General features: G+C 35.4%; 2 protein-coding genes across 17 annotated transcripts in view; both read left to right on the top strand.

The window, feature by feature from the left end:
• LOC142337414 (tyrosine-protein phosphatase non-receptor type 13-like) overlaps positions 1-18,932 on the top strand; it is a 38,843-nt gene extending 19,911 nt beyond the window's left edge. For 2 of the 5 annotated variants that reach the window (XM_075386611.1, XM_075386610.1), the window contains 3 exons: positions 9,759-9,893; positions 11,832-11,951; positions 15,953-18,932. In XM_075386611.1, coding sequence (XP_075242726.1) covers positions 9,759-9,893; positions 11,832-11,951; positions 15,953-18,643 — 2,946 coding nt within the window. In that variant the 3' untranslated portion in view covers positions 18,644-18,932. Of the gene's footprint in view, positions 1-9,296; positions 9,379-9,758; positions 9,894-11,831; positions 11,952-15,952 lie in introns of those variants that run through there. The other 3 variants (XM_075386612.1, XM_075386614.1, XM_075386613.1) reach the window with 2 other exon arrangements.
• Positions 18,933-48,105: 29,173 nt separating this feature from the next.
• LOC142337413 (rho GTPase-activating protein 26-like) lies at positions 48,106-143,886 on the top strand. 12 transcript variants are annotated; one of them, XM_075386600.1, is made up of 25 exons: positions 48,106-48,581; positions 52,665-52,829; positions 53,594-53,686; positions 55,320-55,381; positions 55,802-55,924; positions 56,366-56,488; positions 57,024-57,035; positions 63,461-63,502; positions 67,070-67,223; positions 70,393-70,457; positions 70,912-71,022; positions 72,848-73,003; positions 80,195-80,295; positions 81,150-81,231; positions 106,500-106,602; positions 106,830-107,051; positions 109,116-109,384; positions 109,922-110,047; positions 113,371-113,546; positions 133,525-133,789; positions 134,304-134,559; positions 135,193-135,400; positions 136,403-136,453; positions 137,481-137,563; positions 142,957-143,886. In XM_075386600.1, exons 1-25 carry the CDS (start codon positions 48,506-48,508, stop codon positions 143,154-143,156), a joined length of 3,324 nt encoding a protein of 1,107 aa, XP_075242715.1. In that variant the 5' UTR covers positions 48,106-48,505; the 3' UTR covers positions 143,157-143,886. The 12 variants fall into 12 exon arrangements, with proteins under 12 accessions (XP_075242715.1, XP_075242713.1, XP_075242712.1 ...); XM_075386598.1 differs by having other exon boundaries at positions 134,295-134,559; XM_075386597.1 differs by having other exon boundaries at positions 134,286-134,559.
• The last annotated feature ends 293 nt before the right edge of the window (positions 143,887-144,179 follow it).

Below are 144,179 nucleotides of genomic sequence, written 5' to 3'. Positions count from 1 at the left end.
TTTTTCAACAATTTTTACAAAAATAACAAAATATTTTTTGTAATGATCCGAAAGCAAAGAAAAATTTATGTCAAATGAATGGGGATAGGCTCATACGATGGACAATTATACCCGATATCAAAGATTTCAAAAGCTCCAGGTTAAAAAATTACTGCAACATGGTTTTTTCGCATTTTTTTTATTTTGGTTGATCCCACTTAAACTCAAAAAGTGAAAAATGCAAATTGATAAAAGGAAGGAGGCATTTTTAGCCTTACTAGATAGAAATTTCTGTAATGGGAACCTTTTATAGAGCTGATGAAGTAACCTACGTATAACTTTATTTTTATTTGGAGAAAAAGCCTAATACCTTAATCCTTTTGATCAAAAAAATTGAAAAATTTTTTCAAAAAAAAAGGATTTTATCTTTCATTTGTTTGAATATTGTTGTTTATTTCAGGACTGGTTTTCTTGTATAATATACATTAGCATAGACCCGCAGTGTAGATGCCTTCATGTGCCGATTAGCATGCATGCTTCCGAGACGTGAAACAAAAACTTTATTAGAATCGAAATTTTCAACTTTTACCAAAGTTATTTTTAATTGTATAATAAAATCAAAAAAGAGGAAGCTACATTCATTCTGCCTGATTTTTAAACATTTTTTGGTTGTTTAACTTTTGTCTCTGCCTTGACTGGGGAATAGTCATTTTTAAATTTGAATTTGGTTTTTGGCGCGCTTTCAAGTTTACTTCACTTTGATTAGTTAATTCCGAAATCAAATTTGCGCGCGCAAATTTTCAAACTTTGCACAGCATAACAGTAAATTAAGATTGAAATCAGAAATAATTGAGAACTCTTGCATTGCTAAACAATTTGTTCAAATTTATCTTAAAAGTGCCAGAAAAGTGTAACTATTCAACTATTCTGACAACGTTCACAGCAACAAAATAACCCTGATCGTCGTGAACGCATTGTTCATGCTGATGAGAAAAGTATACCAGTATACCGCTGCTCACTCAGTTACTCGCCGTCAATTATCTGAATTTCAAAGCTAACTCTCTGACTGCTATAGCAGATTTACAAAACTTTGTCATGATTGTAATCTTCCTTTCAACGACAAAAATTTGTTCAACGAACACATCGGAAAACAACACGTGTTACCTGTTCTTGACAACTCGAGAGTTGGCAACCCAATTTCGCATCAACAGGGATATCAACAACAACAACAACAACAACAACAACAAAAACAACAACAACATCAACAACGACAAAGAGATACCCTCAGAGAGTCGGCCTTTAGAAAGAGTCCTCAGTCTTATTGTATTGTAGATAGTAACAACACCGTGGGCGTTCTCGATTTCATATCTGCTCAGAAAAATGAATTCAATGACACTATAGAACAAAAAACATTGAATGAAGGTCCACAAATAGTTCAATTCAGCGCAAAACTATCACTTCAAAAAGAAGCGCGTGACACCGCAGAAGCATCGGATATTGATATCTACGCCAATTCATAAAAGACACCTGTTTATCATCAGTTGTCTGACGAAACGTTTTTTCACATGGTTGAGAAGATGCTCACTGTCCTCATCGTGTTTGCATCTAATGGAAGAGTTTGAATTCTTCATAAAGTTCTCTGGGTTTGATTTAAAATTCGCAAAATTTTCGCCAATACGTGGTTCGCCTTTAAAAAGCTGCCTTTCAGTCTTCGTAATCAGCGCTTTTTATTGAATATAAGCAACCATGATGATTTCGGGTGTTTCAACTACTGCTACACCACTTGGCACCATGATCTGCACGGACCAAATTTAACTTACTCTTCCCGAGACATCAGAACACAATTGACTAACCCGGCTACATACAGGAAACCTGAGGCTACCAAACCCCGCGGCGAGTTTTCTATGCCAATGGGTTTTTACAATATATATCAGTTCGAAATCATGAATGACGCGCAAGTCAATGTATTTCATTTTTCAAAGGCAGACGTTTCTAATAACAAGAACAATGAACCAACAATGGATTTTTGGGCAGCCCGAGTCGACTTTTGGTTTCATGGCAGATGCCAACAACTTGTATGGTGGCGTCATGAAAACAGAACATCTACCCGTTGGTGACTTTTTCTGGTGGAAGTCCCACTCAAGCAGGTACTCAATATACCAACCGATTCTCCCATAGGTTGCATCCTTTAAGTAGATTTGACCTACCCACACAAAATACGAGACCTGCATCGTGATTTCCCTCTCGCGCCAACAAAAGCAATAGTACCTGATGAGTGATTGAGCACTTACCACAGAAAATTAAAATTAAAAGTCAATATGCCGCGGTCATCTGTCCCCAAGTTAGTACAAACCGTTACGGACAAAAAGCGGTACACGCTCCATTACAGGAATCTTCAACTTTATGTACAACTTGGTCTGATTGTTGAAAGAGTACATTGCGTGCTCCAATTTTCGCATGAAAATTGTATGGAGCCATACATCAGACTTAACACGGAAAAAAACAGACCGCGAGAAACAAATTCGAAGAAAGTTTGTTTAAAAATATAAAAAATGGCGCTTATTGTAAAACCTGTGAGACAAAAAGAAGCAGAATGAAACTCACTTTAACTTAAAATGCAGATCAAGTGCTCCAGATTGTCTCAAGTTTTACTTTCAAGAAATTCAACATTTTTGACGGTAATTTAGCTGCTATCACGCACGACCCAAAAAGAATCTTTTGGGATAAGCCAACAATTTTTGGCGCGACAATTCAAAAATTAGCTAAATTGCAAATGTATAGATTTCACTATAACATAATGAAGCCGAATTTTGACTGTTGCGTGCTATAATCTGATACAGTCAGTCTGTCATATATAAAAATCGATCTGACATTTTCTACAAGAAATTAACAGCAAAACCCAATATTTTGTCAGAGTTTGATTTTTCAAGTTACCCTAAGAAGCATCAATTTTTCAACAACAACAACCAACTCGTCGTTCTCAAATACAAAGATGAATTCGCCGGAAAACTTACCGACGAGTCTGTTTCGCTGAAGCAGAAGTTATATTCCAAAACATCAACAGGTAAAACAGATTTATGTTCATTTATAACTTGGTCTTATTATGTTTAGTCATTATCACACAAACATCACACTAAATTTTAAGAGAAGCAAGCATTGATAAAGATTTCTATGTAAAACATTTCTGAGGACAAATTGATGAAATTTCTCGTAAGTTTTTTGCGTTTAGATTCCCGAAAAATCTTTGCAAAAGGTGTTACCAGAGCTGCCCGGGAACAATTAACGCACCAGAAGTACAAAGACGCCCTGTTCCTGTCATCCACCTTACGAACACCGAACACGTCACGTTACAGATTGTTTCAATCAATAAACTGTCCCTGAGTCCCTTCGTTAACAAAAGTTTCATTCTTGAGGGCGGTATAATAAAAAATTTGCCGTACGATCATGCGACGCAATTGAAGACACTGATCTTGATAGTGATCCAGAATGGGATACACCAACGCAAAATGAAATTGAGGATCTTATGGGGAAGAATGGGAAACTGACAATGAGTCGGACAGCACGCTCTCTGCTTGCACTGAAAGCTGCCATCCACCGGATCCCGTCCTAGAAAGTTGAGAGCCACCTGATCCCGGATTCAACAAAATAATAAACGAATAAGACTTGGATAGTGAGGATGATTTCGATTTCGAGGCAGTAATTGACGAAGAATCTCCAATCATTTGTCCATTCATAGATTATGAAGCTGTTTAATCTGAGCACGGAAGCGAAATAACCAATTCAGGGGAGGAAGAAGCATTACCACCGCGTAAAAGGGGACGGCGCACATAAAAAACAGCAATTCTCAGCCTTATTTTTACGTCTGTAACTGTTAAGAATTGTGTTTTATGTCTTATATTTCAATTAAAACTGTTCAGCGCTTTTAACTTACTCTTTAATATTCCCATTTGTATTTATATTCCCTATAATAATTGAAAAGATTTCAATATTTGTATTTTTTTCCTTCTTTTCTTGCTAATTTTGTTGTAATTTTTCATTAAAAATGGCTCAATTTTTGTTCAAAACCCATTTCAAAACTCTAACCTACTCGTGCTTAAAACTGGTTTCAGAAATAACGCTTTTTATCGTGATTTTTAACCTTTGATTTTATAGATATTGTTTTTAGTTTTGGTTCAATTTCTCAACCCAAGTTTGTGTTGTGTAGATAATTTTCAATTGCTGGATTTGAGCAAATTTCGTGGTTTGGTTCTACAGTAAATTCACAGTTTATATCCATTCTTTCTGATAAGTCTAAACATTTCACTCCTCGATAAAAATAAATAATTCCCTCAATGTGGGGAAATGTTTGGATAACCTTTCGGCTTAAACTGAGTAATTCCTTCGAACGCGGGAAATGGAGGGGGAGAAAGGTTTGGATAATAATTCGGCTGGAAGGGAGCTGTCCCTGCATATAAAAGGTTGGGTTGTCCTATCCCATGCAAATGGTTGGGTTGTCATGGCGCATGTAAAGGGTTGGGTTGTCCTTGCCAATGCAAAAGGTTGGGTTGTCCTCATGACAACCCTATCTCTTACATGGTAGGACGCCCCCATCTTCCATGGTGTAAATGTTACTACTATCGGGTACATAAGTCAATTTCCAATGATTTTGTTCGGATTAAAACCAACAAAACCGATCATTTTCTATTGAAAGCTAACATACCGACTATTATTTACATTTCAAAACAAGCACGCCGACTATTTCGACATTTGAGATTCCAACCTACCAACTATTTACTTCTTTTAAAATTGCCGATTTCTGGAGTGAGACTAAAGCTAAGTGTTTGGCAAAGCTTGTTCATGAAAAGAGTCAACTTTTTATGTTTCCTCCGCTAATAAACAAATAAATTTTTACCAGAAAACTTACCCTGGTCGATGTTTTGTAAAACAAATTAGGAAAACCACTAGGGATAAAACGAATTTTTAATAAAACACCGTTTTCTCACTCTCCATTAAAATTGGAGCGAAAAATATTCACGCCACCAAATCAATCGCTTTTTGGCAGCACGTCCTGTTTCGGAGTAACCAAAAACACTACTGCAATTTGAGTTCAAAGATCAGAAAATATGTGAACAGATCTTAAAAAAAGACAGGGCCCCAATACAATTCAAATTCTTTGAATGGTAAAACTAGCAGGACAATTCCTGAAATACAATCCAAAGAATTGAATTAAAAACTTAGAGTATTGTATCTGACCAGTAGATCAAAAGAACAACGAGAGTCAAAATACTAACAAAATCTTTTCAAGAGATTGAAAAACTGGAATAATCAATCGAACTAAACAAAATTAATCTCATTGCTAGAACTTTTGAAGCTTCTACCCCGAAGACAAAAGTTGATCCCTTTAAAAATAACCATTTCAAAAATTTGTTAAAAACCATTTTTTGTCTATAAAATTGGTCCAGGCTTATATCTGCAAGACCTGAACATAAATTATTGGCCCTGTAAGCTGGATTAACTCAGAAATTGACACAAAAATAAAAATGAAATCAGTTGCAAATTTTTACGAAATGCTGCTGAAAATTAGGATATATCTTCAGAACCATTTCTATGTCTCTAGAGGCTATCCATTAACCCAATTCCAAGCTTTTCAAAACTCATTGTCTCATATAGGTCGATAGGCAATAATTTTTAGAAAAAAATTCAAATTTCAAAAAATGGAAATTCTTTCCATTAAAACGTTGAAGACTTTTGCATTGGCCCTAGAAACTATGTAACAACATAGGATCAAACTCCGAAGGAAGTTACCTGGCTAAAAGTGCTATTATGTAATAACATACTATTGAACCTTGGAGAAGATTAAGCGGCTAATGAGACAAGAAAAATTGAAGAAAAGAAACATGTTTTGAAAAACTCGAAAAAAGTTACAGATTTCTTTTTTGAAAAGGCTAAAATTCGAGACATTAAAAATTTGAAAACCATTCCGTTATTAACTATGCAGCGCCCTATTGTCAAACCTTAAAGGAGATTCTCTTCCCTTAAGGCTGGAAAAACTCAAAAACGATAAGATTATTCAAAACCCATGAAAAAAAATGCCAAAGTTAGTATCAAGTTGAGTGTTTGTGTTTGTAGTACTAATACATATAGCTCAAAAAATTGTCAGAACAAGTAAATTTGTCTCTCAAAAAAAACGTTCATCATGTTTTAAAAACTTCAACCTGAGGTTAATCAAACAAAAAAACTCAAAAAAAAACCACAAAAAAACGTGAAAAATTGCACCATTTTGAGCCCTAAAACTCCTGAAAATGACCTGTGAACCTTAAATTAAGGCCACCCCAGCAGCTGCACCACTTTAAGCACTTGAAGGACTGCTAAAAACCACATTGGGTCTCTAAGGAAACTTAATGCCCGCTGGGCTTTACCTGTTTTTCCCGTTTTGAAAGATCAAAGGCATTGAAAAATGTTTGAAAATATCTTCAAAAAACATAGGGCCCAATACTGTTCAAATTATTCTTTGAATTGTAAAAAAACGAGGAGAAGTCCAATAATAGCCCCAGCAATCGCTGTGTGGTTGTAAAAAAGGATACTTCCAAGCACTTGCATAAAAATGTTGGCGTAATTTCTGCCAAACAATAAAATTTGTTCCTAAAAGTTGAGGCAGCTAACATACTTCTGATGTGCAACATAGTACACTGATTTAGATGGGTTTTTGCTTTCTTTTATTGAGTGTTTAGATAAAGTGTTCTTTCACCAATTTTCATGTGTTGTTTCAAAATATGAGGAGCCAAATGAACTAGGACTAAACAATCACTTAAAAAGACGGAAATTTTCACGCAGTTTTTCAATTTTGCTGAGAAAAATTTTGCTAGCCTTATGCCAAATTTTGTAAGTCACATTTGAAAACTATTTTTTTAGTTCAGAGCATTTTATTTGCTCAAGGACATTCAAGGATCTACGAATCAAAATTATTCTTGAAAATGTCGCCAATCCTCTGCGTTAGCCAATTTAACGCTCTGGCTAATTTTTACCTGCACTCAAGCTTGTGGAAATTATATTTAGTTATGTGGCACTTTATGCAATTTGTCAGAACATTTTAACGTGTAAAATTTGGAGAGCATTAAATGGCTGAATAAATTTCTTACAGCCTGCCGCCTTATTAGTCTCGAAGTATGCAATTGTCCAGAGCTGTTCTGACGGAAACAATTTTTGAGGTGAAGGTGGTTCTTACTCTTAAAAGTTTGACCCAATTCAGTCACACCACCTACACTCAAATCAGACACCCCCACACACACATACCCTAACACTACCTGGGTCCACCCTCCTCCACCTGGCGATTTGGACCCCCTGTCGTCGACCTCTCCCAACCCTAACACACCAACCGCTCGACCACCTACCAATCTTTTGTCAACACCCACTCTGCTCATTCCCATATTACTAGCATCTCTGAGATCAAGCAAGCTACTACCGAAGTCAACCACCATTTTTTTTCTACATTAAGCTGCGCATATGTTTTTTTTTGTATCTGTGTTTTAAGTTTTTGTGTTTCTGGGTGTTTTTTTGTTTTTGAAGATTATTTATTTCTAATTGAAATAACGGGAGAACTCTATAAACTAATTTAAAAAACATAACTTTTATGAAATACAATATCGCTGAAAACAGAAAAGACTTGGCATTTGAGAGCGTTAACATCAGTCGATGTATTATTGAAATTAAAACAGCACTGCGTTTTTTAAATTCTATAGCACATTGAACTCGTACTAAGAGCTTAAATAAAAACAACACTGACAGTTCAACACGGTAATTCTCAATCTTGCGGCGTTGGTATCGGTTTCATTGAGAAAAACCTGTCATTTCATAAAAAGAACGTGCTCCTTATTCACCTTCTTTTGACGATACTGAACATCAAGGGCAACTTAGCCACCACTAGTTTCATCAAGTAAAATTTAAATTTCCAAATGCATGATAACTCCTACTTGCAATCATTTTTGAGAGCAATTTTTATATTAATTCTTTAGTCTTGTGGTTTTGGATACGTTGGAAATTGCTATACTATGTAGGGTAACTCACGAGATACCCCAATATACCAAATTTTTCTGATAATATAAAGTTGTCCCAAAATTTGATAAAAATTTGTCTCAAAGTTTTCTACTTACTCCGAAACTTGGAATATCATCAACTTTTAATTGGGGTATCTAGTGATTATCTGAAATTCAAAAGTAGGCCACACCGCTAATGTAGGGGTGGGGCTGAATGCTGTAACAATGAATTTTTTCAAAATCTGATTACTTGGATTAAAATTGCGTCCAAACTTAAATTTTTACTTCAAGAAACTAGGGTTGCTAATTTACTTTTGAGGTTCAGAAAAACAATAATTTTACATTTTTTTGGATTCATGACTCTCAAATTCTTCTTGATCTATTTGCACGCTTTTATGACTGGTCCAGCGTTTAGTTTTTAATTCTAACCTGATCTTATTTGATAGTATAATTGCCGGTTGTTTTTTTCGTCTTCCACAGCACCAAATGTGGATCTTAATTTGTAGCTTGACCTGCAAATACGCAATTTCGGACCTTCGTTCGTCCGCAGAAACTTCGTTTGGTTTGCGCAATTACTAGCTGATATCTTTTCATTCGATGGCTTATTTTTTGCCAGGAGGACAGTAGTAAGTGTTGTGATCGAAATCCTCAATCTGGCAATCTTGCTTACGGTTTCTGACACGGCAAAGTAATTTCCTTATTTGTCTTATTTCAGAAGTTATCTTTATTACATGTAGAGAAAGCGTCGGTACATTCAATTATAGTTAGACAAAAACATGTATTTTGTTCTGTTATGTCTTTTTGTTGTGGTTTTTGAACGAAGGAATGCTCAGTATTTTCAACTGTAAACGATCGAACTCATTTGTATGTTTGGTCTTAAGACAAAGATATTGTTGACATATTTGTTTTAAATTTAGGAAATATCGGTATGCTTGATTTGAAGCGTAAGCATTGTTACAAATGAGCTTTTTTTTACAATTTCGACAAAATTTATGGAAGTCATCGATGCCCAGGAATTTGAGGAAAAATTAATGCAAGAATTTTAAAATAATTTTAAAATTCTTTTCTGCTCCTTGGAGAAAACTAGTTGAAATATATTTTTGTAAATTCCACTACTAAAAAGTACTAGACTTGTTGAACATTGATTGGGATTCAGTTCATTAGTTCGCATTTACAGAGAACTTTTGGATTTTGGATTGAAACCAACAATACTGACCATTTTCTTTTAAAAGCGAACATACCGACTAATATTTACATTTCAAAACAAGCACGCCGACTATTTCGATATTTGAGATTCCAACATACCAACTATTTCCTTCTTTTAAAATTGGCGATTTCTGGAGTGAGACAAAAGTTTAGTGTTTGACATAGCTTGTTCATGAAGCGGGTTAGTTTTTTTATTTCCTCCGCTAATAAGCAAATAAATATGCAGAATACTTACCCCGGTCGAGGTTTTGTAAAACAAATTAGGAAAGCTAAGCGTTGAACAGCCGTGAACAAAATTTTTCACCGAAAAACGGCCGCAAAACTTTCACCGCAATACAACATATGGAGGAATATATTTGGTAATTTTTTCTAAGATAGGCAGTTTTTCACGCTTAATCTGTGAAAAAAATTGAAGCGAATTTTCTTCTTTATCGCATTCACCAAATTCAGCGCAAATGTGACATCTTTCGGCGGTATCAGCGGTGACACTTCGATCCGGGTAAAATTAATAGATTGTTTATTTCCGTTATCTCCTGTATCCTCATGGTTGCGTCTGTTTAGGAGGTGGCACCGGACAGTTGGCTGTCGGGACAAAGCCCTTCCTCACTCAAACTCTTCTTTCTAGTCAGGTACTATCTTGGCTATGACCAGACGACAATCAAGGAAGACTGCACCAGAGAGCTTCTCTATTGGCAGGCAAGAAAATCTTAGTGAATTATCGATGAGCTCAAAGCTTATGTTATATGAAAATAAACATACTGATTTGTGCCAGTATATATAGAGCAAGGATTTAAATGCTCTTTTTCGAAAAACTAGGATCATAATTGAAACTTTGTAATGTTTTTTTCCTTTGAATTCCACCACGAAGAGTCCTTAGATATAACAATATAAGAGAGGCACTGATTACAGAGCAACTGATGATCTAACTGTTTACTTTTTACAATTCAAAGAATTTGAATTGTATTGGGGTGCTGTATTTTTTACGACTCGAAGAGGAGTATTGGAGAAGTCCTTTTTTTAATCAATTTTATTGGAGTGAATTTTGAAGCAGGAAATGAAACATGCGAAAAAATTTGGAGTGATTTTGTTGCTGAACAAAATGAAGAGTGGAGCGAAAAGAGAGTGGTTATTGTTCATATCGCTGTTTTCTAGAGAGCGAGAAATTCAGGTGTGAAAAAAATTTGGTAAACGAGCGAAATTTTTTGTTCAACGACGTGCGGTAATTTAGAGCAGTAATCTTTTCATTTTTTTAGTAAGAGGTTTGGTTTTGATTTGTTTTACTTTTAGGCTGGTTTTCGTAGTGATTTTGAGGTTTCTGGAAGTTCATATGAAATTTAAACTAATTTGGAGGTTTTTCATGTATTTTGCTGATTTTTCGAATAATTTTTGCAAATTTTTGATGATTGTTTTCATTTACTGACTTAAATTGTATCAAAAAGACCCCTGTTACTTGGGCATTTTTTAGATTACAAGTGATGAAATTTTTTGGATATAAAGCTGTTATTGTTGAGAACCATGGGGAAAAAATGGCGAAAGTTGAAACTATTTTCTTAATTTTTTTGCAGTTTTTCGTCTTTTTTTCTGGTTTTTAGACAAGTCTCTTAGCCTATTATGACTTGACTATTGTCTTGCAAGCATCTGGATACCCAATTGGGTGAAATGTGTTTTTCTTTGTATTTATGTTCTTTTCAAAATTAAAAAAAAACTATTAATTTTTCCAGTTTTTTAGTCCAAGTTGTTTATAAGAGCTTATTTTTTTCATTATTTGGCTTCAATTATTTTTGGAAAATTCTCATGAAGGATTTTATTAGTTACTAGTTGTTTTGATGAAGTTATTTTTACAAAGACAGTTGTTTTGGTATCTCAACATCTGGAAAAATTCGTTCAGATTTTTTTATCTTATTTTAACAGATTTTTTTTTGTTTTTTTTTGCTTTTTTGTTTTCTGGTTTTATTTCAAGAAAGTTATAAATTAATGGAGGCATATTTTTTTTGATGAGTATTTGGATGGCGTTTAATTGGGTTTCCACTTCGAGTCGTTTGCGGAATTCTTGTTTTTTTTAAGATCTGTTCACACATTTTCATGATTTCTGAAGTCAAGTTGGAGTAGTGATTTTGGTCACGTCGAAACAGGAAATGCAGCAAAAAAAAACGGGTGGCTTTCGTGCGTGAAATGTTTTTGCTCTAGTTTTAAAGTAGAGTAAGGAAACGGTGTTACGGTGTTTGAACAAAAAGTCGCTTTCTCGCTAGTGGTTTTTTGTTCACATGCGGCAACTTCACTTTGGTTTTTACTGTTTTATGTTTCAATTTTTTTGATCGGACTTTTTTTCTAAGTGGTTTTCCCAATCCATTCACAGTTCATTCTAGGCCTAGTTTTTTGTTAGAATCAAATTTACAATTCTCGCTAGTGGCTTTTTGTTCTCCCTAGCGGCATTTTGACATTGATTTTTATTTCATGTGATTTTTTTTAGAAATGGTTTTCCCAATTCACTCCGTTTTAGGTCTGGTTTTTTGTTTAGTCAATGAAAATTTTTTGAATTGTACGTCAGGACTTGTCCTGCCATGTTTTCTGTTTCAGTTTAATGTACATTTGGATGCAATAATTTTTTTGTATTATTGTGGTTATATGCACTAGGTACGGAGAGACGTTCTAGCAGAGAGACTCGACTGTTCACTGGTTGAATCAATTCTGCTAGGAGTTGCTCTTCATTGCGAAAATTGCGATAACAATGAAAATTTCCCTGACGGCATAAACGTAAGAGTACTATCTTTCATTTGTTCAATTTCCGCGTTTTTCCCACCATACCTCCCCCCTCAGCTTAGTGGTCATATAATGCATAGCCATAGCCCCCCCCGTTTTAGTAGAAATATCATTACGGGGTATCATATCCTGGAGTTGTGGAGTTGCAATGAAAACGAAAGGCTTCCTGGGTTGATATTTTGCGTCCAGTCTTACTTCAACCCTCCCTGTTATTTATATTACATCAGTTACAGTTGTTATGTAGCATGTTACTATGTAAATATAGCAAATACGTGCCCCCTTCCTTGAATTTCTAGCCCTCGATTCGGCATTTCATAGCAGTCATAATAAGCTCATGCAATTTTACAGATCGTGTACTGTATTCTATTATCATATTGCAAGTAAAAATTGCAAATTCTTCAAATGTTTGCATAAATTCTAAAAGAAGCAAAAGGATGTTTGCAGTTCGTATGAAAATAATTTAAAAATTTTTTACGAGCCGCACTGGTGAATTCTGGTGGCCATGACCACTTTGAATGCATATGAAAAACTCAGGTTTCACCACAATTGAAGTCAAGAGATCTTCAGAAGTCATGTTTAAGTGAGAGCTCAACCTCACCTGGTCTGTTTTACACCTGGTCTGTCGAGTCAAAACATTTTACAATCAACCAATGGTAACCTCATAGAGCATGTGCCATATTTTTAATTGCTCTCAAATGAAGATTGGGCCGATTATTGAAGTAATGTGTCACTTTTCGCATGCAAAACTATTGCTTGAGCCCATAGGACTTTTTGAGCAACCTTGGTGCCTTTTCGAGTGATATTTGGCGCCCAGGTCCAGGTACAGACTTATGAAAAGGCAATGCTCGGCCAAAAGTACTATGAGAAGACCGTACTTGACTCATTTGAGCTATGAAAAGACTTTACCTCGACTTTAAGACACGTTGGACTTTAGCTGGACAGAGATTTTTAACAAAAGACTTTAGACCCAAAAAAAATTAAAATCCAGAGAGATGTTTCGATCACGCAAAACGCGTTTTTCGTGATCGAAACATCTCTCTGGATTATAATTTTAAGCAGAACTACATATTACTTGGCAATTTACTGTAAAAATGAAATGAGAACTGCGCTTAAATTATTTTTGTGCTTTGATTCTTAAATGTGGTCTATAAAATATTCGGATCTTTTCCGTTTGTGCCCCCCCAGTACGTTATGCTCCCCCAGTGACAGAGCACGTGCCATTACATAGTAAATCATTATGTAAAAATATTGCACGTGCGTCTGGGGGTTGCAAATAAAATGCGCCCACTAAGCTGGGGGGGCACAAACGGAAAAGATCCAAATATTCTAATGACGTATTTTTACACACTAGTCAAGAATTATTTGGTTTTTAACCAAAAAAAATTTTTGGTACCCTCATCGTTTTTGATCGGTATGTAACATAAGAAAGATTTGGTATCGTAATTTTTAAACGTAAAAAGATTCGGTGTAGTCATTTTTTTAAACGTAAGAGAGATTCGTTATCGTCATTGTTTATACGTAATTCGGTGTCGTTGAGATAAATACCATGAATCTTAAAACTCTGAGTTTTAAAAGCAGATAAGTTCAGCAGACCAAACAATAAAAGATATCTGAAGGTTCGGTATCAAACGTAACCAACCGTCAACACATTGCTAGTGAACTACAAAAAACAATGTCAAAACGCCGCAAATGTGAATTAATCAACAGAATTATCATTAATATTCAACAACTATGTTAAATTTCTGAACTAAAAAAAACAAGAAATTTATATTTGTTTAACTAATTTTGTGAGCGAGCTAAAGGAGAAATTTCAATAATTTTTGCAAATTTTTTCACAGTTTTCTTCTTTAAAAATACTTTTGAAAAACCTGCAAAAAGAACGCTATCATAACGTTATCGTATTACTACGTTATAAACAGAAAAATGAAATTTTCCTTTGGAAAAATCAGACATTTTCAAACGTCTAAAACAGAACATACAGACGATCTCTTACGTTTCAAAACCGAACATACCGAATCTCCTAAATCCAAAGATACCGAATCTCTCTTGCGTCCAAAAATGACGATACCAAATAAACCGAACGTACCGACGTTTTTTTACGGTTGAAACCGAACATAACAAAGATTTTCACAAATTGGTCGTCGTTATTGGTGGGTCGTCTCAACTAGGGCACCCTTTAGTGAACTGATTACCCTGTACCCACCTAAAAGTTGCCACGCCTATAATCCATCCACCCCGCCCCCCATTGAGACAAGCTACAATTGAATTGATATACCTGAGCCACTGCAATTAGTTCAAGTGCATTTCGCCGGACTTTAGTTGCTTAATTTACATGACATAGCACGTTCTCAGTAATGATGTAATAGTACGTTCTCTCTAATGGGACCATTAAGTTGCTTATGTGGTTAAAAACGGAAAATTTCTAAGTGATACACACAAAAAATTAAACATTTGTTTTACTAAAAACTGGAAATCATTTATAATTTCACGACTTACTTTGAAATCATAAATGGTTGCAATATGTCTATCTTCTTTTATAACAATTAGACTGCCAATTAATTTTAATTTAATATAAATAGCCATCTTGACCCAACGAACGTTACAAGCGTGTACCGGTACCAGAACAAGCTATTTACAAAAAATGTGCTCGCAGTTGCCACCGCCTTTAGACGCCCAATGTGAAAAGCGCTTAAATAACGTAACGGCACTCCAAAAAATTAATCATTTTACGATTTAATATTTTAAGATAACTAAAATGAAAGATTATACTGCAGTTCACCTAACGCACAATTCTTTGTGGAATGCGCTTCTGCAAAAATTATTTTGCTTAGGAAAATAGATTCCACTTTTCAATTTCAAGCTTCAAAGTAAAAAACGCTCTCTGGAATTTCCATTTAGGTCACGCTTTTTCATCCTCGAAGTTTGTAAGTACGTTTCACGCGTAAAATGTATTAAAATTGGAAAAGTAAAAGGTCGTTACAAAAGTGAGTATATTTACTTGCAAAATTTGTTACCGGTAGACGCTTGAAATGAATTTTTTAATTTTTTTAACAGTTGTTGAGTGAAATTTGAGCAATCAAATCTAATGTCAAAGAGAGCAATCTTTGTCAAATTGAGATCCACAAACCTAATTTAGAGCCAGAAATTTTTGGCAGACCTAATTTTTTGTGGCCAATCAAATTGCTCTACTTACATTTGTTACCGTGAAATAAAAGTAGACCGAAAAAAATTGTCTGTCTGAGAACTGAGGTTTTCTAAATTCAATTTTTTCATTCTTTTTACCTATCTAATAAATATTTATCTGTCGGAAATAAAATTCCTGTCGCACAGAAAATGAAAACGCTCAATGAATAGTGTTTCTTATCAAACGTTTTGAACATTTTTATTTCATTATCCAGACATTTATGCGAAAAAAAAGAGATCTTTTCCATCAGTTTAGAACCCTCAAAACATACCTGTAAATCAGGTTTGAAAAGCGTCAATATCTTTGACATTAATTGTCAATATCGTAAGCAAAAAATTGTGCTTTTTATTTGCGAAAAAATTGAAGCGAACAAAACATTCTATAAAACTTAACGGCAAAAGCCGTATCTAATTTTAATGAAAAAATTGAAAATGATGAGAAAATCATGGAATTTTTCCTTGCTTCCCAAAAGTAGGTTATAACCCCCATACTTCGCGACCGCTAAATCTTATGAAACTATATCTAATATGCTAACCATTAATTATTAGTGCAAACTGAAGCCTTTCTTTTTCACACACAACTTTTTTACGGGAGATCTTTTTTTTTCGGATCGTTTTTTTGTTATTTTCTCGCTTGTTTTGAATGTTTAAGGATCAAGAGAGCGTAAGAATTTTGCCTGCGAACAATAGCTCTATTTGTTTTTTATAGCCTAAACAGCCATTCTTTCGGTTGCTGCTTTGCAAAATATGTCTTTTACTTCCAAGAAACGTTTAGTTTTGTTGGCTGGAAATATTTATTTTAGTTTTTGCAGGTACACAACTACGTTCCTGATAGAGTAATCCAGGAATACGGCGAACAAAAAATCCTTTCTGAATTGATGCTAATTTCAAAAAAGTACCCAGAATACGACAAGACAGAAGCCCAAAATCTGTTCATACGAGAGGCCTCTAAAATTACCACTTTCGGTTGCTTTTACTACACTGTTGACGAAAGTACGAACAACATCAGCTCAATCGGGGTTTCGTCAACTGGAATTTTGGGCTTTCGATTGGGTAGTCATTTAATTAAAGAAACTGTTTTTCATTACAAATGGGCGGATATATGGAAAGGTCAATTGACAAGCGACCAAATGACCCTCACTTTAAAAGGGCCTGAACATGACGCTTCAAACACTCGAAAGCCGACATTACAAGATTTAGAAGTGAATTTTGGATATGAAAAGTACAAAATTGAGTACATAGTCCAACTATGCAACCTGCTATTTAAAATAAACTACGCCATCAACGTCCAATCATTGGAAGAAGGCCCTTTAGAAAAATTGCAGAAATTGAAACACGTTCCTAATTTATTTGACGAATCAAGATTGAGAGACCATTTTGACAAAGATTCGAAGCGCATCCGAGCAGTTTCCGACGTCCGTGGAAAGTCGATAAGGAATAGGAACGAAATGGCTGAAAAGTTACCCAAAAACACAATTGATCAGCCTAATTTTCCTAAGTTTTACCAAACTAATTCGCTGCAAGACAATGCTACAAATTTAAACTACATGAACAGTCAATTAAAACCAAGAATAGTTTCGACATTTTTGATATCAGTTCCTGCTGGAAGTCATATTTCACACTTTTTAAAATTTGAAAATATTGAAGAAAAACTTGAAGATAATAACAGATCATTAAAAAGTATCTTCATAGCTAAATTTAGTCTGCGTTGCAAAACTTTGAGCAAATCTAGCGCTGAAAATATAGTAAACATCGGCGATAAAGTGCTTGCGATTAATGGTACCAGCACTGAACAAATGACCTTGAAGGATGCTGAAAAAATGCTGACGTCGCTAAACAACGAAGTTGAACTTGTTCTATCTCAAGGTCAAAGGAACAGCACCGATACTCGTAACATTACAACAAAGTGGTCAAAAAAATCTAAACTTCGTGAAAAACGGGTTTTTAGTTACGATTTCATGGAAAGCGACCCTGAAAGTCCGACAAAATATGAACAAAAACCGAACCCAAAACCGGCCGAAGAATCATCGTTGGAAATTTCAGAAAAATCTGTTCATTATGATTCGGGTTTCGATGGATTTGAATGTTCCCCGGTTTTTGCAGAACAAAAACAAATTAAAAATCAACAAATTGAACGGAAAGAACTCCACAGCCATCCGTCAAAATTGGGCAAAAATGGAAAACGGTCCGACAACAAGGAATCTGAAAACTCAATTTCACCTAAAGAGAATGAGCTAGCATTTTCAGCACACACTCCAGAAGATGATGTTTTCATGTCACCTTTGCTAACCCCACCCACCGACAAAGTACACTTTAGAGGTCAAACTATCAAACAATACAACCACGGCGACATTTTCAAGGTCGACTTGCAAAAAGTTGATGGCAGTGTCGGAATTATTTTATGCGACAATTTCCAGCAAAGTGGAATTTTTGTCAGAAGTCTGACAGCCAATGGGTCTGCAGATTTAGATGGACATGTTAAACCGGGTGACCGGGTTTGCAAAATTCACGGTTATAGTTTAAAAAACTCGACTCTCGATAACGCGATCAAAGTTCTTGAAAACGCTCCACAAGTTGTTAGAATGGAAGTTGAACGATGGGTAATTCCTATAAACGAGTACAGGAAGTCTACGATTGACTATTCGTCTTTTGTGACCGATGAAAACATTTTTAGAGTTGTGTTAAGCAAAGAAGCTTCTAGAGGTGATCATGAAGTCGATTCTTTGGGAATAGCAATGTGTGGTTTCGTGGACGCTTTTTGCGAAAATGAAAATGAAAAAATTCCCAGAATTTATCAAGTTCACGCGGGCGGACCTGCCCAGAAGACCGGTCTAATAAAACCCGGTGACGTAATACTGAGCGTGAACGGGTTTCCGATGGAAAATTCCACGTATCATGATTTTGTTTACCTTGTTAGATATGCCAATGGAAGAATAAAATTCAAAGTTTGCAGACCGTTGCCCGGCATTTTGACTCCAATATCAAACTGCCAACCGAGAAATCGGCTTAATGAGCAAACTTTAATAGCACCCAAAACACCAACTTATATTAATACGAATGTTCGTAGCGCAGAAACCTCAATAAGCAGATTTCAAGTTAGAATACACAAAACAGCGAACGAAGCATTGGGTATAAAAATCAAAACGTACAAAATTGACCCTGAGAAATGTTATACAGTTGTTAGAAGCATAAACCCTGGAAGTTTGACAGAAAAAGAAGGTAATTTGAGACCGGGTGACATAATCGAACAATTTACATTTGATAGCCCAAACTTCACTCTTAATAGAAGCAAGCCAATTTTGCGAGAGTCGGAAAATTGGATGCAGTTAATTAAAATTTCCACTGGAGTCCTCAACTTAACTGTCGTTAGAAAACATGAAAACTTCGTTCACGATAACAATTGCTCACAGGAAGAAATTTGTGCTTGCGTGATAAATTTTTTGAGCAAAAATTGTGGAGTTAGAAACGGTTTTGACGGTCCCAGCAGAGAAACAAGAAAGTAAAAGTTGTTCCATTTAATACACTTATTAGACATTTATTAACTAATGAGCGCAATTTCATTAATTTTGAGCAGGTGATTTGTTCAGAAAACTTGAAAAAGTACAAAGGAAGAATATTCAACACCCAACTTTGATTAGTCATTCCCAAATTTCCCAAAACTCTTTATCGCATTAAACAGAAAGCCGAAATAGTTATTTCAATTAGATTTTCGAAAGTGAGTGTATTCTATTTTCTACGTTTAACTCATTTAGTACATAACTGAAGTTAAATTCTATTTTGTTTAGAACATTTTTCGCTTTCTTCTATGCATCCTTGTAATCCTTCCATAGTCTAAGCCTGGAATTTATAAAAAAAGACCTGATAATTCGAAGTGGCCGGGGGGGGGGGGGTGAAAATTGAGTTTAATTACATGACCGAGGACCCTATGAGTCGAGCCAAAGTCTTTGTCTTTTTTCATAGAAAAAAATTTTGCCAGATTCTTTTTATAGCTATGATATCGGTGATAAACAGTTTTATTAGTTCCAGGCTTAGAGATGTAAATCGACGCTAGGCGGAAGATTTTGTTAAATATGAAAAAATCTCTACATTTTAGAGTAGACGAGAAAACAAATGTGTCAACCCTCCGCTCCAAAAATTAGCTACTATAGGAAACCACGAAATTCTGGATAAGAGAAAAAAATCGCATCCATCTCTTGAAGATCCATCCGTGAATTTTAGTGTTTTGATGTAACCGATTTGATTTGTAAGTTTTCAAAACAATGTGTGAGATGTATGTATAAATGTGAAAAGTTTTCATTTTTTGACTGATTCAATTCGTAGAAATATATATTTTTTGTCCAAAATAATTATATACATGTAAGATCATATTATTGAATTTTGCGTCAATTTTAACTTCAAAAAATTTTGTCTATGAAAAAGGAAATCAGTTTTAGTAGACATGTCTATCCTCAACGACATTAAATAATTTTATAACGCTGCTCAGTTAAAGGTTAAATATTCCTATAAAAAATTATCTTGTCAATTATTTCACAAAACATAAGCGTCTTCTAAATACTTACAATTGAGAATACCATCTTAGTAGCCAATTCTTAATTTTATTGAGATCCCAAAGAAAAGATTTTCCGAAAAAAGCAACCAAACAAAGCAAAGAAGCAAAAGCAACTGTCAAATTTTCTGCGACACGTGGATTAAGTTTTAAATTGATGCAAGACAATTGTTAATGTAGCCTATTGATTACTCATAAAAATTCATTTGTTGAGTTGAAATAAATAACTCCAAAAACATTTCGTGATAATTTTGAAAAACGGAGATTTTACGTCTGTTCTAGGTTTTGAAACTATCGCCACAAAGGATTGTCTGCATTGCAAACACAATTGTAGAGTTTTTGGCAAAGATTTCTGAAGAATACTCATAGTTATACAAATGCTAGGCTAAAATATCTGTTCGAAATTGTCCCAAGCAGACCGTGCCAGACCAAAAATGCCAATGACCAGACCGGACCCGACGGAAAGTTCCTCTGACCAGAGTCAACTTCACTCGACTTCTTGCTGCTAGGCAATTGAAAAGTGAAATTTCTGCCGAACCAAAAACACATTTGCAGAGGCACAACAGGTTTCCTCTTCAATAGTTTTGGAGTGCTCTGGACGCTCATTGGATTTTTTTTCACGTGTTTAGCTTTTTCTCTGACATAAAAAATTAGCCCATACTTCGACTACACTGTTTACCTTGTTTTCAAATAGGTCGTATGCATTACAAACGTAAGTGATAAAACACATTTGACAAGATGTTCTAGTTGCACATTACAGCAGTTTGGTAGAATAGCCCGTAATATCATTGTGAATTTTTTGCGCTGATGCAGAGCCTAATTTCAAGAAATAAATCGAATCCCAAGAGGCTACAACGTGACCCATTAGCATGGCAACTTACGGCGTGGCTGCTCTTCCTCTCTTTGATATGCTTGAAGATAAAAACTTAGCTCATGAATTGTACGTAGATGAAGTAAATGAAACTGACAGCCTTGAATAAATATGAATCGCAGTAGATAAACTCAATGATCATGTGCAGTTGCCTGCAAATTAAACAAATGTCATTACATTACAAAATTGGAATGTACTAATAAAGCCAATAAAATTTTTTCGCAAACAGACAGAAGTTGTTCGTGTTCTGGTCTCAACAATTAGTCAAAATAGGAGAAAAATTGAGTGAAAATTTAATTAATTAATCATGGAGGCCAAACCACCTCGCCAAAAAAATAAGATATCCCCCCAGATTGTCTACAAATCAAACACAAGTCGAAAACAACACAAGTTGACTTTCGTTGCAAGAGCTACTTTAAATCCTGAGAACCTGTTGCAGAAAAGTTCTTCATGAGAATCAGGAACAGGCAAAAGAGAAAAAACTGCATTGAAAGATCTTGTTAATGAAAAGGCATTTTCTCTAGATTTGACTTCTAATTATGTGATATCATTCTGATCTAAACAAAGAACTTTTCAGAAAAGTAATTGTCCTTATATATGGATCGAGTCCCATATAATTGTCATATACATGCTTGTTTGAAAAAGTTTAAATCTACCGCACGCTCCTCACTGCTCAAGAGGTGTATTAACTCACGTTAGATACAGTGACATCAATGACTCTATTGGCAAATTGCTAATGAGGTTAACGATGTTGTCGAAAATGGTGTAAAACCACTACTGAGGACGGCGCTCAACTGGATACGAGATCTATTACCTTCCTTGAACCACTGTTTTTGAAAACGCTCTTCTATGTCAAGGTGTTTGTTTCGCATGCACAGAGTCACCCGAGAATTATACCAGATTTCGAAAAATGCCAAAAGTCCGTCAGAATAATCAAAAGGAGCAGAAGATAACCCGGGTCCGAAAACTCATCTTCTGTCTGTTTATCTTATTCTGTGCTGGAGAAACCAGTCCATCCGCATCAAAAATCATTCAGAGATTTATTAACAGGATCCGCTATAAGAGAGGATTCATATTGGGACGTAATCACATGCATCACGACTCAAATAACTTATACGCTTCTGCGTTGCGCCATACTTTGGCTCCGTGTGGCGTTCTCCATGAGTCCCTGTCCTGCAGTGGAAGAGTCGTTTGGGATTATCATAAAAGAAGAACAGCAGTTTGTCTCATCATACTTCCCTTTTGACTTTGAATTTTTGTCCTATGTTAGGATTCATAGAAATACATGGGAGCTGATTTGCCGCCCCTGAGTTGGCCGAGAATTTCTTCCTTTAGTTGTCTCTCTAAAAACCGTTTTGCATGAGATTTTCTAATCCGCAAACATTTGGATCAAAAATGTGAAATTAGTTTACTGATTTCCCTGTTCTAGAGAAAAAGAGGGCGAAATAAAATTGTAAACAATTGAAAAAAGTTACTAGTTTTTTATGAATTCTTCCTTCAGCAAGATTAAAAGAGTTCACCTATGAATCTTTTAACAATTGATTAAAATTAATGAGTCATTGAAAATTGTAGTTGGTGATTTTTTTTGAAAATTCTGTTCTTTTTAATACTTCATCGGATCTAATACCTACTGTGATCGTTGTTTCGTTCTGCACGACTCGAACATATTTTTTTGCAGCACTTGAACTCAAAATTTTTGCAAAACTACACTGCGAAAATGTTTAATTCAATTCTGCGTTTGAATGGTTGCTTTATAAGTTTTTATTAATAGCCACTAAACGATTTTTTGTTGGATTTGCTGGATTTTTTGTTGGCATTCTATTGGTTTTTCTACAACTCGGAGAGGATTTTTGGTTTTCTTGGGTTTTTCACCGAGATTTTTATAGATACGGACGGCGTTTTGACTCAATAGCAAAAGTGAATAAAACTGCCGCGTGAGCTATTTTTTTCTCACCGAAAGAAAAAAATAGTGAGCATGTGCTGTGACCATTGAATGACTCTTCGACCTTTAAAAGTTTTTTTTAGAGGACATAATATACAGATAAACTTCCCAGCCTTTTTTTCGTCCTTTTGGCTCAATTTTCTTTGCTTCGGTTTTATTCAATGAAAAGTTTTGCTCTGCTACATCGTATAGTTCATTTTTGTGTTTTCTAAATCCCTGAAAATTTGTTGGTCTTAAAACATGGAAAAAAGATAGAGACTGTTTCATATTAACTATTTCAAAACAATGTTTTGTCGACTTGATTGCAGAAAGTTTTTTGTGTCAAAAACTTGTACTTTTTGATTTCTTAAACCTTTGAAAACAGAATGGATGTGCATTTCTTTTATTTTATGATCCCTAATTAATGAAATACTGCATCTTCTCAATTTTTTCAATTCGAAATATAACTTCCAAAATTGCGGCTTAGAATTTTGTTTATTTTAGTGTCTGTTCGTATTCTAGCGTGCATCACCCGAGAATTGTCCTAAGACATATAGCAGTATTCGCTGCACTTTTTGTTTGTTAAATTTTCGTGCTGCCTCCTTCATTTTTTTTTAACCTTTTCTGATGTTGCGGAATTGATTTTGTTTATTATAATGTATTGCTGACAATTTGCTGTAATGACAAGTAACAAAATCAATTGATATATGTTGTTTCCAATAATTCAAGGGGCTAGGCTCTAGCGAGAGCAAAATTTTTGCTTTTTGAGTTGAATTCTATTTCCTTTTGCCTTTCATGCTAAATTAAGCTTCGAATTCATGGGATTTATAATTGGATTTCATTTTGCCTATTTTGTCACTAATCAGAGAATAGCATATCTAGTTTCTCGTAATTATTTCAAGCTATTCAGTTCAGTATCTAAGAGTATTTTTTCTTAGGCTCTTTCAATTTCTCTTTTATGTAGCAGATTTAAATGCGGAAGTGTAATTTTATAAGATTATTATCATAAAAAGTTTTATAAAATGTTTAGTATGTCAGTTCTATGCTCCCATCACTTTCTCTCCATTGAACGAAACTTGACCCTCTTTCAGCTTCAGCAGGTACTTTTGGTTTTGATTAATTTTTGTAGTAAAGGAGTTTTATATTACTTTTTATTTTGTTTGCGATTGAAGCGGTAAGTGTTTTTTGATCTCAAATATTTTTAAAAGATGCTGTCGTACTCTACTTAATTGAAGTAGGCTTTCGCCACGCGAAAGCTTACCTTTACCACAGTTGGATTTCACTGGGCAAAATACGTACTAAATTCTATACTTGAACTTGCGGCGCGAGATTGAAGAGATTGAAGAGATTGATTTTGAATAAAGAAAATGAAAAGTATAAACTGAAGTGGTTACAAACAAATGGGATCAGATGAACAAACTTGTCTGATCACGGGGCGGGACCACTAGTCAGGTGATTAAAATTAGCTTGAAAAGGGAAACGAGAAATACTAAAATGAAAGTGAAATAAAGCTGACGATCAAATTAATTTATGAACTAATTTATTGCATCGTTTTAAACTTCACTGCACTAAATAAAATGAACAATAATCATGAATACATGTATCCTATACCCCCTTGTGTGAGAAAAAAATGAAAAAAAATAATATGTATATAGGATGTGAGTTTGCATAAGTTTTGATGGGTTTAAGTTCTAATTGAAATATTAATCTAAGTTGTTTTGGTTTTCGACTTCATAGACCGTCATTGAAAATATGTCTTCTTCGAGTCTTCCTCTGATCTGCTATTGCGCAAACTCGTGGATCAGGAGGTGCGACAATGCCTAGGAGGATAAAGACAATGGGATATATTTCCTCATCCGGGACTTCTTCGGCAGTTGGTTGCACAGTTTCCACCACAGAGAGGTTTGTTGGCTGTATACTTTCGATGTCGCCCGCTCTGCGTGGTCTCTTTGGGAGTGCCACAATATATAAATTTGGGGAGGAGTTCTGGAAGCCGTCGTAAGATGGGCGTCGCCTGTTTCGACCAGAAAAGCGATATGGCTATAGTCGACGAGGGTGGTGGAATCTGTTGAAATTCTGAAGTTGAGGAATTCGGGGAGGGTATAACAAGTTCACTTGGCGAATCTGGGCGGACTATTTCGAGCTGGTTTCGCAAAGCAGAAAAGTTTGGCACTTTTGGATTGTGCCCCCGCATCGCGCGTGCAATAGTGGATCTGTAAGAAGATACGCCGCAGCTGGGGTCCCGCCACCTGTGCTTCAGTTTCTTGTCCCTTTTTAGCTTTCTCGTATGCTCTTTGATGTGACTCTGAATGCGTTCCTCGGCTAGTTTCTCGCTGTTAAGCGGTCCGCGACGGTCTGCATATACCTTCAGGTGTTTCTCACGCCTTTTCTTTGTCCCGAACTTTGCAATATCCCCATTGATCGCCTTCACCTGTTCTTTAATTGTAGGTTCTGTCGGGCTTGCTTTCAAAATATGCAACCCAGGTTCAGCACTTCGTAAAGTACTTCCAATTTTTTTAACGACGTTTCCCGTTTTCTTTGCTTGCCAACTTTACTTGCCCTGCACCTCTGATAGGGTGTTGGTCTGCACATCGAGGTGCGAAGCAATCTTGGTTCGCACATCTGTGCTGCTTCGTTTCCCATCTCTAGCGTCTTTTGTGACTTTAGTCATACCTTTCTTCACCTCGATATCGCTTCTCTAGCCATTTTGCCACTTATCGTCGGTTTGGATGGCTTCAGTTGTGACTGTGTCTTCATCTAAATAATCGTTTATAATATTCTCGTAAGAGAGAGTAGACAATTTAGGTTTAGTGCAGATTACGGTCAGTGTGGTTTTAGGTTTTCTATCAAAGTGTGCTTCGAAGGGCGAGATTTTTGTTGTTTTCCGTGTACATCTTTGCAAAGGGTGAATAATAATGTTTGGTGCATAGTGCATGCTTTATGTTGAACGAATAAGTAGCCGAGTTTTCCTCTTTGATACCTGCAAGTCTATTCCTACTGTCTCTATTAGTCTTTCTACCAAACCAATAGCTCGATCATCGTTGACAGGAGCTTCACTATTTTCAATAATTTTCTTATAACAGAGAGTCTTTACTTGATGTCCCAGAAGACATTCTGCTTGATCCAAGCGAATAGAACGTGGTATTACTGGATAATCAATGTACATGTCCAAAAATTTTAATACATTGGGAACATTTGCTTTTTCAAATTTACATGCAGTAGGAAATTTTGCGAATCGATCTTTTGCGGCAATGAAAAATATTTCATGTCCCATTTTCTTGAAGGTTGGCCCCCAAATTTGTATTTCCTCGATTGGTTAATCCCACGGTATATGAGAGTGAAATTGCTTAGCGGGAATTACAGATTAAAGATTCATACCAATCGCAGTGCAAGGTTTACCTTCATTGGACCTGAATTAGCTCCCTGTTCATGAATGACCACCAACAATGTGTAGCCATACTTATCATTCCCCAGGTACCTGGTTGGCTCGCATGGAGATCACTTATTAGCGCTTCCCGCAACACATTTAGGATCGCAATCTTTTCGTTTATGCAGAGGCAACCGGAACGGACTTGTAGATCCCGCCAAAATGAGTGAATGTGAGGTTTAAGTTCTTTCAACCGCGCTTCGTTATTTTTCAGACTGCAGTCTTGTACCTCTTTTAGGACCGCATCTTTACTTGTTAGAGACGCTATCAATGACTTACTGGACGCTTTCTCTATAAGGTTATCGAAGGTGGGTATTTGCGGTCTGAGTGTTGGTGATGTTGGATATTGCCGCAGTGAAAATTGGTGTAGTGGGAGTTGAAGGTGGATTCGCTGCGCGAGAAGAGTCAACAAATCGAACTCGAGTGATTCTCTGCTTAGAAGGTATATTGATTTTGTTTATTGAGGCTAAGTTAATGCTATCAAGTTTATTAGGAAAGTTGAGACGAGATTTGGAAGCAAAATGAGGCAACTCAGCTTCAGAGTTAGATTGGGCAAAAAAGAACTGATTTGGTTTTTAGTGAGTGAATTTTGGAAATATGCTAGTAATTTCTAATAATTAACGGAAAGTTAGGCATATAGAATTGCTTTCTTGCCACGCGGAATACTTTGCATTCTGAATGTGGAAAGAATGCTTAAAATGAGTAGGATTTTGCTTAGCGAGTGTAAGTTAATTGGTATTTGCGACGCGGGTTACACATATTTAGAACTTCTGGCATTGTAATTGGTATATGCTAGTGGATTTTGCGTTGCAGGGGATAAATGAAATTCATGCTTGTGTAAGCGATTGTCACATGTGCTAATGGTATTCATTGAATTTATAGCATGTTCGCTATGACATGTTGTTTGCTGTTTGGGATCATATGTTCTCTAATTTTAAAGTGTTTGCGGATGCAGCAATTAGAGCAAGTTTTTCAATCAAAAATTTCTCATCATAGGCGGAAACTTTTTTAGCTTTTTGATTAGGGTGGCAGGATATGTAGTCAACTAGGCCCATTTTGTCACCTGGTATTTGTTCAATTTCAAATTGATAAGTTAAAAGTATATTTACTCAACTAGTGAGGCGGCTATTTTGTTACTCATTTGAACAATTTTCTTTTAAGATTGGCAGGAGAGCTGTGTGGTCTGTAATAACTTCAAATTGTTTACCCTAAAAAAGTCTTTAATATATTCAATAGATCAAACTACTTCCAGTAGTCCTAGTTCATTGACACTATATCTCTCTCACACAAGAGTTGAGGAATCTAGAAGTAAAACTGATCGGCTTCCACCCATCTACAGTTGATTGTTCGAATACCGCGCCAAGCTCAGAGCGAGAGGCGTCACATAACCCGCGTTTCGAATTGCGGGTTGTAGTGACAAATATCAGTGGCATTTGCAATGCAGTTCTTTATTTCATTAAAACACTTTACGTGTGCATCAGTCCAAATGAAACTAGTTAAATTTTTCTTCACTCAATAATGGGCGTCACGGAAGACTAATTTGTCCAATTTTCGGAATGAATTTGCTTGTGTAATGCACTGATTCAAGAAAAGAACGGAGTTTTTTTAATGTTTTTGGTGCTTAAGAGACAAGATAGCCGATTTTTTTTCCGATTGGCAGAATACCCGATTGGGAGATATGATAACCAAGCCAGTCAAATTCAGATTCTTAGAATGCTTTTTGGGAGGTTAATTCGAAGGTTTTCTTCGTCAAGTCTCTTGAAGCAGTTTAATACATATTGTTTGTTATCTTCTTCTGATGCTTTACTATCAATTAAAATGTCATCGAGGAAACAATATGAGTGTTCTTTAATCCTATTAAAGTGTAGTCCATGGACTTTTGACATTCAGCCGGCATATTTGTTAGACCGTAAAAACCAGTTTGAAATCTGTACGTGCCTGTTATATAACCACTTTTTTAAAATTAAAGTGACTGGCTGTAGCAGAGTCTAAATTTAACTGGTTGTGCGCGTATTTCAAATCTACTGTAGGGAAACATGTGGTGCTTTGCGATGCAGGATCACTAACTTGTTGAGACACAGATTCGATTAACGTATCATTGTTCGTCATTAGATAATTGTTCTTGTGGATCGCTGTATTGCGTAATTTTGAAACGAGTGCACGTTTTATTGGTCTTTTTTAACAGTGTTGCAAGTTTTTGCGAAATTTAGAGTTTGCTACGTGATTATTAGAACGTCCAATTTGAGTTTTTAAATTGAGAAATTGTGAAGCGTTTTGTTCTTTAAATACGGAAAGTGGTTAAAGGTTATTAACTTAGTTATCTTTTTGGGAGGATTTATGAGGAACTGCCAGTCCTAATTGATCAAAAAAGTCACGGCCGATGAGTGGATTAAGATCATCAGCGACGACTGTAAACGTGGAGCCGGAGTGTGGCAATCACTACTAGTGACGGATGTTTGGTTTTTTCCTTCAATTTGATTGGGTTTGTTTGAGAAAGTCCGCAGTTGTGGTTTACTGCTTTCGGGTACCCAGATCGCATGTGAACTGCTGTTGACCACCCGCGTTGCGAGTGACTGGTTTTAAATGCCGCAAGCATTTCCGGAGTTGACGAATAGTGTTGTGGAAACAATACCGGCTTTGATTGGCTTGTTCAGCGGTTCAATTTTTGCGAGGTCATTATGAATTGTAGCCACCATGTTATCGTCGCATCTGCTGTAGTCAGATTCGTAAAGTTTTAATGATTGTAAGAAAATTACAGAGTCCTCAGAAAGTTTTTCTTCCTCTACGGACCTATTCTTCCAACAGACCTTTTCTTTGGGTTCTGAGGCTTTTGGTTCTTTTCTTTACGATAAACTTTAGCAAAATGATTCAAAAAACAACAATTTTTCCATGTTTTAGTATTTGCAATGCAATGGTCCCGGTGATTAGGGAGCCAATTTCCCCCACAATTTGAAAAATAGAGAGGAGGACGGTTGCCTTGCTTGTGAAAGTTATTCGAAAGGGGACGATTCGTGGAGCGGGTACTAGGTAGATACTGTGTTTACGCTAGCCGGAATGAGAGTTTTGTTGTTTTGTTGGATTTCATGCTGATTGTGCATTCCATTTTCCATTTTGATTGCTAATTCCAGCGCTTGTCTTGGCTCTATAGTTTGTTTGAGAAGATCCTTACGAATCTCGGGATCATTTAGGTTGTTGATGAACATGTCTCTGATCAAGTTTTCTTCCTTAATCTCGAAATAGCAGTTTTCGGCCAATTCTTTGAGTTTTCCAAAGAGTTGTTTAACAGTTTCTTACCTGAGTTTATTCGTGATAAGGATAACGTGTCTAGCAAAAGTGATGTTTCTTGATCTGATGAACCTGTCTTCTACAATTTTCCAGAACTCGGCCGTTTTGAGGGTGTCAATCATTATATGAGGATTTCTGCAGTTGAGGATCCTGCGTCCCTCTACCCCAATACTTATGTAGAGTAGTGAAAATTTCTTCCGATCCGCGAGTGGCCACGGTTTATCTCCACATATTATTCCGATTTCGATCAATCTTTGGCATTTGTTTTGGCAAACCATTTTTTGTTGATTATTGCGGGCATTGGGTTCCCGTTTGGATTTTGCAGATGATCCGACGATCGTTTCTTCATATATTGGCTCCAAAAGAAGTTCAACCATCTCTGGTTTCGGGCCGAGAAATGTATCAAGGATTAAGTTTTCCTTGGCAAGTAAGGCTAGTTTATATTTTACTCTCAACTTCTACCATGTGAGAGGCGGGTCGGTGGACGGTTTGTCCCAGAATGCGTCAATTCCGAGTGATGCTTTTTTGTTTGCTGGCCGCGCCATGTCGTACTCTGCTTTATTGTTGTAGGTTTTTGCAACGCAAAAGCGTACTTTTATCACAGTTGGATTTCGCTGGGCGAAATAAGTACTAAATTCTATACTTGAAGTTTTGGCGCGAGATTGACGCAACTGATTTTGAATTAAGAAAATAAAAAGAATAAACTGAAGTGGTTATAAAAAAAATGGGATCAGGTGAACAGACTTGTCTGATCAGGAGGCGGGGAATACTAGTCAGGTGATTAAAAGTAGCTTGAAACGGGAAACAAGAAATACTAAAATGAAAGTGAAACAAGTGAACTGCCTTTTATGAGGTTGAGCGGGAAAGTGTTTGCTGAGCTCTATACTGCTCTGGAACGACCACATCTTAAATATTCAGCAGAAATTTGGACCCGCGGCTCAAAGAATTGAAGTTGTGTAAAAGGGGCGCAAAAGAGGGCAAAAGGGCTCGTCAGATTGATTTTTGTCTGCAACGCATGGGGAAAATTAGGCAGCTGCAGCTTCCTACGATCGAATATAGAAGAGAAAGGGGATCGACTGATCCAAGTTCTCAACAAAATGGATATATACCTAAACTTGCGAAGCAGTGTAAGAACAATGCTAGAGAGAGGAGAAAGAAATATCAATTGTGAAATTATAAGACCACATTGGAAATGAGGGAAAAATATTTTTACCGTCGAAGACCCGATGGGATCAAATGGTAGGAATGGAATGATCTATAGGAAGTCACAGGAAGCAATATAGAGGACATTTGCAAGAATTGATTAGATCAACATTTGAGTACTGAAAACTTTATTTATTACGTCATTTTGATGGGGAAATGACCCCGACAAAAGAGCTAATTGACATAGGGGAATGCCTAAGGATCAGAAACTTGAACTTGAACTACAACTAGTGTAATTTTTACCAGTTATTTTAATCAAATCTGGCGAGGTAAAAATTAAATGTTTAAATACCGAAGATGTGCTCGGCTGCAATAAATGTTTTTCCGACGCTTCGAATTGCTTCCGGGATTTTTCAAGCTATGATTCTGTCAAGATTTTGTTACGACCATCTGACTTCAAAATTTCATAAAATCTGTTTTTTGCTCATTCGTTCATGCAATTTCAATTGATTTGGGGGGGATGACGTCATTTTTAACTCTTATTAAATGAAGTTTTTGTTCATTCGCTTGATTGTTCGTGGTCAAAAGTGACTTTGTTTTTTTGTGATAAAATTAAAAAATAGAGGAGCCCTCGGGCGATGTTTTGGCTCATATTATTGAAGCAGTGAAAAAAATTAACAAACAACAATGCCTCCCAAATTGCAGAAAAACTCAGTCTCGAGGGAAATTGACAATGATGATGGAAGCCTTCATCTGATCGGGTGCACGGGTGTGGATAAGGGCAAGCGATGTGTTGTATGGACGCAAGTGTGGCTACCGAAGAAAATCCCCACAGACTTTCTGACTCTACTATTTCACTGTGGGTTCTGTTCAGCTATACAGGCAGCAGAACTATCCGAAGTTTCGAAACATGTATCATCGCGAAATCCGTCTGGTGCCGTTATGCTGGTGCGCTATAGCAATACGGTATGAGGGATAACATACGAATTTCAGGAGTCCTTGAAGAACAAAACGACGATGTGTACATTGAATATTATATTATTTTTCCAATCATTAATGATCAATATGCAATTAAGGCAAGTTTTGATTGATCAATTAAAATTGAAGTTAAGAATATGAAAATAGACGGTATCCATTTTTGAATAATGAGATTGCCCTCACTGATTTTCAGACCCTACTGGCATCTAAAATGCTTAGTTTTTAGTTCGGTGAATGTCTTTCGGAACGTAAAAAGAAACTAAATAGAATTATAAAAGAAGCGATAGACGAAAATGCTGTAATTGAAACAAGTGAGAATAAAATTAAAAAGTGTCCGTGGGTGAATAATATTTTAATAATTTCAAAAAAAATTTTACCAAAAAGAACCTTGCCTTCAAAAACTTTGTTAATTGTTCGAATTCTAAAAGACGATCAAAATATGTAATTCTTACAACTAAAGTAAAAAAAACTTCGTCTAAATAAAAAACAGTATATTAATGAAAAACTCTAAAACCTATTAAACTGTAAGCGCTCGTTTTATAAAAAATTAAGATCAATTAGTGGAAGGAGTAGCAAAGATGATACAATATTGATTGAAAATGGACATGGAACTACCATTGAAAATGATCACGACGCCTGTGATTGCTTTAATGATTATTTTTGTTCTATTGTTAAGAAAATTAACAGCGCGATAGAAACACCAATAAATAAAGTTACCGTAAGCCCAGCAAATGAACCAAAATCGCGTTATCTTTTCGACTGTACCTAGACGGAAGTTTTCAATTTATTGAAAATTCTGAAGTTATTACAAAAACTGGGTTAGAAAGAATTCCTGCTAAGGTTCTAAAACTTTGTGAAAATTTTCTTGTGTATCCTGCCTCATACATAGTTAGTCTATCGCTCACAAAAAGTATTTTTCCTGACCGCTTGAAACATGCAAAATTTAGTCTAATATATAAAGCCGGATGTAAATAATATATGAAACGGAAGATTGAGAATTAACGACCCATATCTGTGCTTCCTGCATTGAGCAAATTTTATGAAGGGGCAATGTTCAACCGTCTCTTTAACATTCTAAATAATGAAAATGTGTTATATTAAAAGCAGTTTGGTTTGCAACCCAAACGCCCCACAACTGACGCCCTGATTCAAATTACAGAAAGCATTCTTTTCGTGCAAAAGAAATTACCTGCCGCATTTTACTTGACATTAAGAAAGCGTTTGTCACTATTGATCACTCTAAATTTCTTCAAAAGTTTCTGAATATGATGTTAGAGGAATTGCATGAGAATGGTTTCAATCTTATTTCACAAACAGAAACCATTGCTTTAAATTAGGTGATTGCCTATCTCAGGTAGAGGTTATCATATTTGGTGTACCACATGGTTCTGTTTTAGGACCACTGTTATTTCTTCTTTATATAAATGATTTGCCTCTCTGTTGTGAGCAATTAGATCCGTAAATGTTCGCAGACGTCACAAACCTTCTCTTTGAGTCGAACCTGGTAAATATCTATGCCTTGAATGTTGAGTTCAAGCAAATTGGATCATGGTTTGCGAAAAAAGCGGTTTTTGAATTTTTCTGAGACAAATAAATTTATTAGAATTCTTATAAAATTTTTAAAATGAGTCTTGATGTCACTCTGAGCAGTAAACCTCTACATGATTCTGAATGTGTATAATACCTAGGTCTTTTTCTTCATCGTGAATTCAAAACTGATTTTCATCTAAAAAGAAGATGCTAAAAAAATTTTGCCGCAAATTTTTGTTTTTAAGCGATTGAGAAAGTTTATCACAAATCGATTTTTGCTCTCTATTTTAAGACCTGTATAAAGCCTATTGTGTCAATTGGTTTGTTTGTATGGGTGCAAACAAACCAATTGACACAATATAAATTGAATGAATTAAACGTACTTCAGAAAAATGTATGAATAATTTATTGTAAAGTCCGTTGTGAACACATTAAGGAGTGTTTTTCGAAAAGTTACTTGTTATCAATATACAAACTTTATTTAAAACAGCTTCTAAAGAACACTGGGATCTAGGTTCAGACTAGTAAAGTCACTGAAAGTGGTTTTCGCAAAAATACTTTTTGTTTTACAAGATTTAACACAGTAGGAACACAGCAAGTACCTAAAAATAAAATAACACTTAAAAAACAATTTGTATACAGACGTCTGGTTCTGTACATTTTTATTAGATCAAAATGCAATACCGCCCCTTAATATTGATTTTTCTGAATTTGCACTAAATAAATTAACAGACCGTATACTGAATTCATTAATAATAAATGTAAAAGAAACCGATTTGTCAAATTAAAATTACTTCCGATATTTAAAACAAATGTTTTCGAACTTTACGTTCATCGTCAGGTTAAAACTGTTTTAAAAATTGTTAAAAGATAAAATGAATATGTATTTACATTTGTCTGAGACCACACTTAAAACAATTCTAGGAACTATTCCAAAAAATTCAATCGAAAATTTTTCCTTATGTACAATATTTAGCCTATTTACAACTCATATTTACATTTGTTATCAATTTATTTTAAAAACATTCCTATTTCGGATTTTTCGATTTTGGCCTTGTTCTTGTTTTTTTAGGGTTATTCCTGAATTTGCCCTAATCTTAAGTATCCCTCTTGTGGAGGTTTTGCAAATTTCGTTTTGTCATACAGAAAAGTTTTTTTGCCCTATGTATCCTCATCTAGTCAAAATTATAATTTGAACTAATATTTTAACGTGAGTTCCCTCCCCCTATATTCATCGCGCGTGTTTAGTGGCTCCAGCTTGCTGATGTATATAGCTTCGATAATCATTAGGTTTTCTACCGTCCGACAGGCGTCCAGATTTTTCCATTCAATGTCATTCATGGCGCCACGACATTCAACCAGATGTTGACCCACCTTTGAATCCTTCTTTTGATGTTCTGTTATCCTTGTAACATGCCGGCTTGTTTGCGCAACATAGATGGATCCGCATCCATTACTTTTAATCCCATATACCACGTGGGATTTCAGGTCTCTATCGAAAGATGATTTCAGGGTGGGGAGGCATGATCTTAATTTCCGCGTTGTAAAAACTACTTGCAATTCGCAAAGTTTCTTCAATTTGCTTGCAAAGTTTTGGGATCGACTGATCCAAGTTCTCAACAAAATGGATATATACCTAAACTTGCGAAGCAGTGTAATAACAATGCTAGAGAGAGGAGAAAGAAATATCAATTGTGAAATTATAAGACCAGATTGGAAATGAGGGAAAAATATTTTTACCGTCGAAGACCCGATGGGATCAAATGGTAGGAATGGAATGATCTATAGGAAGTCACAGGAAGCAATATAGAGGACATTTGCAAGAATTGATTAGATCAACATTTGAGTACTGAAAACTTTATTTATTACGTCATTTTGATGGGGAAATGACCCCGACAAAAGAGCTAATTGACATAGGGGAATGCCTAAGGATCAGAAACTTGAACTTGAACTACAACTAGTGTAATTTTTACCAGTTATTTTAATCAAATCTGGCGAGGTAAAAATTAAATGTTTAAATACCGAAGATGTGCTCGGCTGCAATAAATGTTTTTCCGACGCTTCGAATTGCTTCCGGGATTTTTCAAGCTATGATTCTGTCAAGATTTTGTTACGACCATCTGACTTCAAAATTTCATAAAATCTGTTTTTTGCTCATTCGTTCATGCAATTTCAATTGATTTGGGGGGGGGATGACGTCATTTTTAACTCTTATTAAATGAAGTTTTTGTTCATTCGCTTGATTGTTCGTGGTCAAAAGTGACTTTGTTTTTTTGTGATAAAATTAAAAAATAGAGGAGCCCTCGGGCGATGTTTTGGCTCATATTATTGAAGCAGTGAAAAAAATTAACAAACAACAATGCCTCCCAAATTGCAGAAAAACTCAGTCTCGAGGGAAATTGACAATGATGATGGAAGCCTTCATCTGATCGGGTGCACGGGTGTGGATAAGGGCAAGCGATGTGTTGTATGGACGCAAGTGTGGCTACCGAAGAAAATCCCCACAGACTTTCTGACTCTACTATTTCACTCTGGGTTCTGTTCAGCTATACAGGCAGCAGAACTATCCGAAGTTTCGAAACATGTATCATCGCGAAATCCGTCTGGTGCCGTTATGCTGGTGCGCTATAACAATACGGTATGAGGGATAACATACGAATTTCAGGAGTCCTTGAAGAACAAAACGACGATGTGTACATTGAATATTATATTATTTTTCCAATCATTAATGATCAATATGCAATTAAGGCAAGTTTTGATTGATCAATTAAAATTGAAGTTAAGAATATGAAAATAGACGGTATCCATTTTTGAATAATGAGATTGCCCTCACTGATTTTCAGACCCTACTGGCATCTAAAATGCTTAGTTTTTAGTTCGGTGAATGTCTTTCGGAACGTACAAAGAAACTAAATAGAGTTATAAAAGAAGCGATAGACGAAAATGCTGTAATTGAAACAAGTGAGAATAAAATTAAAAAGTATCCGTGGGTGAATAATATTTTAATAATTTCAAAAAAATTTTACCAAAAAGAACCTTGCCTTCAAAAACTTTGTTAATTGTTCGAATTCTAAAAGACGATCAAAATATGTAATCCTTACAACTAAAGTAAAAAAAACTTCGTCTAAATAAAAAACAGTATATTACTGAAAAACTCTAAAACCTATTAAACTGTAAGCGCTCGTTTTATAAAAAATTAAGATCAATTAGTGGAAGGAGTAGCAAAGATGATACAATATTGATTGAAAATGGACATGGAACTACCATTGAAAATGATCACGACGCCTGTGGTTGCTTTAATGATTATTTTTGTTCTATTGTTAAGAAAATTAACAGCGCGATAGAAACACCAATAAATAAAGTTACCGTAAGCCCAGCAAATGAACCAACATCGCGTTATCTTTTCGACTGTACCTAGACGGAAGTTTTCAATTTATTGAAAATTCTGAAGTTATTACAAAAACTGGGTTAGAAAGAATTCCTGCTAAGGTTCTAAAACTTTGTGAAAATTTTCTTGTGTATCCTGCCTCATACATAGTTAGTCTATCGCTCACAAAAAGTATTTTTCCTGACCGCTTGAAACATGCAAAATTTAGTCTAATATATAAAGCCGGATGTAAATAATATATGAAACGGAAGATTGAGAATTAACGACCCATATCTGTGCTTCCTGCATTGAGCAAATTTTATGAAGGGGCAATGTTCAACCGTCTCTTTAACATTCTAAATAATGAAAATGTGTTATATTAAAAGCAGTTTGGTTTGCAACCCAAACGCCCTACAACTGACGCCCTGTTTCAAATTACAGAAAGCATTCTTTTCGTGCAAAAGAAATTACCTGCCGCATTTTACTTGACATTAAGAAAGCGTTTGTCACTATTGATCACTCTAAATTTCTTCAAAAGTTTCTGAATATGATGTTAGAGGAATTGCATGAGAATGGTTTCAATCTTATTTCACAAACAGAAACCATTGCTTTAAATTAGGTGATTGCCTATCTCAGGTAGAGGTTATCATATTTGGTGTACCACATGGTTCTGTTTTAGGACCACTGTTATTTCTTCTTTATATAAATGATTTGCCTCTCTGTTGTGAGCAATTAGATCCGTAAATGTTCGCAGACGTCACAAACCTTCTCTTTGAGTCGAACCTGGTAAATATCTATGCCTTGAATGTTGAGTTCAAGCAAATTGGATCATGGTTTGCGAAAAAAGCGGTTTTTGAATTTTTCTGAGACAAATAAATTTATTAGAATTCTTATAAAATTTTTAAAATGAGTCTTGATGTCACTCTGAGCAGTAAACCTCTACATGATTCTGAATGTGTATAATACCTAGGTCTTTTTCTTCATCGTGAATTCAAAACTGATTTTCATCTAAAAAGAAGATGCTAAAAAAATTTTGCCGCAAATTTTTGTTTTTAAGCGATTGAGAAAGTTTATCACAAATCGATTTTTGCTCTCTATTTTAAGACCTGTATAAAGCCTATTGTGTCAATTGGTTTGTTTGTATGGGTGCAAACAAACCAATTGACACAATATAAATTGAATGAATTAAACGTACTTCAGAAAAAAGTATGAATAATTTATTGTAAAGTCCGTTGTGAACACATTAACGAGTGTTTTTCGAAAAGTTACTTGTTATCAATATACAAACTTTATTTAAAACAGCTTCTAAAGAACACTGGGATCTAGGTTCAGACTAGTAAAGTCACTGAAAGTGGTTTTCGCAAAAATACTTTTTGTTTTACAAGATTTAACACAGTAGGAACACAGCAAGTACCTAAAAATAAAATAACACTTAAAAAACAATTTGTATACAGACGTCTGGTTCTGTACATTTTTATTAGATCAAAATGCAATACCGCCCCTTAATATTGATTTTTCTGAATTTGCACTTAATAAATTAACAGACCGTATACTGAATTCATTAATAATAAATGTAAAAGAAACCGATTTGTCAAATTAAAATTACTTCCGATATTTAAAACAAATGTTTTCGAACTTTACGTTCATCGTCAGGTTAAAACTGTTTTAAAAATTGTTAAAAGATAAAATGAATATGTATTTACATTTGTCTGAGACAACACTTAAAACAATTCTAGGAACTATTCCAAAAAATTCAATCGAAAATTTTTCATTATGTACAATATTTAGCCTATTTACAACTCATATTTACATTTGTTATCAATTTATTTTAAAAACATTCCTATTTCGGATTTTTCGATTTTGGCCTTGTTCTTGTTTTTTTAGGGATATTCCTGAATTTTCCCTAAACTTAAGTATCCCTCTTGTGGAGGTTTTGCAAATTTCGTTTTGTCATGCAGAAAAGTTTTTTTGCCCTATGTATCCTCATCTAGTCAAAATTATAATTTGAACTAATATTTTAACGTGAGTTCCCTCCCCCTATATTCATCGCGCGTGTTTAGTGGCTCCAGCTTGCTGATGTATATAGCTTCGATAATCATTAGGTTTTCTACCGTCCGACAGGCGTCCAGATTTTTCCATTCAATGTCATTCATGGCGCCACGACATTCAACCAGATGTTGACCCACCTTTGAATCCTTCTTTTGATGTTCTGTTATCCTTGCAACATGCCGGCTTGTTTGCGCAACATAGATGGATCCGCATCCATTACTTTTAATCCCATATACCACGTGGGATTTCAGGTCTCTATCGAAAGATGATTTCAGGATGGGGAGGCATGATCTTAATTTCCGCGTTGTAAAAACTACTTGGAATTCGCAAAGTTTCTTCAATTTGCTTGCAAAGTTTTGAGTAAGGTTGCCTCTGTATTGTAGAAAAATAGTTGGCTTATCTTAAGATCTAGTCTTGCTTTTTTGATGCTCTTTTGGTGTTGTTCTCAATTGGTCTTTACCGCCTCTTATTATCTTTTCTAGAGTCTGGTTCACTATTTTTGAAGACCAATCCTCTGGATATTGATTTTTAGTCCAGCAAGTTTTGTTCTTTTCAAGAGCCTGATCGAATGCCAACCAATTAGAGGTTGCATTAAAAACTCTATGAACCGTCCCTTGAATCACAGTTTTCTTATGCTGAAGCGGTGCACAGCTGCGAAAATTCAATATTATTCCAGTGTCAGTTGGTTTTTGATACCAATGACAGGTGATATTACTTTTGCTGCTCACATTTACGTTCATGTCAAGAAAAGCAAAATTCCCCTCCACGTTAGTTTTTTCAAAGGTAAATTGCAGGTTATTGTGTAAAGACTTTACATTTTAAATACTCGTCCGGGTCACCACGAATCGTGCAGATAATATCATGCACATACCTTTTAAACAATTTCATCTCTTCATTACGCCCCACTATCTGTTGGTTGTTGCAATAAGTACAAATCCGAACAACATCCTGCATGTTGGCGTATTCCTCATTCGCTATCTTTTGGCATCTTGCATGAAACCAGTTTTTGCATGACTCACATTCTACTCCTCTTCCTCGGAAAGTCACTCTCCGGTTACAGTCTTTGCACTTCCCGTTTTGGTTGGATCTGGAAATATTTTCATTGAGCTCTGGTTTTTGCAGTGGTGCTTCAAGCGATTTCATCCACGCGTTTGCTAGTATTACAGCCAGTGATGCACCCATAGCCAGACCATCTGATTGTACATACCAAATTCCATTACATTTGAAATGAACATTCGTCACCGCAAGCTTTAGCAAACTTTTCATGGCGGATCTCGGGATAACTGGAGCTAAGTTGCTTGAATAGAGTTCTCTTAGAGCAATTTCTATAGCCTCTCCAACCGGAACGTTGGTGTACAATTTTTTTTACGTCAAGAGATACTATCTGCTCGTCATCTTCAAGAGTGAGAGACTCTAAGGCCTTTCTAGCATCTTTCGTGTTGGTTTCAATGTTTGCTCCCGGTAGTTTCTGGAAAAATCTTTTAGAAATCTGTAAGTTTTCGTAGCTGCCACCGGGTATCGAAAGAACAGGTCGGAGAGGTGTATCCTTTTTATGTACATTTCCCAGGCCACAAAGCCTCGCTGGTTGTGAACTTGTTGACCTGAGTCTTTGATAAATTGTGTCACTAATTTAACCTTCCTTCTTTAATGGTTGCAGGCTGTTACTGATCTGTTTTTCATTTTTGATCACAATATCACCTTGTGCTCCATTGATTTTTTGAAACTGATCTGAGTTCAGAACCTCATCAAGTTTTTCCATGTACGTTGACTTCTTCATCACACAGAAACCGCAGCCCTTGTCGAATAGTACCGCCAGCAATTAATTGGTTTTTAGGTAATCATGCAATTTTTGACCCCTCTTTCCATTGGTACTTCGCGTAGATTTTTGCATATCATTTCGCGGACGCCTCAATTTCACAAAGCTTCTCACGCTCAGTGTTATTCTCGCGTAACTCACGTACAAGTTTGTCTACTTCTGCAAGGAAATGCACCTCATTAAACTTCTCCCTCACAGGGTCTTTAGGTCCCAACAATAAGATGTCATGTACAAACTTGAACTGGAAGTTCACGGCCATCCATTATCACAACATTACTATGGGAGCCATTCCGCAGTGGTCTATCCTGTCTCTCTGACAGTTTATCAAGTTTTCTATTAAGTCTATTTTGAACCATTGCGGACTGATTCTTCATTTCACGCCTAATGCTGCCAACAACGGATGGCATCAGTTCTGGTCTCACTTTCTCCCAAAAGTTACTCCTATCTGTCTCATATTTTTCCTTGAACACTTTACGGCCTTTCTCCGCACTGTTTATTTCCTTTTTCAGGAGCTTTAATTGAAAACTGTGCACCGCTTCTTCAGAAAAAATTTCATTTTTGGGAGCGCGAAACCTCAAAAAATCCGGAATTATATCATTGTTAAGGCATTGTTTTAAAAACTCAATTCGGTAATTGCAGCTGGTGACCTTATTTAGGGTTTTCAAGTAATCAAGATAAAGTTTGTAACAGTTTGATCTTTTCAAAATATACCTGAGCCACGTCTTTGGTAGCAGCAACCAAATACCTCAAAGAAGCTGAAGGACAGGGGGCTTTAAAACCCGATTGTTCAGGAGCTCCTCCTCAGTCTGTGTCTGTTGCACATTCGTTGTCTTGGCTCTCGCTTTCCTCTGCCTTTTGCCTAAGTTCTTGCCTCTTCCTTTCTTGAGCAGCCCCCTTAAATTGTACTGATGGCGTAATACTGTCTCCAGGGTCCTAATCTCCAGCCCAGCTTCCTGATGCAGCTGGGAATACTTTCCTGGCTGCGTCTTCCTCTTTCTCTTCGAAATCAGTGCTTGGTTACGCTTAGCACCAGTGCCTCAGACTTCAGCAGCTCCTGAAAAATATCCTCTGTGCCTATAGCTCGACAGTAAACAATAGCCCTGAAGCGGTTTTTTATTCGTTCTAAGAAACGATGTCGACTCCGGCACGCTGCAGGGTTGGTAGTTGTTTGACCTGTGACGTGAGATTGTGTTATTTATCAGGTCGTGCCACACTACCAAGTCTTTCCTCTTGCCCAGATGACCCTTCTGAAGATTCTTTGCGTTTTTGAACCAGTTTTTGGAATTTCTGTTGAAGGAGAATCCGTGAACCGATGTAACTTTCCCTAAGAACTGTTTTTTGCTTGAATATGGGAGACTATTTACAGCGTGGTGAAGCGAACTTGAAGCCAAAATATGCACCCATCTCTGTAAATCTATGAAATTCATACTCGCTAAAACACTAAAACACTGAAAACTTCTCAAAGTATTTTGCAATTAGCCCTTCTTTAGGCCTTGTTTTCAAGATATTTGACAAAGTAAAGAATGTAAAAGAAACCGATTTGTCAAATTAAAAATACCTCTGATATTTAAATGAAAATATCTTTGAAAGACTTCATGTAATCTATATTTATTATTGAGTTATATGTTAATTATGCACTGTATGCTCCAAGGGCACTCCCACGCATCCCCCTTGCTTTGCAGGGTCCACTTCGGTGCTACATTTCAAATTTTTTAAGATCCTTTGTAAAACGTTTGTTTGCATCGGAGAATTGCAATTATTGTTATTATTACTTAGCTCACTCTCAAAAATGACTTCCTCACTCTGGAATTGAATGTTCAATTTAATTGAAGGAGGCAATGTGAAATGAGTGAGTATCCTTTTGAGACTGCGGATCTATTGCGGCTATTTTCTGGCAATCTGCCAGCTCTTTATAATCATTTGCTTTTAATCTGCTCTGAAGAGTCAAAATTAACCGCCTTTTTTATACCTGCCTCTATTTTTATTTGTTCTAGAAAGAGTGACCCAAATATTTAATGGAGGGTCAAGGAGTTAAGTTAAAAGGGGAACCTCATTAACTAAATTGGAAAACAAAATTAAAAAATGCTCTCAACAATTGATATTTTACGCTTCTGTTTTGGAATAGTTGATTGCAAGTACGCCTTCAGCGAGAGAAATGCTGGAATATTCTGGCTCTAATCTTTGTAGTTATATAATGTATAGCCCACAAATCAAGGTAAACATACCATATTGTGATGGGGGGAATAATTGGAAAAACAGCAAGAGCTAAATGTTTTCATTCAAATCTCTTCAGATTTCTATACCTGAAATAATTAGTTTTGAGGGCTTTAATTTAGTTTCTCTGCTGGCAAAGTTTTTCATTTCTCCATTTTTTTCAAACGTGACGGCATTATTTGTAGCAAATATATAATTAAACACGTACAATTTTTGGGTCTTTCCCATTATAACCCCCATTATGGTATATTTACCATGATGGGGGGGGGGCTATAATGGGAAAGACCCGAAATTTTGGATCTCTCGCATTATAGCGCCCCCCCCCCCCCCCGCTTTAATAATAATAATGATAGAGATTGAGGATAAAATTACCCACGGGATCGTATAAAACCTGGTTATTGAGTGGTTCGAAGTTTATGGTTCATTTACGTAAAGCTGACAACAAGTGGTCAGATAACCGATAGCCCCCCGGCCCCCACTATCGTGGTAAACATATCATAATAGGGGGCTGTAATTTTTTTTGGAAAGACCTAATTTTTTGCAGTTTGCACGGCTCTAGAAGGCCGTTGTTGAAGTTCCCCGTCCCACTGTGAGCTATAAATGTGCTAGGTAGCGGAATTTTTCCTGTGGACAGCTTTGGCCAATAATGGCTTGACCTAATTTCAGCTTCTTTGTCAATGAAAACATCTTTTCATAAATTTCTACGTTTTCATAAATATCCACGAAGATGTGTCATAAATTAATCGATCCTTTATCAAAATGGATAAAAATATAGTTTTATCAAAGCAACCAGCAGATGTAGTTGCATTGTTTCCGCAGTTGAAATCGACTCCATTCCATACAGTGCACAGAAATAGTGAAAATATTGAGGAGGACTTTTATATTGTTTGCAATTCTGCAATTGTTTTACAATTGATATTAAACAGCTAAATAAACCTTTAGCGCCGTTTATGAAGTTTTTCAAGAGTTAGGCAGACATCAATAAAATTTTATGGCATTATGCATTAAGGCCTCGCCTCGATTTTGCACATGTTGCGTTTTCAGCAACAACATAAGGCATGATATTTTATTTGTTTTTCATAAATTTCTATTCCATCACATTCTCAAAACTGTCACGCTTGTTTCCAATAAATATCAAAAATCATTAATCTACTGCGAAATATTCTGGTTGCGATTGTGCACATATGGCTAGGCGGCGTTCTCAAATTGATTTTTGCGAAGGAATTTTGACTTCTATTAGCCAGAGCTTGGTACCATTGCAAGATGCTGAAAAAGAAGCTGAGAAGAAAGCCCAGGAAATTTACGAAGTTGTTCAAACCCACTTTGAAACCCATGAAGTTGTTCGGTTCCATTTAGCCGGATCTATTCAGACCTGGAGTTCAACATGGATTCTTCCAGAGTTTTGCTGCGTTATATTTATAAACATCGACCATGTCGTTTCAAAATGGAAGAAACCTGAAATGGTTACTCGCGTGGACGAAAAGATAGCACAGATATCGGAAGAATGGCGTGAGATTCTCTTGAAAAACAATATACTCACCTCGGTCGAAGCGGAAAACTTAGTTGCTCAAGGTCCGCAAGGTTTGAAAGTCGCAATACGTGTGGGAATCGATGCTACGAAATTCGCTGCAATTGATTTCAAGTTGCCACCAGAGTGTCGATCAGTTAATGGGTCTTCAACTCCTTGGCATCAAACATCCGGGCTTCTGGAACTGTTCAAAAGACTATCTTCTGAAAAGGACCGGATCGACTTTGGCAACACTCAGTTGAAGCACTCGTTTGCCGAACTGAATTCTGTTTGGCTGTCTAGACAGTCTTACCTGTCACACCAGTTAATTAGACTGGCAAAACTGTGGACAATGTCCTGCTGTCCTTCAGAAATGGACATCGGAACCAAAATGAGAATTCTGGAATCAATTGCAATTGAAGCATCAAGTCAGGTAGCTCCTGAATACCCATACAAACTCATGGGGGCATTCAAAAAGTTCCTCGGAATTTTAGTCGATAACCAAGCGTACAAGAAGATCCAAATAAAAAATGTCGCCGAGTTCACTGGGAAGTATAGCTTTACGAAACCGGAGGAAGGGTCTGCGTTTATTACTGACCCTTGCAACCCTCATAACAACTTACTGGAGGGTGTCAGTGACGAAGAAACTGTGAATTTCAACCAGTTCCTTACAATTTGCGCTAAACAAGCAAAATTAAGCTCAGAAGAGTTGGACAATTTTGTGAAAAACAACGGCTCGGTCGCTGAAGTCTTCTTGGTGGAACGCAACCTCGAAATCCATGGAATTGAAAATCCGAAACACATGCTGTTCGAAGTTGACGAAGAGCACTGTTTTTTCTCCCTGGTACAGAAATCGAGTTTGGAACCTTTTGAAACTCAAAGGCTTGCAATTGCGGTTGCGTGCATGTACGCACTGGTTCCTCGATCAGTGAACGCTTCGGATGAGTTAGTGGCAGACCTCGCTGAGATGGTCAATAAGTATATGAAGATCAGAACCTCGAGTCTCTTCGCGGACAGGTCCATTCCAGAGGTGACCGTTAAGGTTCCCTTATCAGAGACCTCGTCGGTTCTTATCAGTTGCGGCGTTGAGCCTTGATATTCATCGTAAACTCAAACTGCATGTTAGCGATATTGAATAAAGACTTCTCTCCCCGTGTTTGAATGTGCTTCGTTGCTTAGTCAATCAATGGAATAATTTTTGTACGGTCTGCAAATGGTGATGGTTAAATTCATCGTCAAAAAATTAAATTAACGACTTTTTGATTGTTTCTGTTAAGTTGGCAAAATTTCTGGTTTTTATTTGCTCACGAACGAAGTTTGAGGCAATTATTGTAAACGAGTGTGTCTTTTGCGCTTTTGTTCTAGAGCATTCTTTGACTTCTGTAGTGACTATTTCACGCTTCACTGCTTAATTTTTGAGTGACATCAATTGTTCTCATAGTTGGTTGCTATTATGAAAGCGATTGTGAGCGGTTGAGGATCAAAGTTGTAGTAGCATAGTGGTTAAGATTTTTAAGATGTCAGACTGCTATTGGAGTTTTGCATTCAAAAAAATTCAGCTACACCCCTACATTAGTTGCCCCCCCCCCTCCAGTCGATCGAGAGCAATTCGTCCGAAGTTAGTCGGTTTATGTTTATTCATATGCGGTTCTACTTTTGACAGGAACAACCAAACAATAAAAACTGTTTGAACAGCTGCTTTGCCACCTCATTTGACATTTATAGTTTTCAAAGAGGTGAATGAAGAGCGGAACATTTTTCTAGAAATTTCATCCGTGCGCGAGGAATGCTATATTAACAGTTTTCTAGAATGCGTTGATAATTTTCTGTATTTTATGATTTGTGACCATTGCCTCTTTTTTGCGTCGTATTACTTTGAAGTGGCACTACTAATGCAGCCACGAGATCGGCCAGACTGTCGTTGAACTTGAGCTTTCTTACGGGAGATCTGGTGTCAATAGTATGTCTTTTTAATAGCTCTCAGACGAAGTTTGTAGCAGTTATATTAGTCTTGTTGGTCCTTTTATTATGCGATTTCTTGCTTGATCGATTTTTCGTCCGAGCCATTTGAGTTTTCGTCCTCAGAAACGGAATAAAGAGGATTTGCAATTTTTTTTGTCATTTTTTAGGTTTCTCCAGCCTCAAGAGCCAAGGAACCTCCCTCCTCTAGGGTCATAGTTTCTAGATGTAATAGAATGTTTTTCAAGATTTTCATATCACGAATTAAACAATTTTTTAAAAAGTATTTGCAATTTTTTCAATATGCAATTTGTTTTTTTAATCTTTTTGATTTTTTTAAAATTTTTTTTCCGGCACAGGAGGCCCAGAGATATTAATCAGCCAGTGAAACGATTTAAGGCTTCAAATAGGGATACTGATTAGCCTCTTTTTGAGACAATGAAATGGTTCTGAAATTTTTTGGATGTTTTCGCTTGAACGATTTTTCGTCTGACCCTTGACTTTTCGTCCTCAGAAACGGGATAAAGAGGTAGCGCGCAGTGGACATTAAGGTCTCGTAGAGCCTTCCAGCTCACTAGTCTCCAAGTATGTGATTCACAGAAACTGTTTCGAAGACATCCTTATTGTGTGAAGGGTGGTTCTTAGATATTGATCCCACACCCCCACCCCCCACCATCAGGCCCATCCCCTGCACATCGTTCAGGCCTTAAGGGCCCCGTGCAGCCAAAGATCACCTCCCACCATTGTACCCCCCACCCACACACAGACACACACACACACACTTCTGCACCCCCTCCCCACTTTTGACCCCCCCCCCCCCGCTACGTTCACCTCAAGCCCCTTCAATTAAGCTAAAGCTAGCCTAACTAAACTCTGGCTATCTACTGACGAAGGCAAGGGCTCCCCGGTCGTTTGAAATCAATTCGCCGGACGTTAGTTGGTCATGTTTTTTTTGCTACGGCTAAAATGACAGTACGTTGGCTATTAGCAGAATTATTTATTCCCGTATAAATTTTCGAGATTGTTTTAGCCTCTTCATGTGCGTCATACTATTTACTGCTAGAGATCGGCCTTCTGGGCTGATTTGTTTGTTCCTCTTTTATTCTATTTCCAAATTTCGCCAATTGTGAAAGTTTTCTATCATCCAATTTTTTTCAAATCTCAAATATATACAAAGCAGACTTACACAAGTTTTTGCAAACCCATAGGTTCGTTAACTGTTCATGTTTAGATTTTGTTCAAAGTTTGGTATATTTGGCCAAAATCTAGCAAAATTTCAGGTAGTTATTTTTCTAACAATTTTTATCTACACAAACCAATATCGCTGCGATTTAATAAAGCTGCTCTATTAGGCGGAGAAACAAAGAAGGGTTTATGGCTATCAACTGATTAGCGGAATATTTCAGATTTTGAGCCCATGAAGTCAGTATCTGTTTTCATCCATTTCTCCATCGAATTGATCTCTTTTAAAAGTTTTGGGCATCTTCAGCTGCTGTTAGACAATATGCAGAAATACAAAACTAATCTTATTTATTTTTTTCTGCATATTTTCCATTTGCTTCCATTTTAGGCTGGGGCAATATTAAAATATATATACACTTCACTCTTCAGATCTTTTGCCTTAAGAAACCCTCTTTTGTCCAATTCTGTCGATGCTAATAATAATAATAATAACAGAATGCGTCTTATACAGGCCGTACATTTGTTCATGTTTTTCGTAGAAAAAACAACCGAATAATTAAAATTTGCTTAATTCAATTTGCTTGGCTTGGTTTTAATAATTAGCTCATATTATTTTTGTTCATTGACTGTCAATGATAATTTCAATTTCATTGAATTATAAATTTTACGCAATAGTCTCTGGGAAAATATAAAAAGGTGAGGCTTTTTGAAAAACTCGGTTTGTTTTCTTTTGCTTCTGACAAATAAACAGCAGTACAGTTGAAGGATTGTATTTCAGAATTTACAATATTTAGCAATAATTCAAAACTAAAAACTTAAACATTTATTTGTAATTGCAAAAGATATGCATTTTTGAAGGATCTGTCCTTTTTTCCGACGAAAAGTTTTGCACTCGGTGATCTGTGCTTTCTTCGTTATTTATGGCTAAAAAACTTTTAGTCAACGATTCTACATTTTAATCAACTTTATTTTATGACTGATATTTGTAATTATCCTCAAATTGAAAGCTGGCCGACTGTTTTTGTTGTGTTAATTTTGAACTGCTCGAGTTCCAGAATTTTTCCTTCCGACTGTTTCTTGCTGAGTTTTGAAGAGCGGAAAATTTTTTGTTTTGTCAAGTTTTGCTTATAATAACATTATAACACACTTCAAGATTGTTTCATTTAAAATTTTGTGAATATGCGAGACGGCTGTACTAAGCACTAGCTATGTGACTATACTCTTTATAGCTTAATTTTGCTAAGTTACATAATGTAACTATTTACGCACGTTTATGACCTCTTTGTACACGCAATGTTTCAGATCTTTCTTATGTTACAAACACCATTTTGAGCAAGAAAGCTCGCTTTTGATGCGTCCTTCTGTGTCATGAGACCCAATGTCATGTTTGTAAATTTGGACATTACACAGAGTTTGTAGTGACAGAAAGAACTAAACGGAAAGAACTAAATTACACTCAATTTATCAGATTCGCTGGCTTCGTCTGCTATTTATTTGCTGTCGTAAATCAGCGTTTGAATCTGAAAAACTTGAAGAATTTGAGGGTTAAGGTTCCTATTGGGCTTTCAGTATGACGATGGATTCCTCAGATGGGATTATTATGGATGACTTGATTCTGATGGCGAAATTGGAAGGTAAGTTGAATTGTAAGTGTTTCGCTTCTTTTATGTATTAACTATTTGGTCCTCCCCAAACAGTGTTTTTATTACCATTTAAAAAATATGTGGTATTATATAGCACGTTACTATATTAGAAGTTAGCATGTGCTCCTGGGGTGCTTAAAAGGTATATGCACACTAAGTTATATTGGTATGTATCAATTGTAATGAATAGTCCCACCTCTTATTAGGCAATACAAATTAATTCAAGTGTAAAAACAGTTTGATCACACAATATGGTTAAATACTGTTTTTCACGGGAAAAGAAACAGTTTCGTTGTATTTCTTTGTTCTAATCATTTCAAGTTTGAATTCCCCTGCCAAATATTGGGTGCAAACATAGATTTTCGGATACAAGCGTTTAATTCCATTAAAGTAATGATGAAACTATTCCTAATATGACAGCAAATGTTATCAGAAGCCCCTACGTATTTTTGCCCGACCTACTACGTGCTTAAGCAAACTGATACATATAAAATTACTTTACTTGTAAAAATACGAACAATATGCATGTACTACATACTAACACAAGGTTTCAAATTAATGCATATATGAAAATAACATGGAAGCAACAGGGAAACTGTTTTAAAAGTGGTTTCGTATCTCTCTCGAAAAATTTTCACTCGACAGTTTTCTTTTAGAACATTTTTTCGATTTAACTTCTCGAGGGACATGTTCACCCTAACTTTCGGCTAAGAGGTCTCTGGGTCCACTATTTTTCCTGTTATACACATTAATGATCTCCCGAAAGTTTGTAAGTCAAACAAAATTAGTCTGTTTGCAGATGATACTACAATTTACTCTGCTGCAAAGCAGAACATTAGTTTTTCCTATAATGAAGTTGAGGAAACAAAGAGATGGTTTGAAGAGCATAAGTTGACAATTAATGACAAAAAATGCAGCTTCATGAATTTCGGAAAACGCGAATACTTGAACAAAGATTTTCTTGGTAAAAATGTACAAAATGTAAACGAAGTTACGTTCTTAGGCATCATTATAGACCACAAACTGAATTACAAATCTCATGCCGAAAAAATAGAAACAGATGAGCAAGTTTTGCGGAGTTTTGTACAAAGCAAGATACTACTTTACAAAAAATCAGTTACTACTTTTCTATGAAAGCTATGCCAAGTCTGTAATAACTTATGGTCTTATTGTTTATGGTTGTACAACTAAAACAAACCTTAACGAAATTTTCAATCTGCAAAAAAGAACTTTTCGTGCATTTTTTTAAAACGGAAATTTGATTCCGATCAATCAATGATTAGCAAATTCAAATTGCTCAACATATTTGAACTGTATGTATCCGAATTTTTTCGAGAACTTTTTTGCAGCTGGCAGACAAGTCTGTTCATAAGTTTCCTTATAAGAAAGAACTTCTTGCTGGACGATTAACTCGGAATACAACTAAAGGAATTTTACCAAGCAAACGATATCATAAAGGAACAGGAAAAAATCTTTACAACGGCAGCTCAGATTGGTTTACAATTATGCCGCTGAAAACAACCTAATCCCCGAAAATATAAGTAAAATGAACCGCCGTAAGTTAAATATTTTGACAAAAAAATTTTCTTTCCTTTACATTTTTTAAAATCAAAATTTAGTAGATATGTTTTTTGTCATGCGGTAGGTCTCCAATTTACTTCTGGGCTACCCACTTGATGAGACATAAGTCTCTTTGGGATGCCCGCCAGGCAGTAACATCTATTATTTTACATATTTATTTTGCTGTTCTGGTTAAATTCAAACGAGGTCGAGGGCTCAAACCGCTCCCTATTTTTGCACCATAATTTTCTCTAACCGGTGCCCCTTCTAAATCATTTGCCTCGAAAGTGGTTCGAGAGCAACTCGCTCAATGTTAATTGGTTTATGTTTAGGCATGATAATATAGCAGTCTCTAGCGTCACTTTATAATCAGAAGTTTATAATTAGCTGAATTAAGTCAATTTTGATAGGGAAACTCAAATTTTTAATAATCAGCTTTGTATATTTTGAGGTCAGACGCAAACCTCAAAAGCAGCTAACAAAATTTTTGCAAGTTTGAGGTTTTTCAAGTATCAGTTACAGCTATCAGTCAACTATCAGTAAATTTACGAATCTTGAGTTTTTTGCTTCGTTCTCATTGGTTTTCATGTTTTCGGATTTACATCAGATTGCTGAAATGAGAATTTCTGTAATATTTTTTATCGCTTGAATTCATTTTATTATCTCCGTAAAGTGTGTTCAATTCGCAATCAAGTTTAAACAACAATCTTAATTGAGTTAATTAGGGTTTTAGTGTTATCACCTGTTGACTACTGTAATTCTCTTTATTATGGTCTGCCAAACTTTTTGTTTGCAAAACTACAGCGAATAATGAACTCTGCCACGCGTTTGGTCTTTCGATTGTCACCTTCAACACCAACCTTGTACCTGAAGCAGCTGCACTGGATGCCAATTAGGCAGCGCATTGTGTTCAAAATCCTACTGTATGCGCATCGCTTTTATCAGCCTGGCAAACTCCGACTATATTTATCGGAACTAATGAAACGAAACACAATGGTTACGAGGTCTCAATATTTTTACAATTTACTTGTTCCCAATTTGCACTCCAACTTTGGAAGACCTTCGTTTTTCCATACTGTCGCTGTTGAGTGGAATAAACTCTCATATGATTTAAAACTAATACCATCTGAATTTTTTTCAGGCGGAAACTCAAAAGTTATCTATTTTAATTTTCCTGCACTGTTGAGATTTTAAATGGTGCTTAAACCAATAATAATATCGCTTTATGTTTTTTGTAGCTTTTCCCGTTCATTACCTGCGATAGCCCTACTTTTAACCTACTCTTACTCTTTGCTGTATCGAAACAAATGTTTTGTTCTAAATCATGTGTTACTGTCATTTAAGCCTTTTCCTTGAATTGATGTGAACTGTAATTGTAAAGGATTAGACGAACTCTCGATTTATTGCACATATCGAAAACATAAACTACGGTCGTTATGCTCTGATTAAGGTGCAAATTGGGGAATTAGTGCAAAACCGGTTGTGCGTGAAACGGGTTTCTCGTCCAATATTTACATAGACATCACGAGAATAACATTTTATTGGCGTTTTGGAGTTTTTTAGCTCTTCATTTTTTATTGTGGTTTTCTGATGTGCTTAGCTGTCAAATTATTGAAATCCATCTTAATTTGAACTGCTAGCTGTTTCTAATTCTTCTAAACTTTGTTTTTATTTCAAAACTGCTACGGGATGTAATCGAATTGTTTGCGTGCTACAAAAGGAAGTTTGCGTTCTACAAAAGGAACTAAGTGTCCACAATAAAACTTATTTATTTTCAAAGGAAAGATTGGGAAATTAAGTTTTGATTTGATAGCTCTTCTTTGTTTCTCTGAGTTTGAGTGAAGTTGTTCCTACGAATATTGATTCAATACCTTTTGCAATCGAACGAATTTTGTAGCAATTATTTGGGTCCTGCTACTCTTTGTTAGTGTGATCTTTCATCTGGCGTTTTTGACTTTTCTCCAAAAGAGCGGGATAATGTGGTAAAGCCCTGGGCCATTAAGTGTCTGCGTGGTACTCTTAGTGCTCTAGTAGTCTAAATGTATTTTCACCAAAACTGCTGAGGTATAATTTTTTGATATGAAGATCAGTTTTGTTCTAAACCGCTCTCTAGTTCTGCCTCCACTCCTCAGCGCATTGACGAGTGAGGCTTCCGTTCTTTTTACGCTCAAACTAGCTGCTACCAAAGCCAACCACTTGGCAGCATTGTAAAAAATGAGTTTAAAAGTAAATTTTCAGAAAAATTGTAAACAATAAACCCATTCGTTCAGTTAGGAAACAAATAAAAGCAAAAATGAAGCCGAATATCTTCCTGTAAAGTGCTCACAATCGAAGTTTAGAGAAGTGTGTTCTACTTTATATTTTTTACACCGGCCAATTTGAGTTCTTCATTAGTGATGGGTCAGAAAAAAATAGTTGGCTGAACAAAATATGTCATCCTATGATATGACTCTTGTCGTCCTTATCATTAGGTCGGATCGAAAATACAAGTGTCTTTGTTTTGCATAATTATTTTACTTGCTAAAGGTTCGGTTGGATCGAGAAGTGGTCGTCTGGATTTCACAGATGGTATCCTGGACAGTCCAGAATTCCGTGCTACTCTGAAGGGCAAATACTCTACCTTCGAAGACATCAACAGCCACTTCAAAGTCGTCATCAAGAACGCACTCGCTGTCAAAGAACAACAGAAGAGTTAGTAACTAGGCAATGTTTAAAAGACATAAATGGCCATCGCATGAAATAGATCTGGACATCAAGTCATTTTCGCTATCTGTTCTTAACTTTTACGAGAAACAATTGAAGACTCAATTAGTAATAAATATTTTGAAATTAGTGACCAACGGCTGAAACGCATAACAATTCTTTGGGTTTGAAGTCTACGTTACGTGACTCTGCTTAAAGTTTAGAGAACTTCCGGTGTTTATCGAGAACCGCGAAGTGGCTCGAGATATCGAGTCAGAATTTCGAGGTGACTTTTACAGAATCATGTAACCTTGCTTAAAACACGCAACTGGGTTTAAAATAACGAAAGTTATCGGAATTCAAGATTCTGGCTCATTATATAGGAACTTCTGGCATTTTAACTCCTGACACTGCAGACTTTTGGAATTTCAAAATTTGCACATGAGTGTTTTAATTTTACTTACATGCTGTTCGTACAACTTTAAGAGCAATAAGTGAATACTCAATTTAGTCTTTAACAATTATATTTGTATATATTTTTTACTTGTTTCTTACAACATATTCAAATTAAACTTTTTTGACGTTGTTATTGAAAATATCTTGGAAATTATTTGCGGCTATACATAGTTATGCGCTGTCATATTCAAATACGTTTAAAGCTAGAATATGCAGAAGCTTTTCAATTAGTTATAGACCAGGGTGGTTTTTGAAGGTAGTTTTGAGTATTTTCTGGTTATCAGATGGTTGGTGTATGTATTATTTTTATTATTTAGAGACTCTGGCAGCCTACAAAGTGTTGTTACATTCGATCAAAGAACACAAGGTTCCCCAGGGAGAAGACATGTTACACGATGAGATGACGGCCTGTAAGTAACATGACCGAAATCTGTTTTAGTATTTCCAATAAAGGTTGCAACCCTCTGAATTAATTTCGAGGTCGGGAACTTTATGCCGGACTGAATATTGATCGACCGTAATTGACCTTGAAGAGTGAGGGTGGCAAACGTATCCAAAGTCGTATGCATATAAGAGTACAATTATATAAATACGGAAAAATATTACTGAAAACAATTGAATCTTGAAGATACATTTTCAGTTTTTCGGTTTCTTAATTATAAATTAAGGTTTCCTGCAATATGTTCTTGCTCAGCAGAAGACTTCATTGCTCTTGTACTTTTAATTGTCACGTTTTTACAAGAAATTTATATTGTGTCACTTTTTAATTTGATCGAGGAAAGAGCTCTTTAAAGGCTTTTGAAATTCAATTGCTTCTAATTTACTGTCAATTTTTTTTCAGATTTCAATAAATTGCCATTGATTGAAGCAATTATTGTATATGCGTGTCTTTTATGCAAGATTTCTGCTTGACGTTTTTGCGCTTTTGTACTAGAACATTCTTTGATGCTTGAGGTTTTCATTTTTGAGTGATCTCAGTTGCTCTGTTTCTGAAATAAAAGTTTGTTATTAATATAAATCTGATTGAGAGTGAAAAGGAGTCAAAGTCCCTGTAGCTCAGTGGTTAAGATGGTTTAGAGCTTGGAGGTCAGGGGTTTGAACCCCTGTGCGTTTGGCTTTTTTGCTCCATTAAAACATTTCTAAGCTTCACCCCCTATAAATTAAATTGCCCCGCCTGTCATTCTAGAGCAATTCTTCCGGCTTTAGTCGATTTTTGTTTATTAGTTGCTCTCAAACGAAGTTTTTAGCAATTATATTAGTCCTGTTGGTCTTTTGCGATTTTTTGCTTGACCGATTTTTCGTCTGACTCATTTGACTTTTGGTCCTCAACGTCGGGATAAACAGGTAGCGCCCAAACCCCCGCCCCAACAATCCCCCTCCCCCGGTGCACTTCCCGCTGCGCTCCCCTCATCCCTTCAGTTAAGCTAAAGCTAGCCTAACCGTAGCTAGCTACTGACTAAGCCAACCGGTCGTTTGAGAGCAATTCGCTCCGACGTTAGTCGGTTATGTTTCTTCTTCTGACGCTCATTTTTAATTGCTCAGCAGCTATGCATTAAGTGACTCTGTAGCTAGCTCTCTTAGAGCCTTGCTACCAAAACTGTAGATTAGACATACATTCATAGTGTGAAGGGACTTTCAGCACTTTGGGCCCCGTCGTCGAGGCCTCCAAACCCCCTTCCTTCCCCCCTCTCATATCATTCCATCCCTAGGCACGCACTCTTGCCCCCTCCCTACCGAAGCCATCCGCTGGCCGGTCGTTTGAGAGCAATTCGGTTACGTTTTAATTGTATCTTTTAATGCCCCAAATTTAAAAAATTTTAATTGCTTTTATGCGACTTTTTAACTGCGTGTTTGTTCGTGGTGTCGTTTATTTCACTCCTTGGTAGCGCATTTTTATAATGAATGCGGTTAATTGTAAAACTTCTGTTAATACATCTAGAATACATTATCTGAGGAAGCTCTTATATATTCGACTGCAATGGTTTTGCGATGGTCCTCTCCTCATACACAAAAAACACCGTTCAAAAGTGAAACCTTGTTTAGATAATGCAGTCGGCGATTTCGTCGATATGATGCACCAGCAAGAAGAAAACTGTCAACGAGTGGTAAGTAGTTCTTCACGTTAGAATGGACTGAAAAAAACTTGCGATGAAGTTCTGTTTGTTTTGCGGAAGTTAATTTATGGTTTCAATTTTAATAACTGCCCCAGAATCATATAAACCAAACATAAAAATCGCGCTCTCAATTAAAAATTTAGTCCATTTTTTAAATGGGATGTATAAGTGTAGACATTTATGTTTAAGTAAAATTAGCCACGATTTAAAACATTATTATCGAATAAACTTTTTTTCTTCCTTTTTTTATTTTGCACTGATACATGATAGAATCTTGGAACAATGGTCTCTTAATTGTTTATACTTTATGTTTATATTTTAATCCTAATAGTAGTAAAAATTCATCTGGCAATTTATTCAAATTGCTTCCTCCGAATTGTGATTATAAAGCAATAATGACTTTTCCTTTAGCAAGAAGCAGGACTTGATGCTCTCGTGGCTGGTCTACAGAGCTATCAGAGGTTGTACACAGAGAACATTAAAGAAGACTTCAAGAAGTTCCGAAAGGCTACCGAGAAGTACTGCCACTCACAGGTATCAAAAGTCATCGAGAAACTTTTTTTTAACTTGGGGAAAAAACATTTATCGGCACTCTTTTCACGCGGACGTTAAGGTGAATTTGGTTGGAAAGATTAGCGCTCTATTTGTCATTGATGCACACGGTGCATCATTAATGTGTGAAGGCGTAAGTTCATGTTTTGAAATGTTGTTTGGAGAGCATTTTTCGTTTTTTTTTTTCTGTGATCCATCCCCTTTCATCTCCACGGGTTTCTCGGAGATTGTTACGGTTGGTATCTGACCTGCTGTTAAACGAACATTGACCTAAAATTGTGGCTGATTTTTGGTTCATAGATATTTGAGGTCAAGAACTATGAAATATGTCTCGATATCAGGCAAAAGTAGAAAGTATTTGTATCTGAAAGTTATTACAGAAGAACAATTTTTGTCGTTTCTCATTTGCTGTTTTATCTACAGGAGAAGTATCTCTCTGTTTCGACGAAGAAGGCAAGCCACAAGGGAACAGGAGACTCGACCGGATCCTCAGGCAGTACAAGCATCGCAACAGCCATGCCTCCGGGAATCGGCACATTCGAAGAGGTTAATATCAAACCACTTCTTCTATTAAAAACTAGTTAAGGCAGCCTGAATTTAGCCCCTCGAGGAACTGGAACTTAATATGCCGTGATTCTTGTAAATAGTTTTTAAGATTGTGCAATTATCTGCGGAAACACTATGGGAGGGAGTGGGGGGTTTGAATATCCAAATGCCAGCTAGCATGAGCTTAGAGTTGAATGCATGTTTTATTTTCGTCCTTTGACCACAAGAGATTCATAGCTTTGGAAGACAGATTTGGCTTCGAATGAGAGAAATCTGAAACTTTTTTTTAAAAAACATGGAAATCAGAAGGCATCCTTCGGTTTTTCGTTCTGCTGTTTAATTACCTCGTAAGTTCCACAATGAAGAGTTCTTTGAAAATCATTTCCGACAAAGCAGCATGACAAAGTTAAACTTAAATAAATTTACATTGGCTGCATGATAATGGGAATATTCATTGACAGTTGTAGAGGATAAATTAGCTGTTTTAGTGTGTTTTAGTGCATTAGCTGTTTTAGTGCATGTTGTGGCATTTTAGGATTGGTTAACGGTTAGCACTATTTTCACAACTCACTCCTTTGTTATTCATTACCCTGTTTGATTGCGTTTAAGTGACTAATTAGATGGAGATCATTTCACGCATACTAACCTGTGCACCTTTTCACAAAATCACTAAAATGTCTGCCAATCCGATTTATCACTTTTCATAATGACTAGAAAATTTTCAAGTTTTTTTCAGACCGTTAATAACCAGAGCCATTGAGCAACTCCTTGATACTCTGTGCGAAAGGAAAAATGTTCAACAATCAGCAACATTTAGTAAACATTATCATTGATTTTTTTTTACCGTAGTGACAATTCGTTAGAGTAGAGAGGTTTTTAATTACCATCGAAGTTTGACGCAATTTTTGTAGGGTGTTTCCTTTTTATGCAAAACTTTGCTTAATCGGTTTTGATTTTTTGAGTGACTTTAACGTCCTTGACTGTTTGAGTTATGCGTGATCTAAATTGTTTTCCAATTAAGAATTTAAAGCGGCCGATTTTTAAAGTTTGCTAAAAAAAAAATTGGTATCACCTGTTCTCTTTAATTTTTGTAGTGGTATTGAAAACTAACGTTTCAAAACCTTATTGAGCCTAGGTGCCACCTCAAGTTTTCTGTCTAGCACGCCGGAGGTTGCGGCTTCGAACCCCTCATTAAGCGGAATTTTTCGTTCACATCAAAATTTATCCAGGCTACAGCACCCCTCTGAATTGAATTGCCCCGCCTGCCGTTCGAGAGCAATTTGTCCGACTTTAGTCAGCTTTTGTTTGGGCTTCGCGAGTTGGTTTGAATTTGTTCTTCTACAAAATTTTCACATGAGTTTTATTACGTTCTATTTGCGTAAAGCATGATCGTTTTCGGGGATCTTGTTGTCGGGGATCTTCCGACATTGTTGCCTGCACAAACGCTGTGGATAATTTAACATTGATTTTAAAAGTCGCCCTCTTCTTCTCAGCCGGCTATTGTAGCACTACTATTTGTTAACTTTTTACAATCAGATACTTGGATTGTGTCTGTACTCGTCTCTTTTTTGTAAGTTGTTAATGCACATTTTTCCATGACCTTCATCCTGGAAAACCGGATAAACAGGTTACGTCCAGTGGGCATTAGAGGTCCGTAGCTGGTTTTGATAGTCTTTCAAGTGCTGAGGGTGCTGAAACTGTTAGGAATGCCAAAATTCGAATTGAAAAAGTCAATTTTTGGGAGTGTGTGAGCCCAAAATAGTGCAACTTTTCACGTTTCTTGTCATTGGTTTTGGTTGAACTATTCTTAAACTGACCTTTGTAAATTTTGATGAATATCTTTTATAAGACATTATTATTAGCCGCCGTCAGCCTCTCAAACGGTTTTTATTTAGTCGCTCTCCTTTTTTACAATTCAAAGAATTTGAATTGCATTGGGGCGCTCTCTTTTTTTAAGATTGTTCACACATTTTCATGATTTTCGAAATCAAATTGGAGTAGTGATTTTGATCACGCCGAAACAGGAAATGGAACAAAAAAGCGAGTGGTTTTGTGGCGTAAATTTTTTTTTGCTCTTATTTTTAAGTATTGTGAGAAAACGGTACTTGAACAAACATTCGCTTTTTCGGTAGTGGTTTTTTGTTCAAATGAGGAAATTTCACTTGGGATTTTACTGTTTTTTTTATCCATTTTTTGGGATCGGATTTTTTTCTAAATGGTTTTTACCAATCCAATCACAGTTCATTCTATGCCTAGTTTTTTTGTTAGAATCAAATTTACATTTCTTGGTGGTTGTTTTTTGTTTCGCTTGCGACATTTTGATATTGATTTTCTGTTTTTTATCTGATTTTTTTCTAGAAATGGTCCTCCCAATACTTTCATAGTCCATTGTAGGTCTAGTTTTTTTGTTTAGTCAATAAAAATCCTTTGAATTGTCCGTCAGGACTAGTCCTGCTATGTTTTTTAATTGCTTTAACTTTGGTCACGTTTTCCGTTTTACAAAAGTCACGACTTTCACGTTTGACATCTGACTCACTTCACTCACTGTTTCAACTGAATGGATTTGAAATACGCTTCTGGATTCTCTTATTCAAATACGCTATGTAGTGAATACTGTCAAAGTCAAAAGATCAAAATCAAAGGTGGGTTAAACCGATAGAGCCCGTTCATTAAGTCATTTGAGAATTAGGCATCAAATTTCATTAGAGTGACGCCAATTTAGAACTCTTTTTGACACTGGAAAAGAAAAAAATCCGTCAATTTGTCTTCTATTTTTTTCGTTTTCTTTTTCAATCTTGATGTGCATCAGGCGCGTAAACGGCGGCTATTTTCCGGCAATATGCCGTCTATGTTTTCTTTATGTACATTTTGTGTTATGTTTTGGTAGTGCAAACTTAAACATGCAGAATGAAACTGATTTTTACAACATAAAGGGTTTTGTAGTGCTGGCTTCTGTTTGCCGCTTTTATATGCCTGCTTGGTTTTTATTTCGCCAAAAATTTTTTACGACCAAATGACGTCACTATTAATTCAAATCTGTTTTTTGTTCATTCGTTCCTGCATTTTCAACTGAATTGCGTGAATGACGTCGTTTTTCACTCTTCATGGGGAGTTTTTTGTTTATTCACGTGATTAAGTTTTTGATCAGACATGACTTGCCTCACTCTCCAAATAACTTCCTCAATCTGAGATGGACTCTTCTTTACTTTAATTTAAAGTAATAAGATCAAGTGATTGTGTGTCACTCAAATTGAAGGTTATTTGAGAGCAGATAATAGAATCACCAATAAGTTAAACCGATTCTTAATAAGAATATAACATCTCAGCATTTAATTTCTTTTTTGGTCTGTTAGCATCTTTTGATGCTGCAAATATACGAAGCTAATGCGGCTATTTTCTGTCAATCTGTCAGCAATGTTTTTGTTCTGTTAATTTCGCCTTTTTCTGATATTCTCTTTTATATCATAAAAGTTTTTTATTGCCATTTTTTCTCAATTTCATTTTCAACAATTACTGTGGTATTTTGGTATTGAACACGCTGAATTTGCTGTCTTTGAGTTTTTATTTTCGTTTTCGCTAATTTTTGGAATCCTGTTTGCCTGGCATTGTTAAATTGGTCTGCTGGTCAGGTACAGTGGTTTTAAGTTTTTCATTTGAGACTTTTAAGTCTTTCGGTTGCATTTCATAACTTAATTTTACTGATTGCTCTCGAACGAAGTTCCAAGCAATTATTTTAAGCGTGTTTGTTTTTTATGCAAATCCTGGCTTGACCGCTTTCGCGCTTTTCTTCTGGAACATTCGTTGATTTGAAGTTACTTGTTCACGCTTTTGTTCATTTTTGAGTGATATCTATTCAGAGGTAAATATTACTGAGAGGTAAATCTTGTTGCTAAAATGAAATCGATTGCAGCATAGCATCAAGAAGGGCCTGATAGCCGAGTGGGTAGTGCTTCTGGTGGGGGAGTGGTGGGAGGTCCATAGTTCGAATACCGGCGTGGTGGACTATTTTTGCACCCATTAAGAAAAATTTATCTAGGCTACACTCCCTGAATTAAATTGCATCGCCTGTCGTTCGAGAGCAATTCTTCCGACATTAGTCGGTTTGTTTTTTTTTACTCAAAGTGCTTTTAAGCAGTAGTTTTTCAGGAAAGCGATCTAGAGTCAACAGAGTCGATGTCGATAATCAAAATCAAAAATAGACTCAGGAGATACCCAATTTGAAATGCTTGCTACTTGACCTGTTTTCTTATAAGTTTTAGTTATCATCTCTAGCTGGTATTGATATCATTTGTGTTCAACTACTAAGTCCAATCAACATAGTGGAGACATATAAAAATATTTTGAAACAAATCATATTCTTTGTTTTCTTGTAGTCCCAACCTAGGCTGTGGAATCAATGGCGGCTATTTTCTGACAATCGACTGGGTATGCTTGTATCTGCTGCATTCGATGTCGAATCCTTGTGCTTCTGAAAAAATAAGATTTGTTGAGCAGTCCAGAAATTTTGAATTTTGAGGCAATTATTGTAGCTTTTTTTTGCCGTTTTGTACTCGAATGCGTGTCGTGATCGACAGATGATTTTTTGTAGAAAGGAACAAAGAATTTTGGTACAGCCTGACTACATAAGGTCTCTGATTAGCTCTTTTGAGCTTTTCTAAGTATACGTTTCAGCGATGCTGCTGAGAAACGTGCCAAGAGGAGGATATTCATAAGTGTGAAAAGCGATTTTCGACTATTTTTACCCCATTTTATTTTCTGTTTTCGCGTGTAATGTACATTGCTTTTGTTTAAAACTTGACATTTCTAATTGTAGGTCTCAGGTTTCAATCTGTAATCTGTTTTTGGTAATTTGACCGCAATTTGAGCTGAACTGTAACAGCCAATTGTTTGTGGATGCACACAATTCCGCAGATTTCAGAAGTCGAAAGTGCGAACAACTTGTTGGCTGAATTAATTTTTAAAAATCTTTGCGAGGCACTTTTTTTATCTCCGTATACATGTTTTTGCTCCTCGTGATGGGAAACGTGATGTTTCATTCGCTAACTGTGAATTATACCAATTTCGCTTGTTTTTTTGTAATAAGGCGCTCACTATGAATGATTTTGAGACAAATCCTGAAGTTTTTTGATGTGGCTCTTGACTCCTCAGTGAAGGACTCCTATATAAGGAAAACTGATATTTATCGAACATCTCATCGAAAAGAAACAAGCGATTTTGGTTTTGAACTAAGCAACATTGGTACCCTCAGGAAGAATTAGAAATTTTGCCGGCAACTTCAACTCAATTCTGTATCAGTTTTGATCAATTTTCTTCTGCGCGAAATTTTATTTTGGCAATATGCTGGATTTATGGAACGTTGTCGTAGAGGGCACACTAACTTAAGTATAAAATTTGAAAGCTCATAAAATAACGTCTGAAACCGGTTTTCGTTGCCTTAGTGGTTTTTAATTGCTCTCGAACGAATTTTCAAAAAACAATTGTAAACTTGTCTTATGGAAAATTTTCGCTTGACCGTTTTCTTCAAGAACTTACTTGCGATTTCATTTCTCGAGAGACTTTTTTGCGTTTTACTTAATTTTTTCTTATTGATTTCAATTGCGAGCTTTCAGAAAATAAGTCTGTTGCTTTAAAAAACGGTTGTGATAGATGACCGTGCAAAGCCCGTATAGCGGAGTGGTTACTGTTCAGGACTCTCTTCGGAGATCGCGCGGATTCGAACTCCTCCCTAGTCCCTATAAACTTTTAGCATCATAGATTTTCTCTAGCTTATGCCCCCTTCTCAGCTGATTGCCTCGCCTGTCGTTTGAGAAAAACAGCCCGACGTTAGTGGATTGATGTTTGTCTTTGTTGTCATGCAAAGTATGTTTATCTTCTAATTATTTTTTTGTCTTTTAATATTTTTTGGGTAATATGTTCTATATCTTACCTGCCAACTGTTATTGAAGATTTCTGCAACCATCAAAAATCGAAAGTGCTAAAACCTTGCCTGTTGAGTTACGTTTGATATCTGCCAGGTCAAGGTATCTAACCATGTAGGTATATCTCTTAAAAACGAAATAAAACAAACATTTCTCTTTAGGCTTGACTTATTTAACTGATTGAGAGTGAACTTTTAGCAGAGCTGATGAATAGTTTTTTTTCTGATCATAAATGGCTTCACTTTCTAAATAACAAATGTCAAGGTCATTTGAAGTTACTCTAAATTCTTAATACGTTATTGAAAAACTCATTTTTGGCGAGGTCTACAGAATTAAAACATCGTTTCAAAAATGGAACATAATTTGTTTTACAAAATTAAAGTGATTTACCTAGGAAGACTGAGAATTTTCGTCGACAAATCACTAACTCAAAATCTTTATTGGTTTCAACCTATTTTTGCGGCTGCTTTTTGCAGATATTATGGTAGTCTCATGGATTTGCTTAAGGAGCGTAATAAATTACAAGTATCGCAAATTGATGATATGTAAATTGAAACTCTAAACTCAATTGCTATTTAGCAAAACATTTTTTGGCTTTGTACTTTTCAACTAGTTTTGTGAGATTTTTAAAGATAGAATGATCTTTTCTCGAGAAGTTTTTACAGATTTCATCTTCTAGCACATTTTCTGTGCATATCTAAGATTAGAAGATCTTTCTGTTTAAGACGTAGAAGGGAGTAAAAATGTAATCACAATCTCGTCTTTCGTGGAAAATATAATCTTTGGTGTACTTTTTCAAAAGTTTTACTGAAACAATTTGCAATGTGATCGAAATTGTCTCACCTTAAAAAAGCAATCCTCCATAAGTCCCTTGTATCGTTACAATGTCGGATCCAGACAATAATTCCTTTCAATGTCAGTAGAATACAGTATGTTTTGCTCAAATGGTTTTGCGATTTCTAGTTTTCTGTTGTCAAAGTATATAAACTAAAGCTGATATATGAAGTTGAAATATTTTGGCCTTATGTTCCTAATGATGTGGTTGTTGCTTAAGACTAAATTCGTCTACCTAATGGACCCCATTCGTCAACTGAAGGTTAATTGTGAATAGAGAGAAAGCAAGTAAATAATTCACAGTTTCTTTTCCCCTATCTTTAAAAGAAATGATTAGCTCTAGATTTTGGCTAGTTGTTAATCTGAAATCTGGAAGGTCTTGAAATTGATAAATGCTTTAACAGCCGTAAAAGTCGGTTAATTGTTCGGTCTACTGTAATATAATCCACACAATTCAGTAGAATATGCGGGGGGGGGGGATATGCGGTGATATAGTCCATTCAGCAACGTATGATGAATTAATTCAGTTTTTTAGGGTCATCATTGATTTTGATTTTGTGCCCAGATTTCTGTTGGGGAGAAGAAACGGGAAAGTGTAAGCTTATCGAATGATATCCTGAGAGTTGATTAACATTTTTTGTGTCCGTATTCTTGTTCGATTTGAGTTGTTAGACTGATCTACTCTATATCTGGCGACAACGAAATAAATGCGTTTCATTTCGACTGTTTGATTTGGTATGAATTATAATGAGCTGTCAATTAAGCCTAAATGGTGTATTTTTTCATATTTAATTTACAAAGGTGTGACTTAATGAAGTATCGCAAGCAAAATTTGTACGCAAAACGTTACGCCAACTGTCCATTAGTACTTTTTTTAATGGATGTTTGATTTGTTTAATAGCTCTCATATGAAGTTGTCGCAATTATTTGGGTACTGTTGGTCTATTTTATGCACATGTTCGCGTGATCCATTTTCCACCTGAAGCTTTGACTTTTTGTCCTCAAAAACAAAATGGCTTTGAATACCAAAACGCCTTAGGGGCCAGTTCAATAATCTTAGAGCTCTACTAGTCTAAGTATGCGTTTCACCAAAACTTCTGAAGAGGTATAATTTCATGATTTTGAAAGATATTGATGCTTTATTGGCCGAAAAGACGTTTAGCCAACAACAATATGACACCCGAATAAAAATTTAGCCGAGAATTTAGTCAATATAAGCTAGTAGATTAATTCTGGAGCTGTGATTGGCTAATTTGAAACTGGTAATTTATAAGAAAAAAATTATACACAGTGTTGACTAAATTTCTCATTTTTTGTTAATGGCAAAACGCCATTCCTAGCACCATTAACGATAGAGAAATCACGCATATTAGGAACTTACTCATAATGAAAGCTAAATTTACAGATGAACGCAAACTTTATATTCGTTGATTCGGCTGTACGTTGTGTAATTGCATAGGATAGTTCAGTTTTTCGACACCTTTTGTCGGTGAACAGACAAAACAGTCCCAGACAAAACAGTCCCGGACAAAACAGTCCCGAATAGCAAAATTTTCCCAGACAAAACAGTCCCGAATAGCAAAATATTCCCAGACAAAACAGTCCCGAATAGCAAAATATTCCCAGACAAAACAGTCCCAAAAAAGCAGACAAAACAGTCCCAGACAAAACAGTCCGAACTAAACATAGAGTTAAACATATGCACACCAATTAACACAGGAACCACTTAAGTTATTCATATAATTGCAATTCATTGAACAAATATTAAGCTGATTACAACATTGTTTTAGCCAAAATATTTTTTTTTGAAACAACAATTCTAGATTATTTTTTACAATTGTTTCGATATTTATTCGGGACTATTTTGTATGCTTTTATAGGACTATTTTGTCTGGGACTGTTTTGTCTGGGAATATTTTGCAATTTGGGACTATTTTGTCTGGGACTATTTTGTCTGCTTTTATAGGACTATTTTGTCTGGGACTGTTTTGTCTGGGAATATTTTGCAATTTGGGACTGTTTTGTCTGGGACTGTTTTGTCCGGACACGCTTTTGTCATGTCTTTCTGTAAATTAAGTTAAATAGACTACTGCTTTTCGACATTCATTGTTACTGTTTCATTCGACTTTCGGCCTCTCTGTAATCCATTAAAAGCTCGATAGCCATTAAATGGATGCAAAACTTTAATGATCGGTAATTGCGTTTTTATTATGGTCAAATACCTTCAAAGTTCCCAATTTTTGTCGGAAGCAAATTCAGGTGTGATTGTTGGCGGAGTTAAACCATAATTAACGAGGTTTGAAAGCATTTATTAAACAGTTCAATTATAGCTGTTCTACGATCAAAACTGTTCATTGATGCTGAAAATTACGTCAACTGTCCTATAGTACTGTGTATTATTAGATGGTTTATGCAGTAGCTAATTTTATTAGACAATTGATGCAACAGTCAGCCGTCCTTGTGTTTTTGTCGTAATTTTGTGGTATTTTGCTGGTGCTACTGTTAAGGGATGCAAAAATCACCCATCTGATTTTTGATTTCAGTTTGGATTGCTTTATTTGTTAGTGCTGCAAAATGCATGTCACAGAAATAAACATTGTTTGCAAAAGTGTTGGTCTTTTTAAGTAATGGTTAAGTGACTCTGCTTGAAGTCACTGAGAACTTCTGGCGTTTATCGAGAACCGCGAAGCGGTTCGAGATATTAAGTGAGAATTTCGAAGTGACTTCTGCAGAGTCACTTAACCATGCTTAAAACACGAAACGCGCAAGTTTTAAAATGACGAAAGTCAACGGAATTCAACTTCTGGCTAAGTAGCAACTTCTGGCATTTTGACTTCTGGCACTGCAGACTTTCGGCATTTCAAAATTTGCACGTGAGTGTTTTAATGCAAACTTCTGCTTGAGAGTTTTTGACCTTGTGTTCTAGAACGTTCTTCTTGAGTGAATTTTTCACACTTTAGTTCATCCTTTTTGAGTGATCTGAATTGCTCTCATTGTTTGTTGCTAACATGAAAGCGATTGTATGTGGTTGAGGATAAAAGCCGTTATAGCTGTTAAGATGTCAAAGTGGTTAAGGTGTCAGACTTATCCTGGAGGTCGCGGGTCCAAACCCCTCCGAGGTCGGAGTTTTTGCACCCATACAAAAATTTCTAAGCAACACCCCTAAACTTAATTGTCACCCGCCTTTCGTTCGAAAGCAATTCTTTCGACGTTAGTCGGTTTATGCTTGTCATTTTTAATTGCTCTGTAGCCTAATGTGTTTCAGTTAGGAGAGTATGTTTGCTTTTTGTGCTGTTTAAAAGCCACACATTATTAGCAACATTGCGGGGTTTTTTATGATCATTTTTTTTAATATTTGGCTCCTTTGTCAAACTAGGCAATTTTTGAACAATCTATAATGTGGTGAATGAGAAGTCCCCAACACTAAAAACAGTGCAACAGTAAAAATCCCCAACTTTCAACTTTGGTCGCAACTTCCCGCCGAGTCGCTCAGTTTTTTTTCAAATATCAGGGTCTGGGGCCGTTTTTCTTAAGGGTTATTTTAAAAATTCATCCTTCGAACAATTAATCTATTTGCGTTCATTTTTTGCAAAACGTTTTTTGTGCAGATTTGATGGAAATTTGGTTTGCACATAGCCAAAAACACTTGTCCATTTGATTCTATTGAAAGACGAGAAATGTGAGCAGGACAGTTATTCGAGTTTTTGTATGCTGCGTTTGATTTGTATCTGCTACGGCTTGAATAAATTGTTATTTGTTTTCTTGTGCATCTTGTTAAAGTGTATAAAAGGGTGGGAAAATAATTGACTTGATTTTCGATGTATTTCAGCTGGATCGGACAATGATGTCGGACACCAATTGCTTCCACAACGTGGCAACAGACATTGTCTGGAATGTGTTGGAGACTGAAGAACAGACAAGACTCAACTTTATTCAGCATGTCTATGAGTTCACGCGCGCCTACCTAGCATCTTTCATATGGGGTTTGTGATCTAAAATTTTTTAACAATTAAACACTTGGGGGCGGGGGGCAAAACAGAATAGATCCTAAAACTTATTATGCAGCTAGTTTGTGCTCCTTTTGTTAGTTCGATTTGTCTGTCGGGTGTCTGCATAAGATACCTGTTGGTTTCTATCAAAGTAGTTGTTGTTAATAGCCGCCCTCATATTCTCAGCTGGCTATAATAGCGCTCCTAATTGTTTACAATTCAAAGAATTTGAATTGTATTGGGGCGCTGTCTTTTTACGACTCGAAGAGGAGTATTGGAGAAGTCCTTTTTTTAATCAATTTTATTGGAGTGAATTTTGAAGCGGGAAATGAAACACGTGAAAAAATTTGATGTGAATTTGTTGCTGAACAAAATGAAGAGTGGAGCGAAAAGAGAGTGGTTTTTTTTGTTCATATCGCTGTTTTCTAGAGAGCGAGAAATTGAGGTGTGAAAAAAATTCTGTAAGCGAGCGTAATTTTTTGTTCACGTGCGGCATTTTAAAGCAGTTTTTTTTTCGCTTTTTATAGCTGCGAAGCTGTAAGCTGAGCGTAGCTATATTGCGGTGCTCTTGGTTTTTTTTGTTTCGTCGTCTGACGCTCTTTTTTCGTTTTACATTTGTTCACACAGCAAAGCTGAAAATTTTCTGAATGACTTCTTCCTCTCACTAACGGCATTTGCGCGCGTGACGTCATTTCTCACTCGCTTTAGCGAAAGTTTTTAGGTTATTTGCGTGATTAGATTTTGATCATACGTGACTTACCTCACTCAATAAAATGACTTTTGCACTTTAAAACTTAAGTTTAATTTGAATTTGTTTAAGGTCAAAGGAACTCCTATGTACAGTAAAGGCCCCTAATAAGAGGCTTCTGTGGAATGAATTTTAACAAGCTTTACTAATTTATCGCAGAATGTTTTTAGCCTAGTTTTTCGAGCGGTGTCGATTTTTTTTCAATTTAGATCTATTTAATTTAGATTCAATTTAGATCTGTTTCTATCTCTATTATATGGTACGCAGGTCTATTCTTTCGCAGCTATTCCGGCAATCTGCCGGCTATGTTTTTTTTTCGTTTAAGAGATTTGGTTATGATTTGCTTTTAATTTTAGGCTGGGTTTGGTAGTGGTTTGAAGGTTTCTGAAAATCTATATGAATTTTATGCTAATTCGGATGTTTTTCATGTATTTTGCTGATTTTTGGTCTAATTTTTACGATTTTTTTAGCTATTGTTTTGTTTTACTGCCTCAAATGGGTATTGAAGATACCCCTATTACTTGAGCAATTTAAGTTAACACGGTTAAAGTTTTGTGGATATGAAGCATTTTTTGTTGAGAAATATGACGAAAAATGTCGAAAATTGGAACTAATTTTCTTAATTTTTTGCAATTTTTCGGTTTTTTGTTTTTAGACAAGTTTCTCAACCTATTATGACTTGCTTATTATTTTGCGAGCATCTGGGTACCCTATTGGCTGAGAAGAATTTTTGTTTAGATTTATGTGATTTTGTAATATTAAAAAATATTAACTTTTTCCAGTTTTTTGTAAGAGTCAAAGTTGTTTGCAAGAGCTTGTTTTTTCATTATTTGGCTTCAATTATTTTAAAAAATTCTCATAAGTGGTTTTAGTAGTTACTAGTTCTATTGGTGAAGTAATTGTGGCAGAGATAGTTTTTTTGGGTATCAGTTTTTGACAGAATTTGATCAAATTTTTAATCAAATTTTAATAGATTTGATTTTTTTTACTTTTTTGTTTTGTGGTTTTGTTTCAAGAGAAGCGTAAATGATTAGAGGCATGTTTTGTCTGATGAGTAGTTGGATGGCATTTAAGAGGATTTCCACTTCGAGTCGTTTCCGGCTATGTCTTTTTTAAGATCTGTTCACACATTTTCATGATTTTTGAAGTCAAATTGGGGTAGTGATTTTGGTCACGCCGAAACAGGTGGTGGAGCGAAAAAGCGAGCGGTTTTGCGGCTTGATTTTTTTCGCTCTATATTTAAAGTTTAGTGAGAAAACCGTGTTTGAACAAAAATTCGCTTTCTCGCTAGTGGTTTTTTGTTCACATGCGGCAATTTCACTTTGATTTTTAGTTTTTTCAATTTTTTGGATCGGATTTTTTTCTAAATGGTTTTCCCAATCCATTCATAGTCCGTTCCTGGTCTAGTTTTCTGTTTAGTCAATGAAAATTCTTTGAATTGTACGTCACGACTTGTCCTGCTATGTTTTTTTACTTCGTCGAACTTTTCTTCGCTTTACCCATTTTGCCGCTTTTTCGACATTTTGCGTGAAATCTTTTTGACCTTTCTAGGCTAGTTTCACTCTTCTGTCATTCTGCTCAAACTCCTTTTAAACAGCAGCTGCTCAGCAAAGCAATTCAAAATGAAGAGAGTCAGTATAAAAAAGTCAGAAATAGAAACGGGATAAACCCATAAAGCCCATTTTTAGATGCCCGGTACTTGAACTTTGTTCTCGTAAGTTTTAGTTACTATCTATAATGCTTATTAATAGCCGCCCTCGTCTTCTCAGCCGGTTATTATAGCGCTCCTATTTTTTTTACTTCGTCAAACTTTTTTTCGCTTTACCCATTTCGCCGCTTTTTCGACATTTTTCGTGAAATCTTTTTGACTACTCTAGGCTGGTTTCACTCTTCTGTCATTCTGCTCAAAGTCAGAAATAGAAACGGGATAAACTCATAAAGCCCTTTTTTAGATGCCCGGTTCTTGAACTTAGTAACAATCTTTAATGCTGATTTGTATTGATACTAGACCATGTAGCCTCTCACTGTGAGACAGGAGTATGTTCAATTACGAAATGACATCAAAATAAATCGCTCTTAAAAATGTTATTATATACAAAAATCAATTTTTGTTGATATTTTCTTTTTTTTCATTCCCAATAGAGTTATGGGAATCAACGGCGGCTATTTTCTGGCAATCTGCCGGGAATGTTTCTCTTTGCGTTAAACGCTGTTCGAGGACTGAATATATTCACTGATTGCTAAACCACAGGAGCAAATTCTTAGAGCACGTTGCCATTCGCTAAAAGAAAACGAGCGCTTTGGGAAGTAAATATTTTTGATGGCGACTAAGGGGACGACACTATAAATCTCCATTGTTAACCTTTTCTGATATCGATCAATGTTTTTTAATTTAATGGTCTGTTATCTTTTCAGGGTATCTGGAGAACGTGAAAAGATTTCAAGGCTATTATCCATTCCTAGAAGACACCATCTCATCCGTAAGTTTCTTTTATTCAACTACGCATGTAAAACACTGCGCTAAGAGCATAAAATGGAATGCGGGGCTATGTTCTGAACAGAACTTTTGCTTGAATTGTTTTTTATTACCGAGCTGACAGATTTTTCCGTGAGAACTTATTTATTCACCCTCGAATCAACTTGGTTTGTTATACTGTGATACTAGTACTACTAAATCATAGTTACTGTTAATAGCTGCGCAGTAATATTGCGCTTAATTAACCGAACAGCTCAGTTTGCTGTTGATAACCGATTTGGTGAAGCCATCTAATTATAGTTGAACAAAATTAACTGTTCCTCCTGAAAAAATTGTTTTCAAAGGGGTCACAGTCAAAAACAGTCAGCTGTGCTTCAGTTTGACAACTGATTAAATAAAGCCATTGGGGTTATAACTGATTAGGATTTTAATAGAACTGTGGTTTTGAATGAGTTCAGAGTCAGAAGCAGTTGCAGTTGACAGCAGAAGAGGCGCAGGCATTGAGGAGTCACATTCTCAAGGATCCTCAACTGGCACTGGAACAGAAGAAGCAGATGTACGACAAACAGGTAAGCAGGACACCTACACCAACTATTTGAATTTATTTTTTGCTGACTGGAAGCAATTATATTAGTCCCGGCTGCCTTGTGCAATTTTTCGCTTGATCAATTTTTCATTTCATGCTTTTAACTTTTCGTCCACTAAACAGGGTATTAAGTCAGTGGGAAGATCTCTTAGAGCTCTACTAATCTCAAAGTATATATATCACCGAAGCTGTTGAGAAGACATTAAATCAGGGTGTAGAAGCAGTTTTTTGGCAGTTCTGACCGCCTTCAATTCCCTAAGCAGTTCTGAAGCTGTACTAAGCTATAAAATCATGGTGTCTGAGACAGTTTTTTTTCCGGTTCAGCCCCCCAAACAGTAAACACGCAAAGCAACTCGTTAACATTTTTCTCAATTTGATTAGTTATTTATAGGCTTTGTTTAATAGCCCGACCTCAACTTCTCAGCCGACTGTAATAGCGGCCCTTTTTCACAAAAGAATTTGAATTGTATTGAAGCGCAGTCTTTACGATCTGTCATGACCTAATTTCATGATTTCTGAAGTCAAATTGGAATGCTGATCTTGATGACGCCAAAACGGGACGTGCAGCAAAAAAGCGAGTGGTTTTGCAGCTTAAAATTTTATCACTCTAATTTGGGTTGAGTGAAAAAGGGTGTTTGAACAAAAATTCACTTTCTCGATTGTAGGTTTTTTTGTTCAAACACAATTTGACTTCTGGTTTTGGTTTGTTCGTGTTTTTATAGCCTTTTAATTGCTCTTGAACGCAGTTCATAGCAATTATTGTAAACGTGTGTGTCTTTTTTTATGCAAAATTTTCGCTTGACGGTTTTGACTTTTCGAGTGACTTTTACGCCCTTGACTTTTTGCATTTCGCGTGATCTAAAATTCTCTCTCAATCACAATTTCAAGCAGCTGAACTCAATTGCCGTAATTTAATACTAAAAGTCAACTGAATGCGCCGAAACAGGTGTCATTTTTTACTTTAAATCTTAATAGTGGATTATGTTAACCTCTAATGTGGTTATTTGAAGCCCACTATAGAACTTCTTAGTCCCATTTAGGCTACCCCCCCCCCCCCGACTGAAGCAGGCTGCAATTGATTAGAGCTCCCACTAGTCGTTCAAGAGCAATTCTTCCGACGTTTAGTCGGTTATGTTTTAAATTGTCTTCCGAATCAATTATTATTCATTTTTATGTACATGTTTTGTTTAGTCAATGAAAACTCTTTGAATTGTAATTCTGCATTTGTCCTGATTTATTTTTTAATTCGTCGAACAATTCGTTAGCTTTTTATTAGTTGACAGATTGTTCAACAGTTTGTGTGAAGTCTTTTTACTCCTCTGGTTGTACTCTTCTCTCATCCTGCTCCAAGTGCTTCTAAACAGCAGTTGCTCAGCAAAACAATACAGATTCAGTGTCGAAAAGCAAAATCAAAAATAGAAACGGGTAAACCCATGAAGCCCAGTTCTAGATGCTTTCAACTTGAACATTGGTCTTATACACTCTCTAACTCTTATTGTTATTGATACTAGCCCCGGTATCCTCTCGTTAAGAAACGGAAGTATGTCCAACTACGGAACGAAATCAATCAAAAATGGTTTGGACTTCAAAAATGTTTTGTTCTATCAAATTAATGCAGTATTACATTTTAGTCTGATATTAGTTCCAAACTTGATTTTTTGATGGTTGTATTTTACTTGGCGATCAGTTGCGTAAGTAAAAGCACAATAAGAAAACGTAGATAATCAGAGTCTTTAACCTGCGTTTGTATGATATACGTTTTTTGTCGGGGGTGTAGCTAAACTAATGGGATGAATGCAACGTTTCAGGGTTATTTGTGGGTTCACGAGAGTAGCAAGAAGAAAGTGATAGCGTCGACTGTGAACAATGGACTAGCATCATCCAAGTACTTCTGCCAGTACAGGGGCAAAGAGAGACATCTGTGGATGACACAGTACCACCAGGTCAACCCACCCAAACACCAGGTTAGCTATCAGTTGTTTCACATCATCACTATTTGACTAGAAATCCTGTTAACAAACAACTTTTATTGAAAAGTGAATATGATTGGGGTCCTTCTCACATGCCCAACGAATTAAATGCTCTAATTCTTGTTGATAAGTTGCATGAAACAGCTGAAGAAGCAACCGGCTCTAAAATGAGCGCAGGTTTATTTACTCTTGCAGAAATTAATTTACAACCCCCTAATTAGATTAAGTAACATCCTCCGAATTAACCCCAGAAACTCAACGAATATAGACGACAATTCTAACTGATCTGTGTAAAGACAATTGTAATATTTTTTTTACTGCAAATAGCCACAGTCAGCCTCTCAGCGGCTATTATTTAGGCGCTCTCCTTTTTACAATTCAATGATTTTGAATTGTATTGGAGCGTTGTCTTTTTTTACTATAAATTCGAAGAAGAGTATTGGTGGAGCGTCTTTTTTAAGGAGTATTGGTGGAGCGTCTTAATCAATAATTTATTGGAGTGTATTTAAAACAGGATAAAAAAGCCAACGCCGCACGTGAAAACTAAGAGTTTAGGTCAAACGAATTGAAGAGACGAGAGAGTAATTTTTGTTCATATAGTAATTTTGAAAGAGCGACAGAAGTAGGTATTGAAAAAATTTTCTAAGCGAGCGAAATATTTTGATCACGTGCGGTTTTTTCGAAGCGGTTTTTTAGTTTTAACTTTACTTTTTTAAGGTTAAATCAATATTCTAAACTAAAGTAACGAGTAACTATACTTTTGGGAGCATTTTTGACCATCTCAATCACATATGAGTGTTTTATATGCAATCTTGAGCTTTTTTTAAGATTTCGCCGGTTTAGACGCTTTCTTATTGGTTTTTGTCCTCTTTGTCCTCTTTGCAAGTCTTATAGAATATTATTAAAAAAGTTTATCAGATTTTTTTATTTTTGTTTTTTTATCTTTTTATTTTTGCTTGATTTTTCTCCTCTGTAGAGATGTATAATCGGTTAAATTTAACCCATCGATAGTCAATTTTCGAACTAATTTAAGATATAGCAGACAATTTACCTATAGAATGCTCCTGGATTCGCAACTTATACAATTTTTGCAACAAAATTTTTTTATAAATTCTTTTTTCCCTGATAATATGTTTACTCCGGTTTCAAATTGAAAAGTATAATGAAGTTAGTAGTTTTGTCAGTACGTGGTTAGTTTGCTGGTGTAAGTTGTTTTCTACTTGAAGTCGATTCCGGAGCCTTCATACAGACTTTTTTAAGATCTGTTCACACAGATTTTGGAGTAGTGTCAGATTTCCCTGTTTCAATCCCAATGTACGTCTTGGTCAACGGTGGCTATTTTCGGCGATGTGTTGGCTATGGGTTAAGTTTTTTGCATGTATTTGACGAGTTTGTTGTGGTGTTATTTTTGACTTTATTTTATTTTTTGCTAGCCAGAACGATTGCTGTTGACGCCAGTTTGCAACTTGATCTTTTTGCTGCATTTCTTAACGAAATTTGTTTGAATTGTTTTGGTTTTCTGATTAGTAGCCGCCGTCAGCCTCTCAACGGCTATTATTTAGGCGCTCTTTTTTTTCAATTCAAAGATTTTGAATTGTATTGGGGCGCTGTCTTTTTTTTGCGATTCGAAGAGTCGGTGGAGCGTCTTTTTATTGATAATTTATTGAAGTGTATTTAAATCAGGATCTAAATGCCAACGTCGCACGTGAAAACTAAGTGTTTAGGTCAAACGGCTGAACGAATTGAAGACACGAGAGGGTAATTTTTGTTCATATAGTGTTTTTGAAAGAGCGACAGAAGTAGGTATTGAAAAAATTTTCTAAGCGAGCGAAATATTTTGATCACGTGCGGTTTTTTCGAAGCGGTTTTTTAGTTTTAACTTTACTTTTTTTAAGGTTAAATCAATATTCTAAACTAAAGTAACGAGTAACTATACTTTTGGGAGCATTTTTGACCATCTCAATCACATATGAGTGTTTTATATGCAATCTTGAGCTTTTTTTAAGATTTCGCCGGTTTAGACGCTTTCTTATTGGTTTTTGTCCTCTTTGTCCTCTTTGCAAGTCTTATAGAATATTATTAAAAAAGTTTATCAGATTTTTTTATTTTTGTTTTTTTATCTTTTTATTTTTGCTTGATTTTTCTCCTCTGTAGAGATGTATAATCGGTTAAATTTAACCCATCGATAGTCAATTTTTGAACTAATTTAAGATATAGCAGACAATTTACCTATAGAATGCTCCTGGATTCGCAACTTATACAATTTTTGCAACAAAATTTTTTTATAAATTCTTTTTTCCCTGATAATATGTTTACTCCGGTTGCAAATTGAAAAGTATAATGAAAGTAGTATTGTCAGTAAGTGGTTAGTTTGCTGGTGTAAGTTGTTTTCTACTTGAAGTCGATTCCGGAGCCTTCATACAGACTTTTTTAAGATCTGTTCACACAGATTTTGGAGTAGTGTCAGATTTCCCTGTTTCAATCCCAATGTACGTCTTGGTCAACGGTGGCTATTTTCGGCGATGTGTTGGCTATGGGTTAAGTTTTTTGCATGTATTTGACGAGTTTGTTGTGGTGTTATTTTTGACTTTATTTTATTTTTTGCTAGCCAGAACGATTGCTGTTGACGCCAGTTTGCAACTTGATCTTTTTGCTGCATTTCTTAACGAAATTTGTTTGAATTGTTTTGGTTTTCTGATTAGTAGCCGCCGTCAGCCTCTCAACGGCTATTATTTAGGCGCTCTTTTTTTCAATTCAAAGATTTTGAATTGTATTGGGGCGCTGTCTTTTTTTTGCGATTCGAAGAGTCGGTGGAGCGTCTTTTTATTGATAATTTATTGAAGTGTATTTAAATCAGGATCTAAATGCCAACGTCGCACGTGAAAACTAAGTGTTTAGGTCAAACGGCTGAACGAATTGAAGACACGAGAGGGTAATTTTTGTTCATATAGTGTTTTTGAAAGAGCGACAGAAGTAGGTATTGAAAAAATTTTCTAAGCGAGCGAAATATTTTGATCACGTGCGGTTTTTTCGAAGCGGTTTTTTAGTTTTAACTTTACTTTTTTAAGGTTAAATCAATATTCTAAACTAAAGTAACGAGTAACTATACTTTTGGGAGCATTTTTGACCATCTCAATCACATATGAGTGTTTTATATGCAATCTTGAGCTTTTTTTAAGATTTCGCCGGTTTAGACGCTTTCTTATTGGTTTTTGTCCTCTTTGTCCTCTTTGCAAGTCTTATAGAATATTATTAAAAAAGTTCATCAGATTTTTTTATTTTTGTTTTTTTATCTTTTTATTTTTGCTTGATTTTTCTCCTCTGTAGAGATGTATAATCGGTTAAATTTAACGCATCGATAGTCAATTTTCGAACTAATTTAAGATATAGCAGACAATTTACCTATAGAATGCTCCTGGATTCGCAACTTATACAATTTTTGCAACAAAATTTTTTTATAAATTCTTTTTTCCCTGATAATATGTTTACTCCGGTTTCAAATTGAAAAGTATAATGAAGTTAGTAGTTTTGTCAGTATGTGGTTAGTTTGCTGGTGTAAGTTGTTTTCTACTTGAAGTCGATTCCGGAGCCTTCATACAGACTTTTTTAAGATCTGTTCACACAGATTTTGGAGTAGTGTCAGATTTCCCTGTTTCAATCCCAATGTACGTCTTGGTCAACGGTGGCTATTTTCGGCGATGTGTTGGCTATGGGTTAAGTTTTTTGCATGTATTTGACGAGTTTGTTGTGGTGTTATTTTTGACTTTATTTTATTTTTTGCTAGCCAGAACGATTGCTGTTGACGCCAGTTTGCAACTTGATCTTTTTGCTGCATTTCTTAACGAAATTTGTTTGAATTGTTTTGGTTTTCTGATTAGTAGCCGCCGTCAGCCTCTCAACGGCTATTATTTAGGCGCTCTTTTTTTCAATTCAAAGATTTTGAATTGTATTGGGGCGCTGTCTTTTTTTTGCGATTCGAAGAGTCGGTGGAGCGTCTTTTTATTGATAATTTATTGAAGTGTATTTAAATCAGGATCTAAATGCCAACGTCGCACGTGAAAACTAAGTGTTTAGGTCAAACGGCTGAACGAATTGAAGACACGAGAGGGTAATTTTTGTTCATATAGTGTTTTTGAAAGAGCGACAGAAGTAGGTATTGAAAAAATTTTCTAAGCGAGCGAAATATTTTGATCACGTGCGGTTTTTTCGAAGCGGTTTTTTAGTTTTAACTTTACTTTTTTTAAGGTTAAATCAATATTCTAAACTAAAGTAACGAGTAACTATACTTTTGGGAGCATTTTTGACCATCTCAATCACATATGAGTGTTTTATATGCAATCTTGAGCTTTTTTTAAGATTTCGCCGGTTTAGACGCTTTCTTATTGGTTTTTGTCCTCTTTGTCCTCTTTGCAAGTCTTATAGAATATTATTAAAAAAGTTTATCAGATTTTTTTATTTTTGTTTTTTTATCTTTTTATTTTTGCTTGATTTTTCTCCTCTGTAGAGATGTATAATCGGTTAAATTTAACGCATCGATAGTCAATTTTCGAACTAATTTAAGATATAGCAGACAATTTACCTATAGAATGCTCCTGGATTCGCAACTTATACAATTTTTGCAACAAAATTTTTTTATAAATTCTTTTTTCCCTGATAATATGTTTACTCCGGTTTCAAATTGAAAAGTATAATGAAGTTAGTAGTTTTGTCAGTATGTGGTTAGTTTGCTGGTGTAAGTTGTTTTCTACTTGAAGTCGATTCCGGAGCCTTCATACAGACTTTTTTAAGATCTGTTCACACAGATTTTGGAGTAGTGTCAGATTTCCCTGTTTCAATCCCAATGTACGTCTTGGTCAACGGTGGCTATTTTCGGCGATGTGTTGGCTATGGGTTAAGTTTTTTGCATGTATTTGACGAGTTTGTTGTGGTGTTATTTTTGACTTTATTTTATTTTTTGCTAGCCAGAACGATTGCTGTTGACGCCAGTTTGCAACTTGATCTTTTTGCTGCATTTCTTAACGAAATTTGTTTGAATTGTTTTGGTTTTCTGATTAGTAGCCGCCGTCAGCCTCTCAACGGCTATTATTTAGGCGCTCTTTTTTTCAATTCAAAGATTTTGAATTGTATTGGGGCGCTGTCTTTTTTTGCGATTCGAAGAGGAGTTGGTGGAGCGTCTTTTTATCGATAATTTATTGAAGTGTATTTAAAACAGGATCTAAATGCCAACGCCGCACGTGAAAACTAAGTGTTTAGGTCAAACGGCTGAACAAATTGAAGACACGAGAGGGTAATTTTTGTTCATATAGTAATTTTGAAAGAGCGACAAAAGTAGGTATTGAAAAATTTTTCTAAGCGAGCGAAATATTTTGATCACGTGCGGTTTTTTCGAAGCGGTTTTTTAGTTTTAACTTTACTTTTTTAAGGTTAAATCAATGTTCTAAACTCAAGTAACGAGTAACTATACTTTTGGGAGCATTTTTGACCATCTCAATCACATATGAAAGTTTTATATGCAATCTTGAGCTATTTTTAAGATTTCGCCGGTTTAGACGCTTTCTTATTGGTTTTTGTCCTCTTTGTCCTCTTTGCAAGTCTTATAGAATATTATTAAAAATGTTTATCAGATTTTTTTATTTTTGTTTTTCTATCTTTTTATTTTTGCTTGATTTTTCTCCTCTGTAGAGATGTATAATCGGTTAAATTTAACCCATCGATAGTCAATTTTCGAACTAATTTAAGATATAGCAGACAATTTACCTATAGAATGCTCCTGGATTCGCAACTTATGCAATTTTTGCAACAAATTTTTTTTTATAAATTTTTTTTCCCTGATAATATGTTTACTCCGGTTTCAAATTGAAAAGTATAATGAAGTTAGTAGTTTTGTCAGTAAGTGGTTGGTTTGCTGGTGTAAGTTGTTTTCTACTTGAAGTCGATTCCGGAGCCTTCATACAGACTTTTTTAAGATCTGTTCACAGAGATTTTGGAGTAGTGTCTGATTTCCCTGTTTCAATCCCAATGTACGTCTTGGTCAACGGTGGCTATTTTCGGCGATGTGTTGGCTATGGATTAAGTTTTTTTGCATGTATTTGACGAGTTTGTTGTGTTGTTTGTGACTTTATTTTATTTTTTGCTAGCCAGAACGATTGCTGTTGACGCCAGTTTGCAACTTGATCTTTTTGCTGCATTTCTTAACGAAATTTATTTGAATTGTTTTAGTTTTCTGATTAGTAGCCGCCGTCAGCCTCTCAACGGCTATTATTTAGGCGCTCTTTTTTCAATTCAAAGATTTTGAATTGTATTGGGGCGCTGTCTTTTTTTGCGATTCGAAGAGGAGTTGGTGGAGCGTCTTTTTATCGATAATTTATTGAAGTGTATTTAAAACAGGATCTAAATGCCAACGCCGCACGTGAAAACTAAGTGTTTAGGTCAAACGGCTGAACAAATTGAAGACACGAGAGGGTAATTTTTGTTCATATAGTAATTTTGAGAGAGCGACAAAAGTAGGTATTAAAAAATTTTTCTAAGCGAGCGAAATATTTTGATCACGTGCGGGTTTTTCGAAGCGGTTTTTTAGTTTTAACTTTACTTTTTTAAGGTTAAATTAATATTCTAAACTAAAGTAATAAGCAACTCTTCTTTTGGGAGCATTTTGATCATCTCAATCATATATGAGTGTTTTAGATGCAATCTTGAGCTATTTTTGAGATTTCGCCGGTTTAGACGCTTTTTTAATGGTTTTTGTCCTCGTTCTCATGTTTTCAGTATCTGGGTTTACATATTTATGGTTGAAATTAGCTTCTACGTAGGAGTTTGTGGCCTTAGGATTTCGGCAATTTTAGTTTAAGTTTGTTTTGAGGAACTTTAATTTTCTAATTTTAAGAATTTTTTCGCTTAATTTTTCTATTTGTGAAGTTTTTACCCTATTTTTTCGTTTTTTCTGCCTTTCACAGTTATTATTTACCTTTTGCAAATTGATCTTTCAGCCAAATTTCCGCCCAATTATTGTTACTTCTATTGCCCTTAATGTTGAGTACTGAGAAAAATGATGAACTGAGAAAGAAAGGACGTCAAATGAAGTACAGGCTAATGTAGTGTTAATAGTTCATTGTCAATATACCAGCTACTTTCTTCTAAAAGGGGGCATAAGGGGGGGCGTGAAATAAATATAATCTATTGTTTCAGTTGGACGTGGCCATGTTTACAGTTAAGCAGTGCTGTAGGAGAGCTACGAGTGAGAGCGAGAGACAATTTCTATTCGACCTTTCCCTTGAGAACAACGAAAAGTGAGTAGAACATCTGGTAATAAGTCAAGATTTTTATGGAAAGCATATATTTTGGAAAACATCTGGTGAAACATATTTTGGAAAGCAGGGTTTGGTTAAGAAAGAAAGAAAGAAAGAAAGAAAGAAAGAAAGAAAGAAAGAAAGAAAGAAAGAAAGAAAGAAAGAAAGAAAGAAAGAAAGAAAGAAAGAAAGAAAGAAAGAAAGAAAGAAAGAAAGAAAGAAAGAAAGAAAGAAAGAAAGAAAGAAAGAAAGAAAGAAAGAAAGAAAGAAAGAAAGAAAGAAAGAAAGAAAGAAAGAAAGAATTTATTTCTTCGATCAGATAAAATAAACATAACATGAACAGATGAAAAACGAAAATTATCAACTTTACCATGATCAAAGGGGACAGTTTACGGGGTATTCATGGCCTCTGAACCTGCCGCCCGACACTCTCAATGCATGCCTAATTTTATGCAATATAAATATTGAGGTTAGCCTATGAAAACATCAAACCAATATGAATATCAAATTAGTCGGTAGTCTCTAGGTACACACTAGCACAACCCAGTTAGCTTAAATCAAATTTTCTGTTTCTTCTCAGGAAAAAAATGTGATTGTTATCAACTAAAGCATGAACTGTTTTCATGTTTAATTTCTCATTACTGTGAGTTATTTTGACAGTTTTTTTGAGCAGCAGTGATATCCATTATCTTACTTCGATCAATTTTGTGCTCATTTTCATAAAGTGTACTTAGTGGTACAATTTAATCCAGTAGTGCTAAAGCATTAGTGTCACAGATCTATCAGAGGATTTCTCTTTGAGATTGCTCCGTGTTTCGAGATGTCAGCAATTTTTTCAAGTGTGATGTTTTCAGAGGAGCGATACAGTTGACGATGCAGGCACAGTCGAATGAAGACAGAGCTCAGTGGCTGAATGTAATGGAAGGAGAGGAACCGGTAATAAACATTTTTTGTGGTAATTATTGTTGCCATTTGTTCACATTACCTGTTGGTCTTTTTAAACAGTTTAACGTCTTACTATTATACTTTTGGCCTTAATAACAAGATGAACTGATAATGCTCTAGGGAATTAAGTCTCTGTTCAGTGCTCTACTGGTCTCAAAGTATACTTGGAGAACTCGGGGTAAAAATAATCAAGCACTAAAAGCTGAAGGCAGCCCAACTAAGCGAATTACCCACCCTGCGAGGCTAGAATCCTTTAGATCATGCTACCGACCACCAAAGCAAGCACCTCGTCCATCGTTTTTGAGCTATTCGCGGGGACGGGTTTGTATAATTCTTTCTAATCAATAACCAATTATACGTTTTTAATAGCCGCGTCAGCAATTCCAGGCGGCTATTATTGTGCTCCTAATTTTTTTTACAATTCAAAGAATTTGAATTGTATTGGTGCGCTGTCTTTTTTTAAGATCCGTTCACGCTTTTTTCGACTTTTTCATGTCAATGAGAAAGCAAATTAGAGTGGTGATTTTGGTCACACTGAAACAGTAAAAGGAGCGAAAAATTGAGTAGGTTTGAGGCGTGACTTTTTTCAAAATACCATTAAAGTCAAGTGAGAAATTGGTATTTCAACAATTTGGTGGTTTTTCAAATGGATTTTCTTTTCAGGTGCGTCAATTTGACTTCAGACTTTCTTCTCCCTCAGTGTTTTTAAAACGGTACATATGTGTTCTAATTGTGCCTATTTGTCTTTGCTTAAATTCAGTAAGAGGGAGCTAAAATTTATGACATTTATGCCACTATTTGTCATAAAATATTACTGAATTTTAGATTTTGCCCCCTTTTTTAAAAAAAAATTATCCGTAGTCTTATTACTTAGTTTCGTCAATGACAGATCTGATTGGTTGATAGTGAGGCATAAAAGAATTTAATTAGTTGCTCGAGTTAATAGATAGTGGTTTTCATGACTTTGACACTACTTTTTGTCAAAAATTTTGAGTGAATTTTTGAGTTCTGCAAATATTTGTTGTAATTTTTTATGTTTTATTATTTAATCCTTATTGGGGACAGGTCTCTAATTCTGCTATAAGGGGCTAAGTTTATCGTTTAATCGTATTTGCTCAAATTTAGTGCTTTCTATAAATTTGACACCTAATGTTTTCAATAATAATTATCAATTTTTTTTTGAGTTTTGGGAGTTTTCTTTTCAACTTTGTCGTCATAACTCTTATTCTCATTCTTGACAGGTCTCATTGGTTGCTATAAAGGCTTCAATTAACGCAAGTTCTTTCAGTTTATAGCTATTGCTATTTGTGACTTATACGCTGGTTCGTTTTTAAGAAAAATCTTAGTGATTTTTTTTAGTTTTGCTAGTATTTGCTGTACCTCTTGCCGTTTTATAAATTAATCTCATTGATGGTAGGTCTCAACGGTGGTCAATATGGACTCAATTAATTGATGTTATTGTATCCTTCGGTAGCTGTTGCTCCTGTGACTTTTATACTAGGTATTTTCAAAAAGTTTAAGGAGTTTTTTTGCGATTTTGGTTATTTGTCTTATCATTTAATATTATCAGTAAAAGGACTCATCGAAATTTAATGACAGGTTGCTAATGAGAAATAGAGGAATGGACTTGGTCGTTTGGGTTCATAGCAGTTATTCTTTGATGTTGATCCTGTTTTTTCAAATGCATCAAAATAAAAGTCGAATTTTAAGTGTTGCTTGTTTTTGTTGTTCTTGGGTTGTTTTATTGCTTAGTCTTATTACTAACAGCTCTCATTTGCCTTTTAAAGCGGAGTAAATCGTTGTCAGATTGCAAATCAATGCACTTGTTTGAATTTTCTCAGGACCTGTCGTGCTATGTTTTTTTTTCGTCTACTTACCTCACTAAAAAAATGACTTCTGATCTCACTTATGGAACTTTATTTTATGAACATTTACTAGTTGAAGATCAATAGTGTGGATCTAAGTAGTGCCAAACTTATATTCCCTAATTCTTGAGTAGTAGTCTTTAGTTTTTGATTTCGAAAATCAATTTTGAAAAAGCTATTTTTAGGGCTTTTTCCTTATAGACCGTATATGTATTATGAAAATGACAGTACGTATCTAACCCAAAAAACGTAGTGGTCTACTAAAGGACATTTGGTCAATCTGCCTATCTTGTTTCTTTAGTTGTTTCAATTCATGGAAGGTCACAAGCGTCTATTGTGGCTATTTTCCTGCAAGCTTGTTTTGCATGCATGTTTTGGTATTCTGCCTTGTCTTACAACTCAGTTGAGTGTTCCCCGAGAATTGAAAATTGAAAGATGTAAAATAAAAGTGTGTCTTAAAGAGATTTTTTAATTGCTCTTGAACAAAGATCATAGCAATTATTGTAAACGTGTTGGTTTGTTTATGCAAATTTTTTGCTTGACCTTTTTGCGCTTTTCTAGAACATTCTTTAACTTCTCAAGTGACTTTTTCACGCTTTCGTTCTTCATTTTCGAGTGATCTCCCTCCGAAGTAGAGCTGGTTGCTAATATAATATCGGTTGCAGCATAGTAAAAACAAGGGCCGTATAGCCGAGTGTTCAGTGCATCTGGTTATGGATTGGGAGGTCAGTGGTTCGAATCCCGGTGGGGTCAAATATTTTCTACCCGCCTGTCGTTCGAGAGCAATTCTTCCGACATTAGTCGGTTTAGGTTCTAAAGTTTATGATTTGGCGAATGTTTAATTACAACAAAAGACCCGAAAGCTTGAACTTTTTTGCTGGATGAATTTAAGAGTACGTAAAAAGATTGGAAGCTAACTTCTTGAAGATCAAAGCGCCTGGGCTGATACAAGACTCAGCTGCTGTTGCTACTGCATCACATAACTCCCAATCTCGTAATAGTCAAACACATAAATCTAAGTTAACATACAGAAAGTTTTTGAGCAACAATTATTTAACATTCTTAAGTTTTGGGTCGAGGAGTTTAAAATATAAACGCAAGCTACTATTAAACACAACCCAGATCCAAAGTAAATTAATGGGATAATAAATTAGCACTTTGGCTCATTGCCGGACTTTACTGACTCGTGATTTCAAAAATTATTGCAACGTCAACCAATCACAACCAACTTAAACTACCATCACTTGTTTTTGTTGAAAATTGAGAGCAAATTAAAATAGTCTAAAACGGCAAACTAAAGCAAGGGAGATCATGTTGGAAGATGAACAAATGTTGTGATCGTTTTTTGGCTATATTTAGATTGTCATAACTTATCTTCCTCGGATAGGAACAATTGTTTTAGTAATTTGAATGCTTAAAATGGCACTTCTTTGTTTTAGCAGAGAAAATTGTAAGGTGGAGCACTGAAATTAGAAAACCTAATTTTTTTGCAATCAATTGATATAAGTTGGAATACCTTTAACAAATGGCACGAGCGGTTAGTTGAAATTGACAAATATAGAAGCCATCTAGCAACTTTTTAATGGGTCTTTTTTTTACCTTCTGGAGTGGATTCTAATTGAAAACACCACTGTGCACGAAACCGGCCGGGAGACCTAATTAAAATCTATCCGCGCCCGCCCTTACCCGGTCAACGTAACATATGAAAATCCAACGCAAGTTGTCAAAGGTTCTAATCGTACCTGTATAATTAAAAATGACCAGAGGTACAGACAACAGCAGGAAATGGTTCAACAAATAGACGATCAGAGATATCAGTAACCGCAATTCGGAAACAGTTTTTTCATCTATGTGGACTCAGCCATTGGCTAATCTTAGATGCAGCAATGTGGAATCTCGCTTTAACCTGCCCATCAAAACTCAATAACTGTTTTAGATCACTGTCTGAACAAACAAAAATCACTTACAGAGTTTGTGGGCCCAAATTTGATGATTCGGGTTAAATCTCATTTTTGTAGTCTGTCAGCGGCAAAAAGTCTTGTAACATGTCAGCTCGAACTGGAGATAATGTAACTTGCGATGATGATAATGTACCTTGCCACGTCCGATTTAGCAGTTGCAGATCTACTGTCTGACCTTGTACAATAAGCTAGAGTAGAGTTGCAGCACCATATTTTCTGTAAGATTTCGCTTACTTTTGTCACTGTGTTGAGAACACGGAGAAAGTTTTTCACCTTCAGTAATTATTTTTTCATGCGTCTAGCCGTGGCGGCAAGAAAGATGACTAACATCATGATAGAGTTTTGTTGCAGAGGTTGGAGCGTTCGAAAGCAAGAGACATTTCTGGCGTCTGCTACGAGGCCGCGTGAATGAAGCACGCTAGAAAGATCTTTGGATGCCTTAGTATACTTCGCTAGATTTATTTTCGCAAGTTCAGTTTTATAGAGCGGATGAAGTCGATAATAAAGTCAAAAAGTGAAAAATATATGCAAAGATGGTGGGTATTAGTTTTTTTTAGTTTTTAAGCAAAAAATTGAACTTGAACTCTAACATTGAAAAAGTTTGCAAGTAAAAATTTGAATTAATTTTTGGATGCTGAACTTCAGATGAGCTTCAATCTCAATATTGTAGCAGCCTAGCCCACCAATTCGGTGAACTGATTGTCTTCAGTCAATTGAAATTTTACTGCTGCAGGTCTCGTTACCAGAACATAGTCAGAATTATTGGAAAATCAGGAAATATTCGCGAACACAGGTGACTTGAGGTTTGAATGAAGGGTCGATAAGCGTGAAGTCTGATCCTAGGAGAACCTTCAAAAAAATGCTTGGGATAAGAGAAATAGCATTTCAGGCATTGAAGTATCAGGCGTTGCCACAGGACCACCTAACTTTGTAGCGTTAGGAGTCCAAAAAGTTGAGAAATCATTTGACTACTTAGAGTACTTGGATGATCCGCAATGTGCTCTTGGCATTGAATGCAATTATCTTGGAGCTCGGAAAATGGTTTGCTCCTAACGATGTAACGTCATCAAAAGAAGTTTTTGATGTTCTCAATCTATTGAGCTCACTACAGAGAAAAATCTGTAAAACATCATTGGTACCATCTTAACCATACACTTGGCGCGAAGCGTGTCATCTTATAAGTAATACTGGTGCAGAATTAAAGTGAAAGAAAGAAATAATTTCTGTAATGATCAGGTAATACAAATCTAACATCTATTAATAAAAATAATTCTTTAAGTTTACGAAAAAAAGGTAATAATAAATGTTCTCGGGGAAAAAGCTATAACTATTTATTGGAAGTTCCGATCGGCCTCAGCTTTTCTGGCTCATCATTTATCGTATAGTACCACCCACTGGGACTTGAACCTGAAGATCAAAATTTTTAAAATTTTTGATAAGTATTTTCAATTCCATTTTAGCCCAAAATGCTAAAAAAAAAAACAAAAAATGCGATATCTCATAAACTACTGGGTTTTAGAGGCTCATATTTTACACAAAAAAGCCAACTCTCAAATATACCTCTGGTAGCATTTATCCAAGGGTATAGAAATGAAAAGAAAAAGAAATCGGGCAAAGAGGCTTTTGACAATATCATCGTTGTTGACTACATAAATTGTGGTAAAATTGTGGTAAAAATTAGTTTTTTTATTAACACAACCGCAAACAATATCTTAAGGAAAAATGTCTGCATTTGAAAGAGCATTGAAGAGCTTAGTGATCCTTGCCTTAGTTGATCTTTTTTCAATTTGCGCTCTACATAGAGGTTCATTTAGCAGCAGTTTTGCCGAACTGCGGGTTATCCGCCTTTCATCTAAAGTAAGCATGTCATTGCATTGAGTTGTGGCTCCTGGTGGAGCTTACTTAATGATAAGAAGTTCGTATATGTAGTTGATACACGTTCAAAACTTCATGATTCATAAAAAGATCTGAAGAACTATCACTATACTTCCTAAAATGAATTAGCTTCAAAATTTTCTTTTGGACCATAAAAAAGGCACGAATATTGAATAACTTGTACTACCGTAAATCAGAATACCGTATTGGATAACAGAATTAACGTTGTTTTTGTAGTATTCTATTAATTTAGATCGCGTCTCAAAGTGCCTAAGTTTTGCCATTATGCCACACTGTTTAGAGAGTCTCGATGTTACGTATTGTACATGTGAAGCAAAAGATAGATTATTGTCTACAAAGACCATTTTTGGTTGAGTTATTAATCAGGAACGCATTATCAATAGCATTTTCCTTAACATTCATCTGAACTTTTATTAACATTAAGAGACAATTTATTCGCTGCAAGCCAATCTTTTACCTCATTCAATTCTTTTTGAACGTCCTCACTTTCAACATCATTGAAAGTGAGGTTCGTATAATCAGGAAACAACAAACTTTTTGAGTTAGTGCACCGCAATGGTAAATCATTAATGTATATTAAGAAGTCGAGCGGACCAAGAATATAAACCTGTGAAACACGGTACTTAACGCTTTGCCATTTACATACAACACGATTAACTTCAACTCGTTGCTACTACCGGGACTTGAACTACCGGGATTAACTACTACCCACTTGGACTTGAACCTGAAGATCAAAAATTTTTAGAATTTTTGATATTTTTTTAAGTAATTTCAATTCCGTTTTCGCCCAAAATGTTAAAAAAAACAAAAAATGCGATATCTCAAACTACTGGGTTTTAGAGGCTCATATTTTACACAAAAAAGCCAACTCTCAAATAAACCTGTGGTAGCATTTATCCAAGGGTATAGAAAAGAAAAGAAAAGAAATCGGGAAAAGAGGCTTTTGACAATATCGTTTTTGACTACATAAATTTCTTTGAAATTGTGGTAAAAATTTTTTTAACACAACCGCAAACAATATCTTAAGGAAAAACGCCTGCATTTAAAAGAGCATTGAAGAGCTTAGTGACCCTTGCCTTAGTTGATCTTTTTTCAATTTGCGCTCTACATAAAGGTTCATTTAGCAGCAGTTTTGCCGAACTGCGGGTTATCCGCCTTTCATCTAAAGTAAGCATGTCATTGCATTGAGTTGTGGCTCCTGGCGGAGCTTACTTAATGATAAGAAGTTCGTATATGTAGTTGATACACGTCCAAAACTTCATGATTCATAAAAAGATCTGAAGAACTATCACTATACTTCCTAAAATGAATTAGCTTCAAAATTTTCTTTTGGACCATAAAAAAGGCTCGAATATTGAATAACTTGTACTACCGTAAATCAGAATACGGTATTGGATAACAGAATTAACGTTGTTTTTGTAGTATTCTATTAATTTAGATCGCGTGTCAAAGTGCCTAAATTTTTGCCATTATGACACACTGTTTAGAGAGTCTCGATGTTACGTCTTGTACATGTGAAGCAAAAGATAGCTTATTGTCTACAAAGACCATTTATGGTTGAGTTATCAATCAGGAACGCATTATCAATAGCATTTTGCTTAACATTCATCTGAACTGTTTTATTAACATTAAGAGACAATTTATTCGCTGCAAGCCAATCTTTTACCTCATTCAATTCTTTTTGAACGTCCTCACTTTCAACATCAATGAAAGTGAGGTTCGTATAATCAGGAAACAACAAACTTTTTGAGTTAGTGCACCGCAATGGTAAATCATTAATGTATATTAAAAAGTCGAGCGGATCAAGAATATAAACCTGTGACACACGGTACTTAACGCTTTGCCATTTACATACAACACGATTAACTTCAACTCGTTGCTACTACCGTGACTTGAACTACCGGGATTAACTACTACCCACTTGGACTTGAACCTGAAGATCAAAAATTTTTTTAGAATATTTGATAATTTTTTAAGTAATTTCAATTCCGTTTTCGCCCAAAATGTTTAAAAAAAAAACAAAAAATGCGATATCTCAAACTACTGGGTTTTAGAGGCTCATATTTTACACAAAAAAGCCAACTCTCAAATAAACCTGTGGTAGCATTTATCCAAGGGTATATAAAAGAAAAGAAAAGAAATCGGGCAAAGAGGCTTTTGACAATATCCTCGTTGTTGACTACATAAATTTCTTTGAAATTGTAAAAATTAGTTATTTTATTAACACAACCGCAAACAATATCTTAAGGAAAAACGCCTGCATTTAAAAGAGCATTGAAGAGCTTAGTGATCCTAGCCTTAGTTGATCTTTTTTCAATTTGCGCTCTACAAAAAGGTTCATTTAGCAGCAGTTTTGCCGAACTGCGGGTTATCCGCCTTTCATCTAAAGTAAGCATGTCATTGCATTGAGTTGTGGCTCCTGGCGGAGCTTACTTAATGATAAGAAGTTCGTATATGAAGTTGATACACGTTCAAAACTTCATGATTCATAAAATGATCTGAAGAACTATCACTATACTTCCTAAAATGAATTAGCTTCAAAATTTTCTTTTGGACCATAAAAAAGGCTCGAATATTGAATAACTTGTACTACCGTAAATCAGAATACCGTATTGGATAACAGAATTAACGTTGTTTTTGTAGTATTCTATTAATTTAGATCGCGTGTCAAAGTGCCTAAGTTTTGCCATTATGCCACACTGTTTAGAGAGTCTCGATGTTACGTATTGTACATGTGAAGCAAAAGATAGCTTATTGTCTACAAAGACCATTTATGGTTGAGTTATCAATCAGGAACGCCTTATCAATAGCATTTTGCTTAACATTCATCTGAACTGTTTTATTAACATTAAGAGACAATTTATTCGCTGCAAGCCAATCTTTTACCTCATTCAATTCTTTTTGAACGTCCTCACATTCAACATCAATGAAAGTGAGGTTCGTATAATCAGGAAACAACAAACTTTTTGAGTTAGTGCACCGCAATGGTAAATCATTAATGTATATTAAAATGTCGAGCGGACCAAGAATATAAACCTGTGACACACGGTACTTAACGCTTTGCCATTTACATACAACACGATTAACTTCAACTGGTTGCTACTACCGCGACTTGAACTACCGGGATTAACTACTACCCACTTGGACTTAAACCTAAAGATCAAAAATTTTTAGAATTTTTGATAATTTTTTAAGTAATTTCAATTCCGTTTTCGCCCAAAATGTTAAAAAAAAACAAAAAATGCGATATCTCAAACTACTGGGTTTTAGAGGCTCATATTTTACACAAAAAAGCCAACTCTCAATTAAACCTCTGGTAGCATTTATCCAAGGGTATATAAAAGAAAAGAAAAGAAATCGGGAAAAGAGGCTTTTGACAATATCGTTGTTGACTACATAAATTTCTTTGAATTTGTGGTAAAAATTAATTTTTTTAACACAACCGCAAACAATATCTTAAGGAAAAACGCCTGCATTTAAAAGAGCATTGAAGAGCTTAGTGATCCTTGCCTTAGTTGATCTTTTTTCAATTTGCGCTCTACATAAAGGTTCATTTAGCAGCAGTTTTGCCGAACTGCGGGTTATCCGCCTTTCATCTAAAGTAAGCATGTCATTGCATTGAGTTGTGGCTCCTTGCGGAGCTTACTTAATGATAAGAAGTTCGTATATGAAGTTGACACACGTTCAAAACTTCATGATTCATAAAAAGATCTGAAGAACTATCACTATACTTCCTAAAATGAATTTTCTTAAAAATTTTCTTTTGGACCATAAAAAAGGCTCGAATATTGAATAACTTTTACTACCGTAAATCAGAATACCGTATTGGATAACAGAATTAACGTTGTTTTTGTAGTATTCTATTAATTTAGATCGCGTGTCAAAGTGCCTAAGTTTTGCCATTATGCCACACTGTTTAGAGAGTCTCGATGTTACGTATTGTACATGTGAAGCAAAAGATAGCTTATTGTCTATAAAGACAATATATGGTTGAGTTATCAATCAAGAACGCATTATCAATAGTATTTTGCTTAACATTTATCTGAACTGTTTTATTAACATTAAGAGACAATTTATTCGCTGCAAGCCAATCTTTTACCTCATTCAATTCTTTTTGAACGTCCTCACTTTCAACATCAATGAAAGTGAGGTTCGTATCATCAGCAAACAAAAAACGTTTTGAGTTAGTGCACCGCAATGGTAAATCATTAATGTATATTAAGAAGAGGAGCGGACCAAGAATAGAACCCTGTGAAGCACCGTACTTAACGCTTTGCCATTTACATACAACACGATTAAGTTCAACCCGTTGCTACTACCGGGACTTGAACTACCGGGAATAACTACTACCCACTTGGACTTGAACCTGAAGATCAAAAATTTTTAAAATTTTTGATAATTTTTATAAGTATTTTCAATTCCGTTTTCGCCCAAAGTGCTAAAAAAAACAAAACTGCGATATCTCATAAACTACTGGGTTTTAGAGGCTCATATTTTGCACAAAAAAGCCGACTCTCAAATAAAACTCTGGTAGCATTTATCCAAGGGTGTAGAAAAGAAAAGAAAAAAATCGGGCAAAGAGGCTTTTGACAATATCATTGTTGTTGACTACATAAATTGTGGTAAAATTGTGGTAAAAATTAGTTTTTTTATTAACACAACCGCAAACAATATCTTAAGGAAAAATGTCTGCAATTGAAAGAGCATTGAAGAGCTTAGTGATCCTTGCCTTAGTTGATCTTTTTTCAATTTGCGCTCTACATAAAGGTTCATTTAGCAGCAGTTTTGCCGAACTGCGGGTTATCCGACTTTCATCTAAAGTAAACATGTCATTGCATTGAGTTGTGGCTCCTGGTGGAGCTTACTTAATGATAAGAAGTTCGTATATGAAGTTGGTACACGTTCAAAACTTTATGATTCATAAAAGGATCTGAAGAACTATCACTATAGTTCCTAAAATGAATTAGCTTCAAAATTTTCTTTTGAACCATAAAAATAGGCTCGAACATTGATTAACTTGTACTACCGTAAATCAGAATACCGTATTGGATAACAGAGTTAACGTTGTTTTTGTAGTATTCTATTAATTTAGATCGCGGGTCAAAGTGCCTAAGTTTTGCCATTATGCCACACTGCTTAGAGTCTCGATGTTACGTGTTGTACATGTGAAGAAAAAGTTAGCTTTTTGTCTACAAAGACAATTTATGGTTGAGTTATCAATCAGGAAATTATTATCAATAGCATTTTGCTTAACATTCGTCTGAACTGTTTTTATTAACATTAAGAGACAATTTATTAGCTGCAAGCCATTCTTTTACCTCATTCAATTCTTTTTGAACGTCCTCACTTTCAACATCAATGAAAGTGAGGTTCGTATCATCAGCAAACAACAAACGTTTTGAGTTAGTGCACCGCAATGGTAAATCAGTAATGTATATTAAGAAGAGGAGCGGACCAAGAATAGAACCCTGTGAAGCACCGTACTTAAAGCTTTGCCATTTATATACAACACGATGAAGTTCAACCCGTTGCTACTACCGGGACTTGAAATACCGGGAATAACTACTACCCACTTGGACTTGAACCTAAAGATCCAAAATTTTTAGAATTTTTGATAATTTTTTTGAGTAATTTCAATTCCGTTTTCGCCCAAAATGCTTAAAAAAACAAAAAATGCGATATCTCATAAACTACTGGGTTTTAGAGGCTCATATTTTACACAAAAAAGCTAACTCTCAAATATACCTCTTGTAGCATTTATCGAAAGGTATAGAAATGAAAAGAAAAAAAATCGGGCAATGAGGCTTTTGACAATATCATTGTTGTTGACTACATAAATTTCTTTGAAATTGTGGTAAAAATTAATTTTTTTATTAACACAACCGCAAACAATATCTTAAGGAAAAACGCCTGCATTTAAAAGATTATTGAAGAGCTTAGTGACCCTTGCCTTAGTTGATCTTTTTTCAATTTGCGCTCTACATAAAGGTTCATTTAGCAGCAGTTTTGCCGAACTGCGGGTTATCCGCCTTTCATCTAAAGTAAGCATGTCATTGCATTGAGTTGTGGCTCCTGGCGGAGCTTACTTAATGATAAGAAGTTCGTATATGAAGTTGATACACGTTCAAAACTTCATGATTCATAAAAAGATCTGAAGAACTATCACTATACTTCCTAAAATGAATTAGCTTCAAAGTTTTCTTTTGGACCATAAAAAAGGCTCGAATATTGAATAACTTGTACTACCGTAAATCAGAATACCGTATTGGATAACAGAATTAACGTTGTTTTTGTAGTATTCTATTAATTTAGATCGCGTGTCAAAGTGCCTAAGTTTTGCCATTATGCCACACTGTTTAGAGAGTCTCGATGTTACGTTTTGTACATGTGATGCAAAATTTAGCTTATTGTCTACAAAGACAATTTATGGTTGTGTTATCAATCAGGAAATTATTATCAATAGCATTTTGCTTAACATTCATCTGAACTGTTTTATTAACATTCAGAGCCAATTTATTTGCTGCAAGCCAATCTTTTAACTCATTCAATTCTTTTTGAACGTCCTCACTTTCAACATCAATGAAAGTGAGGTTCTTATCATCAGCAAACCAAAAACGTTTTTGAGTTAGTGCACCGCAATGGTAAATCATTAATATATATTAAGAAGAGGAGCGGACCAAGAATAGAACCCTTTGAAGCACCGTACTTAACGCTTTGCCATTTACATAAACACGATTAAATTCAACCCGTTGCTACTACCGGGACGTGAACTACCGGGAATAACTACTACCCACTTGGACTTGAACTTGAAGATCAAAAATTTTTAGAATATTTGATAATTTTTTTAAGTAATTTCAATTCCGTTTTCGCCCAAAATGCTAAAAAAACAAAAAATGCGATATCTCATAAACTACTGGGTTTTAGAGGCTCCTATTTTACACAAAAAAGCCAACTCTCAAATAAAAATCTGGTAGCATTTATCCAAGGGTATAGAAAAGAAAAGAAAAAAATCGGGCAAAGAGGCTTTTGACAATATCATCGTTGTTGACTACATAAATTGTGGTAAAAATTAGTTTTTTTATTAACACAACCGCAAACAATATCTTAAGGAAAAATGTCTGCATTTGAAAGAGTATTGAAGAGCTTAGTGACCCTTGCCTTAGTTGATCTTTTTTCAATTTGCGCTCTACATAAAGGTTCATTTAGCAGCAGTTTTGCCGAACTGCGGGTTATCCGCCTTTCAACTAAAGTAAACATGTCATTGAGTTATGGCTCCTGGTGGAGCTTACTTAGTGATAAGAAGTTCGTATATGAAGTTGAGACGCGTTCAAAACTTTATGATTCATAAAAAGATCTGAAGAACTATCACCATAGTTCCTAAAATGAATTAGCTTCAAAATTTTCTTTTGAAGCATAAAAATAGGCTCGAACATTGAATAAATTGTACTACCGTAAATCAGAATACCGTATTGGATAACAGAATTAACGTTGTTTTTTTGTAGTATTCTGTTAATTTAGATCGCGGGTCAAGGTGCCTAATTTTGCCATCATGCCACACTGCTTAGAGAGTCTCGATGTTACGTATTGTACATGTGAAGCAAAAGTTAGCTTATTGTCTACAAAGACAATTTATGGTTGAGTTATCAATCAGGAAATTATTTTCAATAGCATTTTGCTTAACATTCATCTGAACTGTTTTATTAACATTAAGAGACAATTTTTTCGCTGCAAGCCAACCTTTTACCTCATTCAATTCTTTTTGAACGCCCTCACTTTCAACATCAATGAAAGTGAGGTTCGTATCATCAGCAAACAACAAACTTTTTGAGTTAGTGCACCGCAATGGTAAATCATTAATGTATATTAAGAAGAGGAGCGGAACAAGAATAGAACCCTGTGAAGCACCGTACTTAACGCTTTGCCATTTACATTCAACACGATTAAATTCAACCCGTTGCTATTACCGGGACTTGAAATACCGGGAATAACTACTACCCACTTGGACTTGAACCTGAAGATCAAGAATTTTTAGAATTTTTGATAATTTTAAGTGATTTCAATTCCGTTTTCGCCCAAAATGCTAAAAAAAAACAAAAAATGCGATATCTCATAAACTACTGGGTTTTAGAGGCTCATATTTTGCACAAAAAAGCCGACTCTCAAATAAAACTCTGGTAGCATTTATCCAAGGGTATGGAAAAGAAAAGAAAAAAATCGGGCAAAGAGGCTTTTGACAATATCCTCGTTGTTGACTACATAAATTTCTTTGAAATTGTAAAAATTAGTTTTTTTATTAACACAACCGCAAACAATATCTTAAGGAAAAACGCCTGCATTTGAAAGAGCATTGAAGAGCTTAGTGACCCGTGCCTTAGTTGATCTTTTTTCAATTTGCACTCTACATAAAGGTTCATTTAGCAGCAGTTCTGCCGAACTGCGGGTTATCCGCCTTTCAACTAAAGTAAACATGTCATTGAGTTGTGGCTCCTGGTGGAGCTTACTTAATGATAAGATGTTCGTATATGAAGTTGATACACGTTCAAAACTTTATGATTCATAAAAAGATCTGAAGAACTATCACTATAGTTCCTAAAATGAATTAGCTTTAAAATTTTCTTTTGAACCATAAAAATAGGCTCGAACATTGAATTACTTGTACTTCCATAAATCAGAATAACGTATTGGATAACAGAATTAACGTTGTTTTTGTATTATTCTAATAATTTAGAGCGCGTGTCAAAGTGCCTGAGTTTTGCCATTATGCCACACTGTTTAGAGAGCCTCGATGTTACGTATTGTACATGTGAAGCAAAAGATAGCTTATTGTCTATAAAGACAATATATGGTTGAGTTATCAATCAAGAACGCATTATCAATAGTATTTTGCTTAACATTTATCTGAACTGTTTTATTAACATTAAGAGACAATTTTTTCGCTGCAAGCCAACCTTTTACCTCATTCAATTCTTTTTGAACGCCCTCACTTTCAACATCAATGAAAGTGAGGTTCGTATCATCAGCAAACAACAAACTTTTTGAGTTAGTGCACCGCAATGGTAAATCATTAATGTATATTAAGAAGAGGAGCGGAACAAGAATAGAACCCTGTGAAGCACCGTACTTAACGCTTTGCCATTTACATTCAACACGATTAAATTCAACCCGTTGCTATTACCGGGACTTGAAATACCGGGAATAACTACTACCCACTTGGACTTGAACCTGAAGATCAAGAATTTTTAGAATTTTTGATAATTTTAAGTGATTTCAATTCCGTTTTCGCCCAAAATGCTAAAAAAAAAACAAAAAATGCGATATCTCATAAACTACTGGGTTTTAGAGGCTCATATTTTGCACAAAAAAGCCGACTCTCAAATAAAACTCTGGTAGCATTTATCCAAGGGTATGGAAAAGAAAAGAAAAAAATCGGGCAAAGAGGCTTTTGACAATATCCTCGTTGTTGACTACATAAATTTCTTTGAAATTGTAAAAATTAGTTTTTTTATTAACACAACCGCAAACAATATCTTAAGGAAAAACGCCTGCATTTGAAAGAGCATTGAAGAGCTTAGTGACCCGTGCCTTAGTTGATCTTTTTTCAATTTGCGCTCTACATAAAGGTTCATTTAGCAGCAGTTCTGCCGAACTGCGGGTTATCCGCCTTTCAACTAAAGTAAACATGTCATTGAGTTGTGGCTCCTGGTGGAGCTTACTTAATGATAAGAAGTTCGTATATGAAGTTGATACACGTTCAAAACTTTATGATTCATAAAAAGATCTGAAGAACTATCACTATAGTTCCTAAAATGAATTAGCTTTAAAATTTTCTTTTGAACCATAAAAATAGGCTCGAATATTGAATAACTTGTACTTCCATAAATCAGAATAACGTATTGGATAACAGAATTAACGTTGTTTTTGTATTATTCTAATAATTTAGAGCGCGTGTCAAAGTGCCTGAGTTTTGCCATTATGCCACACTGTTTAGAGAGTCTCGATGTTACGTATTGTACATGTGAAGCAAAAGATAGCTTATTGTCTATAAAGAAAATTTATGGTTCAGTTATCAATCAGGAACGCATTATCAATAGTATTTTGCTTAACATTCATCTGAACTGTTTTATTAACATTAAGAGACAATTTTTTCGCTGCAAGCCAATCTTTTACCTCATTCAATTCTTTTTGAACGTCCTCACTTTCAACATCAATGAAAGTGAGGTTCGTATCATCAGCAAACAACAAACTTTTTGAGTTAGTGCACCGCAATGGTAAATCATTAATGTATATTAAGAAGAGGAGCGGACCAAGAATAGAACCCTGTGAAGCACCGTACTTAACGCTTTGCCATTTACATACAACACGATTAAATTCAACCCGTTGCTACTACCGTGACTTGAACTACCGGGAATAACTACTACCAACTTGGACTTGAACCTGAAGATCACAAATTTTTAGAATTTTTGATAATTTTAAGTAATTTCAATTCCTTTTTCGCCCAAAATGCTTAAAAAAACAAAAAATGCGATATCTCATAAACTACTGGGTTTTAGAGGCTCATATTTTACACAAAAAAAAGCCAACTCTCAAATAAAACTCTGGTAGCATTTATCCAAGGGTATAGAAAAGAAAAGAAAAAAATCGGGCAAAGAGGCTTTTGACAATATCCTCGTTCTTGACTACATAAATTTCTTTGAAATTGTGGTAAAAATTAGTTTTTTTTATTAACACAACCGCAAACAATATCTTAAGGAAAAATGTCTGCTTTTGAAAGAGCATTGAAGAGCTTAGTGACCCGTGCCTTAGTTGATCTTTTTTCAGTTTGCGCTCTACATAAAGGTTCATTTAGCAGCAGTTCTGCCGAACTGCGGGTTATCCGCCTTTCAACTAAAGTAAACATGTCATTGAGTTGTGGCTCCTAGTGGAGCTTACTTAATGATAAGAAGTTCGTATATGAAGTTGATACACGTTCAAAACTTTATGATTCATAAAAAGATCTGAAGAACTATAACTATAGTTCCTAAGATGAATTAGCTTCAAAATTTTCTTTTGAAGCATAAAAATAGGCTCGAACATTGAATAACTTGTACTACCGTAAATCAGAATACCGTATTGGATAACAGAATTAACGTTGTTTTTGTAGTATTCTATTAATTTAGATCGCGTGTCAAAGTGCCTAAGTTTTGCCATTATGCCACACTGTTTAGAGAGTCTCGATGTTACGTATTGTACATGTGAAGCAAAAGATAGCTTATTGTCTATAAAGACAGTATATGGTTGAGTTATCAATCAAGAACGCATTATCAATAGTATTTTGCTTAACATTTATCTGAACTGTTTTATTAACATTAAGAGACAATTTATTCGCTGCAAGCCAATCTTTTACCTCATTCAATTCTTTTTGAACGTCCTCACTTTCAACATCAATGAAAGTGAGGTTCGTATCATCAGCAAACAACAAACTTTTTGAGTTATTGCACCGCAATGGTAAATCATTAATGTATATTAAGAAGAGGAGCGGACCAAGAATAGAACCCTGTGAAGCACCGTACTTAACGCTTTGCCATTTACATACAACACGATTAAATTCAACCCGTTGCTACTACCGTGACTTGAACTACCGGGAATAACTACTACCCACTTGGACTTGAACCTGAAGATCAAAAATTTTTAGAATTTTTAATAATTTTAAGTAATTTCAATTCCGTTTTCGCCCAAAATGCTAAAAAAACAAAAAATGCGATATCTCATAAACTACTGGGTTTTAGAGGATCATATTTTACACAAAAAGCCAACTCTCAAATAAACCTGTGGTAGCATTTATCCAAAGGTATAGAAAAGAAAAGAAAAGAAATCGGGAAAAGAGGCTTTTGACAATATCCTCGTTGTTGACTACATAAATTTCTTTGAAATTGTGGTAAAAATTAGTTTTTTTAACACAACCGCAAACAATATCTTAAGGAAAAATGTCTGCATTTGAAAGAGCATTGAAGAGCTTAGTGACCCGTGCCTTAGTTGATCTTTTTTCAATTTGCGCTCTACATAAAGGTTCATTTAGCAGCAGTTCTGCCGAACGGCGGGTTATCCGCCTTTCAACTAAAGTAAACATGTCATTGAGTTGTGGCTCCTGGTGGAGCTTACTTAATGATAAGAAGTTCGTATATGAAGTTGATACACGTTCAAAACTTTATGATTCATAAAAAGATCTGAAGAACTATCACTATAGTTCCTAAAATGAATTAGCTTCAAAATTTTCTTTTGAAGCATAAAAATAGGCTCGAACATTGAATAACTTGTACTACCGTTAATCAGAATACCGTATTGGATAACAGAATTAACGTTGTTTTTGTAGTATTCTATTAATTTAGATCGCGGGTCAAAGTGCCTATTTTTGCCATTATGCCACACTGCTTAGAGAGTCTCGGTGTTACGTATTGTACATGTGAAGCAAAAGTTAGCTTATTGTCTACAAAGACAATTTATGGTTGAGTTATCAATCAGGAAATTATTATCAATAGCATTTTGCTTAACATTCATCTGAACTGTTTTATTAACATTAAGAGACAATTTATTCGCTGCAAGCCAATCTTTTACCTCATTCAATTCTTTTTGAACGTCCTCACTTTCAACATCAATGAAAGTGAGGTTCGTATCATCAGCAAACAACAAACTTTTTGAGTTAGTGCACCGCAATGGTAAATCTTTAAGGTATATTAAGAAGAGGAGCGGACCAAGAATAGAACCCTGTGAAACACCGTAGTAAACGCTTTGCCATTTACATACAACACGATTAAATTCAACGCGTTGCTACTACCGGGAATAACTACTACCCACTTGGACTTGAACCTGAAGATCAAAAATTTTTAGAATTTTTGATAATTTAAGTAATTTCAATTCCGTTTTCGCCCAAAATGCTAAAAAAAAATGCGATATCTCATAAACTACTGGGTTTTAGAGGCTCATATTTTACACAAAAAAGCCAACTCTCAAATAAACCTCTGGTAGCATTTATCCAAGGGTATGGAAAAGAAAAGAAAAGAATTCGGGAAAAGAGGCTTTTGACAATATCATCGTTGTTGACTACATGAATTTCTTTGAAATTGTGGTAAAAATTAATTTTTTTATTAACACAACCGCAGACAATATCTTAAGGAAAAACGCCTGCATTTAAAAGAGCATTGAGGAGCTTAGTGATCCTTGCCTTAGTTGATCTTCTTTCAATTTGCGCTCTACATAAAGGTTCATTTAGCAGCAGTTTTGCCGAACTGCGGGTTATCCGCCTTTCATCTAAAGTAAACATGTCATTGCATTGAGTTGTGGCTCCTGGTTGAGCTTACTTAATGATAAGAAGTTCGTATATGAAGTTGATACACGTTCAAAACTTTATGATTCATAAAAAGATCTGAAGAACTATCACTATAGTTCCTAAATTGAATTAGCTTCAAAATTTTCTTATGAACCATAAAAATAGTCTCGAACATTGAATTACTTGTACTACCGTAATTCAGAATACCGTATTGGATAACAGAATTAACGTTGTTTTGTAGTATTCTATTAATTTGGATCGCGTGTCAAAGTGCCTAAGTTTTGCCATTATGCCACACTGTTTAGAGAGTCTCGATGTTACGTATTGTACATGTGAAGCAAAAGATAGCTTTTTGTCTACAATTTATGGTTGAGTTATCAATCAGGAAATTATTATCAATAGCATTTTGCTTAACATTCATCTGAACTGTTTTATTAACATTAAGAGACAATTTATTCGCTGCAAGCCAATATTTTACCTCATTCAATTCTTTTTGAACGTCCTCACTTTCAACATCAATGAAAGTGAGGTTCGTATCATCAGGAAACAACAAACTTTTTGAGTTAGTGCACCGCAATGGTAAATCATTAATATATATTAGGAAGAGGAGCGGACCAAGAATAGAAACCTGTGAAGCACCGTACCTAACGCTTTGCCATTTACATACAACACGATTAAATTCAACCCGTTGCTACTACCGGGACTTTAACTACCAGGAATAACTACTACCCACTTGGACTTGAACCTGAAGATCAAAAATTTTCGAATTTTTGATAGTTTTTTAAGTAATTTCAATTCCGTTTTCGCCCAAAATGCTAAAAAACAAAAAATGCGATATCTCATGAACTACTGGGTTTTTAGAGGCTCATATTTTACACAAAAAGTCAACTCTCAAATAAACCTCTGGTAGCATTTATCCAAGGGTATAGAAAAGAAAAGAAAAAGATCGGGCAAAGAGGCTTTTGACAATATCATCGTTGTTGACTACATATGTTTCTTTGAAATTGTGGTAAAAATTAGTTTTTTTATTAACACAACCGCAAACAATATCTTAAGGAAAAACGTCTGCATTTGAAAGAGCATTGAAGAGCTTAGTGACCCTTGCCTTAGTTGATCTTTTTTCAATTTGCGCTCTACATAAAGGTTCATTTAGCAGCAGTGTTGCCGCACTGCGGGTTATCCGCCTTTCAACTAAAGTAAACATGTCGTTGAGTTGTGGCTCCTGGTGGAGCTTACTTAATGACAAGAAGTTCGTATATGAAGTTGATACACGTTCAAAACTTTATGATTCATAAAAAGATCTGAAGAACTATCACAATAGTTCCTAAAATGAATTAGCTTCAAAATTTTCTTTTGAACCATAAAAATAGGCTCGAACATTGAATAACTTGTACTACCGTAAATCAGAATACCGTATTGGATAACAGAATTAACGTTGTTTTTGTAGTATTCTGTTAATTTAGATCGCGGGTCAAAGTGCCTAAGTTTTGCCATTATGCCACACTGCTTAGAGAGTCTCGATGTTACGTATTGTACATGTGAAGCAAAAGTTAGCTTATGGTCTGCAAAGACAATTTATGGTTGAGTTATCAATCAGGAAATTATTATCAATAGCATTTTGTTTAACATTCATCTGAACTGTTTTATTAACATTAAGAGACAATTTATTCGCTGCAAGCCAATCTTTTACCTCATTCAATTCTTTTTGAACGTCCTCACTTCCAACATCAATGAAAGTGAGGTTCGTATCATCAGCAAACAACAAACTTTTTGAGTTAGTGCACCGCAATTGTAAATCATTAATGTATATTAAGAAGAGGAGCGGACCAAGAATAGAACCCTGTGAAGCACCGTACTTAACGCTTTGCCATTTACCATTTACATACAACACGATTAACTTCAACCCGTTGCTACTACCGGGACTTGAACTACCGGGAATAACTACTACCCACTTGGATTTGAACCTGAAGATCAAAAAGTTTTAGAATTTTTGATAATTTTATGTAATTTCAATTCCGTTTTCGCCCAAAATGCTAAAAAAAAACAAAAAATGCGATACCTCAAACTAGTGGGTTTTAGAGGCTCAAAAAAGCCAACTCTCAAATAAACCTCTGGTAGCATTTATCCAAGGGTATAGAAAAGAAAAGAAAAGAAATCGGGAAAAGAGGCTTTTGACAATATCATCGTTGTTGACTACATAAAATTCTTTGAAATTGTGGTAAAAATTAATTTTTTTTATTAACACAACCGCAAACAATATCTTAAGGAAAAACGCCTGCATTTAAAAGAGCATTGATGAGCTTAGTGATCCTTGCCTTAGTTGATCTTTTTTCAATTTGCGCTCTACATAAAGGTTCATTTAGCAGCAGTTTTGCCGAACTGCGGGTTATCCGCCTTTCATCTAAAGTAAGCATGTCATTGCATTGAGTTGTGGCTCCTTGCGGAGCTTACTTAATGATAAGAAGTTCGTATATGAAGTTGATACACGTTCAAACCTTCATGATTCATAAAAAGATCTGAAGAACTATCACTATACTTCCTAAAATGAATTAGCTTCAAAATTTTCTTTTGAACCATAAAAATAGGCTCGAACATTGAATAACTTGTACAACCGTAAATCAGAATACCGTATTGGATAACAGAATTAACGTTGTTTTTGTAGTATTCTGTTAATTTAGATCGTGGGTCAAAGTGCCTAAGTTTTGCCATTATGCCACACTGCTTAGAGAGTCTCGATGTTACGTATTGTACATGTGAAGCAAAAGTTAGCTTATGGTCTGCAAAGACAATTTATGGTTGAGTTATCAATCAGGAAATTATTATCAATAGCATTTTGCTTAACATTCATCTGAACTGTTTTATTAACATTAAGAGACAATTTATTCGCTGCAAGCCAATCTTTTACCTCATTCAATTCTTTTTGAACGTCCTCACTTCCAACATCAATGAAAGTGAGGTTCGTATCATCAGCAAACAACAAAATTTTTGAGTTAGTGCACCGCAATGGTAAATCATTAATGTATATTAAGAAGAGGAGCGGACCAAGAATAGAACCCTGTGAAGAACCGTACTTAACGCTTTGCCATTTAGATAGGACTAATTAACTTCAACCTGTTGCTAGTGATTCGTTAAGTACGACTTGAACCAATCTAGTGATTTTGACCTGGCACCATAAGAGTCCAACTTATGAAGTAATATAATATGATCAATGGTATCAAATGCCTTACGGTGAAGTAATATAATATGATCAATGGTATCAAATGCCTTACGGTGAACAATCGATCGAATAAAAGAAGCTTTTCTACCGCTCAATCTATTGCTCAAACATCATCACTCTTTGTGCTTTTAACTGGCAAAAATTCAACCCTAAACAAGATTTGCCGAACTAATTTTTGATCTACAAGGTTTTGCAATATCACAACAAATACCGCAAAAAGGACAACAACCTGTTGGTGAGGCTTCTAAAAATCTCATTGAAAGCTCCAGCTGAGTCAAAGAACTCTTGTTATCGTTCCGTCCCGCATCTAAGAGCCTGGTTGACAGCAGAACTCATTCCGGCACTCATCTGAAACTTTAGGCCAAATCTTTTTGCCGCTGAACAAGAATCAACTAGGCGTACTGATGTACCAAACGGAGAGGAAAAGACCATAATGTAATTCGTGTACCTTAGATGAGCCTGGGGATCAGGATCAAGTTGTTTATTGCCATTGCCGAGGTATATCATAATCAAATTAGAAAGAAAATTTTATCGGTCTGCATCACAGCGAACCTTCCGATCTAAACAGAATAGAAAAATCTGCTGCCCATGATAATTCTGTGCCAGGAGACATTGTTTTTTCTAGTTTCATTTCAGGTCTATCGCCACCCCCTGGACATTCGTATTACCTCACCACTGCAATCCAATCTATTTTCAAATTTGCTTTCGCACTAGCAGCTGTCTGGGACCGAAAAATTGACTAGTTTTCGCAAAAATGTAATGAAATTGGTGTCCAGTTTTTCTCTAATAGCTTTCGAAACATTTGAGGGTGTGTCGCAGATTCCTCGGAAAACCATTAAACGATTAGCTGTACATGCAGATAGCAGAAGCTTCCAAACGGTTGGACTGCCAATGGCTTAAAATCCGTTTGCCCAGCTTATTTGAATTTGTGCTATGCGAGGCTTGGCAACGATTTTATTTGACCGTGACTCTACAGTATAAATAATGAATGAAATGATTGAGTTTTTTTTTTAAATCTGAAACATGTAAATTAAAATAACCCCTTGGTTAATGTTATATGTTATAAATTTATTAATCAAACATTATTATTTTCTAATTCATAACAAACTAAGGTTCGGTTTTCTTAAAATAGTTTAATAAACAATATGTTTGAATCCTGCAACCCTTCTGTCTATTGGAACTCTTTCGTGTCGTTTAAGCATTTCCGCTCTAACTTTTTGTTTGAATTTGGTCTTCGACGTTTCTTTTCTAATTGTAATTGCAAGTGTGTTCCATTTTCGAATGAAGTTACGAACAATTGAACCATTACTCCATTTTGACTTACATGTTTGTTCTAAGAACAGGTTATGGGTTCGTTTGTTTGCAATAATTGGCACGTTTTTCAAAAATCTGAAATGTTTATTAGAGCGATTTCTTGTTTGTTGGAGAATATTGAAAAACCTATTTAATGACACCCGTGTTATTTGGAGCTCTGCTGGAAGAATTTTAGTCCCCAGAAGTAGATCTCTGGCAGTATTTGGTTTTTATAAAACAAACTTTTATGTCCCAGTTTATTTGTTTGTTAATTCTGTCAAAAGAGTAAGATTGTAAATTTTGAAAAAAATCGCACTAAGATCTAAATGAGATAAAACTAGAGATTTAAAAGGATTTATTCTTGTTTTTAACGGTACCTGATAACGAACCAAATATAATGATCTGATTGCTGAAGCCATTTTTACTGATAACCTTATTTAGTTGATTTTTGTATGTCAGTTCCCTATCAATTATTACACCTAAATATCTACATTTTTCAGATGCTTCCAATCGGTGTCCCTTGAAATCGACAGTTTCAATGATTGGCAATTTTTCATTCCTGAACACCATTAACTCCGTTTTTCCTCATTCAAGGTTAACCTGTTTTGTTTCATATATTGATCTGTCCTGTTTAATGTATCTTCTATTAGCTGCAAATTTGTCTACTGAATTGTTACGCTCTCTCAATTAGTGCGGAGTAATTTATTAAACTTTGTCACCAAATGGGAGGGGACAATTCGTTAGACTTTTTTTCGTTCGCTTTGATTCACCCAAGCCAAGAGATCAAATAATTGAAAATCTCAAGATCAAGAAAACAACGCAGATTTCTCTGTTTAGTAGCTTTTTGTCAAAGAGGGTGAGAGGGCTAGAACTGAATGAAGATAAATACATGAACTGTGCATTATTTGTTCAATGATCTGTTTCATTTGGTGTTTGATATCATAAATGACACCAGTTTTTAAACAACACCAATTTCTATTCAATCTCTCAACGATGTGTATTTCATGCAAAAGATGCGTGACAATTCATTTATAGAGCCTCATTCTTTTCCCCAAAATCACAATTACAACGTTTTTGTACTGAACAATTTTTGGACTAATTTACGTCGGTTCGTCTTGACGCATTTTTTGCCTGTATTTTTTTGGTTTTTTTGCTGAAATGTAAAAGGATTCTGAAATTCAAACAAAATAGACTCTAAAAGCAAATTGAGTTTGTTCAAATTATCGAATTTTTTCTAAATATTGTTATATCTCAAGAGTTTCTCGGTAATGGAATTCTTTCTTTTTGAGTTATAACCTATTGTGTTTGACGGTTTTTATTGCCAATTTTTATCTTTTATGATGTACCGCTCAGGTGCAAATGCTTTGAAAAGGTCACCTTAAAATTAATTCATCTGATTTTTTGATGTTGTAGTGAATCAATAAGTCAACCTTAAGGCAAAGCATCATAATACGTTTAAGGTTTTGTTTCCATTTATGATTCAGCCAACTCATTTCTTCCAATACGCCTATTTTGACTGGAAATTTTAGACCAGGAAAAGGATATTAAAAGACAAAAAATTTACATGGTTTCATATGTGCGTTTATTTATGCATTTTTACTTGAAAATTTTGAGAGCTATGCTCTGGCATAGTAAAATGTTGAATGATTTTGAGTGCATATCTTGCATATCTTCATTTTTTGTGGTATTGTCTTACAGAAATGAATGGTCGAGTTTGTATTTAGATTTACGAGGACTACCGAAAGTATCAGAGTCTCGGGGTGTATGAATTGGACGAGCGGGGTCTGGAGTTCATTGACTTCATAATTAATGCCATCGAGAGAGAGGGTATGTTCTTCTTTTAGTGGCGCTGAGAATGGTTTAGATTCGATGTAGACTTTTAGTAGATAACGGGTGGATTTTGGTCAAGTTTATAACTTGGCAGTGAACAAACTAAAATAAAGACAGATTCTAGACAGTTTTTCGTACACTTGTTGAGCGCACAAATTGAACATTCTATAACTGGGGAAAAATGATACGTGGTATTGATTTTTTAAAATTGGTTTGTTTTCTAGGTGGCCTGGAGCAGGAGGGAACTTTTCGCAAACCGGGAGGAGCTAAGAAGGTAGTTGAGCTTCTGGAAGCATTCTTTATCTACCACGATGTCTCAGGGGTCATGCAAGATCCGAATGGGGTTGAGGTGAAGACTCTCACCAGTGCTCTCAAGAAGTTCCTCCAGGAACTCAAAGAGCCTCTTATTCCCTACCATCTCTACTACAAGCTCGTCAATGTTGCCAGTAAGTAGAAAAGGTCTGACTGAATGTGCATGAAATGATGAAGTCATACTGTCAAATTTAATTGTTGCGTCCAACAATATTTTGACATCAGAACAAGGAGAGATTTGTTTCTTGCCCGTATCATTTACTCAGCCGGGTATTATTGTGCTTCTATTTTAGCGAATCGGAGAAGAGTTTTAAAATCAATAATATTGTTAGTGAAATTTTGTTCCGCTCGGTGACTTTTTCAAGCAGTTTTTACTGTTTTGAAAGGATTGAGTTGAGTAACAATTAGTGAGGTGGTTTTGCCGATATCATAATGTTTTTAGTTATTGTAAAGAGTTTACGCCAATTAGGATTTTGGGCTGCTTGGTTGAGTATTGGGGGGGGGGGGTGCATTTAGCGGGTTTTGCTCATTTTCATGTTATTCCAATTATTTCCAATTTATCAAATGGCGCGTATGTACCTTCAATTAACAATTGATTTGGTGTTGGTGCATTGATCAGGTGGTTTTTGAAAATTCTCAATAAGTTAGAAAGAAATTCAACTTTTAGGAAAGTCAATTTGTAATAGCTGCAGTCAGCTTCTCAAAAACTGCATCAACAGGCAAAACTTGGGAGAGCATTAAGTGGCTGAGCAGTTTTTAATTGCTCTTGAACGAAGTTCATAGCAATTATTCTAAACGTGTTGGTCTTTTTATGCAAATTTTTCGTTTGACCATTTTGCGCTTTTCTTCTAGAACATTCTTTGACTTCTCAAGTGACTTTTTCACGCTTTCGTTCTTCATTTTTGAGTGATCTCTATTGCACTCACTCCGAAGTAGAGCTTGTAGCTAAAATAAAATCGATTGCAGCATAATAAAACAAGGGCCTGATAGACGAGTGGGCAGTGCTTCCGGTGAGGGATGGGGGGTCCATGGTTTGAATCCCATCGTGGGCAACTGTTTTGCATCCATAAAGAAAAAATTATCTAGGCTATAGCGCCCGAATTAAATTGCCCCGCCTTTCGTTCAAGAGCCATTCTTCCGACATTAGTCGGTTTATGTCTAATAGCCGCCGTCAGCCTCTCAAACGGCTTTTCACGTTTGGCTTCTGACTTACCTCACTCACTGTCTCAACTCAATGATTTTTAAATCCATTCAATCGATGAATTACGCAAGATAGCGAATTTAGTCAAGGTCAAAAGAGCAAAATCAAAAGAGACGGGATAAACCGATAAAGCCCCGTCATTAAGTCATTGAGAATTAGGTCACCAAAGTTCATTAGAGTGTTTGCTAGCTGATATCGGTTTTAAGCTTATTAGCTTTCAGTTTAGAAGCTGAATTAAGTTCGGTATTGCAATCTAACTGAAACTGCACGCCAAATTAGAACACTTTTTGATGCTATTCAAATAACAGACACCCCAACTCGTACATACCTACATAATCCACAACTGCGTTACACTCACTCCCAGCTATCAATCCTCCAAACCTACCTATTCCCCAGCGATCTAATTCTGGCCCAAATTTTGGTTCTGTTTTTCCTTTTTATTTTTTTCTGCGGTATTCTACCCGCTCTGGTTTTTAAATTTTGTTTTAACAAAGTCACGCTTTTATATTTGATTGCTGATATACCTTACTCACTGTTTCAACTGAATGGAATTTTGAATTTATTGTGCAAATTGTCTCAAATACGTCAAGGGTCAAAAATCCAAATGGAAAGAATTGCGATTATCTAATTAAACCCGGGCACTAATACTTGATGTTTTACGACTTGACTTAATGCTATAGGCTTCCTTAGAGTATATTGCTAACTGATATTGGTATAAAGCTTACTTTCCTCCTATTTGTAGGCTGAATGCACCATTTTTATTGAATCTATTGAAACAAAACTTTTTTGACACTTACAAACAGCTGTTGCTAATTTTCCCAACGTTGGTCTGTGGGGTCACAAGTTCCTATTTTCCGACAATTTGCCTGCTATGTTTTTAGCCACGGTCATGTACTCAAACAGAGATTATCTAAGAAATCTGCTTTTTTCACTTCACGCTTTGTTCAAGTTTTACTTGAGTCAGCATAATTATGCCAAAACTTTGATCGCATTTCAGAGACGAGTGATTCGAAGGAAGATCAAATCAGCCATGTGCACTCAATTATACACCAACTCCCTCGCAATCACTTCAGAGCGATAAAGAAAATAGTTGAGCATTTCACTCGCATCATAGCAGCGAGTGAGAAGACAAAAATGACAGCGGCTAACATGTCTACATGTGTTGGAACGAGTCTTCTGCATTCAGAAGGAAAGAGCATTGCTAATGTGATGGAGATTAAATTTGTCAATCAGATTGTACTCGTCATTCTCAACAATTTTCACCAGGTGAGTCAAGTCTGAATTGGCAAGGTACCTGGCTCTTAATTGTGTTCAAATGAAGTATGTAGCAATTATTTTGGTCCTATGGCTCTTTTTTAATGCATTTTTCTGCTTCAGAGTTTTCATACGACCAAATTTCGTGACTTTTTGTCTTGAGAAACGGGATAAACAGGCAACGACTGAGGTCATGTTTATTAGAATCACAATCTTGTTTTCAATTAATGAGCTCATTAACCCACAAGTGAAGAATCTTGAATAGGGTTTAATGCACTTGAGAAGGTTTACTGAAGCGATGGAAAATGATTGATATAGAAATTGGTTGTCCGAACTGAAAAATAGTGTGGCCTCTCTTTTGGGTTCCGATGAACGTGTTGTACCTACCTATTATGAAGTATAATATACTTTTAGGTTTTCAGAATACAAGCGTGTTGTTTTAGTTTAGAGCGAAATCATTAACGTTCGCATCATCTTCTCTTTAGCATTTCAAAAGACAGAACAGCTGTTATTGAAACAATTTTTTGACTTGGTTGAAATTTATTTCAGATATTCGAGACCACTCCGACACCCTTCAGTTCAGCTTCCAAGTTGTCCAGAACCAGAATGGTGTCTGGGAACTCATCAAAACAACTGGTCTCTCAAAACACAACAGATCCAGATATGGCTAACAGGGTAAACTAGTGCATTTGCAGAATTCAAGAGTTACTTCGCAGATACACGCATGCTTCCTAAGTTGTTGTCACTTCTATAAAAATAGATTGAAGAACTTGGTTTGATATAAACCAGAATTTTCAAATTGCTCTTTAATAAATTTCCGTGCCATTGCTATATGCCCTCGAGCGAAGGTTGAAACAAATTTTGCAAACGTTTGTGTTTTTATGCAAAATATTTGCATGGCTCTATAGAACTTTCTATCGTGCATTTGAGAGGTTTAAGTTGACAACCCGTCTTCAATAACGGGATAAATTGGTAAAAAGCGAGGGCCATAATTGTCTGAACAGCTCTCTTCGAGTTTTACTAGCAGAATTTAATAGCGTACAGATTAAGCAGAATTTCAAGACGTAAAGGTCAAATTTGAATTAATCTTTATCACGTTAGATGTCTTGCCTTTTGAAGGAACTAAATTGCTTTGACATTCACAATTTTAATCAGCTGAACTCAATTGGCGGCAGTTTACTACTAAAGGTCAGTTGAAAGGCGCGCCGAAATAGGTTGCGAGTTAACTATTATCTAAAAATAAGGGGTCGAAAATTTATTCAAAGTTAACTGGTAGACAGGTTTTTATAGCCGCCGTCAGCCTCTCAAAGGCTATTATCTGGGCGCTCTCCTTTTTTACAATTAAAAGAATTTGAATTCTATTGGGGCTCTGTCCTTTTTAGGACTCGAATAGGAGTATAGGAGGAGTCTGTTTTAATCAATTTTATGGGAGTGACTTTTGAAGCAGGAAATGAAATGCGTTAAAAAATTGAGAATGGTTTGAGTGTTGAATAAAATTGAAGAGCGGAGGAACAAAAAGTGGTTTTTGTTCATGTGGCATAAAATTTTTTTGCTCTAATTTTAAAGTAGAGTGAGAAAGCGGTGTTTGAACAAAAATTCGCTTTTCCGCTAGTGGTTTTTTGTTCATATGCGGCAATTTCACTTTGATTTTTACTGTTTCTAATAGCCGCTTCCTCAATTCCAGGCGGCTATTATAGCGCTCCTAATTTTTTTACTTCGTCTAACAGATTTTTGTTTCGTCTTACCCTGAATTCTTGGAATTGACTTTTCAATGACTTACTTCACTCAAAAAAATGACTTATGAACTCACTTATGGAAGTTTAAATTTTATGTACATTTACTTATTAAAGGTCAATAGTGTGCATCTAAGTAGTGCCAAACATATATGCCCTAATTCTTGATTATTAGTCTTGAGCTTTTGATTTCGAATATTAATTTTGGGATCTGTTCCGTTTGTGCCCCCCAGTACGTTATGCGCCCTCAGTTACAGAGCACGTGCCATTACATAGTAAGTCATTATGTAATAAATATTGCACGTGCATCTGAGGAGTGCAAATAATATGCGCCCATTAAGCTGAGGGGGCACAAGTGGAAAAGATTGTTATTTTGAAAAGCCCTATTAGGGCTTTCTCCTTATAGAGCTTATGTGTCTCATAAAAATGACAGTCCAAAGCTAACCCAAAAAGTCTAGGTGTCTATTAAATGACTGGTGGTCGATATGTCTGTTTTACTTCTATAGTTGTTTCAATTCATGTAATGCCACAAGCGTATCTCGCTGCTATTTTCCGGTAATCTGCCGGCTCTGTTTTCGATTATTTGGATCGGATTTTTTTTGTTCGAAATGATTATCCCAATCCATTCATTGTTCATTCTAGGCGCAGTTTTTTGTTTGAACGAAATTTTAGTTTCTCGCTAGTGGTTTTTTGCTCACATGCGGCATTTTAACTTAGATTTTCGTTTTTTAATCTGATTTATTACAAATTGGTTTCCAACTCATAGTCCGTTCTAGGTTATTCTTTTGGTTAGTTAATGAAAATTTGTTGAATTGTACGTCAGAACTTGTCTTGGTTTATTTTTTTAAGATCTGTTCACACTTTTTCATGATTTTTGAAGTCAAATTGGAGCGGTGATTTTGGTCACGTCGCAACAGGAAGTGGAGCGGAAAACCAATTGGTTTTACGGAATGAAAATTTTTTGCTCTAATTTTGACGTAGTGTGAGAGAACGGTGTTTGAACAAAAATTCGCTTTCTCGCTAGTGATTTTTTGTTCACATGTGGCTGAAGTTTGTTCATATGCGGCACAATTTTTTTTTGATTTTTACTGTTTTTCGGCTTTTTGGATCGGATTTTTTTTCTAAATGGTTTTTGCCCATCCATTCATAGTTTATTCTAGGCCTATGTTTTCCTTTGAACTAAATTTGCATTTCTGGCTGGTGTTTTTTTTTGTTCACATGCGGCATTTTGACATTGATTTTGCTTTTTCTTTTTTTATCTGATGTTTTAAGTAATGGTTTTCCCAATTCACTCATTGTCCGTTCTAAGTCTAGTTTTATTGTCAATGAAAATTCTTTGAATTGTACGCCAGGATTTGTCCTGCTATGTCTTTTTGTTTCGTCGTCTGACGCTCTTTTTCGTTTTACATTTGTTTAGACATTAAAGCAAAAAAGTCAAATTTTCTGAATGACTTCTTCCTCTCAATAGCCGCGTTTGCGCTCACGACGTCATTTTTCTCTCTTTCTTTCTATCAAAAGTTTTTGCGTGATTAGATTTTGATTATAAGTGATTTACCTCACTCAATAAAATTACTTTTGCACTTTAAAACTTAAGTTTAATTTGAATTAGTCAAAGGAACTCATATGTGCAGTTAGGGGCCCTAATAAAAGGCTTCTGCGGAATGAATGCTAACACGCTTTATTAAATTATCGCTGAATGTTTGTTTACCTAGTTTTATGAGAGGCATCGATTTTTTTCCAATTTAGATCTGTACCTGTTTCTATCTCTATTATAGGGCAGGCAAGTCTATTCTCTCGCAGCTATTGCTGCAATCTGCGGGCTATGTTCGTATTAAGTTTCTCTTCAGTATTGAAAATATAATTCTTGCCTCAGATCTGCAAAGATGTCAGTAAGAAGTTATTTACGAAAACTAAGGTTGAAAATAAAATATATCTCTACGTTTTTTTTTTTTTGGTTTTTGTACTATCCTTAAAACTCTAAAATTTTCGCTTTGTTTGCTGCTCCCATGGAGTAACTACTGGTTATAATAATTTTATCTTCAGGCTCCAATTAATTTTTTGTGACCTCTCCAATTATGTTGGCTTAGTGTGCTAACCATTACACCAACTGTTATAAAGCTCTCGCTCAAACTTGGGCATCTCGTTCTTTTTTGTTCCTCGAGGCTTCATTTCTTTTTCCAAGTATATTTAAAAAAAAAGCTTTTTGTACAGCTATGTCAGGCTTACCTTATGTACAATTTACATTAGGTAGTTCCTGTGTTTCAGACAATTAAAAGCGGTGGTCGCAGTCCCAGTGTAGACTCCCTATTGGAATCGAATGAAGAGCATCGCAATTCTACTGCACTCCAAGAGGGAAGTAGGAATACCTCGATTGGAAGAGAGTTCAAGCGAGACAGGCCCAGTTTGAGAGGGCTGAGGGGTGCTCAGAGACCCAACTCACTGTTAGTTTTCGTCAACTTGTTTGTCCTTTTTTGTAAGGCTTTGTTTTTTAAATCAGTTTGATAGTCGGATTTGATATAAGTGGGTATTATTAACATTAAGAGATCTTATATGTGGTGTCAGAACAAAATACTCAATGACAAATTACAAATGTACCGAAATATATAAGTTCTACCAACCTTCTAGTTAAAAACAGAAATACTAGTTATCATAATTACAGCTAAGATAGATTTTTTGTAAATTATTTATAATTTCGGTATTTGTAAATTTTGGTTATTGGGTAAAACTTGACCCAACCCTTGAATTCCTTCAAGTAAATTTTTGCGGACCGGCACAAGTATGTGAACTATGTGAAGATTGACTTCAGTGATATGTTTATCAGTTTATTGTTATAAACCACAATGTTAGATGTGTTCATCGTTAGTATTTGTGAAAGTGCAAAAAGATGCATAGGTATTCATTCTCGATTTTGATTACATGATTTATATGTGAGCAGCTTCTTTTTGAATTTAGAATATTAAAAGTTTGGACCCCCCCCCCCCCCCCCCCCACTCAGTCAGCCCCTCTCCCCCCGCCCCAACACCTTCCACCCGACGATTTGGACCCCCCTCGTCTGAAAATTTTTTCATGTTATTGCTTCTTTTTGAATTTAGAATCTTTGCTCTGAAATGGTAGTACTTAATCATTATCGAATTCTCACTCATTGCTGCCCATTTTCAGTATTGTATTGTTCAAGTCGACCATGTATGTAGTTACGCATGTCAACCGGTTGATGAGCTTGCATACCAAATACCGCAAGGCTGTTATAGTTGCAATAGCTTTCAAATGATGACTGATGCATAACGCTTTTGCACTCACTACACTTTATACATAATCTTGAAACGTAATAATTCGATGTCACGCCCTTATTCAAGCAATGCTGAAATTTTAATAATTGGTTACTTAATGGAGCCTGAAATAGACAGCGTTTCAAGTTTTTCGCCGAAGAAAAGGATGCGTTAATGAAAATTTTTGATCTGGCAATTGACCATTTATTGTCGTTCAGAAATGTCTTTATTGTTCCGACCCCTCTTGAGGGGGGAGGAACTATATACTCAAATGGGTTTTTTTGTTCAGTCAATTTTCGCCGATCGATATATTCATCGTAGAGAGTTGAGACTGGTATCATTAGAAAGCTCGTCCAGCGTAGAATGTGGAATTAAAAAGATTTTTTTAATTTTCGTTTTCTACAGGGAGTTATCGAGGTTTAAACTTCTGAGAAAAGTAGAGTGAATTCACGATGTTTTTATTCACATTTTCCGAAATTTTTGACTAATTTTTCGTCAATTTTGCTAAAATTTGTTAGAATTTTTAAGAATAGTGTCGTTGATTTCATTTTTAAAGACAAACAAGCGTTGTTGATTATTCTGATTTAATTTTTTTAGGATAAATATTTCAAAATTCAGCCTTTTTCATCAGCACAACACAAAATAAGCTACTTTAGTCCACTTTGATTAAATTTTCCGGCAGTACAGCCCCAAACAACACTAATACAATCTTTGTAGACTCAGAAGGGGACTATTCCTACTTCAACTTCCACTGAGAATGCTCTGTAATTAAAACTCTGCCGTTTTTTGCTAACTTTACTCGTTGATTATCAAAAATGCAGAACCAACAAATTATCTATATCTACAACATTCGAAAATCAACTGTTCCTAACGGACAATAAGCATTAGCAGGCTAGTTTTGGGCCAATCTTGGACTGTTACAATCCAAAAAGAATTCGGATTGTAATCAGTCGGTCTTTTTTTTGAAAAAGACCTTTTTTTAATAATAAAGAACAGAACATATCAAATTAAAGCTCAGGAGTGATAGGTGATCGATGTTCCAAAATCTATTTTTTTAAAGAATGTGTTATGACACTGACTTCGACACCGGTGTTTCACAAAAAAAAGTAAATTAATTTGATTTTTGTCATACTTGACGTTCTTTTTGTAGACGCAAGACATATTCTGGATAATTGCAGATCTCAAAGGCTTCCTTTGGATGAATAAACGACCTTATTTAAATATTCTATTTTGTAAATAAAGTCTTTCACGACTTTGGATATCATTTTGTTTCGGAAAAAAAATCAAAATTATTACATACTTTTGCCCTTTTCTCCTTTTTGTCTACTTGTTACCTAGTCTCACTAATGAATGGCTACATACTACATTATCGGCGCTTGAAGATGGAGCAATCGAATATATTTTGAGGGCCAAAATATGGCTTGACGGTTTTGACAGCGTTTTCTGGCAAATTTCAATTGAATTTTTGTTGTTTTTTTGTTCTTTTTAGCCGCTTAATAAATTGAATAAGGTCAGGTCCTAATGCCCTTCTAAAGAAGCATTGGTAATTGTAAACCTCTGGGATAATTAACTTGATTTCTAATGGTTTTCATTACTTTTAAGTTAATTGTTTTAAAAAAATAAGCGAATCTTTTAACTTTACTGTTTTTGTTCTTTTTTGTCTGATTGTTACCGAACCTTCTTATGGACTGGTCCATATCTTTTGTGGTGATTTATAATTTATTTTGTTTAGTTTTACGTTTGTCTGACGGTATGCTGGCTTTGTTATTAAATTTTGTTTTTTAAAACGGACATAAAGTTTTTGATGTAATTAATGTTTGTTGTTGTTGCTGTTTGATTTTGCTGTTCGTCTCGACTCGCTTTCTTAATATTGGCATATCACAGCAATCTAATGCTTCAATTTTTACTCCACTGAGTTGTTTGCTTTGGAGTCTATCTTATCGTTCATTCACAATTTTTATGAAAAATACTTGGGCTTTTTTGGGTTCCCAAAAAATAATTTTTGGGTTTTTCTATCTGTTTTTCATTTGGTAGACAAGGATGCGTTAATGAAAATTTTTGATCTGGCAATTGACCATTTATTGTCGTTCAGAAATGTCTTTATTGTTCCGACCCCTCTTGAGGGGGGAGGAACTATATACTCAAATGGGTTTTTTTGTTCAGTCAATTTTCGCCGATCGATATATTCATCGTAGAGAGTTGAGACTGGTATCATTAGAGAGCTCGTCCAGCGTAGAATGTGGAATTAAAAAGATTTTTTTTCAATTTTCGTTTTCTAGAGGGAGTTATCGAGGTTTAGACTTCTGAGAAAAGTAGAGTGAATTCACGATGTTTTTATTCACATTTTCCGAAGTTTTTGACTAATTTTTCGTCAATATTGCTAAAATTTGTTAGAATTTTTAAGAATAGTGTCGTTGATTTCATTTTTAAAGACAAACAAGCGTTGTTGATTATTCTGATTTAATTTTTTTAGGATAAATATTTCAAAATTCAGCCTTTTTCATCAACACAACACGAAATAAGCTACTTTAGTCCACTTTGATTAAATTTTCCGGCAGTACACCCCCAAACAACACTAATACAATCTTTGTAGACTCAGAAGGGGACTATTCCTACTTCAACTTCCACTGAGAATGCTCTGTAATTAAAACTTTGCCGTTTTTTGCTAACTTTACTCGTTGATTATCAAAAATGCAGAATTTGTTTTTGAGTTTTCAACCAACAAATTATCTCTATCTACAACATTCGAAAATCAACTGTTCCTAACGGACAATAAGCATTAGCAGGCTAGTTTTGGGCCAATCTTGGACTGTTACAATCCAAAAAGAATTCGGATTGTAATCAGTCGGTCTTTTTTTGAAAAAGACCTTTTTTTAATAATAAAGAACAGAACATATCAAATTAAAGCTCAGGAGTGATAGGTGATCGATGTTCCAAAATCTATTTTTTTAAAGAATGTGTTATGACACTGACTTCGACACCGGTGTTTCACAAAAAAAAGTAAATTAATTTGATTTTTGTCATACTTGACGTTCTTTTTGTAGACGCAAGACATATTCTGGATAATTGCAGGTCTCAAAGGCTTCCTTTGGATGAATAAACGACCTTATTTAAATATTCCATCTTGTAAATAAAGTCTTTCACGACTTTGGATATCATTTTGTTTCGAAAAAAAAATCAAAATTATTACATACTTTTGCCCTTTTCTCCTTTTTGTCTACTGGTTAACTAGTCTCACTAATGAATGGCTACATACTACATTATCGAAGCTTGAAGATGGAGCAATCGAATATATTTTGGGGGCCAAAATTCGGCTTCACGGTTTTGACAGCGTTTTCTGGCAAATTTCAATTGAATTTTTGTTGGTTTTTTGTTGTTCTTTTTAGCCGCTTAATAAATTGAATAAGGTCAGGTCCTAATGCCCTTCTAAAGAAGCATTGGTAATTGTAAACCTTTGGGATAATTAACTTGATTTCTAATGGTTTTCATTACTTTTAAGTTAATTGTTTTAAAAAAATAAGCGAATCTTTTAACTTTACTGTTTTTGTTCTTTTTTGTCTGATTGTTACCGAACCTTCTTATGGACTGGTCCATATCTTTTGTGGTGATTTATAATTTATTTTGTTTAGTTTTACGTTTATCTGACGGTATGCTGGCTTTGTTATTAAATTGTTTTTTAAAACGGACAAAGTTTTTGATGTAATTAATGTTTGTTGTTGTTGTTGCTGTTTGATTTTGCTGTTCGTCTCGACTCGCTTTCTTAATATTGGCATATCACAGCAATCTAATGCTTCAATTTTTACTCCACTGAGTTGTTTGCTTTGGAGTCTATCTTATCGTTCATACACAATTTTTTTGAAAAATACTTGGGCTTTTTTGGGGTTCCCAAAAAATAATTTTTGGGTTTTTCTATCTGTTTTTCATTTGGTAGACAAGGATGCGTTAATGAAAATTTTTGATCTGGCAATTGACCATTTATTGTCGTTCAGAAATGTCTTTATTGTTCCGACCCCTCTTGAGGGGGGAGGAACTATATACTCAAATGGGTTTTTTTTGTTCAGTCAATTTTCGCCGATCGATATATTCATCGTAGAGAGTTGAGACTGGTATCATTAGAAAGCTCGTCCAGCGTAGAATGTGGAATTAAAAAGATTTTTTTAATTTTCGTTTTCTACAGGGAGTTATCGAGGTTTAAACTTCTTAGAAAAGTAGAGTGAATTCACGATTTTTTTATTCACATTTTCCGAAATTTTTGACTAATTTTTCGTCAATTTTGCTAAAATTTGTTAGAATTTTTAAGAATAGTGTCGTTGATTTCATTTTTAAAGACAAACAAGCGTTGTTGATTATTCTGATTTAATTTTTTTAGGATAAATATTTCAAAATTCAGCCTTTTTCATCAACACAACACGAAATAAGCTACTTTAGTCCACTTTGATTAAATTTTCCGGCAGTACACCCCCAAACAACACTAATACAATCTTTGTAGACTCAGAAGGGGACTATTCCTACTTCAACTTCCACTGAGAATGCTCTGTAATTAAAACTTTGCCGTTTTTTGCTAACTTTACTCGTTGATTATCAAAAATGCATTTATTTTTGAGTTTTCAACCAACAAATTATCTATATCTACAACATTCGAAAATCAACTGTTCCTAACGGACAATAAGCATTAGCAGGGCTAGTTTCGGGCCAATCTTGGACTGTTACAATCCAAAAAGAATTCGGATTGTAATCAGTCGGTCTTTTTTTTTGAAAAAGACCTTTTTTTAATATTAAAGGACAGAACATATCAAATTAAAGCTCAGGAGTGATAGGTCCAATTGGCTTCCTAAGCAGGTACAAGCTAATGCATTTAGTTTTTTACTTGAAAGTTTATGATCGTTTCGACTTTTAAAAATTATCGATTTTTAAAGAACTAATGGCTTAATGAACTTTTCCTCTATTTTTTTCTTAATTTGGTCAACTTGTAGCTTAGTGTCAGCAAATAAAGAATGCTTCTTCATTCTACTGAATTAAAATTTATTGTCGATTGCGGTCTTAAGCCTTAAGTTATTTTTTTTCTGGCTTTGATACTACTAGATTTCAGATTTTTTGTTTTTAGATATTTGCGTTTTCTAGTCACATTTTTTCACGTCTTCTAGTCACATTATCACATTATTGACAGTTCTCATATCACAATATTAGCGTTCAAAATAAAGCACAATTGAATATATTAAATTCCTGAAAGCTATAGATTATCGTTTTAACGGCCTTGACACTTCTTTCTTGAATAAATTAATTGAATTTTTTTATTTTGTCTTTAACTGTCATTTCTACTTTGTCGTTTCGGTCGTATGGAACTTCCTGTATAGTGATAGGTTTCACTGGCTTTTCATCAAAGAATAGATGAGCCAAAATTCTGATGATAATAGATAGCTGATGGCTTTCATGACTTCGAAAACAATCGTTTTCCAAAACTATTCAAGAAAAAAACTTTTCAACTTCGCAAGTATGTTCTTTTTATTTTTTTTTACTTAATCTCCTTTAATTACAGGTCAAATATGACATTATGGGTGTCAGGGAAAGGTGTCAAAAAGAATTGATGTCCCCAAAATCTTTTTTTTCAAAGAATGCGTTATGACCTTACTGACTTCGAAACCGGTTTTTCACAAAAAAAGTAAATTAATTTGATTTTTGTCTTCTTTTACGTTCTGTTTGTTGACGCAACTGTTCCTAACGGACAATAAGCATTAGCAGGCTAGTTTTGGGCCAATCTTGGACTGTTACAATCCAAAAAGAATTCGGATTGTAATCAGTCGGTCTTTTTTTTGAAAAAGACCTTTTTTTAATAATAAAGAACAGAACATATCAAATTAAAGCTCAGGAGTGATAGGTGATCGATGTTCCAAAATCTATTTTTTTAAAGAATGTGTTATGACACTGACTTCGACACCGGTGTTTCACAAAAAAAAGTAAATTAATTTGATTTTTGTCATACTTGACGTTCTTTTTGTAGACGCAAGACATATTCTGGATAATTGCAGGTCTCAAAGGCTTCCTTTGGATGAATAAACGACCTTATTTAAATATTCCATCTTGTAAATAAAGTCTTTCACGACTTTGGATATCATTTTGTTTCGAAAAAAAATCAAAATTATTACATACTTTTGCCCTTTTCTCCTTTTTGTCTACTGGTTACCTAGTCTCACTAATGAATGGCTACATACTACATTATCGGCGCTTGAAGATGGAGCAATCGAATATATTTTGAGTGCCAAAATAGGGCTCGACGGTTTTGACAGCGTTTTATTGCAAGTTTCAGTTGATTTTTTGTTTGTTTTTTTTTCTTTTTGTTACCTAATCTCCTTTAAATACGCGTCAAATATGACATTATGGGTGTGTAGGGAAGATGTCAAAAGGGATCGATGTTCCAAAATCTATTTTTTTAAAGAATGTGTTATGACACTGACTTCGACACCGGTGTTTCACAAAAAAAAGTAAATTAATTTGATTTTTGTCATACTTGACGTTCTTTTTGTAGACGCAAGACATATTCTGGATAATTGCAGGTCTCAAAGGCTTCCTTTGGATGAATAAACGACCTTATTTAAATATTCCATTTTGTAAATAAAGTCTTTCACGACTTTGGATATCATTTTGTTTCGAAAAAAAATCAAAATTATTACATACTTTTGCCCTTTTCTCCTTTTTGTCTACTTGTTACCTAGTCTCACTAATGAATGGCTACATACTACATTATCGGCGCTTGAAGATGGAGCAATCGAATATATTTTGAGGGCCAAAATATGGCTTGACGGTTTTGACAGCTTTTTCTGGCAAATTTCAATTGAATTTTTGTTGTTTTTTTGTTGTTCTTTTTAGCCGCTTAATAAATTGAATAAGGTCAGGTCCTAATGCCCTTCTAAAGAAGCATTGGCAATTGTAAACCTTTGGGATAATTAACTTGATTTTTAATGGTTTTCTTTACTTTTAATTTAATTGTTTTAAAAAAATAAGCGAATCTTTTAACTTTACTGTTTTTGTTCTTTTTTGTCTGATTGTTACCGAACCTTCTTATGGACTGGTCCATATCTTTTGTGGTGATTTATAATTTATTTTGTTTAGTTTTACGTTTATCTGACGGTATGCTGGCTTTGTTATTAAATTTTGTTTTTTAAAACGGACAAAGTTTTTGATGTAATTAATGTTTGTTGTTGTTGTTGCTGTTTGATTTTGCTGTTCGTCTCGACTCGCTTTCTTAATATTGGCATATCACAGCAATCTAATGCTTCAATTTTTACTCCACTGAGTTGTTTGCTTTGGAGTCTATCTTATCGTTCATACACAATTTTTTTGAAAAATACTTCGGCTTTTTTGGGGTTCCCAAAAAATAATTTTTGGGTTTTTCTATCTGTTCTTCATTTGGTAGACAATTATGCCAAAATTGTGGATGCGCGGGGTCGGAACCTTATGTGCCATCGCACATTACCGAGCCGCCTTGTTCTTCCTTATTCTCATTTTTTGAGACTTGAAAATGAGAGACGCGACCTTTCTTACCATTCTGTAGCCAAATTAAGCTTATCAACTCGATCTAAGTTCTCAATCGTCAGAAAAAAAGTTCAAGTGATCAACCCTCTTTCTTCTTTCTTTCAATGGCACTGTTTTTGTGTACTAAGAAATACAAATTCTAAGAAATACAAACTCGTGATTGGTTTTGTTTCAGCGCAGTAATGAATTTGTTATAATTTCACCTCGAAAATAAAATTGCTGCGTAAAAACTCATTATGAAAATTTTTCTGGTTTTTTAAACAATTAAATTAGATTGTAACCAAATGGTTACAAATACTTGAAACAAAAATTATCTACAAATTATCCGAAATTACATTTATAAAATTGTTTGATTTTTGACGTAATATCACAATGATAGATAGAACGTAGAGATGATGAAGGAAGCAGTTTCACGCACTCACTCGAACAACTGAGTTGAACCATCATTACAACCCAAATTGGTCTCACACCCCCACTTGTCCCGCAAGTCTCACTCATTTGCGCTTCACATAAGCTAAGGAAATTGTTCATTGAAGTAAGACAGAAAAATATGCGGAAAATAATATCTTTTCATTTTGCAAATAGATTGAAACAGCTCTGTAACGCTTGTTCATAAGGTTAGTGTAGTTGAATGTTATTGTATATCGAGATCATGTTTCAATTGATCGAAACAAGGGGAGTGGAAATTTCAACTTTCTGGATTGTTTTTTGTAAATATTCTGCCCTGCCCCACCCAAACAAAACAGGGACCTGCTCTTTGCCGAGTGCATAGTAAAAGATAATTCTTTCTAACTGTGGGACATAAACGACACTGGAGGTAAATTTGGTACCTAAAGCTGTTGTTGCGTGTTAAATTGTCCGTTACTTTTACCTTTAAACCTCCAGACTTTATAGGAAGTTATAAAATCAACTTGCGATATACTGCCATACCCAGATTTTGATTTGACAGTGAAAATGAAAGTTTTTGAAAAACAGTGATAAAAATAAAAAACGATAGTTGACAACTTTGTCCTCCAAAAGTTTAGGCATCTTTATCTAGACATTTAAAATGTTCTGTGCCTGTTTTCGCAATGTAGAATAGTTGTGCCTGTTCTGTAGAGTGTTTGTTCACATTAGTTGAAGTGTTTAGTAGTGTACGTTCCACTGAATGTGTGTTTGCTATTTCTTGTGTGAAGGAATACTTCATCCTCCACCTCTTCGACAGCCAATAGGGTGAAGGCATCCCCCTCAGCCAATCAGATATCTCCTACCACTTATTCCTCCCCCTCCCCAAATGACAGGCTACCGATGGCCCCGCAACCCTCTTACCCTGGTGTTAGTTCTGCTGTCGCCTCCACCTACTCGTCTGCTAGTCCGGGTTCTAGCACACCTGGTAGTGCGGGTTTATCTTTGCCCGTGTCTGCATCTGCAAATCAACTAATGACCAGACAGTTAGTATGTGTAGTTGGGCAATGTCTGCTTGTCTGTTAGTCCATATCAAGTATTAACACACGCCTGCTATAGCCCAATGTATTATGTACTGATTGCATGCATCTGTTCTGTAGATATTAGTTTGTATTTTGTAACCTAAAAATGACACATCTTTCAATCAGCCTCAATCGAAGATCAAATGCATATTATTTAGATATTTTCGCGCTGCAATGATAAAATAGTGCCTGAAGATTATTTTCGCTTATTTTTTCCGACGAGTTTCACGTTATGACTTTTTCTGGTTTTAACCAATTGTTATTCGCAATTAGAGCAGTTTTTTGCATTGCCTTCTATCACTTTATTCGTTGAGAAAATTAATATACACACTTGTTTATATGAACAATATTTTTTGAACATTTTGAGTTGCTCTCGAACGAAGTTTGAAACAATTGCTGTAGTAGTGTGTCTCTTTTGATTCAAGAGAAGTACTGGTCTTTACCGCTATTTTTAGCCAAAGAGTAGTTGTTTAATTGCTCTCCAACGAACTTTGCGGCAATTATTAATTACTCTCAAGTAATTAATAGCAGTTTGTAGCAATTATATTAGTCCTCTGGTCTTTTTGATGCGATTTTTCGCTTGACCAATTTTTCGTCTGACCCTTTTAATTGGTTCGAATTTGTTTGGTTTCAATTTCTTGGTGCGAAGGGTGGTTGTTAATCTGAAATTCCTCTGTCAACCCGCTCCCCGACTCAACCCCCTGAGAATCCACCTTCGACCCTCCTTCAACTGGAGATTTGGACCCCCCTCTCGTCCAACCCTCCCAACCCTATCCCCCATGCCCTATGGCTTGAATGTTTAAGCCAAGAGCATGTTTTAAAGGCCATTTGGAGAGCCAGGGTTTAGAGGTTTCATGGGCGTTTGACACTTGCGTACACACTTTCGAAGTGCTGAAGTCTGGTGTCTTTTTGACAGATTTTTTTAATGATTTGATTACTACCAAGGCGACGTGGAATAATGATTAATGTCTTTGGCTAAAAATAGAGGTTGGGGAAGCAATCCAAATCAGGAATATGTTTTCTAGCTCTCCCTCTCTCTCGCACACATTTTCTTTTGTTATAGCTGCGAAGCTGTAATCTGAGTGAAGCTTATATTGCGGTGATCTTGTTCTTGGTTTTTTGTTTTGTCATCTGAAGCTCTTTTTATCGTTTTACATTTGTTCACACAGCAAAGCTGAAAAAGTCAAATTTTCTGAAAGACTTCCTCCTCTCAGTTGCGGCTTTTGCGGGCGCGACGTCATTTCCCTCTCTCTCTCTCTCTCTCTCTCTCTCTCTCTCTCTCTCTCTCTTCTCTCTCTAGCGAAAGTTTAAGTCATTTGCGTAATTAGATTTTGATCATACGTGACTTACGTCACTCAGTAAAATGACTTTTTTTACTTTAAAACTTAAGTTTAATTGGAATGAGTTTAAGGTCAAAGGAACTCTTAAAGTAAATATCCCTAATAAAAAAGCTTCTGCGGAATGAACTTTAACGATCTTTATTAATTTATCGCGGAACGTTTTTACATAGCTTTTTGAGCGGAGTTGATTTTTTTCAATTTAGATCTGCATCTGTTTCTATCTCTATTTTACGGCACACAGGTCTATTTCGCCGTGTGTTTTCTTTCTGTTTTTCGCTCCTCTTGGTTTCTGTATTTCTTTAGCTTTTTTTTTTCTCAATATCCGTTGCAGTCTCATTTTCTTTTTTGTTTTTCACGCTCTTTAGATACTAATTTCTTGACTCTAAAGCTCTGCTTCTTTTGCCTATTTTCCTTTCTCATGGATGTCGAGTTAATTTTGAAGCCTTTTTTATAAACTTGTTTGTCTTTTTTCAATTTTTGCTTGAACATTTTGCTCTTAAACATCTTTTTGATTTTTCTCGAATGACCTTTTCACACTTGACTTCCCAATTTTTTAGTAATCCAGATTGCGCTCAATCGAAATTTGGTTTTGTTAATAAAATAGAACCGATCATGAGTAAAGAGAATCCAAATTTGTACACCTTTGGGTTTAATAGCTGAGACTGCCATGCGGGTTAACCCCAGAAGACTGGATTTTAACTTTTTGTAGGAATTTGGTGTTTATCCCTTGACAGTTTCTCTAGCCTACGCCCCTTGTGAATTAAATAGCCCAGCCTATCGTTCGAGAGCAATTTGTCAACAATAGTCGCTTTGTTTATTTTTTGCTCTCTTGCAGATTCCGTGGCCATTTGCTTCCCCAATTAGCACGCACTCTTTTTCTTTTTCTTCATTTTTCTTTTCAATATTTTTCTCTTTACTTTTAATTGCTTTCAAACGAAGTGTAGCAATCATATTAGTCGTGGTCTTTTTAATACAATATTTTGCTGGACCGATTTTTCGTCTGACCTTTTTGACTTTTGTCCTCAAAAACAGAACAAACAGGTGGCACCCGTAGGGCATTAAGTTCTCTTAGTAGAGCCTTACGGATTATTAGTCTCTAAGTATGCGATTAACCGAAATTGTTTAAGATACATAACTTCATGGTTCAAGGGTTTTTCTAAGAGGTTGACCCTCCTCTTTTCGGCCTTGAGTTCAATTTTCGAATGTTGTCATCAACAATTTTTTTTTGTTATAAATAGTGACCTCTAACAATGAGGAAGTTTCCATTGTGAAAAGGTTCTGTTGAAAAGTTTTTTACCCCTGCCAGTCTGCGTGGTGTGTGTGTGTGGGGTGTTTGTGTGTGTGTGGGGGGTGTTTGTGTGTGTGTGTGTGTTTGTATGTGTGTGTGTGTGTGTGTGTCTGTATGTGTGTATGTGGTTTGTGTGGTGTAAGTGCGTGCGTTTTTGTGTGTGTATGTGTGTGTCTATGTATGGTGTGTGTGTGTGGTGTCTGTGTGGCGTGTGTGTGTGTGTGTGGTGTCTGTGTGGCGTGTGTGTGTGTGTGGTGCAAGTGCGTGCGTGGGTGTGTGTGTGTGTCTGTTTGTGTGTGTATGTAAGTGTGTGTGGTATGTGTGGTGCAAGTGCGTGTGTATGTGTGTGGTGTATTTGTGGTGTGTGTGTGTGTGTGGTGTGCTGTGTGTGTGTGTGTGCGTGCGTGCGAGTGTCTGTGTTTGTGTGTGTGTGTCTGTGTGCGTGTGTGTCTGTGTGTGTGTGGGGGGGGGAATGAGGACAAAACGAAGAACAAATCCAAAGAAATATCACCTTTGAAAATGTAATTGTCCACAAAAAATAAAAACGAAAAACCGATAAATCTGTGTTAAATTTTGAAATGACCGCAACAGGTGTTGATTAAAAAATTACCGCACGATTGTTATCGCCCTCGAAGTTATCATAACACCTCGGCTTCGCCTCGGGGTTTGATAACTTCTCGGTGGCGATAACAACCGTGTGGTAATATTCATTATCAATCATTTTTAATAGCTGCCCTTAGCCTCTCAATCGCCTCTCAATCGGCTATTAATAGCCGCGTCCTCAATTGCAGGCGGCTATTATAGCGCTCCTATTTTTTTACAATCCAATAATTGGATTGTATTGGTGCTCTGTCTTTTTTTTTTATTTTTGTAAGATGTTTTCACACCTTTTTTCATGACTTTGAGCTTTCAAAACGGGATAAACAGGTAAAGCTCAGCGGGCATCAAGTTTCATTAGAGGCCCTTAGCCGCGTATAGTAGCTCTTCAAGTACTTAGAGTGGTGAAGCTACTGGGAAGGCCGTAATTCAAGGTTAACAGGTCATTTTCGGAAGTTTTGAGCCCAAAATCTTGCAATTTTTTGTCTTTTTTTTTGTTGGACCAGTCTGAAATTGAGGTTTATAAAAGTTGGTAAAGGTCTTTTGCAAGACGTAATTACTTTTTATGGCCATTTTAAGAGCTATATGTATTGCTACGCCAAACATAAAAACGGTTATTTATTGTAATTTTTTGAATATTTTTGGTGTTTCAGCTCTTGTTGTCACAATAATAGGTTATTTTGTAGTTTCTAGTGGTAATGGAATGGTTTTCAACTTCACGAATTTTACCAATTTTTTTGATAAAACTTGCAGTTTTTCCAATTTTCTGACATTAATTGTCATTATTCAAATTTTCCAGCTCCAGTTGCTTGTCTAGGATTTGCTAAGTTTACTGCAAAATTTTTCTTGGCCATGGCATAAGCCATTTTTTTCAAATTTTTGAAAGTTGTCAATTTTTGGGTTTCTCTAACCTGAACAGCCAAAACATTTCCTTTAGGTTTTGATAATAGGCTGCTGCATAGTTTCTGGTGGTAATGGGGAACGTGTTTCAAGATTTTAATTTTACTAATTATAGCGATTTTCAAATTGTAATTTTGACTTCCTGAATTTTTAGTTTTTTTCCTCAGTGGCCAGGGGTTTGCTGCTATTGAGCTTGCTAGTATGTTATTGCAGAGTTTCTAGTGGCAACAAAATAGGTTTTCGTTTTTTAAGATTGCAAATAAAAGTAATTTTTTAAATAAAGCTTGCAATTTAAATTATTTTGATTGTTTTCAAACTTCTTGAATTTTTTTTGTCGTTTTCGAAAAATATCTTTAAATTTTTCCTTTTCATTTGAAGCATTTTTCACATTTCTTTTTGAAGCATTTGTCATTTTTTTCGAGATTATCTGCCTTTAGTGTCAAATAAATCTTTCAAGTCTTTTGCGTGATATAATGACTATATTGCTTTGTGTCATAAATGGCCTTCAGGTTAAAAGCTTCAAGAGTTTTAGGAATAATTGTTTAGTTTGATTCTTTTAGTTTCTCATCTTTCGAGATTTCGTCTTTTTGGCTGGGATTGTTCAATTGATGTGCTGGTCAGGTACATTAGGCCTGTTTTTCATTCAGTTCCTTGGATTGTATTTCAGGACTTGTCCTGCTATGTTTTTTACTTCGTCTAACAGATTTTTGTTTCGTCTTACCCTGATTTCTTGGAACTGACTTTCTCAATGACTTACCTGACTAAAAAAAATGACTTCTTAACCCACTTATGAAACTTTAAATTTTGTGAACATTTACTTATTAAAGGTCAATAGTGTGCATCTTAGTAGTGCCAAACATATATGCCCTAGTTCTTGATTATTAGTCTCGAGTTTTTGATTTCGAATATTAATTTTGGGATCTTTTCCGTTTGTGCCCCCCAGTACGTTATGCGCCCCCAAGTTACAGAACATTACATAGTAATTCATTGTGTAGAAAATATTGCACGTGCATCGTGGGGGTGCAAAAAATATTCGCGCACTAATCTGAGGGGGCACAAACAAAAAAAACACTAATTTTAAAAAGCCCTAAAATGTCTAGTGGTCTATTAAAGGACTGGTGGTTGATATGTCTGTTTTATTTCTATAGTTGTTTCAATTCATATAACACCACAAGGGTCTCTCGCGGCTATTTTCCGGCAATCTGCTGGCTATGTTTATTTAGGCGCTCTCCTTTTTACAATTCAAAGAATTTGAATTATTTCATGGCGCTGTCTTTTTTTAGAGATCAGTTCACACTTTTTCATGATTTTTGCGCAGTCAAATTGGAGTAGTGATTTTGCTCACGCCGAAACAGGAAATGGAGCGAAAAAGCGAGTAGTTTTTCGACTGAAAATTTTGCTGTAAATTTAAAGTAGAGTGAGAAAACGGTGTTTGAACAAAAAGCCGCTTTCTGGCTAATGGTTTTTCGTTCACATGCGGCAATTTCAGTTTGATTTTTACTGTTTTTTCGGTTTTTTGGACCGCATTTTTATAAATTGTTTTCCCAATCGATTCATAATTCATTCTAGACCTAGTTTTTTTTGTTTTAACCAAATTTCCATTTCTCTAGTGGTTTTTTCACATGCGGCATTTTGACATTGATTTCAAGTTTTTAATTTTTTATATCTGATTTTTTTTAGAAATTGTTTTTTCAATTCACTCATTCACTCCGTTCTAGGTCTAGTTTTTGTTTAGTCAATGAAATTTCTTTGAATTGTACGCCAGGACTTGTCCGGCTATGTTTTTTTAATTCGCTTTACCTTTTGATCACTTTTTTTGTTTTACGTAAGTCAAGATTTTCACGTTTGACTTCTAACTTACTTTACTTACTGTTTCAGCTGAATGTATTATGAATTCTTTCAAGCATTGGAATACGTTTTTTAGTGAATACGGTCAACGTCAAAAGAGCTAAATCAAAAGAAACGGGATAAGCCGATAAAGACCGCTCATTAAGTCTTTTTGAATTAGGTTATCAAAGTTCATAAGAGCGATTGCTAGCTGATATTAGTGTTAAGCTTAATAGCCTTCAGCTAGAAGCTGAAATAATACAGATTTAGAATCTAATTGAAACTCCTTACTGAATTAGAACAATTTTTGAAACTTAGGAAAAAATTTTTTGTCAATTTCTATTTTTTCTTTCATTTTCTGTTTCAATCCCGATGTGCGTCTAGCGTGTCAACGGCGGCTGTTTTCCGGCAATCTGCCGGCTATGTTTTATTTAAATTGTTGTTGTGGTCTATGATGAGCTCTAATAACATCTTTTGAGCAAGGACATCTTTGAGTTAAGTTGCTGACCCAGCTCACTCTAGTGGGCTCAAATTGCACACCTTTCTCGCCGGGTAAAGCATTCTATTATGGAATTAAACCCGCTGCTTCTCGTTCGTGAGAAATTTTTCAACGTTAACCGTTCTATTAAAAACGTTGTGAGAACGCAAGAAAACACCAGCTTAATTTTAAGTGTTTAGAACAATTCGATTCAAATCAAATTCTAATTCAAGCGTCAAAAAAATTGCGTTAAGGATTTTGAGCAATAAATTTGCGATCGGCTAGAAAATCACGGTGCATCGCATTAATTGTTTGCTGTCTATAACAAATAGCCGCAAAGAGATAGCTGGGGCTATTATTGGCCTTCTCTTGGTTTTTAAAAAATCCAAAGGATTTGGATTGTATTGGTGTGCTGCCTTTTTAAGATGTTTTGGCTCATTTTCTGATGACTTTTAGCTTTCAAAATGGGATAAACAGGTAACGCTCGGCGAGAATTGGGTTGCAATAAAGTCCCTCATCTGGTTCTAGTAGTCTTTAAGGTTTATGGTCCTTAATGTACTGAATTTGATGAGAACGTCATAATTCAAGGTGAAACTCATTTTAAAGTTTTTGGCCACAAAATTGTGCTGTTTCTCTTTTTGTCCGTTTTTTTGATTTTCTTAAACAGGACCAAAATTGACACTTTTTTCAGCTCCTAGTAGTCTTTTGCAAGCTAGCAATGCTCTTCATAACTGTATTTTTAGGTATATGTTCAATAGCCGCCGTCAGCTTCTCAACGGCTATCCTTTAGGCGCTCTCCTTTTTTTGCGCTTTATCTTTTGATCACGTTTTTCGTTTTACATAAGTCGCGATTTTCACGATTGACTTCTGTCTTCTTTCAAGCATTGAATTACGCAATGTAGTGAATACGTTCAATGTCAAAAGAAACGGGCTAAAATCAAAAGAAACGGGATAAACCGATAAAGCCCGGTCATTAAGTCATAGAGCATTAAGTCATCGAAGTCCATTAGAGTGATTGATAGCTGACACTATTATTAGGGTTATCGTTATTGTTTTTCAGTTTAGAAGCTGGATTAAGTATAGTTTTAGATTCTAACTGAAACTGCACGCCAAATAGATCATCTTTTCTGTTTCAATCTAGATACGCGTCAATGGCGGCTTTTTTCCGGCATTTTGTCGGCTATGTTTATGTAATACAAACTTGTACTTCTTGAAATTTTTTCAGGGTTTTCAACAATTTTTGTCATTTTTCGATTTCTTAGAGCCAATTTCTTAGGTTTTAAAAACTGTATACCAGAAAGTTTAAATGGTAATTGAATGGTTTTCAACATGCTAACATCACGAATTTTAGCAATTTCTTTTTAAAACTTTTAAGTTTCCGGACTCAGGGGCCGGGTAACCTCCTCTAGGGTTTAATAATAGGTGTCTTCATAGTTTCTAGTAGCAATTGAATTGTTTTCAACATTGTGTTATTTACTGAATAATTTCTAGTGGTAATGGAATTGTTTTCAACATCTTTTAAAATTTTGCAATGTTGAAAATTGTTTTCATTTTCCGGTTTATCGATCTTTGTGGACCAATGAAGTTTTTTTTGTGTCCTTCAAAAAGGTTATTGGACAGATTTAACAGACAAAAAATTGTTTTTGGATATAGTATTTTTCAAAATTGTGAAAATTTCAATCGGTTTTTGCAGTTTTCAATTTCTGAAGTATTTGTCATTTCGAGTTTTTCTATCTTCAGTGGCCAATAAACCCCTTTCAAGACTTATGTGCGTTGTCTATTGTGTTTATTTAAATGGATCAAGTTTGGCCTTCCGGGTAAAAGGTTGAAGAGTTTTATTATTTTTGTTTACTTTATTTGATTATTTTAGTTTCTCTTCTGACACTTCTTTTGGCTGGCTTTGTTCAATCGAACACCTAGTCAGATACTGTAGTTGTAAATTTTTCATTCAATTCGTGGGATTATATTTCATGACTTGTCCTGTTATGTTTTCTTCATGTCGAGATTTTTGTTACGACAATATGACGTCACAATCACTTCAAATCTTCTTTTTCATTTCGTTATGCAATTTCAACTGAATGGCGTGCATGGTTTCATTTTTCACCCTTAGTAGAAAGAGTTTTTTGTTTTTTCGCGTTTGGTCACACGTCACTTACCACACCACACTCTTGAGAATTACTTCCTCACTGTGAAATTGACCTTTCTTTTCTTTAAATATAAGAAATAAGGTCGTGAGTATGTGTCACTCTAATTGGAGGTTTTTTGAGAGCAGCTAAAAGCAGCAGCAATAAGTTATACATATTTGTAATCAAAATCTTACATCTCATCTTTTAATGAGAAAATGTTTTTTGGTCTATCTTTTTTCAAACTGCGGATCCTCAAAGCTATTGCCGCTATTTTCTGGCAATGTGCCAGCTATGTTTAGCAACCGTTTTACACCAGTCACGAGCAACTTGGCCTCACGTGCCTTTCCCCTCTCTTGCGCGCCTTTGCAGCTATCCTTCTTAAACCTGAGCTGGCTACAACTAAGCCAGCCTTTCGTCTGTCGCTCGATACAATTTTTTTTATTATATCTGCGAAGTTGTAAGCTGAGTGTAGCTATATTGCGGTGTTTCCGTTTTTGTTCCTTCTTCTGATGCTCTTTTCGTTTTAGATTTGTTCTCACAGCAAAGCTGAAAAATTATCTGATTGACTTCTTCGCACTAACGGCATATTGTCGGTTATCAATTCTTGATCTAAAAATATTCGGTTGTTTGACATTAGTTGTCTTTCAAGAATGCCTGACTTTGTATTTAGCTTCAAAAATTTTGCTTCAATTGCTTTGAAAAGTTTGTACAATTACTTCAAGCAGTAGCTGGCTGAAGTTAAAAGTGAGAGTACATAATGTGAAGCTTAGGTAAGATTTTTCTGGAATTTCAATTTCTCATTTTTGGGCACTTTTTGCTGCTGCTATCCGCAATTTGCCCGTTCTTTTCGCATTGAAAGAATTGATAATGGCTAGCTGTCATCTTTATAACAACGAATGTTACGATTTAGAAGAAAAATTGAGAATGAATAATTTAAAGGGATTCTTTCAAGGTGATCTGCAGGCTGTTTAAATGATGCAGTATTTGTAATTGTTGCAATGTGATGCTTCGCATACTAAGTGTTCTATATGCATCATGCATTGCATGTTACGTTTGTGTGCTTGCTTTTTGTTCTCACAGAAATCATGAATTGGTTATTCACAAATCAGCCTTAATCTGATGTCTACGTACTAAAGTTTCAGTAGACGATCTTACGATGCACAATTTTAATTGACTGTTTGTAATCATTTCTGATTTTTTTCCTTGAGAGAAGAGACAAATTTATTAATTTTTTTTAAGAATGAAAGCTTTATCTGGTGTCCAACTGAGAAATGGCACCATAGCAAACAGCTGTAAAATTTGCCTGTTCTCTAACTCTTTTGTCTTAAATTTTTAGCAGTTCTTTTTATGTGCACTGTTTTTAATACATTATATTGCTTTGCAATCCTTGAATAAAGTTTAATTTATTTTAAAATAAATTAAAACTCAATTTATATATTTTAAAACTGCATTTGCTTTTTATTATTTTAAATTAAATATCAAATTTTAATATATAAATATTGGAAAATTAAATATCCATTTTTGAAAACGTCGAGTTGGCTAAAAATTGTGAAAATGTACTAAGACTTCCTTTAATTAAATATGAAGATTATCAAATGTAGAGATCGAAGTGACCCCAGTCGCAACTGTGCAGAATCAGAGGAACCCGATCTACCCAAGAAGTCTCGCGAAAGGAGACCCAGTGCTGGCTTTGCATATAAAGCGCCCCTTTTGCGAATAGGAGCTACTCTTCCTCGAGGGTTCAGTCGCAAATCGAAAAGTATGACTCCTTTGCCCCAAGGGGAATCAGAGACTAACAAAGAGAAATCATCGAAAGTGACGAAATCGAAAATGGCGGAAGAATCCTTAGAGTGTTCGAAAGAGCAGGTTTGCCTTGCTCTTGTCTACTTCTGGCTATTTTGAATATCTCTACTCATTGGGAAACTGTCCGCGGAATCCATTAAAATGCTTCGAAACAGCTAACAATTTGTTGGAATTTATTGTCTCCACCGCCTCCCCGAGATCATTTTTTTTTCATTAGTGGGCATCAGATAATTAGTGTTCTTTCATTGATATGAAATTTTTCAGACTAAAGATTGGAATTGGCCATTACAATGCATACCGCTATAAAGGTGTTAAGTTATCAATATAAGGTGGTCCTATTCTACTGGGCAAAGGGAAAGTTTTTGTTTTATCTGCGTCTCATTTATCCGACGAATTTATGGGAATCTCATTTACAAAGATTTTTGCACGGCGGAAACAGAAATATGATGAGAGAGTAAATATGACTGTTGTTAACTGGTCAGCTGCGGATGGAGTGTCATAAAATGATTGTACTCGTTGAGTTCTGGGTGGTTTCTTAAAAATGTAGACAAGAGCTAAGCATTGTGAGAACCCAAAGCTACAGACCTTGCCACGAGATTTTGGCTTCAAGCAGAAATGCTTGACTCCTTTGCTTCCCTTGAAACGATCTAATCGCGTCAAGAAAGATACAGTTCAAGAGAACAAAGCTGTCGACAATTTTGGGGACTACGAGAACCTGAAGAACATGGGCACGATGAATTTGACGAAGAGCCCGTCATTGAAGATTAGAAAAGGATTCAATAGGCAGAACTCGCGTGTTCACTTTGGATCTGACGAGCAGCTTGACGCCACAGGCTGGCCAAATCTACAATTTTCTCTTTAAAAGTACCTGGTCCTGACTTTGGATTTTTGGCATGGTATTTTTAGTTATAATATTGTCATAATCTATACCCGTGCCTATCATTCATAGTAATTCAGTTACTGAATCAGTAATTTTTTTTCAGAAACTATTCAGTTCTGATTCAGATTCTGTTCATGTCACATTTGCTCTGATTTTCTCTGATTCAGACTACGAATATGCAAATAGCTGATAACATTGAATTTTGAAGATTTCCAAATTTCAGTGTAGGTTCAAAACGGGCTGTAATTGTAATCCCAAAATGACAAAATTTTAGTGACAATTTTGACGTTCGACCAATTGCCCTGCAAACCGCATTGAATAAATGAAGAGATGAATAATTTGGCACAAAATTTGTTATCTGCCAAAAATTTACGGATCTTGAGTTAAGGGGCGGCCAGAGGTGTACTAGTAACATTGGCTGTTTGGCTAACTCAGTAGTGCATTTGATCTAGTATCATTACTAAGAATCATATATGACTTGGTATGAAATCAAAGAAAATTGTATGATCGGTGACCCTGGCCCTTAAAAAAGTACAAGCACCAAGAAGTACAGGTATAATTGGCCATTCTGATTGTTCCAAACCAGACAGTAAAGTTTGTGGAAGTAGCATTACGAGTGATAGTAGCAGTTATATGCGAATGCGATCGAACAGCAGCAGTGGCGTCAGTAGCGTTAGCCACAACTGTGCAAGCATCGGAGGCAACAGTAGTAGCTATTGCAACCCTATTCTGGGCTCGTACGCATCCACATCGATGCTAACGGGCAGTGGGGTTAACGATATGTACCTGAAGCGGTATGATCAAATCAGACTGCAAATCAAACACAGATAGACCTAATGATTTAACAAAAAACAAACAGTTTCTTTTTGATCCTATCCCCTTTTCAAGTTTTCGTTTAATGTTTAATTGCTCGAAAGTCGTGATGCTTAATGCAGTTTATACCATCTAATTGAAGTATACATTACGTAAATGATGAAGTAAATGAGAAAATCGGGCATTAATCGAAGCGTTTTGAGATGTAAGTCGGAATTTTGAAGTGACTTAAACAAGAGTCACGTAACCTTGTTTGAAATACGAACTTGCTAGTGTGAAATCTGGCACCATATAGAATAAGCTGGTAGTATAGAATCCGGCATTGCAGAAATCTGAAATTTTGAAACTTAGTCTTGATTGTTTTAAATTAATTTGTCAGCGGTGCATAAAAGAAACAGTTCCAAAGTACATAAATTGAACCCTATTGTTCTATTCTACCAATTCTTTTCTCTCTCATTTTAGTTCAACTGTCTTTCTCTGTCTGTTTTTTAACAATTTCGCCATCTGAGATTCGAATGCAATGGTTAAATTCTTAACGTGTCAACTTACGAATCAGGGGATTCAAAATAGGAGGTTAAGCAAAGCATTATTGAGAAAAAACCATGGACTGGGTCAAAATGATCTTTCTGTGGCTCTATTCTGTTTCGGACCCCCATATTGATAACATATAACTTTTACAGCCCCAGGCGCAAGTGCGACATTTTTAGACGATAAAGTGCTAAATAATTTGTAGTGAGTGAAGGTTTTTCTAACCATCTTTGGTTTAAAATTAGAAATTTTTTTTTTGTTTTTATTTGGGGGTTAACTCAACTGATGCTGAATATTCATCCATATTTCCTGACAAATGATATTTTGGTTTTCAGAACAAATTTGTATCTGACTAATTCTCAGAGGTGTTGATTTTGGTTTTGATATCAGTTTAGTTGTTTGCAATTTGCTCTGCTGGTGTATGGCTGTAATTTATGTACTGTTGTTTGTTTTAGGTTGGACTCCATAGAACTACCGAAGATGAATCCCTTTGGACCCAAAAACACGTCAGTATTTTCTTCTTCTAGAAGTTTCTAGTAATATTTTTCCCTAAAAATATTCTCAGTGATACACCCACCCACCCCCACCCCCTTTGAATTAAAATTTTTAAGGTAGTCGCGATAACTTTTTCCAACTCATTTCTCTATCTGTTTGTATCTTTATTTTACGGCAGGCAAGTCTATTTGGCACCTATTCCGGTAATCTGTCGGTTATGTTTTTTAATTGCTCTTGAACGTTGTTCATAGCAATTATTGTAAACGTGTGTGTCTTTTTTTAATGCAAATTTTCGCATGACAATTTTGACTTTTCGAGTGACTTTTACGCCCTTGACTTTTTGCGTTTCGCGTGATCTAAAATTCTCTCTCAATCACAATTTCAAGCAGCTGAACTCAATTGGCGGCAATTTGATACTAAAAGTCAACTGAAAAGTGCGCCGAAACTGGTGCCATTTTTTATTTTAAATCTTAATAGTGGTATATGTTAACCTCTAATGTGGTTATTTGAAGCCCACTATAGAACTTCTTAGTCCCATTTAGGCTCCCCCCCCCCCCCCCCCCCGACTGAAGCAGGCTGCAATTGATTAGAGCTCCCACTAGTCTAACTTAATTACAAAAGTACTTGAAGCTGTTGCACATCTAACCCGGACGACTCGAAAGTAGTAGGTATTTGGTAGCCGCTAGCGCAATGTGTTCTATTTTTGAATCGTATTCGAATCGTAATCGGTAGATATTGTGATCACAAATATCAATAGAACTGTATCCTTTTCGCCCTGTAGATCAGTCATGACCTTCCTTTAAGCGATTATATACACCTCTATTATTGCATACATCATTTGTAATGGATTGTACAACTGCGCAATTGCCTGTGAAAATCACAATCAGTGCGAAAACGAGCTTTAGCTTGTTGAGATTTGATATTGAAAACGAAATTTTGTTTTTTTTTCTACATGCAGGCAGGTGTAAAAACAAAATTTTGTAAACCTTGCTCCATGTATTTGCAAGGTAGATGTTTCAAGATGTTTGTATTTTGCAGGTGTGTGCGCACCCTCTTCGACTGCACGGGAGATCCTAACCTCGACGAGCTATCCTTCAATGCGAACCAGATTATAGTGAACGGTAAGGCATTGGCGCTGACAATGTGCATTTTGCACTGTTGAGTAGAACATTTTAAATTGCTCTCAAAGTAAGTTTATAGTAATTATATTAGTCCTGCGGTCTTTATGCGATTTTTCGTTGGATCAATTTTTCGTCTGACCATTTGACCTTAAAAACCAGATAAACGTAATGGCCGAGGTAATTAAGTCCCTAGTCAGTGCTCTCAGAGCTGTACTATTCTATTATACTCAGAAAAATATCCGGCTCTTAGAGTTAATGGCCGTCAAACTTAGTCTTGTTATTCATTGAAGATATATGTTAGCTAGTAAAGCTTAATTCAAAAATAAACGGCATTTTGAACAAGTTTTGAAGCCGCGTTTTCCGGATCTTCGTGAGTTTTTAAATGCTTTCTAGATGTATCTTTGCTTCAGATTGTTAAAACAAGTAATATATTTCGATCTTTTGGAGTCTTTCCATTTTTAGGCTTTGTTGTTTTTATAGCTGCGAAGTTGTAAGCTGAGCGAAATCTATTGCGGTGCTCTTGGTTTTTGTAATTCAAAAAACTTGAATTGTATTGGGGCGCTGTCTTTTTTTAAAGATCTGTTCACACAATTTCATGACTTTTGAAGTCAAATTGGAGTAGTGATTTTGGTCACGCTGAAACAGGAAGTAGAGCGAAAGAGCGAATGGTTTTGCGGCGTGAAATTTTTCTCTCTAATTTTAAAGCAGAGTGAGAAAACGGTGTTTGAACAAAAATTCGCTTTCTCGCAAGAGATTTTTTATTCACGGCAATTCATGGCAATTTCACTTTTTTTACTGTTTTTTTTTATTTTTTTGGGATCGGATATATTTGTTAATGGTTTTGCCAATCCATTTATAGTTCATTCTAGGCCTAGTTTTATGTGTGAACCAAATTTCCCTTTTCTCGCAAGTGATTTTTTGTTCACATGCGGTATTTTAACTACGATTTTCTGTTTTTTAATGAGTTTTTTGGAAATGGCTTTCCCCAATCCATTCATAGTTTGTTCTAGGTCTAGTTTTTTTTTGTTTGAACCAAATTTCCATTTCTCGTCAGTGGTTTTTTGTTCACATATGGGAATTTAATTTTGATTTTTTACTATTTTTTCAATTTTTGTATCTGCTTTTTTCTAAATGGTGCTCCCAGTTCACCCATAGTCCCTTCTAGGTCTAGTCTTTTGCTTAGTCATTGAAAGTTTTTTGAGTTGTACATCATGACTTGTCCTTCTATGTCTGTTTGTTTCGTCGTCTGACGCTTTTTTCGTTTTACATTTGTTCACTCGGCAAAGCTGAAAAAGTTTTCTGAATGACTTCTTCCTCTCACTGATGGCTTTTGTGCGCGTGACGTCATTTCTCACTCTCTCTAGCAAAAGTTTTTTGTTTGATTAAATTTTGATCATAAGTGACTTACCTCGCTAAATAAAATGACTTTTGCACTTTAAAACTTGGATTAGTGAACACTAGTTTATTTTGAATTAGTTTAAGGTCAAAGAAACTCATATGTGTAATAAAGGTCCCTAATGAAAAGGCTTCTGCGCAATGAATTTTAGCAAGCTTGTTTATTTATCGCTGTATTTTTACATAGCTTTTTGGTCGGCGTCGATAACTTTTTCAACTTGTATCTGTTTTTATCTTTATTATACGTCACGCAAGTCCATTTTTTGCAGCTAATCTGGCAATCTGCTGGATATGTTTAAAAATATTTTAATATTTTTAAGATTTGCTCAAATCCAGATAATAATTGCTCTCATAAGAAGTCTAGATCGATTATATTAGTCCTGTGGTCTTTTTTATGTCACTTTCTGCTTTTTCCAATTTTTGACCTTTCGTCGTCGAAAACGGTATAAACAAGTAGAGCTAGGGGGCATTCAGTGGCTCAAAAGTTCTCTTAGAGCCTTGAGCTTTTCTAGTCTCTAATCATGCAGTTCATTAAAAACTATTTTTGAGGAGACAATTTCATAGTGTGAAGGGCGGTATTTTCTTTTAAGTTTGCCCCCTCGCAGTCACCCCCATCACCCACCTGAAACTCCCCCGTAAACTCTCCTCCATCTAGACCCCACTTCAAATTAAGATGTCGCCTGAACTGGTTTCAGTTTTGAATTATTTAGTGTTCTATGAAGCTCAATTACATCATTCCGGGCCCACGAGTGAATTTGTTTCCCCACCACCTGCATGATCCAACAGTTTACCTGTCATTTTGTCATCCGAGAGCAATTGTATTATGTTATTCTTTCGAACTTTGTTTTATTAGCCACCGTCAGCATCTCAAAAGCTATTATTTATGCGCTGTCTATTTTTTACAGTGCAAGCAATTCGAAATGTATTGGTGCGCTGCCTTTTTTAAGATATAACACTTCTTCGACGTTTTTGTCAATGAGAAGTCCAATTAGACAAGTGATTTTTGGCACGCGAGAGTAGTATAATGAGCGGTAAGCAAGTAAATTTGAAGCGTGTTTTTTGTCAAACTACGTTTAAAGTGGAGTGAGAAATTTTTCGCTTTTGCGTTTTTGCGTTTTTGTTCTAGAACATTCTGTGACTTCTCAAGTGACGTTTCCATGCTTCACTTCTTCATTTTTGAGTGACTGCTCTCATTCCGAAATCAAGTTTGTTGCTATTACAAAATCTATTGTTAGCGGTTGTTTCTTAAAGCCATTGTAGCTTAGTGGTTAAGGTGTCTTACTGCTATCCAAGAGGCCTGGGGTACGAACCACTATCAGGTCCGAGTTTTCGCACCCAAAAAAAAATTCTAAGCTACATCCCTTAATTAAATTGCCCCCGCTTGTTCGAGAGTAGTTCATCCGCCGTTAGTCGGCTTATGTTTGATGTTTCTCTTTTTGTTGTCTGTTTTTTAATCTGTTGTCTTGTCTCCTAGCTTCTTTATTGAATGGTCTCAATGGCACTATATTAGGGCGTAATTGAAGCTATTTGTTTCTTTTATTTATGTCTGACGTTTCTAACAACTTTTATACTCGGCGTTGACAGTAATAATATTACTGATATGTATTGTTGGCTCCATGACGAGGCGTAATTGACGCTATTTACTGTTTTAACTTTTAACATAAGGTGTAATAACATAGAAATTCTGCTTTTTTCCGCTCATTTTTCAAATTTTGTTGGCCTATCACTTAGAAGTTAATGGCAGGTTTCATTGGCTTTCTGTTAAACATATTGTAACTATCCAACACTGAAAAATAGTTACAGATTTTTTTCTGGTTGTTCCCGCTTTAATTGCTCTCAAACAAAGTTTGTAGCAATTATATTAATCGTGTTTGTCTTTTTAATGCAATATTTCGCTTGACCAATTCTTCGTCTGACCCATTTGACTTTTTCCTGAAAACCGGTAAACAAACTGATAAACAATTAGCGCCCAGCGGGCATCAAGTTCTCTTGGAGCCTTTCATCTCAGTAGTCTCTCTAATTATGAGATCCCCCCCCCCCTTTGCGCGCACCTCACTCCCCTTCAATTAAGCTAAAGCTAGCCTCACTAAAACGTGGCTGGCTACTAACGAAGCCTACCGCTCGCCGGCTACTAACGAAGCCTACCGCTCGCCGGTCGTTTGCGAGCAATTCGCCCGACGTTAGTCGGTTATGTTTGTAGTTGTACGTCTTGTTCTCGTACTTAATCTGTATTGTTAGGTCTCATAAGCTCTCTATTGAGGCGTCACTGAAGCCATTTAATGATTTGGATTTCTATCGTTTCTAACAACTTAGACGATACTTCCATTTTTTAGTTTTACCAATAAAGTTCTTTTTATTTTTCTGTCTTGTTCATTACTTAATGTAGTATTTGGCTGGGCTATTTGTTTCTCTGATGCATTCCATATAAATCTATTCCATTCTTTGAATTCATTTGTAACGGTTCTTTAACATGATTTATTTACAAAATATCCGTTCTTCGAGTTATGCCTGTTTGTTCTACTTGTTGGTCCTGTTATCCAGTTTCAATATTGATAATGACAATTGCTGTAAAACTTTCTGATTTAACGCAATTAAAACTAATCAAGATTTTCTACTAGTAGCTACTGTTAAGTTGAGGATAGTTGCTTTCAAAAAATGATGTTTTGGCCACTCTTGTTAATCTATGGTGTTTACAATCTCTTGGTATCAGTTTTGACGGATCTCATTGGCTTTCTATTGACGTTAAGTTGCACTTAATTAATATAAATAGTTGGTAGCTAATGTTTTGCTTTGAGACCAACCGTTTTGAACTGAAATTTGTTTATTTTTGTTGCTGCGTTTGTTCCTTTTGCAGCGCGATCCTTTTGCTCCACCTAAAAGTTTGTTCTGCTTTATAAAAACTGATACTTTTGTGATATAGAGATTTGTTTTGTTAGTTACGTGTTTTAATGACTATCATGGAACTTTTGCAAATTTGTTAGTGAAATCAATTTTTGTCAAATATATTTTTTCCTCTTTTACTTTCCGATTTCTGTTTTCCAGAGCTGATGTTTGCTGTCTAAATTCCAATGGTGTGAACATTTACTTTTTGGCTGTTTTTGTTTTTGATTACTTTAGTACACTCTTATGCGAAAAAGTGATAAGTGAGGTGTTTAATTTTTTCATTCGTGTTTTAGTATATGCTCTTTAGACTAGCGAAGGCTCTTCACCTTTTTCTTTTTCTTTGTTTTGGTGCAGTCTCTTTTTCTGATAGGGATGTTACTTAAGTCTTGATTTGGTAATTTATTGAATTTTAGTTCAGGTGTTGTCCTGCCAGGTATTTTTTTAAACCTTTCGATCACCTTTTTCGTTTTTACTGAAGTTCAACTTTCACGTTTGACATCTGACTAACCTCTTTCTGTTTAAATTAACTGGAAATTAGAATTAATTCTGCATTATTACACGAAGTGGTCCATGGTCAAGAATCAAAATGAAAAGAAATGGGATGAACCAATAAAGCTCGAGCACCAGGACTTAATGTTTAAAGACTTAGAGCATTTAGTTAACGCGATTTATACATCTAAATGCCGTTAGTATTGAGCTTCATGTTCCCCAACCTAAAAATTGAATTCACCTTGTCAATTGAATCAATTGAAACTGCGGAAATAATTAAGACACTTTTTGGCACTTCTTGACTCAATTTTGACACTTTTTGACCCAATTTTTGGCAAAAATAGTAGTTTGTCAAAAAAATTTTTGATCTCTGTTTCAATCCCATTCACTGGGGGTCAACGGCGGCTATTTTCCGGCAATGTACCGGTTATATTTTAAGTTTTTGGCCTGCTTTCGACGAGTTTATTTTGGCGTTGTTTTTACATTTTTCTTTTTTGCAAGCCAGAACGATTGTTGTTGTTGACGCCAGTTTGCATCTTGATCTTTTTGCTGTATTTCTTAACGAAATTAAATTTAATAGTTTTAGTGTTCTGATTGATTGTTTAAATTACCTGTTGAATTTTTAGTGACTCTGAGTGATGAGCCGGGTTGGCTAAGAGGCACGTTGAATGGGCGCGTGGGTCTATTCCCTGCCAACTACGTACAAATTGTTGACCACTTGGAATGTCTCAAACTACCGCAAGGAATCAATTCAAGCTCATCAGTAGCGACTTCCTCTTCAACTATCGCAGCTCCTCTTACGTCGTCAATTGCAATTGATTCCTAACTGATGACGTCATAACTAGGAACATGATACGCACTGCACTGATAATATGAAGACCTGTGGTGTAATCAAAGACAATTTTGCTTCACTTTGGATGAATGGTGGTTTGAGATTAAAAGCAAGGTGTATTTCTGTTATTCTGATTTCATTCAACAATTTTCGGATACCCCTTGGAATGTTATTGAATCTTATCACAGTTTGTGTCCGAAAATCAATTAATCAGCAGAAGCTAACGATAGTTGAGTACGTATTTATTCAACGATGTCTGGTTGAACCGCCGATATGTGGCGCAACATTTTTAATATCAGCGGAGCCTTCTCTCGGCAAAATGATTATTTAAATCTTCCTGAGAATCCCAATCAGCTGTTTCATGATCAAACTTCTGTATTTCACAATTGTGTTTCATAGAAAAGTGTTATAGATTTAACTTGTATGTAAATTACGTAACCATTGCAAGAGTTGCAAGCTTAAATTTTGAGGGATGTTTATTAATAACCTCATTGACTGGAAATTCACCATGAGACATGCAAATGTGAAATTTTGATTGATTGGTGTAATCTTGTATATTCGCCGTAATTCTCAAACAACCCCAAATTGTCTATTATTAGAAAGAGTTGTATTTTGCTTTGCTTCTAGTGACAACTATACATCATAGATTTTAGTTTGCTGTTATTTTGATGAAGACTGCTCTTTTCCTCTTTATTTTAAAGAATTAATTTAATTTATTTCATTAGTTTTCTTCAGCTTATCTGCTCACTTTAAACAATGCCGAGCTCACTATTATCAGAGAATAAGAGTTTGAAAATTTATGCTATGTCAAGTGGTACATAGTTTTTAATAGCTGCTGTCAGCCTCTCAAAGGCTATTATTTTGGCGCTCCTTTTTTAAAATTAAAACAATTTGAATTGTATTGGAGCTCTGTCATTTTTACGTCTCGAATAGGCGTATCGGAGAAGTTTTTTTAATCAATTTTATTGGAGTGAATTTTGAAGCAGGAAATGAAATACGTTGAAAAATTAAGATTGG

Source organism: Convolutriloba macropyga, chromosome 4, assembly GCF_964194025.1.
Source record: "Convolutriloba macropyga chromosome 4, txConMacr16.3, whole genome shotgun sequence".
Lineage (NCBI taxonomy): Eukaryota > Metazoa > Xenacoelomorpha > Acoela > Convolutidae > Convolutriloba > Convolutriloba macropyga.
This window is presented reverse-complemented; position numbering and strand designations above follow the sequence as displayed.

What these genes read in the sequence shown, in the direction of transcription:
- LOC142337413 (XM_075386597.1), top strand. Translation starts at nt 48,506, where the DNA reads ATGACGATGGATTCCTCAGATGGGATTATTATGGATGACTTGATTCTG. An exon ending in CCTAGCATCTTTCATATGGG is followed by an intron (nt 67,224 to 70,392) that starts GTTTGTGATCTA and finishes TTATCTTTTCAG; the next exon opens with GGTATCTGGAGAACGTGAAA. An exon ending in TCCCTTGAGAACAACGAAAA is followed by an intron (nt 80,296 to 81,149) that starts GTGAGTAGAACA and finishes TGATGTTTTCAG; the next exon opens with AGGAGCGATACAGTTGACGA.